This window comes from Mchenga conophoros, linkage group LG1, assembly GCF_057382185.1.
Source record: "Mchenga conophoros isolate Kocher_MC1m ecotype Shallow Benthic linkage group LG1, M_conophoros_male_GT1.1, whole genome shotgun sequence".
NCBI classification, from domain to species: domain Eukaryota; kingdom Metazoa; phylum Chordata; class Actinopteri; order Cichliformes; family Cichlidae; genus Mchenga; species Mchenga conophoros.
In genome coordinates this window covers 4,679,821-4,823,999 of record NC_140526.1, presented here as the reverse complement: position 1 = coordinate 4,823,999, position 144,179 = coordinate 4,679,821, and the positions used below count along the sequence as shown (strand labels likewise).

General features: G+C 40.0%; 2 protein-coding genes and 1 long non-coding RNA gene across 5 annotated transcripts; 1 reads left to right on the top strand and 2 right to left on the bottom strand.

Moving 5' to 3' along the window:
• Positions 1 to 31,120: 31,120 nt before the first annotated feature.
• Positions 31,121 to 38,387, bottom strand: dhcr7 (7-dehydrocholesterol reductase). The gene is made up of 8 exons (XM_085288935.1): positions 38,271 to 38,387; positions 37,142 to 37,250; positions 34,760 to 34,982; positions 34,586 to 34,676; positions 34,204 to 34,417; positions 33,900 to 34,104; positions 32,566 to 32,697; positions 31,121 to 32,435 (listed from the first exon to the last, which is right to left on the bottom strand). Exons 2-8 carry the CDS (start codon positions 37,228 to 37,230, stop codon positions 31,971 to 31,973), a joined length of 1,419 nt encoding a protein of 472 aa, XP_085145061.1. The 5' UTR covers positions 37,231 to 37,250; positions 38,271 to 38,387; the 3' UTR covers positions 31,121 to 31,970.
• Positions 38,388 to 63,613: 25,226 nt separating this feature from the next.
• LOC146582770 (protein MTSS 2-like) lies at positions 63,614 to 142,071 on the top strand. Of its 3 annotated transcripts, none has more exons than XM_085288714.1 (15): positions 63,614 to 64,141; positions 83,906 to 83,967; positions 84,715 to 84,788; positions 114,550 to 114,634; positions 115,459 to 115,550; positions 116,587 to 116,661; positions 121,098 to 121,255; positions 121,852 to 121,959; positions 122,049 to 122,146; positions 124,852 to 124,999; positions 125,316 to 125,390; positions 128,201 to 128,356; positions 128,809 to 128,991; positions 131,323 to 131,488; positions 132,026 to 142,071. In XM_085288714.1, the coding sequence occupies exons 1-15, from the start codon at positions 64,055 to 64,057 to the stop codon at positions 132,892 to 132,894; spliced, it is 2,436 nt and encodes an 811-aa protein (XP_085144840.1). In that variant the 5' UTR covers positions 63,614 to 64,054; the 3' UTR covers positions 132,895 to 142,071. The 3 variants fall into 3 exon arrangements, with proteins under 3 accessions (XP_085144840.1, XP_085144755.1, XP_085144931.1); XM_085288629.1 differs by having other exon boundaries at positions 124,723 to 124,999; XM_085288805.1 differs by lacking the exon at positions 128,201 to 128,356 and having other exon boundaries at positions 63,615 to 64,141; positions 124,723 to 124,999.
• Positions 107,504 to 109,014, bottom strand: LOC146582771 (uncharacterized). The gene is made up of 3 exons (XR_014893070.1): positions 108,879 to 109,014; positions 107,739 to 107,844; positions 107,504 to 107,585 (listed from the first exon to the last, which is right to left on the bottom strand). It is a non-coding gene; the product is annotated as an uncharacterized LOC146582771 (long non-coding RNA).
• Positions 142,072 to 144,179: the final 2,108 nt, after the last annotated feature.

The window sequence follows — 144,179 nt, the reverse complement described above, 5'->3', positions numbered from 1 at the left end:
TACATACAGAGAAAACCCCACCAATCATATGACCCCCTATGAGCAAGCACTTTGGTGACAGTGGGAAGGAAAAACTCCCTTTTAACCGGAAAAAACCTCCAGGAGAACCAGGCTCAGGGAGGGGCGGGGCCATCTGCTGCGACCGGTTGGGGTGAGAGAAGGAAGACAGGATAGAAGACATGCTGTGGAAGAGAGACAGAGATTAATAACAAGCATGATTCAGTGCAGGGAGGTCTATTAACACATAGTGAGTGAGAAAGGTTACTAAAGAAGAAATACTCAATGCATCATGGGATGCAGCCTACACCTATTGCAACATAACTAAAGGAGGATTCAGGGTCAGACATATAGGGTCAGATGCTCTAATCTCTTTAATAAAACATTATGGTCAACAGTACTACTGAATGCTGACATCTAGCAGGATAAGGGCAGTGATGAGTTCACTGCGAAAGACCATAGGAAGATCGTTTGTAACCTTCACTAAAGGTGCTTCTGTACTGTGATGAGCTCTGAAACCTGACTGAACTCTTTAAATAAACCATTCCTCTCCAGATGATCAGTTAGCTGTTTTACAACTACTCTTTCTAGAGTTCGTGAGATAAAATGAAGGTTGGGGGATGGTCTACAATTATTTAAGACAGCTAGATCAAGTGATGGCTTTTTAAGTAATGATTTAATTACTCCCATCTTAAAGGCTGGTGGCACCCAGCCCATTAATTGACTGATCATATTTATTGGTGTATTAATTAATGGTAGAACTTCTTTGAGCAGTCTTGTAGGAATGGGGTATAACAGACATATTTTTGGTTTGAGCATCATCTTGCTGTGAGGAAAAAGTGCTAAGCTGTGCTGAGTGGTGTGCTAAGTTATCAACTAAAGTTAGAAAGCTAGCAACACACAGACACAGGTATTGATTATTGGTGCGAGGTAGCATACAAATAAAATACTACACTCATCGAAAACTTGTTTACACAGTTCTTGTACAGTTTGTACAATTAACAAGGCAGCAATTCATTTTCAGATAAATTCAATAAAACATACTTCAAAAGCCACAAACAGCAGAAACACAATGGAGAGTGACTCTAAGCAGTAGAAGTGAAAACTGGCAGATGACTGCTGGTTTTGCCTCAGTCCATGGGGACTGACTCACATTTGGACCCAGCTTCATCCCAGATGTGCTGAAGGACTGCTGCCCAGGGCCAGAGTCCAGATAAGCAGCAAAAAATAGGTGGATTGATGGATGGATGACAACTTGAGGAACTTGTTTTGATACCTTTATATTGGTTTCATTTTTTAGGTTGTGTACAAGGTTGCACATAAATACTAATAAATGTTTAATTTCAATATGTCATGTTTATTTATTTATTAACTCCCATTTCCTCATTTAGTATCACTTCAATCTAGACAGAGGGCCAGACAGGGTTCATTATAGGAATCCCAAAGGAAACATTGGTGTACTCAAATCACCCAAGCAAGCTAACCAGGAAATGAGCCAGTGTTACCAAGGAGACCACCGGCAGAAGACTACTGCTCTACAAAGTAGTCTCTAAAGAGAATTAGGAAATAGTTGTTCTGTTACCAGTTTATGTGCCCTGTTACCAGATTTACAACTCTGTGAGTACTAACACAAATACCAACAAAGCCTCTCGGTACAAAATGGGCATTGCGGAGGAAGGTGTTCCTGGTCCTAACTCTCAATAGAGGTAGCTTCTTGCTAAATCACTACAGCATTTATGGCTTTTATATGGTTCTGTGCACAGTTTGCTATCGAGATATTCATTTATATTAAATGTCTGTAATTATTACATTGACCCTCTATTGGTGGATGTAGGATGCCATAGTTGCACATGTTAGGTGCTGTGATTTATTTTCCAAAAAACACTAACAAAATTATCATAAAAAGAAGAAAAATGAAGAAAAAATGCTGGACAGCTGTAGATTATAGTTGCTGTAGTAATTTTGAATAATATTGCTGACATAAATGTACCAGTGTTGCTAAGCTGCTTGTGAGTTTTAGACAGTATTTGGGTGAATGTCCATCACTCTTAGTTCATACTACCCACTCTCTTTCTTTGATCCCATAATCATCCCTCCATCTTGATCTCTATCTCTAGTGTAGGCCGGTAATTACTACCTCCTACTGTATCTCTTATACACAAACGCGCATACACACACATTCATGCACAAATCAGACAATAAACACAAGGCATTTCACAGCTCATTTTTATTCTTCCATGTCTGTCATCCCAATTTATGTAAATTACAGGGTTGCATCAGATTGAGTCTGCCTACCCTGCTCAACTGTGGCAATTCTCTTGTGTTTCAGAGGATTTCCATATGAGTTCGGTAATTACGTCTAGCTATTCATCCTACGTGTAGCAACTATGGGTGGTAGACTGACCACAGTTCTTTCAAAGGTCATCAAGTAAACAGTCGTATCGTCTTTCATACACTCCTACTGCTGCCTGCTCTTCTCATGGGTGTGTTTGATACTGTACCATGTGTTTGTGCATGTCGCAATGAAAAGTTGAGCTTTATTTTAAGCCATATTGAGGCACTTTTAAGAGGACTGATCAAATCCCAGGAGTCAAGTGAAGAGTGAAAGCCTTCATCATTGCAAGTGACCTTATGGTTTAATTCAACAGCTATTTCCTCTGGGAGGACCAATGACTCGATTTAGTCTGCATTTATCATTCAGTAAGTGAACTGCAGGAAGAAAGGCTGGCCTTGAGACCCAAAAGTACAGATAAGGAAGATTAGCTGGAAAGTGATGATATATTCAATTATTAGATGCAGTTATTCCTGTAGCGGTAAATAAAAGACGAGCAGATATTTTACCAATCAGTGAGCAATGTGACATTTTCATAAAAATGTATTCATTAGGATAGCGTGTACATGATATAGTGTCTTTTTTACATACCTTATTTCTATTTATTTATATTTAGTTGTGGCAGAGTCCATTAAAAATCTTTCTGTCTCTGTGTTGGCTGGCATCTTTGAAAGAGTGATGTCTTAGTCTCATCACAACAAAAATACCTAAGAAAGTGCTACCGTATGTATATCAGAGCTGTATAAACCAGGTCATCCATTTAAGTATCGATTGGCTTCACTTTAATTCTCATCACCTTTGGAATATCACTGGCTATAATAATCGCTGAGCTTCAGTTGGCTGTTGCTTACTACTGATTACTTTGTTTTTAATGGGCATTGTTATTGGCATATTTAAATAGATTTTTTTAAATTGATATTTAATAAAAAAGGATGGTCTCAATACTCTGACCACACTTCCCACTCTGACAGCCACAAAGGCAAAGAACAAAACCCTGATGGATTAGAGGGTCACAAAGGGAAGAAGCGCCTCGAGGAGATGGTTAGAAAGAGAAGGGAAAGAGGAGAGACCGTGGAGAGGGCGGAAGGGGAAGCAGTGGCTAATTATCCAACCACCATGGTTCCAGACCAGCAGTTTTCAAAGTGGAAGTCCTCCAGCAAAATGAGGAAAGTGTTCAATTAATGTAATGACTACCTATTTGGCGATATGCTCTGGTGATAATCTTTATCTCTGTCTTCTGTTTTGGACTTTATTTTCCTCGCCTTCTTGAAAATCCAGTACAACAGTGATGGATATCTTTTTGTTTGCAGCCCTTACAGCAATGACATCCAGATCTGGACTATTTGAGTTATGAACATGAAAATCTTTGGGCTAGTACAGTCTCGTGTTTCCCAAGAAGTCCAGGGGAGGTGGGGAAGGTAACAGATTATTAGCAGGATCAGAGATAGATGATTTTAATTCAACATGGTTACACGGAATAGGAAACCTATAGTATTACTTTTAATAACTTATGGTATTAAATACTGTGAGTATCTCAAATGTATCACAATGAGTCCAGCTCTCTTTTTTGTCCTGTCTTCCCCCCCTCACCCCCAACTGGTTACGAGAGGTTGCTGCCTCTGCCTGAACCTGGTTCTGCCAGAGGTTTCTTCCTGTTAAAAGGGAGATTTTCCTTCCAAGTGCTTGCTCCTAAAGGATCTGTATTCTCTGTATTATTGTAAGGTCTTTACCTTAAAGTGCCTTGAGGCAAATGTTGTTGTGATATGGCATTATATAAATAAACTGAGTTGAATCTTTTGCCACACTAAAAATAGGGCCATTTGACATTTTTCACATTGAATGAGCCTGTTGTCTTTCCCTTGGTGTGAAATACTAGCACCTTTTTAAAGACATTGGCATAATACAGATCAGTGACATGATGCAATGCATTATGGTAAAAGTGTGACAGGTCTCTACTCGTTGAAAAACACTGCAAAACTTTAAGATGCAGGGTTAAAGTTGCACGTGGATCTATTTTAACAAAAAACACAAGCATTTGGTGAATTTTTATGCAGGAATTTCTTTATGTTGTGCATCAGGGGGTTTTTTTTATGTAGCGGAAAAACAATCAAATGAGGCAACACGCTGGAATACATAATGCAATGAGGCACTTTGATATTCGGTATTGATTTAAATAACTGCTGTCAACTTTTCTCATTTAACATTATGAGTCGACACAAGCCACACATTTATGAGGTGACAGTTTTACCTGACATCAGCCTAATTTTCTGCCCTTCTGTCTGTGTATTTGTCACCTGTTTGTGAATAATTTATTTGTTTTAATATCTCAGATGCGTTTAACTGAGGTCTCAGCTCATGTTCAAATCTTCTGAACATTAAAAACAAATTTAAAAAGAAATCAGTCATTTCAAATGTGAGAAGTGTGACTGCAGTGAATCAAATGTTTCTATAGTGATATATTTTTCTGTCACACTTGTGGTTTTAGTATTTAGCTTCTGTTCAAATCCCAGAACTTATGCCGTGTCAAACCATTAAAAAGCAGTTTTATTTCATTTTATTTTTTAGCATGATGTAGTAAAAGTCTTTTCTGTAATGCAGTCCCTCCTGCTAAATGATTTAGCTGGCACAGAGACCCATGGGCATAACTCACTATCAGCTATTATAATGGAGGTCAAGGGTCATACTAATTCATCATAGAATTGTGGAGTGGACTAAATGATGGAGCAACACACATATATATGCACACACATACAAAGTGGCTGCTTGTTAATGACAAGCTTGCTCCCTCAGCAAGGAAACTGAATGGGAAATGCTACTTCATAATAATTTGTGACCTCAAAGTTCACACTATCGACGCTTTTATGGTTGGTGTATCTGGTTTTCATGTTATCAGATGATTTTCTTTCTTCTTTCCTCACTCAACATAGGTCATTCAACATAGGCTTAATTCCTTCCTTCCTTTCTTTCAGGAGCATTTTACACTTTTCCTTTACGTAACTACAGACATATCAGAAGAAGTGGTGGAAATGTGGAGCAGAGGTGGAGGAGGAAGAGACTTTGGTGACATCACCTCCTTCCTCTTACAACTACGTTTGTGACTACGTGCTCTTGTTGTGGGAAGTGGTGCTCGTGTGGGTGTGTTTGAGTGAGCGTGAGTGACAAAACGTCACAAAATTGATAGAACACTTTCAAATAAAACCTTTTTTTGCATTTTACATTCATTAAAAAAGTCATTTAAGAGTGTCAGACACACAGACAGAAAGAGACGAGCTCACCTAGAGCTGATGCCTGAGACAAACCTAAGCAAAGGGTTTGTGTGTGAATGGAGTGACTTGAGGATGGGCAGTGGTTAGACAGGATATTGGGCAACATTGCTGGTCACTATACTGCCTCCAGCATTTTCACACCTTTATGATGTCAGATACTGGAAACCACTGAGACGTAACCCCAGTGTCCAGTAAACGTATACTCCCATCAAGCCAAGTTCATGAGAACGTGCGTCATGTGACCAATTTTTTTTCTTGACCTTCTAATCAGTTATAGAGTTATTTAAGAAATAAAATAAATTGAGGTTATAGTGTCTTATTAGTATGTTAACTTGCACAGCTAACTAGCAGATATATGTATGTTCAGATTAGGATCTGTCAACTATAAAAGATAGAACTAAGTGTTTAGCATTTTTTGAAGTTTAGAGAACATTCAGGAATCAGTGAAAAAGTTCTTCCGTCCCTTTAAAAACACTCAGTTTCACATTTCTGGGTAATTTCCCAATCAAGTTTTTGCTTACATGGTTCACTGGCTGTTATTGACAAATAAAGCATCTTTCAAAGGAAGTAAACATATGAAAGAGGATATGAAACAGTTGTGAACGTCACACCACAGACTGCACAGATGGCAGTAGACGACAAGCCGTGCATGATCCCCTTCACCTGGTGCCTGTTTCTTTTCATTTATAATGTATTTGACAAACCTTTGATCCAGAAACCTGTCTCAGTGGTAGTTTGTATTAAAAGGCTAAGATTTACCCAGAAGAGATGCTAGTGAGAAGGAACGATTTTGTGCAGTGTGCTACATGTGAGAAAAGACAGGTGTGTAAGATATCACCTGATTCTCCCGCCTGCTTGGTGTTCCTGTGTTAAAACTAAAAGTTCCCTTTTCTTTACAGAGCCTGCTGTGATATCACTCTCTCCTGAACTGACCATGGCCATGTAAAACATATATCCTTCCTCCCACATGACCCCAGCTGTGTTTACTGTCCTCTGCTGTGTTTGATTCCCAGGACCTGTAGAGACATAAGACCCTGGGAGAATCAACACGCGCAAGCATACGTTGCAGTTTGAAGGCCTGAACACTGAAGGTCGATTGATTGGTGCAGTGGTGACGATTATAAAGTCTTTGTGCGCTCTCAAACAGCGTACAACAGATTGTTTTGTAACAGCTGGAGAATAACATGTTCTCGCTTTGGGCATCAGCATAATGGAAGCAAAAATATTTAAGAGCCTTGGTGCCTTCAACAACAAAAGCAGTAAAATTTAGTAATTGATGTAATATAGGAAATATTATTCACAGCAGGTACATATTATGTTACTACACATTAACTGACCATTTTTAATACTTCCATCTAGACTGGTAATGATTTTCCTACGCATCGATTTCACAAACTGCTTTGGGAAACAACAGAAACTGAACAAACATTTCAGGTAATTGTAAGGGGGAAGGAGATTGCCTTCATTTTGCACATTTTGCATCTCTAAAATATTCAAAAAGCCTCTGTGATGTCGACCACCGGCTTTTTAACTGTGCACTTTTGAGCTTCCAGTTAAGCTTCATTGCCATTGCCACCTTGATTTTCCGGACCCTGGAAATATGTAAATATATAGCTCAAACTATGTGTGCTAAATTAGCAGCTAAAACTAAGTACCAACTGAAGCTGAAAAGTCAAGTACTGCAGTTCTGCTAATGGTCACTTAAGATTGTATCCAAAAGTGAATAAGAACCAATAAAAAAGAATGCTCAAATGGACAAAATCAATATAAATCACATTTTCCACCATGCGATGCAAAAAGATTTTGGCCTCTGATTTGTTCTTTCCAATTCTTTCCATAGAATTATTTTATCGTTACTCATCCAGTTGGATACTGGTAAAGTTCAGAGTACAGGGGTGCGGCTGCAGCGAAGCAAAACTTTAGCTGATCGCTGCGTGCCAACCTTAACCATCACTAATTCAAATTACTGAACTCAACCTTTCAATTTGTGATGCTTTTTAGAACTTTCACTTGATAATTCAGCTAAATGATCAAATAATATGGCTTAAATGCAGTACACACAATGTAAGAACTAAGCACTTTATTCTATACATATAGCTCACATACATGGCTAGTTTACATTACCAGTTAACCCAACGTGCATGTTGTTGGAGGAAGCCAGAAAAGAACACAAAAGAAAGCACTCACAACTATGGAGTACATGCAAACTCCACATGGAAAGACCCCAGATAGGATTTGAACAAGGAACTTTCTCGCTATGAGCCAATAGTGGTAACCACCCAGCACTGTGCTGTCCTGTTACAGAGCTCATGTCTATGTGAAGTCACCCTCTTTCAGGGCTCCCTCTAACCGTATGACTCTATTCCTTATATGCATCATATGTGATCACTCCTGTGCTGTTTTCTGTTTAGGAATCCTTTAGTCCAGAAAGTGCTTGTCTCTGTGGGAATCTAGTCAAATGTGGTTGTAAAGCAGATAGTTCTCATGTCAGTGTCAAGGTCCCTCTCGGACTCTATCACCACTCCCATCCGACATATACACAGACATATGGTATGTACGGTTTCAAGGTTTTCTAAAAAAAACTTTTTCTTTGATCTGACTCCCACTGGTGGATCTAAAACCTGTCTCAATAGATATGACCCAGAAGAGCCTCAGTATCTATACATTTGTAGCAAGCGTACAACAGTATACAATTTTAAAATGTATCATTGTTGTATAATTCCAGCTATTTTTTTACAAAGGTCATTGGGTGAAAAGAATGACATATAAGACATTTTTACTACTGTCAAATGTCAAAACAGGTCAATTTGACCCAAACAGTGTTTAAGGGCTATTCTGCATGCTTGACCCTCACTAATCGAAACCACTGAGCTGCATTTTGCAGTCCCCTGTTGACTGTGCATGACATTTTATATTGATTGGTTTCTCTTACCCAATTAAATCTGAGTGTGGCAGTTTCCATTTACTGCAAATTGTGACAATTGCAAAGCTTGAACTAACAAGTCCTTGAAGCTAAAACTACTCTAGTATGGCTTTTTGATGAAAGTGAGCTTCTGTTATGCAATATCATGGACATGAACCTGCTGTAGGGTCAGGGTTTGAGAGGGTTTCAGCAACATGGGAAAACTATCAAAAACAGCTGACGAGAAGAATATCTGAAACTGTTCTGAAAGAACAAAGGCCGGACTGAACGAGGGAGGAAGAACAAAGAGACTATTTAATTACTGAGACAGATGGTACTAAATGGCTCACATTAACCATTAACCAATCACAGAGGTTCAACAAATGAGGTAAGCGGTGAGGTCACTACCTGCAGCCTTTGAATTTAATCTCTGTGGTTGGGTGATTTAGAGGTGAGGGGCTGTTCTCTGAAACCATGTGGGAGTGTGTGTTTGCATAAGTGCCGGCAAGTGTGCATGCGTGCATATGAGGTCACCTTCATAAGGATACCACTTATGATATAGATGTATATAAATCCTGTTTTAACATAAAATTACAGTTTAACGATGAGTATAATAAAGTCAGATACATTGTGACCGTTGCTGTTAGATGCTGATATTTGTCTAACGCTCACAGCACTCAGCAGAACAGAGAAACCCAATCGCTGCCAGAGGTGCATTATGAACAGCGTCTGCACATAGAGACCCGAGTGTCACCTTGGCCAGTTTAAGAGGTATGTTTCCTTACTCAGCCACACACACACACACACACACACACACACACACACACACACACACACACACACACACACACACACACACACACACACACACACACACTCTTACATAAAGACAATAGGACATAGGAGACGCCACCATACATTAGTTTGTCTGTGACTAAGATAGTCATTATTAGAATAGCTGCTGTTGATGCAGACCTTCATTTAAACCTGGCTAATGGCTCACTGTCGCCTGCACACACCCACATACACACTCATTCACATGCTGTTAATTATACGTTCCAGGGACACATTGTCTCCGTTTAACAGGTCTCCATGCTGGAATGTCTCCATGTGCCCATCTCTTCTCGCTTGGTTCACTGCATCTCTTGTTGTTGCCACATGCTTGCTACTTCGGTTGTTCAGGTGGGCTGACATCCTTGGATGGCTGGAGGTGATCAAGCACAGACATTCTTGCACAAAATACTGCACTTTAACATGGCAGGCCCTGATTAAAGTCATTATCTCAACCCTTAACTCTAACCTTACATCACCTTCAATGTGACCTAAGGTATAAACTATCTTTGGGGACATTATCTTGTTGTTTACTCCGATGTTTGTGCCTGAAACATCATAACGCTCAGTACGTTGTCCAAAGCATTGTTTTAAAGGAAATCTGTTGTGCTTGTTTCCAACCTCATGTTTTTATTTTTGTACTCTACTAGAGTGGCTCAACTCAGGGTCACGGGAGGACTTGAGCCTGTTAAATAATTTCCTGTTTTATTTTATATTTTAATTCTTAGCCTCTTTACACTGTTGTCAGTTAACTTCCTGTCTTTGTTCATGTCCCCACGTCCCCTCCTTGGGATGTGGTAAAATAGCCCAAAAACCTAACACCTACCTCGCTTTCCTGATCACTTTTCCTTGACCTGGATGGAAAGCTTCATAGGGCCGAGGAAAGATATGACGGAGGATGTGCAAGGCTTTTGGAAACATGGTGTTTAGAGAATCCAATACTAGACTGCTTAAAATGTAACGTAGTGACATTACACAATGTTACCTCGCTGCCTTACCTCATCTTCTTACAATATTGTTTCCTGCAGACCGTGCTAAAGACCACCAGTGTTTAAAATGATCACCTTGTGTAAAAGGATTTGAATTGTCAAGAAAAGGAACTGAACTGGACCTGATGTAAAAGTTAATTCATGATAATTCTGAAAGCTGACAGTACAACAGCAGACATTACTAATGCAAACTGAACTATATCATGGATTTGAATTTGGAGAGCTTATGTAAATCTATGTTCTTCACACAACGCAACACTTCAAAAAGAAGCTGTGTAATGTTCATACTTCACTCAGTTAACATGATCTGATGACTGTCATTGTGAATGATGTGAAATATTATTTCCTTTTCTTGCATAAAAGATACTCCAGTGCATCGTCTGTTAAAGGAAGTAGTACTAAGGTAAGCAATGAAGCATCTTGCGTGCTTACTATGACTGCCAGGCGGATACATCTGGGTCACTTCACTCAGTTAGGACCAGCCCTAGGTATCTGTACTGCTGCTCTAATCAGTGTCACCTGCGTTGTGTAAATTACACTGCTTCCAATTAGCCAATCATCCACCTGTATGCATACTTCATGTGTATCATTTCCAAGTGGCCAGATTGTCTTGTAGTCTTGTTTATTTTGTCGAGCTTTCCAGCCTCCACATGTCCCTTGTGTTTTTGGTATGTTTCATCATGGACTTTTCCTTGTTGCCGCTTGCTTGGATAGTTTGCCTTCACTGAGTGTCTGTAAGTGTGTGACCACTTCCTGTTTTTTTGGTTTAATGATTTGGATGTTTGATTTTAAGATGGCTACATGTGTCCTGAATTTGGGTCTTTTTCATCTTAAGACAGTTACATTGCCATTCCAGCACAGGGCCAAGCTCTGTGTGATTCATGTTTTATAATAACCCTTACCTTGTAACGGTCTGTGGTGAGACCCTTAACCTCATAATGTGAAACAAGTTTGCCTACCCCTCCTTTTAAACCAGCTTTGTCCTGATTGGAAAACAAACAGCCTGGCATGAGGGGGTTTCTGTGCTCACAGCCAGAGTCATTTACATCACAGAAAGCAAAGAGTAGTAAAAACTGTCTAAAATTGACTGTTCTCAGCAGTATGAAGAACAGATTTTTCCCTCACAGGGCCCACTTGCATGCACTTAATTATCTGGAACTGTAAACCAACATTATTTAAGTATCCATCACTGTACATATACATATGACATAAAATAAAAACCATACCCTTAAATCCTACAGAATATAGTGGACTCAAATAATACAATTCACAGCTTTCCAAATGAGCACAACCATCATGCTGTGGATAGAAGGACTGAGATAAAAGGAACATTTGTATTGCAGGCAGATGAAAGGAATGGCAATTGTCTGAAACAGTCCTTTGAATGTGCTGTCTGATACCACACAGTAACAATCCTGCATGAGTAATATTTCAAGAGTAAGACGCAGCTATGTTGTTGGGTCATAGCAGCCCTCTAGCAAGAACAAAGACAATGAGATGTCTTTAGGGGCTTTAATTGCCAGCAGAAACAAAATATTATAATTACTATAATATAACTGTCAACACATTTGGTTTGGAAATTACTTTGGGGAAGTAGTCATCTGCTGAACACAGTGACTTCTAGATATACAAAGTTTTCTGTTATTTAGTGTTTGCGTGCTAAACATCCCCAACAGTCAAACTTAAAAAAAGGTGTCTTTCTAGCAAAAAATATGAAGAGGTGGGAAAAGTGTTCAGATGAAGTAAAAATACCAATCACAGGTGTAACAAGTCTGTCATAGGCCCTCGAGCACATATTTGTTTGAGTCCTTGCTGTGCTGCTGTTGTTGTACTGGGCACACACACAAACACATGAACACACATTAGTAATATCAAAGGCATCATTACAGCTTTTGATCACTTGATTTGATTTTCTTTTCACTGCTTCCGTGTATTATTTGGGTGGATACCAATTAGGTGATCATTATGTATAAGTTTCCTTAAATTCTGGCTGATACTGTAGTAGGAAAAGTAATTCTTCCAGCTAGCTCTTCTTTTTTTTCAGCCTCTTATCCCATTCATAACTGAGTTTATTTTAAAATCACTTGGAGATTTTCACAGTTTTTCTCAAACTCTTTACATTTAGATTTAGCTTTGGGGAATTAGCCTCTTATTTCCAATTTAAGTTTTTTTCTCATCAATCTTCATTTGTCTAAAGTAATCGATGTGCTTAAGAAAACTTAACTGGCTTATAAATGATTCTGCTTATTACATGAAATCTATCTCAGTCGCTCCTTATCTCAGTGTTTTGTCTGATCATCCTAACTGTTCTGGATCTGTTGGATTTAAAAAAATAAAAATAAAAATAAACAAATAAACAAATAAACAGCAGTGGTATTATCTCTGGGAATCCACACTCCTCCAAATCGTTTTTTTAATCATCTTCCTTTATTCCATATTCATTTTTTGATTTGTACACAAATCTAAACACGATTAGTGGTTTAAAATGAGTTAAATGCAGTAATTGTTTTTATTCTGAAAGACAGATGGATGCAGTCAATGTGCCTGAATCCTGTCGTCACCTTCAAGTTGCCAGACAGTTGGCACACCTCTTAGTCCCAAATGGTTGTTTTCTTTCATTTTTGTTTGTGTAGAAATTAGGTGCAATGTAGTATGCCTAGTAATCCGTGCTTAATGATTGATTACAGACAAAGGCACGAGTGTGGTGTCAACTTACACTAGACTTCAGACTCACTTTCAGAGTTAGATTTGCCAAAACTGAGTTAAAGACAATTGAAATTCATTTTGTTTTTATTGTAATCTACCTTTATGTGATAATAATTCAAGTCCAAAAACATCAAAGTAAGGACCAACATATTTTCCTCACTATGTGCTTTACAGACATCTGCTCTTTAGTTGAGCGCGCACACACACACACACACACACACACACACACACAGTAGTCGTTTCAGCTCGTCTCTGCTGCATTTTGTCATCAGGCTGCATTAAAGGCTGGCATGTCTGTCAGAGTTGTTAATGGACCAATTCCATTTTAAGCATCCCTGACAATTGAAAAATTCGACTCATCATACACACGAATCCATACGTAACGTGTACGTGCACGCAGACGTACTGGCTCACACACATACTGCAGATACACATCAGTCGCCAACCTTATGTCTCTCTGTTTACAAGGGTTTGTCCTTTTTCATGTCCACTTTAAGATCATAACTCCACCCTGCACTCGCCCCCTCTCCTCCCAGCCTGCAGAGCCTCCACAAATGAGATAAGAGCGCTAATGTGATTGCGAGAGAGAGAGACAGAGAGAGACAGAGATAGAGAGAGAGAGACTTTCTAATTTAATAGAAACTCCATCAGGCTAATGGAACTGTGGATTGACCGCCCAGCCTCCTACACACACACACACACACACACACACACACACACACACACACACACACAGTCATTTACTAGTCACTGTATTGTACCTTGTGAGCGTGGGAACCTATTAGCATTCACAATACGCCATGCCACAGTCAAATGAATATGTAGAAAGAGGCGACATGGGAGCTTGAAAGAGAAGGATAAAATAGTAAGTGCAATGAATGAAGTGGTACAGAAGAGAAATGAAACGATACTTTTTGGTGGATGTTCAAAGAAAAACAGAAAAACGGTCCAAATTAGACACAACAAAGCACAAAGCGAGGTGGACAGAGGACTGATGTGATAGTCATTCAGTGCAGACAGTTCACCAATTATAGCCATAGAGGTTTTCTGGTCCTTGTTGAGGATGGGACGATGTGAATGGAGACTGAGGGGGTGGAGTCAGGGTGGGGGCAGGAGGGGCAGAAATGACGGATGGTGTTTCACTCACAATTTGTCTGGCCCAAAGGTATTAAATGAGCGTGTACTCTTTTTCTAGCTATCTCACACACAAACATTGCTGATGCCCATTCATGTTCGAGCTGTCTGCTGATTTATTTCCACTTATGCTCTCAAGTGCGGAAATTTGGACGAGTGACAAAAAGTACAAAGAGGACGTGTCCTTGAAGGGTGCACCTCTTTCTCGTCGATTCTCTAATTTCTTCTTCTACTCTCTTTCAGTCACAGACGTCTTTAAGTTCCTGATACAGCAATAACTCTTCTCTCTCACTACTGTACAGGATGTCACAACATGTCCTCTGTTTTGTGACCGAGTGAAATAAATTATCTACTATGAAAAAACTGGAATAAGTATGAATATGACTGCTTGCGCATTTGAGAGATGCACACCTCGATTCAGTCTGAAAGCTGCTATGTGAAAAGAGAAGGAAAAAAAGATTAGAAAACATCAGTCATAGGTTGTGTGTGCCTACACTTAAAAGCAAAAGTAGTGAATGGATGTAGAGGAGAAAATAAATTTTCATGAATTAGGTGCCAGACAGAGCATGAAGTCCTTTGTGGAGGCTCAGGAGGTCAGAAGCAGGCAAGTCAGCTGTAGTTTTGTTCTTTTTTTGATACATTGGACTTTTATCTGTTATACAAAATGATTGGTATCCTTTCAAGTTATTTAAACCATGTTGTGCAGCTTTGGGTCACCGCCAGACCTAACAGAAGGGGCCTGTGCATTACAGGATCAGCAGTCTAGCAAGTTCTAAAATTAATGTAGTTAAAAGAGTAGAAGCAGTGATCTGAGTCCCCCAGAGCGATGCAGATGCACATTACTGAGCTGTTTACATTATGAGGAGACACGGAAAATGCAACATTCCCAAACAAAGATAAGTCATAATCTAATAACCTATTATACTTGTAATGCCTTGTCCACAGGACCACAAAAAATTAAGAAAGAGAGAGAACTGAAATCATCAGGGTAAATCAGAATCCTCTATTTCTCAGAGGCCGGTTTAGCTGCTCGACCTACGCATTAATTAACACATTTTTGCACGTCGTTAAGGTTATGGCTCTTCCAGTTCTTGGAGAAAAACTGATTTATCTACAGTGAAAGTACATTTTATACAAGATACATGAAGATACTTAGCAGCCATTAAATATTCTGTTTCCCAACTTTTACTTTCTATGTGGGGACCTAACAGTGAGCTCCTACTCCTGCTCTAACTGCCAACCAGGATCAACTGCAAGATGGAAACAGGTCAAACCTAAAATCTTATTCTAGATTAATAATTGTCAGTTTATCAGTCATTAATGATAGAAAATAGGAGGTAAGCACATATTTGTGATTTATTTGTTATTTTCCACATACAAATTATATTAATTCCCTTCAGTTTGTTTGCATATATTTTCCCTAGATGCAAAATGTTTAATTGGTGTGCGTGGACACAAATCACATTAATGTTTGTGTTTCATCTTTCTCTTCTCTCTTTGTTAGTTTCTTACAAACTCTCATCAGCCCAAATTATCTATATGTATTTTAAAGCTCAAAAAATGTTCTTACAATTTATCGTTCATTCAGCAACTTGTAATCTGAACACTTCATGCCTTACAGCATAGATTCAGTTTAGATATCATTTATCCTTTGCTGTTTTTGGTGTATCTACCAGAGTCTTATTGTTTCATTATTTCAGTGTACTGGTGAGTAAATGCTAATGTGGCTTTACACAGTGCAACCTGTGCTTGAACAACTGTGGAACAAATGCAAATGTGACAACATAAGTAGCTTCCTAAGCGAATAATTATTAAGGAGGAATGTTATGAGGTGTACAGACATTAAGCACTGGATTAAGTAACTATAGAATCTTAATCTGGGGAGACAATGTGGACTCAGACATTGTCAGTCTTATCCAGTAATGAAATTAATCTATTAAAGTGAAGAAGGGCCGTCTCTGACTACAGCTGCTGTGCTTCCTATCCATCAGCTGCAGTTGTTTTTTTGGTCGTCAACAGCCTCTAAAAGAGACGATGGGAAGCTGTTGCACTCACTGGAAGGAGAAGCAGAGCTTTGATTCCCAGACTTATTACTACCAACATTGTTTGTGATGAGATTGTTGCATATTAGATCGTAAAGGGGCCACAACTGATTTCTGCATGTGTGTGTATGTGTGCGTGTTTGCTTCCAACGAGATCCATAGCTGTCATTATGCATTATACATTCCATTTCCACTTAACAGCCAAGGTTTATAACGGGATTCACCCGCCCACATGCAAACAGACACCGGCACACACACGCAGTAACTCCCACTTGCAGCCACTTCGAGTAATACTCATATGTCACTGTGACTTTGGGATCAAATTTTATTGCTCTTAATCTAGACAGATCTCTTTTCTCTCGCCTCCAAACCCTCTTACAAGGTTTTGGGTTTGTATGTGTGACATGAAAAATAACACACAACATCCAAGATGCTTCATCAAAGGCCCTGAAGAGTCTTGATGGATGCAGCAGCCATGGAAAGGAGAGGGGAAATTACAATTTCTCATGCAGCCTTAGAGGCTTATTTCTGTGAGCTTCTGAAGACCAGATACTTCTCTTTGGTTTTTTTTAAATATAGAGACATAATCAAATACTTTAAATACATTGCTGATCCTATACTGATGTGCAGTCTCCCCTTCAGGGCCCTCTTGTGGTGCACCTCTGAAAATAAGCTTATTTATAAGTTCAGTAAACAAGATCTGATCTACGTACTTTCTTGGGTGTTTGGCCGCTAATTTATTCTTTACATCACTGTCCTGTCAGTCGTAATACTGACATCATTACTCTGGTCTGATCATCCTTTTCTTTGAGCCAATCAGCCTCTGCTCTGAGTGGTTTAAATCGGTGCTCCTCATCAGTCTCGCTTTCAGACTCCCATTCATGCAACCCTTCTCCTCACCATCACCCCTCACCAAAGTCACTCAGAGCTCCATCCAACTCTCAATCTTCATCTTCAGCTCTACCAGCGACTACACTCTAGGCGTCCTATCCTAAATCATATTATCACTGGGATTCATTTTGCCATGACTGATCATCGGAATCAGTTTCTCTTCTCACCAAAATTCTTCCAAATTATCTCTCCTTGCTGACTTTTTTTTTACTGCCGCTTTTTAAGAAAGCTCCTTGCAAGTCCCATAACTGCAGTTACACAGCAATGTTAAATTTGTGCAAATTAAGCAATAACGTTAGTATGACTGAAGCCATGCAACATTTACTTTCATATTTCAAACAGTTTCATAGTTGCACTCTGCCAGTACATGAAGGATGCAACAAAATTCCCTGAACTTTTCATATTTGATTGATTTTATATGGTGTGACCCAGCTTGTTCTGTGGCTATGACCTAGAGACCTAATCGCAGTCTTACATGTAAGATTCCAGTTTGTCTAAATGTGGCCTGTCAGGTTAGAAGTGAAACATGAAGAGCATGCTCATTTTCTTTCATCAAAATAAGGTCATGCATTGGAATTTGCACCCAGTCAACTCTGAGTTTTGGCTTTAACAACCCGAGGGAGACCACTGAAACTGTACTGTGTTCCACTGTGCATTGAAAAGGCTAGACCATTTCAAAATAATCTTGTGCTAGTATTCAGAAAAGGACCTCCACAGAGCAATCTAAACATTATAGGAGCAGTAGGGGTGGACCACAAGTGCACAAGGATCTCAAAGGGAAGATCAGTAAATCAATCAATAAGAGTTTTGTATTCATTATCAGACCTTTTGGATCAATCTTGTATTTCACTGTCCTTTTTTCCCGTTTCAAGCCATTATAAGTACAGTCTTTAAATATAAATGTATATAAATGCCACTTGTTTTGCACATATTCAACTCTGTATATTTTATATATTTTATTATTATTATTATTATTATTATTTTATTTTATTTTTTTACTATTTAATTTGTAAAAATGTGTATACACACACACACACACACACACACACACACACACATAGGAAAATATTTAGTATACACATCCAGAAATGCATACACTATTATATATTGTACATATATTTATTAGTTTCAGGTTGGCCATTCTTGTATTTTGCTCGTTTGTGTTGTTGTGTTTGCACATCTCTGTTGCTTGTGGGGCTCGCACACAAGAATTTCACTCGCATGTGCTGTGCCAGTGTGCCTGCACATGTGATGTGACAATAAAAAGTGATTTGATTTGATTTGATTTGATTTAAATGCCTCTCTGGAGAACTGTTTTTATTGCTAGTACCCAAACTGGTTTCAAATGGTCTAGATTCTCTGGAAATTACACAGCACACAACAGATGTTAATAACTTTATTTCATTTATATCAGCCTAACGGTTTACAATTCATCCTCCTTGAGCTGCATTAAGTGATTTTCCATTTTCACCCCTGCTGCTCCTCCACATTAAAGTTCAACTGTGGAGCAATGGGATGTTTCTAATTGTGAAAGGCTCAAAATAAAGACAAGGTAGCTGAGGTTAGCACTGATGACAGAGTCAGTTTCAAGTGGACTTGAGTATGAGTGCCATAGTGAGAGAAGTTTACAGGCTGGTAACACTGTGCTGCACATTATACATCTGTGCTGTGTATCTTGCACACCTATCAATGATCAACATGGAGACTGTTTCTTTGCCAGTTAGACTGAATTAGAATTATAAATTTAATTCATGCCCAGCCTTCTGACTTTATCTCTTCTTCATTCATCCAAGCTCCACCCACCAGTCCTTTCCATTAACAGCAAGTTCAGCTAACACTTGTGCGTGTGTGATGTACTATGGCAGTGTGACTGGGTAAATGGGAAACTGTGAGGATGGAGCTGTGTTTGGAACTGGGTGTGGAAATGTGACTGTGTGTGCCAAGGGACTGGTCCTCGACAGGAAGACGTGCATGCACACACACATGTGCGCACACACACACGCAGACTCTATGGACGAGCTGGGAACATAAATGGTAGACAGGATGCAGATGGGCTCAGAGCCAGCTGGCTGGCAGAGAAACTGGTCTGTGTGTGTGTATTTAAGTGTGTATTTGTTTGACAAGGAGATAAAGACTGGGTGAAAGCTCTTTAACATCAATACAAAAACTGCAAACTTGCTATACTATAAAACACGTTCACTTTCTATTGTCTTAACCTTCACCTGTAACATTTCCGGAACGACACTAATCTGGATGTGGATATTGACTATGAGGCCTCATTCAGCTATTCATGGCAGCAGCTGTTTTGGCATTAGCCACATAAATCCAGTGACATTCCCTCCATCTAAAAACAGCTCGCCCACAAAGCCTAGCCGATAGATCACCGTGACAGCCGCTGATGGGAATCAGCAGCAAGAGGTCTTTTTGCCTTTATAAATACACATACATGAAGCATTTCCTCTTTGGAAGTGTGTATGATTTATGGCTTTACAACACTGACTTAAAGTAGGTTTAATGTGACTTTTATGATCATGAGAAAAACACATTTTAATGTTAAATTGAAACATTTATTTGTTCTTGAGATCACTGAGGGGTAACAAGAAGCAAGAAACAGTAAGTGAAGAAGTGATAAAGTCTATCCGAGGATTAGAGCATTTCTTTTCAGGGCTCTGTAGGTGAAAAAAATAGCAACGAGAATCATTTTTAATTTTGAAAGAGGACCACCAAACCATAAAATACAATGATGTGTACCATTGGCATCAACAGTAATAAACTTAAGGAAGATTAATAGAGGAGTCCAGAAAGCTGAAGAAAATGCATACCGATTAATTAGACTGACATGAAATTTGTCTCATTAACCATTTTCCTAGAAATATTAAATCAGTATTATCTATGTGAAGTGTATTCTATGAGTCATTCAAAGTTCATTCAAAGTATGTTCATGCCCAAAAAATCTGGATCGTTCTATTCATACTGCACTGTACCAAAATACTGTTCTTGATATGTAATGTCTTGAGAAGTCATGAGAATATCTGGTCTTTAATTGTTAAATCCTTACATCCTTATGAATCTCTGTCTCGCTCCCACAGCATGTCTTTATCCTGTCTTCCTTCTCTCCCCACAACCGGTCGCAGCAGATGGCCCCGCCCCTCCCTGAGCCTGGTTCTGCTGAAGGTTTCTTCCTTATAAAAGGGAGTTTTTTCTTCCCACTGTCGTCAAAGTGTTTGCTCATAGGGGGCCCTATGATGGTTGAGGTTTTCTCTGTATGTATTATTGTAGGGTCTACCTTAAAATATAAAGCGCCTCGAGGCAACTGTTGTTGTGATTTGGCGCTATATAAATAAAACTGACTTGAATTAAAAGATTAAAGTTTGTTGTTCTTTTTAGAGAGTCTAGAGAGCAGTATACACTTTTGAAAAGTATAATAATACAAATAAATTCAGCTGTCATACACTTTGAGTGACCACAATATCCAGTTCATACTTGACTAAAGATTAAAGGAGAAAGCAGAACTGTGTCCATCTGATTTCAGTGTAATAGCAGTTTTTCTGTGCCTTGGGGAAAAACATTTACCATGGAGATAAATACGAAAACATTTTCTAAACACTGAAAATCCCCTCTGACTACAGTTAAATTAATCATTAAGAAGTGGGAAAAAATGGCACAGCTGTAAATTTTACTTGAGCTGACGCAAAGCCTGTGTGAACATGCAAAAGGAACTTGTGTGGGAGCTCAGCAAAAGACTAATGGATAATCGAGGGATGGCAACAGCTGCCTATTGTGGTTTTATAAGCAAACAGACCACCCTATGATTGGATTAAGCTACTCTGGAATGACTTATCAAAGAGCATGTCAGTGTCCTGGAGTGGCCTGCAAATCCTGTGCATCCACACAGGAATATGTGCGTGCATCCGTGCACAAACCAATTCAGATAAAACTTTCTGAACTGCAAAAGAGGTAAAGAGAGAATGGAATCAGTGTTTCTTTTCCTGGAGATCAAAACTAAATAAACATAAACACTCACATATTCGTGCGCACACACATAAACACACATGCACACTGACTCTCTGACAGGGAGACCTCTTCGTTCACAGTGCCACTGGCCAAAAAGGAAGAAGGAAGTGGAGAAAGGAAGCACAGAGTGGTTGATGACAATACCTTCAACATCCTACTGCTCTGCTGAACAGCAACGTCCAACTAGGGTGGAAATCCATTCATCCAGCCACTGTTTGTGTGAAAGATTTATAGACTGAAGTTACAACATGAAAAACCTACTGGTAGTTTATTATTGTGAATAAACTAGGTAGTTCGACTTCGACTCAATGTTTAGTATGAGGAAAGAATTTTAATACAGCGTGCCGCTTTGCATCAGGTATTAGCATGCAGACAGCACGATCACTGTAATTAGGAGGGGTTCAAAATATATTAAATTCCCCTCTAAATGTACCCAAGATGACATGAATATTTGATCACCCACACATCCTCTGGCTCCTGTCAGAGATAAAGTTGGCCATAAGGAGCATATAACTCATCAAACAGCACAAATGGAAATAAGATCATCAGGACTCTTGGAAAGCTTAGACAGATATCTGTGAGATCAGTGAGATGTTTAATATAAAGTTTTCACAAGTACAAAAAATATTACAAAAAGACATTTTTCTTCTTAGACAAACAAAGAATACTTGATTTTGTCAAAAATTTCATCTATGATCTATGCTTTCTTCTGGTATCACCACAAAAATCCAGTAAATATGAACAGATGTTTAAAACATTCATGTTTTTTTCCTTTTTTTGCCTGTCCCGTTTGGCTCTTTAGCCATCAGAATTGTTGTCTGAAGGCCAAGAAAGATGCCAAGCAGATTTACTTTACCAAGTGGATCATCATGGCCTTGCCATATTGGTGCCTTTGATTGACCTTTATTATAATTATGTATTTATTTTTATTTTATTTTCAGTTGTTGCAGACGGGACAGACATGACTGGGGGATAGGACGGGGAGAAAGAATGAAAGAAAGAGAGGGAGAGAAAGAAAAATAGAGGGGAGAAGAGATGGTGAGAAAGGGGGGAAGAAAAAAAAAGAAAAACAAACAAAACACCTGGATCAGCTGTATGGAGATGAGAAAAAACAGAAGAGAAAAGAAACAAAAAAGAGCAACATAATAAATACAACACCATCACAATAAACTAGCTAACAGTAGATAACAGTAGATATTAAATATTACATGTTATTGTGCAGCACGCAAGATCGACAGTGCACAATGTGCTTTGAGGTAGCAGCCAAGAAAGGTGTAGTTTGTGTCTGTGAACACCTGTGTGGATCAGCACGCTTGTATTCAAAAGGTTTCTCCATGTAACGATCTGCTAGGGAGTGTGGGGAGCCATAGCCCCGTCCCCCAGGGCATGAAGCAGGTATGGAGGAGATCCAGGCCCCAGACATCCAGAGGCCCCAGAATATGAGGACTCAAGGAGGACCACCAGGGGGGCAACCATGCCACCCTCCTGGGAAAATGAGGAGAGCCGCAAACGAGAGGTCACCCAGCAGCCACGGAGCAGAGACCAGATGGGGTTGCAGTGATGTGCCCGCGGGCTCTGCCGACAGCCAGCTGTGCCAGAGAGGACAGGGCCTCAGGCCCAGAGGCCAGAGGCCTGAGGGCACCCCACCCCCCGGAAGGGGCCCAGCCGGGCCACAGGCACCAGACCCCGCCAAGCGGCCACCAGGAGTGAGCTGGTACATACATGAGCGCCCAGCCTCAGACACCAAGAACCACCAACACACCAACGTCTGAGGGCATCAGCCACTGGCAGGGAGTGTGGTGAGGGGAGAAAGGCCTCCATACTTCGGAGAGCCTGAGATGTTCCCAGAGAGGTGGAGTCTAAGAACAAACATTCATGTTTTCAAAAGGATAATCTTTTTTAATTTTTTACTTGCTTGTGTTTGGACAGCGTGGTGGTGCGGTGGTCAGCACTGTTGCCTCACAACAAGGAGGTCTGGATTTCAGTTCTAACATCAGGCTGGGGCCTTTCTGTGTGGCATTTTCTCCAGCTGCCTCTTGGAGTCTATGGGCAATAAATTAATAGGTTTGAATGTGAGTTCGAACTGTTGTCTGTCTCTAAGTGTTAGCCCTGTGATACGTGACCTGTCAGGGTGTACCCTGCCTCTCGCCCAATGACAGCTGAGAAAGGCTACAGCCACCCACAACCCTGATAAGGATGAGTGGAAGAGGATGGATGGATAGTTTGTGGTCTATCCTTCTATACTACCCCCATGGCACAATGACTAAATCTGAAAAAGTCAGGTCCCATGTATTAGCATGCATAATACGAAGAACAAGATAAAGCTGCTCATATGGTGGCTCTGTTAAATGCGGTTGCAGGTTTGTAGGTATATTCTCATGTAAACAGCACTTGTAGATCCTACTGGCTTACTTTTAATGCAACTTAAGGTCTGCAGCATGTCTCTAGGGCTGTTAGAGAAGCTAGAATTATCTTCAGTTTAATATGCATGAGTCCTCTGAAGTAACATCAGTACACAGTATCATGTTTACCAGCATCAGTGATCTGTGGTGCTTCATATTTTGGAAAGAGATTCCAAAAAGGAATAAAGCTGAAGAAAAAAAATTCTAATGGTCATCTACCTTTTTCTTGAAAGCTTTCTTGTTCTATAAAAGAGGCAGTTTGTACTTTATATTGGTAGTGATTACCAGGCAGAGTAATTGCCAGAAAACTAAATTTCCCCATCATTGCATCATTTTGCTTTGGCTTTTGTATATTCACTTTTTGCAGAGAACTGTTAGTTAAATTTATTTCTTATCACAAAGAAGCTTGAATATGGAATGAATCATATGTAGTCACATTTTCAGAATTTGCAGATGAGCCATACAGCTGTCTGGCAATAAAGTCACCGATTATCAGTAACTCAAAAGATGCTGAGATGGCAGAAAACAAACAAACAAACCATTAGCTGATAAGGACGCCACTCTTTTGACCACGAGGTATCCTTGAGAGTGAAGGGGAGTAGAGGTGACCTAATCATGAATGTGTGATGGTGGGTTCACAGAATTACAAGAACTCAGGAGGAATGATGAAGCATGAGCCTGTAGCTTTTGCAGTAGTCAAAGGAGGCAGGGTTGGGAAGGTCAAATTAAGGGAGGGGATGCGAGCATGTGTTAAGAATTGTCCTGCAGGGTGAAGGTGAAGAAAGAAATGGAAGTAAGGGAGAAGGGATGACATGGGATGACATGTATGCAGATAGTCTGAACCAAGTGAGAGTTGTAGGGTGTGTGTGTGAGGGGGGCATGTGTGGGGTGAGAGCCCAGCGTGGTTTTATAGTCCCTACAGACCTGTATTCGTGGCTGTATGAGTACAATCCATAGCTGCACTGTTCATAAAATGCAACATGTGTTAGCCCTTTATTTCTGGCTTAGATTCTGGCACAGTGTCTCTGGCTCAGTATCCACACTGGAATTGACACGCAAAGGTCAAAGCTAATAAAGTGGCAAGGAAGAGTGAGGCTCAGCATTAAGATGGGTAGCAGAATATACTGAGTATGGGGAACAGCGTGGTTAATGTGAAACAAAGCTAAAAAACGCAGCTTGACTGCCAACAACAGGCAAGATTGAACGGTTATGAGGCACACGTGTGACCAAAACTGCTGACTTCACACCACGCATTGTGTTCTGTCCAACCTCTGGTTCTACTTGAGACAATTTAAAAGACAACCGATTGAATTGCTGTCATCATGTATAATCTATACAGTGTGGTGTTTTAATGGTGTAAGCCTGTGTGATTGAAGGTAATGGAAGAGTGATTGTATTTGAGATTTATTAAAGAGAAGGCTATTAGGAGCTGTGTGAGGTGCTGCGGCAGACCCAATTATCATTAGATCCAGTTCAGACCAGTCAGCTAATTGGTGAGGGAAAAGTGAAAGGCTCATTCAGCATCTCTTTGTGAGTTCTGCTTTACAAGTTTGGAGCTGTAAGGATTGGTAAGCATTTGGTCTTTACTGATCATTTTTTATTTCCAGCAAGACTTTTCTTCAAACAAGGAAGATGAAAAAAGTTGATTAAATGATGATACTCAGATTGAATTATACATCTGATTTTGGTAAGTGCAGGTAGTTACTTTTCCTTTTTAAGGATCTTTTTTCTTTTAATATAAAAATTAAAAGCATTCTCAAAACAAATTTGCAATGCCATGTACCAAAGCAGGGCGACATTACAGGCTTAAGAACACTGTTGGCTCTTTAGTTTCACATTTTCTCCATGCTATAAAACATCAGAAAATTGTTTTGTAGGTGATATCAGTAGCTATGAAGTGCATATTTAAGAGCTTTTCATGGAGTTGCCGTTTCAAGACTTCAAAACTATCACAAATTTATGGTTTCCAACAAGAAAAGAACAGTGGCTTACAGGTTTCCTTCAGTATTTAGACTAGTAGGCTACAGAATATTTAGAATTTCTATTTTTAAGATCACTTTTAAGCATAAATGGTAAATGGGCTGGTTCTTACAGTATATAGTGCTTTTCAGCTTGAGCACTCTATGCAACATGCCTCATTCACTCATATTCAGTTTAATTTTTCGATTTCAATTTTATTTATACAGCACCAAATCACAAAGACCAGTCACCTCAAGTTGCCTTGTATTGTAAGGTAGACCCTAGAATAATACATACAAACCCAACAATCAAATGACCCCCATGAGCACTTTGGCGACAGTGAGAGCAAGTAACCTCCGGCAGAACCAGGGTCAGGGAGGGGCGGGGCCATGCTGTTGGGGTGAGAGAAGGAAGACAGGATAAAAGACATGCTGTGGAAGAGAGACAGAGATTAATAACAAGTATGATTCAGTGCAGCAAGGTCTATTAACACATAGTTATGCCGCAATAGGTGTAGGCTGCTGGGGGATTCCCATGATGCATTTAATATTTCTTCTTCAGTCACTTGTCTCACTCAGTAAGGGAGAATTCAGGGTCATCTGGTCCAGCCCTAACTATATGCTTTAGCAAAACAGAACGTTTTAAGCCTTAAAAGTAGAGATAGTGTCTGTCTCCCGAATCCAAACTGAAAGCAGGTTCCATAGAAGAGGAGCCTGAAAGGTTCTGCTCTCTCACACTCCAGGCTTATTTGTTGTTCCTAGAGTATTTAAAAGTAGAATGGGAGGCAAAGTGATATCATTAAGATAAGATGGGGACTAATTATTTAAGACCTTGTATGTGAGGAGCAGGGTTTTGAATTCAGTTCTGGATCTAACAGGAAGCCAATGAGGGGAAGCCAATACAGGAGAAATATGCTCTCTCTTTCTAGTCCCTGTCAGGACTCTTGCTGCAGCATTTTGGATTAACTGAAGGCTTTTTAGGGAGTTTTTAGGACTCCATGAAAAGGGGAGTCCTAATAATGAATTACAGTTGTCCAGCCTAGAAGTAATAAATGCATGAACTAGATTTTCACTCTGAGACAGGATATTTCTAACTTTAGAGATGTTGCGCAAATGGAGAAAGCAGTCTTACATATTTGTTTAATATGTGTATTGAAGGACATATCCTGGTCAAAAATGACTGCAAGGTTCTTCACAGTGTTACTGGAGGCCAAGGTAATGCCATCCTGAGTAAGAATCTGATTAAATACCATATTTTTAAGATTCACATTCATTCAAACACTTTTTTCTACTCCTAGGTGCTTTCTATCTAGCATCATCAAAGAGCAACTTGGGGTTGAGAATCTTGCCGGAGGACACTTTGGTGACTGTCGGAGCCAGGAATTAAATCTCCACCCTTCTGATTGGCAGATGACCTGAACTACAGCCACCCAAAAACTACAAATGTTTAGAGAGTGAGCCTATTGTTCCCGTTAACCATTTTAAAATATATAAAAACAGTTCAAAAGATTTAGAACTATTATATATATATATATAAAAAAAAGCAAAGGTGTTGCGTGTTGCTGCAGAAGTGTTCTGAGAGAATTAGCCCATGCTGCACCGCTGCACCTATGCAGCTCCACTGTCTACACCACATTGAAAAAAAAATTAAAAAGAGTGCCACAATTACTAAGCATGCTGTGTTGTGCATTGTGATTGCAGGTCCCTGTGTAATTAGGGACCTGCATCACAGTTTGACCCTGAAATTACTTTCAGCGGGTGTCGTTGTCACCAGATGCCATGCCAGCTAATGTTCCAAATTCTGGAGTTGGGTGAGGTCTCGTCAGGCAGGGGAAATCTGGTCAGAGGCTGTCCTTGGTGTTGAGGCTCTGCTCAGTTTGGCAGTGTCAACCTTCACACTGGTGCCAACAAATATTCCTTGCCCTACTCCCTACCCTCTAGACAACTGGCTGTCACTCGTGCAGTTCTGCCACACCCTCATATGCATGTGTGTACTTTTCCAACGCAACCAAACATGTCCAAGAAATACCCTCCTTGTGGAAACTATCCACCTGTTTCTTGTGAATGTGCCATTATGCTCAAAAACTTGTTCATGAGCTTCCTTGTTTGTGCTTATGTTGTGTACGTCTGTGAGTTCAGTGGAAAATAAACTGCTTATTCGGTGCTTCAGTTGTGTTTTCAGGGGTAATCACAAATGTTGCTGATCTCTCAGCATCGTTTATTATCTGGTAAACAGTGAGAGTGTAACTTACAGCCACAGCAGCTTCCCTCCAGCTTTGTCAGGCTCAATTTGGCTCAGTGCTGGCAGTGTAGAACTCAAGCTGTTCTCAAGTGTTGTCTGTCTGTCAACTCACAGGAGAAGCAGAGGGAAGTCAGACTCTTGACTCCAAACACTCCAAACACTTGAAACATGTAAAATATGAGCAATTTGTTGCCCAGTCTGCTGGTGTTGCCACTCATGTGTGACGAGTGTTAGCTCCATCCTTCACAAGCCTTGTTAATATGAGCTGTAGCATCTACAACCAATCTTTTTTCTTTCTTTCTTCTTTTTTTTAAACCACATCAGCTATGGATTTGTTGGTGCAGCTTGAGAATTCCTTTTAATCCATCTAATTCTTTCTCTGCACCTAATCCTTTTTTAATTCAACACCCTCAGTAACTTACAAGGAGACAAATCTAAAATGTAGGCATGGGATTTTGTCAGCTTACTTTGGCAAACTCCTTTTTCTCAATTTAAGACCCATTTCACTTTGTCTGGAAGACCACAGCAGAGAAAGCCTTAAGAGTTTAGGTGGGACGTGTTGTCTGGCTACAGGCTAAAGACGCAGATGCATTTGGAGCAGAGCCATAAAGTTCATCTAAGAATGAAGATATCTGACTAAAGCTCTGACGTGAAAAGATTTTTCAGCAGTCACCATATCTTTTCTTACTCTGTTAAACACTGTCAGCATTAACTATTCCCTGACATTTACCATCGCACAACTTTTGAGACTTTTTGTTTAGTCTGATAGTCAGTCTGGTTGTCTCATCAGTTATCATTAGCTAAGAGAGACTGGACTTGAGGTCAGAGGTCAGAGGGGGAAAAGGGTGTAAGGAAGGAAGATTACTGGAAGAATGTGGAAAAAAAGGTGTCAGAGAGTTGAAGGGTTCAGAGATGTTGAGTTGCTGAAAATGAACAAAACTACAAAGCTATGTAAGCAGTTGTGTGGCTTTCCTTTTGGAGCAACGATGCGGTGAAGGTACTTTAGGAAATGTCAAAGGATCACAAAAGTCAGAAACTGCATTTCAGAACAATGATGAGCTACAAAAGATTCAGTTTTGACCAAAGTGGTGAATAACCTGACAAAGCTGCTGCCTGTGATGCTAAAAAAAAAGGGAAGATTTGAGTGGCTTTTTTTTTGGGCTAAGCTGTTGAAGAAGAAAAAGAGTCTTGCAATAAATGTAACCATCAAACCCGAAGTACAAGAAATCAACATTATGACGGCCAGAATTGCTCCTCTGCCACCGACCACGGGCAGCCGGTCTATCTAGCCTCACGCACCGCAATGTGATTATTAGGCCCTGCTGCAGTCTGGAATGCTCTTTAGTGGTCTGCTGTACTTTATGGTATATGTGAATTATCATTGCCTACAGTTTGCTGACAAATCATGTACTTTCCTACCTCTCCGGTGCCCCTTTCATTGCTCACTTACGACTCTTACCCACAACTCTCTTAGCCCTCAAACTTATAATAAAAACTAATTTGGTCTCTTGGGAAATCACGCCAACTTTAGCTGAGGAGTGGCACCAGCTCCAAGTATCCCATTGTGCATTACGCATGATTCATTCTTCTGTTTTGTCTTTCCTTCTTATTCTCTCTGCCACTCACTCCATATCCTGATTTTTTTTTTTTTTTTGCCCCATAACCCCCACCTGCCCCTCACTACAGATGAATGTGCTGCAAACCGGGGCTTCAACAATGTGTTTACTGTGAACACTGGACATTCATTGGATGGGTGCATGAACTCCACTGGCAAATTCAATAGTCTGGCTTTTAGTGTCGTCACAAAAAAAGATGGGGTCTTTCTTCAGATTTCCATCTCATTCACACAGAGCTATTTGTCAACTTGGTTATGGGTGAATCCGGTCATTGCACAGTGAAGCCCCTTTCAAGCTCCAGCGATACTTCTTTGCCTTCAGGGGTAATTTGAGAACCAGTTACGATAAAAAAGCAGTCGAAGGTCATTTGGTTCTGTGTGATGCAATGTAATGAATCAGACCCATAATGCATTAGCTTTGCACAAAGGCAAGATGAATCAATGGGTATTCCATTATCATAACTGATTTACATTCATAATATGTATTATTACACTCAAAGGGGATCTACTGATGGTAAAGCGGCCTATTGTGCTTACGTGGCACAATAGGCCGCCAGTTCTGATGGATTACTAGATACTTGAGAACAAGCTATCAACAACAAATGGCTTGTCCTCACCTATTATGAGGGGCCCAAAAAAGGTGTTTAGACTGTGGCTTGAAGGTAGAGTTTCCATCTAACACCTTCATTAGAGGAGAATGCATCCTCAAATACCCCAACAGCCACGCTGAGGAAATCCAGTGTTAATGTAGAAGATGCCCTCTTTGTGGCTTCCTGCCAAAGATGCAACATTTTCACGAGCGCTTTACGGACTGAGCTCAGGTTTCTGGAAACAGTCAGAACAAACTTATGGCAAATCCCATTCAGTCGCTGCTCTGAGCTCTGCTGAAGGAAGCATATTTAGTGAAATCGGTTAACTGAATTTTTTAGCAATAAGATAAGGCACGCTCTAGGTTTTCCATCTTGGGATGAATCAACTCACAATTCAGTTTTTTGATCCAACACACGTAGCTAAATGTAGATTTTCAGTTTGGGATGTTGTTTAGCATATTTCTTGAATCCTTTTGACAACTATTGTCAAATGGAGGTCCTTTAGTTCTTATTTTGTCTCCATAATGTTTTTTTTTTTACTTATGCACATCTCTTGTAACATAATAGTGGTGCTAAAGCACAATTTTAATTTATTGAAAGACAAAGAACGCCCATATCTAGGATAGGTTCAACAATTTCTGTTTTGAGCATTGTTTAATTTGGTCCAAAGTCAGGTCCAAGAAGCTTGAGTTAATAAAAAGAAATTCAAGTTTATAAATCTAGTGCAACCCTGTATTAATTTCTCCTCAGCTGACCAGCCACAGAGATTAGCTGTCACCTGCTGCCCTCTAGTGTTAGACACCGCAACGTACAACAAATGGGATCAACTTTGATTGTCCACTTTTTAGTTCCTTCACAACTGATATATGTAGAATTGTCTTGATATTTGATTATGATGCAAGTTTCTGAATAATTAATTTATAAACCAAGTGAATAAAATTTATTCATTGATTGATGGGCCGCACGGTGGCGCAGTGGCACTGTTGCCTGAGTTAGACTCCACCATCTGGCTGGGGTGTTTCTAGGTGGAGTTTCTATGTTCTCTTCGTGATGCGTGGATACTCAGCTTCCTCCCACAGTCTACAGAAATGCAATTAGTGCGGTTAGGTCAGATATATGATTCTAAGTTGCTCATAGGTGGAAATGTGAGCGCAAACGGTTTTCTGTCTTTATGTGTTAATTGGAAGAGGATGGACATTAATAGACTGATATTTTTAACATTTTAATTCTTTAAGTTTAATTCTTTATAGACTTAAAAAAAACAGAAAGTGCATTTTATTGTTGTTCAGTTGTGTCATTTCCATGATCCTTAATGAGTCTTAAAATGAGTCAAGGCCAGTATATGTGAGCATGCTGAAAAAAAATAAACCCCCCAAAAACATTCACCAACAAGATAAACCATTACACAACCTGGCTCGTGTAACAAAATTCTCCTGCTGGTTAGAAATGAGAATCTTGCAAATGCTAATGAACAATGTGACACCATAAAACAACCTTCATATAAAAAAGGCTTGTTTTCAGTGAACCTGTGAATAGAGCCAGCTATTAAGTCATTCAGAGCTATACGTCATCTTAAAAACTTATGAAAGAAATTCCCAGGAGATAAATTGTAATCAAAACTTACTTTTGATAAATGACTGTCATATCAATCACCCATACACAAACCACAGCATTGTGTAGTTGGAGAAAAAAAGGAATTACAGAACTAGCTGTATATGCTCCTGATTTTGGTGTGAGCTGGTCAGGCTGTGTTTGGTCCTTCTGGTAAAAAAAGGTGTTTGAAATCGTCAGAGCTTAAAGAAAATAGATTTGCATCAAACTGTCTTTAGTGAGGCGAAAGTTACAGCAATACATCTACTCTGCCTGCATACACACATGTAATACAGGCACCATGTATAAAAAAACAGCACATGTGCAGAGTGTTCAATGATGTATTCCCGATGTGTAAAAATTCATGTTTATCATGCTAACCTAATAGCATTTCAAAATTTCTGTATTTATTTATCTTTTCCCCGCTCACCCTTCCTTCCTCCCATTATTCCCCCAACCCTTCCACACTCTAAAACACTCCAGGAATGAGCCGGGAAGGCACGGCATCGGTGTACCGTTTCCAGTCTTTGCCATACTTGCTGCTGCAGCGGTGTTCATCGCGAACACAGCGGTGGACCAGCAAGATAGTCATGTAAACAATGTAGAAATATGGAAGTATGTGGCCGAAACCACACGAGGCACAATAGGCCAGAGAGCCCATCAGGTCACCGGTGTAGTTGAAGTGCCGGGCCACGCCCCAGAAGCCTGAGGTCAGGAGCTTGCTGCGGTGCATGCCGCCATCGGCGGAGCGATATGTGCACTCAATCCATGTTGGTTTGCGGCCCCAGATGGAGCAGGAGCCCTCTGTGCGGCGGAACAGATCCTTCTGGTGGTTGGTGGAGCGAAAGATGTAATACCCAACGAGGCCGAGCAGCAAGACGGCGAGGGCGTGGGCATCGGAGAGCTGGACTGGGTGGTACACCAGGTACAGACCCTGAAGAGAAACAAACGCATTCATTCTTAATGGAAGCCATCTGATTATCAAGGTAAGAGTATGAGAAAAGTAACACTGATGAAGTTTGATCTTGTGTGTTTTTGAGTGTTACCATCTATATATTTGTTACCTGCAGTGTGTAGAGGTATGGCAGCCAAACACAGTCTCCCCAGCCCAGATACCATCCAAAGTGGTCATGACAGATATCGATGGTCTTCAGGTACCACGCCTCATTCCAGAAGAAGTCCAGTACATAAATAGCCTATCAGAAGCAGAGGCTTTTTACTCAAATTGCAGCTTTAGACTTCAGTTGCTTCGATTTTCATCCAACAAAGGTTTTCTTTAAAGTCGCCCAAAACTAAAATAGCCTCAGTGAGCCAAAAGCTTCGGCTTCAAAGTCATATATGCTCAGTTTCAGGCAGGCTTCGTACTATTCCTAATACGGTCATCTCAGACACACAGCACTAAGTGTGAGCACAGAAGCACCGCCCACCTCTTGTTCAAACTCTGTTTATAAGGGAGAGTGACCTTTAAGAGAGAGGAACTAAATCAAAATCAGGCTGAGGATGAACTGAGAGGTAAAGTAAAGAGAGCTCAAGAATAAAAATGTCTTTCAGCATTATGGGTCCGCTTTAATGAAACATGTTGGAAATATATCATGCACATCTACACACAACCTTGATGTGAACATGAAGGATGCAATGCTCTGTTGTATTTTAAGTTTCACAGCATACGGTGGGTTAGATAAACTTGTTGTACTAGGATATAAACCCGGATATTGACAAAAAGTTTGAGATAGTAGAAACATTTAATTAAATTCTGAAAAAATAGAAATGTAAAAGAAAGAATTAATATTTACAGATCTAGTTTATTTCTATGTCAGCAATCGAAGGTAAGTTAAACCTGACCTTCTGTCATTGAACACAGTCTGTACCAAAGATCTGCTGAGTTGCATTCTACCACTGAAACAGGTGACACTATCTAATCTACTCATCAGAGGCTTGCTCAGGTTAATCAGTCCGCAGCCATAGTTCACCTGTTATAATATGACTGGGCTTTAGAGCTGCCAACAGAAGACTGCTGACCAAGGAGCACTGTGAAAGTAGGACACATCAGGGCTTTTCCTGCTTACAGGAATTCATGAGCATCTTGAGGAGGTTTTATCCAAAGCTCGATGAAAACATTTTTTTCCCCTTGGTTCATTATGATGTCAGTGAGTGCAAATACCTACAATATGGCCTTCTCAGACATACAACTAGTTAAAGCTTCTTTGAATAGAGGCAGCAAATCTGGAGCTAAAAAACACTCATTTCAGGGCTGCAACAAGACTAAATAAGAATGATTTTGAACCGTAAACCTTGCAAAGCCACTCTAGCAGTGCAAGTATAAAAATATCCTCTTAAATCATTCAACTTTCACCTGAAATTGCGAAAGAAGATTCATTTAATTTAAACCTCGTCTTACCTGCAGTACATTCACCAGGATCATGGAATTGGTGATGTAACCGTAGAGTTCTTGTTGCTTGGCCATGTAGGACAGATTGATTAGAGTCCAGGCTACGATGCCGGGCCGGCCGTTGAAGAATAACTTGAAGTCAAACCACTTGCCTATGCGGGGGTTGAACTCAATACCCATCATGTAGTTATAGAAGATGTTCCCTGTGAACTTGCTGTATAGTCAGAAACAGAGATGGAAGAAAACATGTTCAAAAAGTTGCTTTAAACTTCTGCTCCTCCTACCTCAGTGACACGTGTGCATCAGTACTCACCAGTCCTCAGCGTTGGTGGGGAAAAGATGCGCTTTTATGAAAGCAAACGTGGACACAGCATAGCCCAGTATGTTAGTGCACCACAGCAGGGGGATCCAGTTGTCGAATATGATCGTGGGAGAAAACCAGTGGAAATAATGTGCGTTGGCAAACCACAGTGCATGAGTGATGAGCCAGCACTGCAGTCCATTGATCTCATACTTGTTAATCAGGCCTTGTGAACAGAGAAAAAAAAAGACAACTATTTCTACATACTGCTTTGATAATAAAAGCCAAAATCTATTAATCTTTTCACAGGCATGGGTATAAAACAGGTCCTCATAATTAAACAAGTGCTGTGGACTGATGAGTGGGTGTATGTGTGTATTAATCTGTTAATCACCAGCTGGGGTTCGTGCTCCTTCCTGCACACCACCAACATAGCCAGGGATGAACTTGTGGGTAATATCAGGAAAACACATGTACAGGAACACCTAAAGGAAAACACAGAGCATTTGAACTAAAAGACAACAGACAGTTTCTTTGAGTTACACTGCCCTCAAACTCCCCTGCTTACCTGGAAGCTCACCCAGATGGCATAGATCTTAGCAGCTGACCACGAGAAGGAGGGTGCCCGGGCCCAAATGGAGAGCAGGGTGGCCTCTCCTTGGTACAGATCCAACACAGGCTGGGTGATGGAGCACTCATACTGATCACAGGCCATCACAAAGTAGAAGACAATGAAAGGGGCAAAGCAAAGGAGGCCGATTACACTGATGAGGGAAAACCAGTCCACCTCCCTGTGAACAGATCATACATGCACACAGATACAGTGTGAAGACTTCAAGCTGAAACATTATTCACCTGTTTCATATTTCTCTAAATGTGAAATGTGAGTGCAGTACTCTAAACCTAAATACTTTGAGCCTCTCTTAAATAAGGGTGATAGGACCCCCTAGAGGTACTTTACGGTACTGCATAGGAAACAAGTTTATTTTGTTTTGGGGTTTTTTAACCTATAAACTATGTATTATGAATAATTCCTAAAATTAAACATGTATTGGTTAAACAAAATAATTGCTAAGATAAAACTCCATTTTAGTACCAATCAGAATAAAACCTGACTGATGGAAAAGGCAAAAGATTACGAGGAAGAATTACAACAAAATAAATCCATCTATCCATTCTCTTATCCTTTGCAGGCTCGCGGGGGACGTGCTTCATGACTTGGTTCCATGAAGCTGGTTTGCACAATAACAGGAAACTAGAACAAAAGAGCACCAAAATGGAATGCAGCTGTTTTTTATTCTCTTGCATTACACATGTGAAGAGTACAACTTCTACCAAACATCACATGATTCAACAAAAAAGGGAATTATGCAGTTTTTTTTGTGGATTATCATTAAACTTTCATTTCTTAGTCAAGCATCATTTCTGCAAGGGAAACCATCTTAGCCATGTCAGCTCTGTGGCTTCGGTAATGACCGACTGTCAGTCTGAAATCGATCAAAAACTGTTTAACGGACTGGCTCGAAATTTTACACTGACCTTCGCTTGCCCAGGTGATCACTTTTGCTCCTTAGCAGCTCATCCTTCATCACCAGCAGGTAAATATCATTTGACTGGTCTTATTGTAGATATTTATGGTCTCCAGGTGACAAATCCTAAAGCTGCAGTTATTGTCTCTAAATAAATTGATGGATCGATTCTGCACTGATGTACCACAGAGATGACTGCAGAGACTCGCAGACCAGCCTGGTTGTTAAACTGGGAAACAACAAAATGTTCCGTGCCAGCATACCTGACGACATATTTGCAGCAGGTGAACGTGAACTGTAATGAGTGCTGCTCTCCTTGTGTTTTCAGGGAAATAAATAAAAAAAAATCATAGGATAGACTGACATTTATTTTGGGTTATACATAGTAATTAACAGCTTAATATTTCATCTAAAGTCATCATCAGCTCCAGTTTGTGACAATAATGTGTTTATGATCAAACACTTGTCAAAGTAACGACAGTCTCATTAGCCTCAGACATACATTCTGATTAATTTTTAATCTAACCACTTCCCCCTGGTGCATTACTCTCTGTTTACATATCTGTGTGTCTTCTCCCAGCTTTGTACCAAGGCTCATTTGTGTGCCATGAATATATGATGTGTTGATCAAACCGTTTATGATGCCATATCCCAATGACCCAGATAAGTCTGAAGATTGTGTTCTGAATTTCATGGACTTGTTTAACAAATTGTTCCAGGATGTTGCTGAAAAAGCGGTGTGTCAGTGTTTCCATTTATAGTTTGTGGAAGATTTCAGTTTTTTGGGTTTTTTTTTTTATAGTCTTAATCTCAGTAGAAATTTTCTGGCGGTCCTCAAACTTTACTTTGTTATCAAAAGTTAAATGCAACAGCACTTTGGTCTTAAAACTCAAGACTAAACTTGAAATCACTTACTGATGTCAGTTAAAAACCAACCAAAATACCAAGTGGTATTTAAAGACTCTTTCATCATCCTGTACATGAATGTAGACATGCTTACATTATGATCATAATAGTGAGATAAGGGTTCGACTGCAGCTTGTTTCAGATAAATAAATAAATGCAATTGCATGTGTAGAGAGTGAGGAAATAGTAGCACCGTTTAATTGAAGTGTTTTTGTTTTTAAATTTTAGAGCTTAAGACAGTTCATTTTTAAGGTCTGTGTTCTCCTGGCTTAAAAAATGCATTTCATGGAGTAATTAAACTCTGTGTCAAGACTGCTCTGTGTATATTTAAGCCAAACACGTCTATGCATTTTAACATTATTTCTGACTATATGATAAACAAAGATTATATGTTTTTAATGTCCGAGTAGATTGTTTGCAGGAAAGACTCTCAACAACTTTTTTAGGACTTTCTGAGAAGTTTGTCAAAACTGCCAAGGAAAATTTAGGGTGTTTTTTCAGTGAATTCGACTCACCACGCTCTCCCCCACTGTGCTAGCTGCTCCTTCTGTTCAGATCTTTTCCCATTGGCACTGTGCTGCGGTCGTCTCCTGGTGGTCTCCATGGTCACTGCTCCACTCAACTCTGGTGAAGAATTGTGCTATTAGTTTACAATCTGTTATCTACAAATGTGCTGCACTTTGTGCACCACTGCGGTAAGGTCAGATACTCAGTAACTTTCACTGAATGTACCAGCAGTAAGTAACAGCCTGTTATTAACCAAACAGATGTTACCTTCCAGTTCACATATTGACTCTTTTGTGTGTACTTGCTGAACAAACCCTCCAGAGTCACAGTCTCACTGCAAATCTAATCATGCAGCTTACTCCACAGGCTGCACGTTTCTAAACAGATAATGTGCTAATTGGAGGAATAAAGTGCAAATCCTTGGAGATGTGCGATAACAGACAGACCCAACTCGTTTAACAGGAAACCTGATGGCATGAAATCTTTTATTCTTCTTTGTATCGGTTTCATTTTCGCTTCTCTCTTTCACACACAGACACAGTCACGTCTCCTCCGTGTCATGCATTCATGCACTGTTGCTTTACAGTAAACTTAACTGTAACCCATCCTAAGCTAAAAAAGGTAAGTACTAAAACTTACTTTCCAGGAATTTGCATTACCTGCACAAACAGGGGGCGGATCCCCAGAATGTGACCCTGTGAACCGCCCCACAAACATGAGTAACACAAATGCACACCGTTCTGCAGCACTAAAGCTACAATAACAATAAAACTGGAAAACTTCAGTTTAAAACACTTAAGGCTTTCATGTATATAGTGCAAACAAGTAAAAACACGCTGTTTTTAGCAGCTTCCTGTAGAAAGCTAAATCTGACGGGGGAGGGGGAAACCCATCGTTGTATAACGTAAACAAAACCTTTAATTTCCGGATTATGTGTTGATAGTATGATTGTTCAGTACATACGTCTGTCTGTCTTGCAAGATCCACTTCCCATAATGCAAACTTAATCTACCGTGTCCATACAGAAATAACTGCGTCCTTTGTTCCATGTACAGTGGATTTTAAAAAGCACACTCACAATTTATTCACGGAATACCGTTAAACACACGCTACACAAATGCACCGTGACCCACTCACCTGTAGATAACCGTAACAAATGAGGGACAACCTTCTCTCCACTCCTTTCCTCTTGCCCAGGTGTTGGTTATAGAATAACAGCTGGAGAGAGCTCACCGTTCAGTTACAGACTCCGCCTATAGCGCCATTAAGTTGTCAGAGTCAGCCAATGCCAATCAAGAGAAGGCGGGCACGGGAAGAGATTCTGATTAGTGATTGGGTGATGCTGACTGGAGCCACAAGCGCCTGATAGCGTCACTTGTGGTTGAATGGTTCAGAAAGACTAGACAACAAACTTCCGACACACACATTCTCTGCCCTTTGACATTTGAGGATTAAAAAGTAAATGTTTTTTTTTTTTTTTTAAATGTTAATTACAATAATACTCAAGATATATGTAAGAAAATGACAGACAATTATTCAATTATTGTGTTGACATCGATACACGACAGATTTGGGTCTCTTTTCAAGTAAATAACTAATAATAACTTTTAAAAATGTTTGAAAAGTGTTTTTTTAAAACTAATTAAAAAATTAAAGAAGAAAATAAATATGGTCATTTCAATTCCCAAAAAAGGTTGAGAGGCTGTGCAAATTGGAAGTAAAAATGAAGTACAATGACAAGAGAAGATACCAAATGTTTAAGTGCAGGAATTTTATAATTTCATTAAAAAAAAAAAACTTGGTCATTTTGAATCTGATGGTAGCAGCATGTGTCAACAAAGCTGGGAGACCTACTGAAAAACAACTGGAGGAACATTTTGCCACTAAATAAGACAACAGATCATTAACATAACCAGTATAAAAATAGCATCTCAGAGGAGTTTATTTTTTTCCTTTTTTAAAGAGTTTCTTAGTAGTACAGGTACAGGTTCATCAATTTTCAAAAATAAACAAAAAGAAAAAAAATTCAGAGAATTAGATAAATCAGTATTGGATGTCAGTGATCTTCAGACACCTGAGGCAGCTTTAAAACAGGCAGAATTCTGTCATAAAAACATCCAGAAATCTTTTTCTGGGAAATCCGTTTTGACCAGGATATATCCTTCAATGCACATATTAGGCAAGGCAAGGCAAGGCAAGTTTATTTGTATAGCACAATTCAACAACAAGGTGATTCAAAGTGCTTTACAGAGACATTAGAAACAGGAACAAATAAAAAGCATGATTTAAAATTGAATAAAACAAGCAAATAAACTAACTAACTAATTAACAAACAAACAAACAAACAACAGTATATAAAATCAAAACAGATAAAATCAGAACAGTAGATAAAATCAGTAGTTAAATGTAAGTTTTGAAATTTAAGCTTAAAGTGTGGATTTGGTGCTTTATTCAAATGCAGCTGAGAATAGGTGAGTCTTCAACCTGGATTTAAATAAACTGAGTGTTTCAGCTGATCTGAGGCTTTCTGGGAGTTTGTTCCAGATATAAGGAGCATAAAAGCTGAATGCAGCTTCTCCGTGTCTGGTTCTGACTCTGGGAACTGATAAAAGACCGGATCCAGATGACCTGAGGGATCTGGATGGTTCATACTGGGTCAGGAGGTCATTGATGTATTTTGGTCCTAAACCATTCAGAGCTTTATAGGCCAGCATCAGAACTTTAAAGTCTATCCTCTGACGGACAGGCAGCCAGTGTAAGGACCTCAGAGCTGGACTGATGTGGTCCACTTTTTTGGTCTTAGTGAGGACTCGAGCAGCAGAGTTCTGAATGAGCTGTAGTTGTCTGACTGATTTTTTAGGTAGACCTGTAAAGATGCTGTTACAGTAATCAAGCCTACTAAAGATGAATGCATGGACTAGTTTTTCCAGGTCCTGTTGAGACATCAGATCTTTTATCCTTGATATATTCTTGAGGTGATAGTAAGCTGACTTTGTTATTGTCTTAATGTGTTTTTCTAAGTTTAGGTCTGCATCCATCACTACACCCAAATTTCTCGCCTGGTTTGTGGTTTTTAGATGTATAGATTGAAGTTCTCTGGTGACCTGTAATCGTTTTTCTTTGGCGCCAAAGACTATTACCTCAGTTTTGTTTTTGTTTAGCTGGAGAAAATTGTGGCACAACCAGTCATTGATTTCCTCAATGCATTTACCAAGAGCCTGTACAGGGCCTCGGTCTCCTGGTGACATTGTGATATATATTTGTGTGTCATCTGCATAGCTGTGATAGTTTATTTTGTTGTTCTTTATAATCTGTGCCAGTGGGAGCATGTAGATGTTAAACAGAAGGGGTCCCAAGATGGAACCTTGGGGAACTCCACATGTGATACTTGTCTGCTCAGATGTGAAGTTACCTATTGATACAAAGTATTTCCTGTTTTCTACGTATGTTTTGAACCAGTTTAGTACAGGTCCTGAAAGACCTGTCCAGTTCTCCAGTCGTTTGAGTAATATGTTGTGGTCAACTGTATCAAATGCTGCACTGAGATCCAGTAAAACTAGGACTGACATTTTTCCACTGTCTGTATTCAGACATATGTCATTAAACACTTTGGTCAGAGCGGTTTCAGTGCTGTGGTTCTGTCTAAAACCTGACTGGAAGGCATCGTAGCAGTTATTCTGTTTTAAGAAGTAACTGAGCTGTTGAGAAACTGCTTTTTCAATGATCTTACTTAAAAACGGGAGATTTGAGATCGGCCTGTAGTTGTTCATTTGTGTCTTGTCAAGATTGTCCTTTTTCAGTATAGGTTTGATTACAGCAGTTTTTAGTGATTCTGGAAACACACCTGATAATAAAGAAAAGTTGACGATCTGTAACAGGTCTGACTCTAAAGTCTTTGAGACCTTTTTGAAAAAACTTGTTGGCAGGACATCTAAACAGCAGGAGGAGGAGTTCAGTTGACCTAAGATGTCCTCCAGGTCTTTGCTGTTAATAGGTTGAAACTGTTTCATGGTGTTTAAACAGTTTTTTGGTGGACACAGTACATATCCTGGATCTGCTGTTGATGTACCAATTGCTTGTCTAATTTTTTGGATTTTTTCAGTGAAGAATTTGGCAAAGTCATTGCAGGCCATGGTCGAATGAAGTTCAGCTGCCACTGGCACAGGAGGGTTTGTTAGCCTGTCAACTGTAGAAAATAAGACCCGAGCATTATGGCTGTTTTTAGTGATGATGTCAGAGAAGTAGGACCTCCTTGCATTCCTCAGTTGTAAATTATAATTGTGAAGTTTCTCTTTATAAATGTCATAATGAACCTGGAGGTTTGTTTTTCTCCATCTGCGCTCAGCTTTCCTACACTCTCTTTTTTCTTTTTTCACCAGTGTGGAGTTTCTCCATGGAGACTTTTTCCTTCCAGAGATAACCTTCACCTTAATGGGAGCAATAGTGTCCATTACATTTAACATGTTAGCATTGAAGCTATTGACGAGCTCATTGACTGACCCTCTGGGCAGGTCAGGTGTTAATGGGAAGACCTGGTTAAAAATTGCACTACTGTGTTCAGTTACGCACCGTTTTGTGATCACTGTTGTTGATATATTTGTGTGGGCTGAGATTTTACTTTCAAAGAAAACACAGTAATGATCAGACAGGCCCACATCAGACACAGTAACCTTTGAAATGCTCAGGCCTTTGGAGATCAGTAGGTCAAGAGTGTGTCCTCTATTATGTGTGGCCTCTGTTACATGCTGAGTCAGCCCAAAGTTGCCCAGAGTGTTACTCAGGTCTTTAGTCCCTTTGTCCTGAGGGTTGTCCACATGGATGTTAAAATCCCCAGCAATAATTACACAGTCAAAATCAACACAGATCACAGACAGCAGTTCACTGAGGTCATTAAAAAAGTCTGTGCAGTATTTGGGAGGCCTGTAAACATTAAGAAACACAACTTTGGATGGGGCCTTCAGCTGTAAAGCCACATATTCAAAAGACTGAAAACTTCCAGGAGATAGCTGCTTACATTGAAATGATTCATTAAATAAGACAGCAACCCCTCCTCCTCTCCTGCTCGCCCTGACCTCACTGATAAAACTGTAGTTAGGAGGGGTCGTCTCGATGAGAACAGCTCCACTGTTACTTTGGTCCAACCAAGTTTCAGTTAAAAACATAAAATCAAGGCTGTGCTCAGTGATTAAATCATTAATTAAAAATGTTTTCCCAGCTAAAGATCTAACATTTAATAAAGCCAACTTAAGTGTTTTAGAGGTATTACTTGTCCCCTCGTGTTTGGGAGCAGTCTGTGGCACACAAGGTATGTTTACTATGTTTAAAGATCTTTTAGAGTGCAGCTCTCTGTGTTTTGACCAGGCCACATGTCTCCTGTCACCTAAAAGTACAGAAATTTTAAAACCTTCTAGTAAACAGGGTCCCAGCTTCTCCTGGAAAAAGTCATCACTGCCATAATCCTCACAGCCCGGACCCTTCACACATCACGCATCAGACTGCGGAGACAGGGCATGAAGAGGAACTAAGGGGGGCGAGGCTGGGCAATGTGACTTCGATTGCTCTGTTGAGGGTGGGGCTCGATGGCGAACCTTTGGCCGCTCTGGTGGGGGGTTTATGGGGGACAAAAAGGGATTGGGACGGGGGGTAGATCTGAGCCCAGCATTGACCCGCTCCATCATCTCCTCAGTGAATTTCAGGTGTGGGGAGGAGGGAGAAAGGGAGGGGGAGGAGGGTGATGGCCTGTCAGGGGTTTGGGGGACTGGGGAAGGTCGTGGTCCCTTGTCCTGGTCGTTGGTGTTGTTGAGAGAGTTGGAGGCAAATAGGGACCCCTCTTCTTGCCTTAGATGTCTCTCCTTTCTGAGGCTCTTCCTCAGATGCCTTAGATGTCTCTCCTTTCTGAGGCTCTTCCCGGGTGGGGGCAAATGGAGCTCCTCCTCAAGGTTTCTGCTGGGCTTTGTCTGTTCTTGGAGTACTGTTTGTTCCTCTTTATGAGATAACTCCTCGTTTATCTCAGCCTTGGCACCAAGCACAGATGGATGACGTATGGAATAAAACAAGTTGGAGGTGAACAGTTTCACCCCTGACTTGTTAAAATTAAATCCATTTGCTTTGAACAGATGCCTGCGTTCCCAAAAAATATTAAAGTTGTCGATAAAGTGCACTGAGTGGTCAGCACATGCTGATATAAGCCATTTATTCAGTGTAAACAACCTGCTGAATCTCTCGTCTCCTCCTCTGACCGGCGGTACAGGTCCACTGATGAATACAGCTGCATTCAGAGAGTTTACAGTATTTAATAATCCAGTAAAGTCCCGTTTCAGAACCTCCGACTGTTGTTTGGACACATCGTTTGACCCTGTATGCAGAACAATGTTTGTCACAGTTGGATATTCATCTGCAATTTGAAGAATTCTCTCCTTCAGGTTGTTGACCATATCGTTAGGAAAGCAGAGGACTTTAGTGTTCTTACCACACATCCTTTGTACATCCTTTACGGCAGAGTCACCCACAATCAGAGTTTCAGGCCTAGCCTTTAGCTTTCCCTGTGGCCTTTCACTTTTCAACAGATTTTCAGACCTTATTTCGCTGCTTTTAGATGGATGGTTGTCCGATATAGATCCAGGGTCCTTTGATAGTGGAGCAAATCTGTTCTGCAGTTTCACATTCAGTTGTTTTGGAGGTTTGTTGTTAACCTTCCTATTCACGGTTGTCCAGTCCTGTTTCCTCCCGTATACAGGGGTAGAAGAGCTTCTCTGTCTCGTAGGAAGTGAAGGCCAGTCGGTTTCAGAGATTTCAGCTCGCTGTGCCCTGCCTGTGATACGTCCTCCCCCTTCCAGGAGACATGATTTATGTCTTGGTTTTGCACCAAGACAGTCTAAGGGGGGATTATCACTTGAGGATTTATAATAATGCACAGAGTCTACTTTCTTGGTCATGTTATCTGTGCTCCTTAGCTGTGTACTAGCTTGCTCATCGCCATTGTTTTGAATCAAAGGCAAGGTTGTTTCATTTCCACACAGTCCATTTACCTCCACGTTTACTTCTAAGCGATGAATTTTTGTCTCCAGTACTGCAATCTTCTGCAGGAGGCTGTGGTAGTCATCTGTGGAGAGGGAAGGCATCTTGTTGCTAGTTAGCCTAGCGGTTAGCACCTTTCCAGGCTATTGAGGCTGCTCGGTGCCCAGACGCTGTAATCAGGCTTCAGCTGTGTCTAGGCCACAGACACACGGAGCGCTGAGGATAAGGTAACCATAAAATGTTGCTGTTTCTGTTAAGAACACTCTAGTCCTAATGATCTACAAGTGTCCAGAAGTTATCGCAGGTAAGCTCACACGGAAAAAAGGGAAAAAATCAGCGTAAAAATCAATAAAAATCAATATAAGAAGCAAAGCATTCAAGAGCAAAGAGATTAAGCGTGAGCAAAGAGATGAAGCATATATTAAACAAATATGTAAGACTGCTTTCTTCCATTTGTGCAACATCTCTAAAATTAGAAATATCCTGTTTCAGAGTGACGCTGAAAAACTAGTTCATGCATTTATTACGTCTAGGCTGGACTACTGTAATTCATTATTATCAGGAAGTCCTAAAAACTCAATTAAAAGCCTTCAGTTAATCCAAAATGTTGCAGCAAGAGTACTGACAGGGACTAGAAAGAGAGAGCATATTTCTCCTGTTTTGGCTTCCCTTCACTGGCTTCCTGTTAAATCCAGAATTGAATTCAAAATCCTGCTCCTCACATACAAGGTCTTAAATAATCAGGCCCCATCTTATCTTAATGACCTTGTAGTACCATATCACCCTATTAGAGTACTTCGCTCTCACACTGCAGGCTTACTTGTTGTTCCTAGAGTATTTAAAAGTAGGATGGGAGGCAGAGCCTTCAGTTTTCAGGCCCCTCTTCTATGGAACCAGCTTCCAGTTTGGATTCAGGATTCAACATTCATGTATGCATGTACATAACCCAGCCACTAGATGGCAGAACTCAGCTGTTACATACATAAATATTACAGAAAACATATACCAGTGCTATATAAACTCCAACTAAACACAGAGACACATCAGTCTGAGTTCAGAATGCATTCAGAACTGCCACCGAGTGTATTCATACATGCACCTTATTGTCAGTGCTGTGGAGGGGACTCTTAACAGGACTAAATCTTTGGGATATCTCAAAGAGCGTCTAACTTTCCCATATGAGTCTTTATTGCTAACATAAAATTCAGTGGTCTACCTCCCCCTATATGGCCAAGTGGTATTAGAGGTATGAGTTGTTGCTGTTCTTTTTCCCAGTCAGCCAGCTACAGCAGCTGTAACCTATATTAAACATCTGAGGTCTACTAACCTTCCAAAAAGCAGGCCCCATCTTCTGAATATCAAAATAGGTTTGTTTGTTTTTTTTTGAATAACCGGTATGTCTCATGTAAGCCCCTAGATCTGATGTTTTTGCAACTAGAATCATAAGTGTTCCTCAGGGAAATAATGGGAAAAAACAATGATTTACTTTTAGATATTGTTGTATAAAGATGCTACATGATCGCATCATTTAACTGCCCACTGTTAACTGTTTGGATCATTTTTGAACAGGACTTAACACAATGTAAATCCTAGATCTGATTTCAGAATGTGAAAACTAATATAAGCAAACACAATGATAGTAACAGTAATTATTAAAAGCTGCAGAACAGGAGAGTCCTGGTTATTTGTCTATCTACTTTTGCAATCTGAACAGCTGATGAGGGGCATTTTCTGATCTGAACCCGAGCTGTGCTTTGTTATTGGACTTCTGTGCAAATCACAGTTTGTTCGAACACCTTGTTCGAACATAAGAGTGTCCCTAGTGCACGTGGCACCAGGAAGCTCTAGGCCGCAGGTTGATGATTGATTTTGTAATCGTATCACCAGACCTGTGACCATATGTTCTGGACACTGGGGTAAAGAGAGGGGCTGAGCTGTCAACTGATCACCACCTGGTGGTGAGTTGGATCAGGTGGCGGGGGAGGACGCTGGACAGACCCGGTGCACCTAAACGTGTAGTGAGGGTGTGCTGGGAACGCCTAGCAGAGGCCCCAGTCCGCGAGATCTTCAATGCACACCTCTGGCAGAGCTTCAACAGCATTCCGAGGGAGACTGGGGACATTGAGTCTGAATGGACCATATTCAGCATCTCCATTGCCGAAGCTGCTGCATTGAGCGGCGGCCGCAAGGTGGTTGGTGCCTGTCGTGGTGGTAATCCCCGAACCAAATGGTGGACACCAGAGGTGAAAGGAGACACCAGGCTGAAGAAGGAGTCCTATCGGGCTTGGTTAGCCTGTGGGACTTTGGAGGCAGCTGACAGGTACCGACAGGCCAAGCGGAATGCGGCTCGGGCAGTGGCTGAAGCAAAAACTCAGGTGTGGGAGGAGTTTGGAGAGGCCATGGAAAAAGACTTTTGGACTGCCTCGAAGACATTCTGGCAAACCGTCAGGCGTCTCAGGAGGGGAAAGCGGTGCTCCACCTGTGTATAGTGCTGGCGGAGTGCTGCTGACTTCGACTGAGAAAATTGTCGGGCGGTGTAAGGAATACTTCGAGGACCTCCTTAATCTCACTGACATGTCTTCCGAGGAGGAAGCAGAGTCTGGGGATGAGGGGGATGACCTGCCAATTTCTGGGGGCGAGGTCACTGAGGCAGTTAAACAACTCCTTGGTGGCAGAGCCCCTGGTGTGGATGAGGTCCGCCCCGAGTTCCTGAAGGCTCTGAACGTTGTAGGGCTGTCCCTACAATGTTGCGTGGCGATCCGGAGCAGTACCCCTGGACTGGCAGACTGGGGTGGTGGTCCCCATCTTTAAGAAGGGGGACCGGAGGGTGTGTTCCAACAACTGGAAAGGAGAGTTCGTCCGCTAGTCGAACCTCGGATACACGAGGAACACTGCTGTTTTCGCCCTGGTCACAGAACACTGGACCAGCTCTTTATCCTCTCAAGGATACTTGAGGGCGCATGGGAGTTTGCCCAATCAGTCCACATGTGTTTTGTGGACTTGGAGAAGGCATTCAACCGTGTCCCTTGTGGTGTCCTATGGGAGGTGCTGCTGGAGTATGGGGTGCCTGCCTGCTATGGGCCATTCGATCCCTATACAACCGTTGCAAGAGCTTGGTTCGCATTGCCGGCAATAAGTCGGACTCATTCCCGGTGGGTTATGGGCTCTGCCAGGGCTGCCCTTTGTCACCGATTCTGTTCATAATTTTTATGGACAGGATTTCTAGGCGCAGCCAAGTGGCGGAGGGCTTTCACTTGGCCTCAGAATCTCGTCTCTGCTTTTCGCAGATGATGTGGTTCTCTTGGCTTCATCGGGTGATGCCCTCCAGCTCGCACTGGAACGGTTCGCAGCCGAGTGTGAAGCAGCGGGAATGAGAATCAGCACCTCCAAATCTGAGGCCATGGTTCTCAGCCGGAAACGGGTAGAGTCCCCACTCCGGGTCAGGGATGAGTTCCTGCCCCAAGTGGAGGAGTTCAAGTATCTTGGGGTCTTGTTTGCGAGTTATGGTGAAAGGGAGCTGGAGATTGATAGATGGATTGGTGCTCCGGCCGCAGTGATGCAGACGCTGCACCGGTCCAAAGCTCTCAATTTACAGGTCGATCTACGTCCCTACCCTCACCGTATGGCCACAAGCTGTGGGTAGTGACCGAAAGAACGAGATCGCCGATACAAGCGGCGGAAATGAGCTTCTTCCGAAGGGTGGCTGGCCTCTCCCTTAGCGATAGGGTGAGAAGTTCAGCCATCCGGGAGGGGCTCAGGGTAGAGCCGCTGCTCCTCCACATCGAAAGGAGCCAGCTGAGGTGGTTTGGACATCTGACAAGGATGTCTCCTGGGCGCTTCTTGGGTGAGGTGTTCCGGGCATGTCCCACCGGGTTGGGGGGGGCAGACCCAGGACACACTGGAGCGATTACATCTCTCGGTTGGCCTGGGAACGCTTTGGTGTTCCCCCGGATAAGCTAGAGGAGGTGGATGGGGAGAGGGAGGTCTGGGATCCTCTGCTTAGGCTGCTGCCCCCTCGACCCGGCCCCTGATAAAGCGGAGGAAGATGGATGGATGTTAGATATTCCAGCAGTGCATCACCCTGTCCATGCAATCAGCACCAAACACAGATCTTCTGAAGCTATTTAATAACAATAAATAGATGGGGCTGCCTGGGCATGAAGTCACTCTACACGTTCAAACACAAGGTTGTAAGTTTATTTTGCAGTGTTTGGAGGACTAGAAGATAAAAGAACTCAGTCCTGATTTTGACTCTTCTGCAAGTGCCTCCCTGATGAAAAGCTCTGTTTCTTGTGTTAACGTCTCAAATAACCCCCATCTTTCTCCTTTTCTTCAGTTTCGTTTAGTGGTCTCTAATACTTGCTTCCGTTTCATGTAATTCCTCCCTTATCTCCCTCTGCGATTTCCCACATGTTTGTTTTTCACCAGTTTTCTGTTTCTGTAGTCCTTATTCTCTTTCTGTCTTTCCTCTCCTCTCTTCTATACTCTTTGATCAGGTGCCTTGTTGCTATGCTGTATCCAGACAGTGTGATGTATCTGGGCCAAGCAGCAGTCAACAAAACTTCACAATGGCTGTCTCTGAGAGAAAGAAAAGGTTTTGTGCTGTTGGTACCTTTTGTTACCTTGTGAAAGGTGAAATTTGATGTAAAAATGTGTCAGTCTGCTCTCAGGGAGTTCAGTCATTGAATACTTTTGGTTTTCTGTTTTTGGATTCCTGTGGAAATTTCACATTGTTTCATAAGGAACAAGATATATTAGTAGGCCAGGATCACATATTAATGAAACCCAGTCAGTTAAAATTACAGCTGTTGTTCTTGTTATATCTTTTTTTCCTGCTTCTTTTTTTATTTTTCTTTATATTTGTTGTTCATGGCTGTTGTTTACTTTTCATTGACTTCTGCCTGCTCCACTCTGTGTGTAATGAGAGGCTCGCACATAAAGGCTTTGTGAGGACATTCACTGACATTAATGTATTTCGAAACCTGTTAGGTGTCAAACCCTCATAACCTAAAATTGCCCATTATTGTATATCATTTGTTTTGTATTACTTTAATAACTGGGAATGTTTTAATCCATGTGTTAAATGGACCAGAGATGCATATGCACACACATTAATCTCCTCCTTCTGATTGCCTGGATGTGATGCAGGCTCATCAGCTGGGTAGACCATTAAGATGAAATGTGTGGCACATGTTTTTTAACAATGTCCTTATCTGGGTCTAGATTTTACTTTTGTGACATTCAAGCCTCTGTTCCCTTTATGATTCATGGATTATTCAAACTGAAAAGGTTAATATGAATATGAAAGTGCATGGAGGAAGGTCTGTGCTCTGTTTCTGCGTGTTTGCGTGATTATTATAAAAAGAACTACTGGCAGTGGTGGCGTGGCACATAAGGTGCATGGGTGCTGGGCCTGGGGGTGGGGTGGGGGTTTGTCTCATTGCCTGACATGTTTTACTCTAATCGGATCCCCTGGGAGAGTGCATGTGTGGGTCTATATGCCTGTATAATGTTCTGAATTTATGAATATTGTTTATACGTGTGCCACTCTCGATCGTGCATACTCTGTGTACAACTGTGTGCTCGCTGTGAGTGTGCCAGTGTCTTCTGCATGTGAGGCCCATGCTGCATCATAGACTCAGTGCAACATAGCTCTTAAATTATTTACAAATAAATGAAAGTGAAAAATTAATGAGAGCAGATTCTTTCTTCTGTTTGTCCTCCTCCTTACCCCCACCCCTGTCCTGATATAAATATCCTCACGCCCTCCAATCTCCTGCTTAGTCTCACTATCATTGTCATTAGCACAAAAATTCAATACTCAGCTTATTCTTATTACTGTATATCTGCAAAAAATGTACATACAAATTAATTTCAGAATGACTTTAAGCTATGTGTCTCCATCCATTCATCCATTTTCTTATGAGTTAATCATATGAAAGTTCACAGGGACAGCCTGTCCCATTGTCTCAGTATTGCTCTTTGCTAATAATTTAAATAATATAATGTATCCACAATACATTGTCTCGTGTACTTTAGCTTAAATCTGTCGTATCGTATAGGAAAATTGATAAAGCCTGCATAGGTAAAAGCACTATCCTGATATATTTAGAGGCTCTGTTGGTAGTTTCAAGTAGTTTCATGATGTTCAATAGAAAACCAGTTAGAATAAAAAAGAAGGCTATGGCAGGGTATTCTTCACCATCTGATTAACAAGTTGCTAACCTATGAGTGTACAGGGTCCCTTAATTCCTTGGTTATATATCTAATCCTTGCTAGTGGAGACCAGTTACAAAAAATCAAGATGGCTGTGGTGAAAATGGACAGCTTGAGGTGACAAATGGACTATATCACGGTAGCTACATCTGTCTTTCATATACTTACAGATCAATTTTTGACCAGGTCAAGGTCACGGTTTGATTCAGAGATGGCAGTGTAAGCAGAGAAGCCCAGACCTTTTACATACATGCATTTTCAGCACTCAGAAGATGCTGCAGTGAGGATTTCCTTCATTCTCCTGTCCAGCTGACTACTAAAAGTCTAATGAATTTTAATAATTACAAGTCTTCTCTGGAAAAGCATAGTGGCCTGTTTCTCAGTGTAGTATTGTTGTCATTCTTATTTTTCACTTCTCTGACAAATGAACTTTTATTTATTTATTTATTTACTTATTTTTTTATTTATTTTTTTATTATTTAGACTAAAAGTTTGTTTAAGACCATTAATACAAGCTTTAATTCAAGGTTAGGCTTCATTTGTAACAGGAACAAAATCATGATGTGACCTGAAATTCACATATATTTGTGACAAATCAGTTTTACAAAACAATATAATTACTTGTAAATACCACTTTGCAATGAAGTAGAGAAAAACAGAGATTTAAGTAATTTTGTTAAATAAATGTTACTTTTGTATTTCATGCTAATGTACGTAACATGTCCGTATAATAAACATGTAGATGTAATGAAACAAACCCAAAGAGCATCCCATGGGGCCCGAAGAAAGCAGCCCAGATGGGCTTCATGAGGAGTCACTTCACAATAATTTATTTACAGAAATTCCAACACTGATGACGTCTGATGACAGATTCTGATGTTTGTGAAAAAATAGGTCACATCAACACAGATGATTTGCTGTTTAAATTTATCAAATCACACCGGGAGCTTAATTTGTGTTGGGTTACTGAAGGGACATTCAGTGAGTGCAGCATGTTTTTTAACCTCAGCTGGCTCAGTAATGCAAGCAGAAAAGTCAAATGTTTAAGGAGACCATGCTGTCCATGCCCAAGAGATAATGTGGGAGCAGAGCTAAGTGCATTCCCTGGTTTGTCAAAAATACAACCCAAGAAGAATCAGCCTGTCCTTCATCCAAATTCTTAAACACGTTTTTTTAAGATAGCAATTAATTAGTCTATAACAAAGCCAAGACAGAGACGGACAGCCCAACACAGTCATATGCAAGATACCAACGACATTGAATATGCTGCCAATTTACTGTGTTGAGCAAACTGGAGTACGTGAGAAGAAGAAAAAAGGAAAGGTGATGGCCTCTTGAGGCTGACTCTAAAGGGAATGAATCCCCATAGAATCAGTGTAGCAGAAATAAACATGTTTACAGCCTGGTACAAAAAACTGTTTTGGTCTCTGGAGCTAACTGTCACCTTTGCAACAACAAGTCTTGCAAATGATAATGTAAGCTGTTTGTGCCTAGCCTAAAATATGACTTCGAGCCTTTCCATAACGAGCGCCCCCTACAGGTGACCGGAGACAATGCAACACAATATGAGGTGGTTTCACAAAGGCATGATAATTTATGATTAACATTTTATTAACAAAGTATCTTAAAATGAACATCACTCAGGCGCATCACTCAGCAGGTACAGATAAAGACAATGGCCATCTTGTTAAAAGGAAACGCCCCCAAATGCTGAGAGCAGTCATGGAACCAAACGATGGATGTTCAGCTCGCCTCATCACCTGCAGCCAGCTGAAAATAAAAGTAAGTTTGTACCAATAAAAAGTAGTTGCCTACGTGGAATTTTGAAGAATAAAGTAATTCTTGCAAAATATTATCAATCTTTTGAGCTCCACAGCCAGTAAAAGTGCACTCCTGCCTTCAGTGCATCTGAAGTAATGTGCTGATTGTATTTGAAACTGTGAGTCATCATGTTTGTGTCTAACTGTTAGCTCCACTGAGTAAAATCTTGAGGAACAAGTCACTACATTTTTAATGACTATACAGTTAACCGATTTAAGAACTGAAACACAACAGTCACTTGCCAGGAAAAGGTATGGAGAGCGAAAGATGCCTGATTGTGTTGCTGCAGAAGTCTTGGCAGAAGAAAACACAAGGTGCATGGATTTTAATTATAACCCTCCATTTGGAGTTTGCAATGGTTTAAAATCAAGGAAGTGGCCACTCTGATAGCTGTGGAAGATAACTGCCAGCTCTGAACGTGACCTCTTTACTTAATATTTCTGTTTCTGTGTTTTATCCTGGTGATATTTGTGATCTTGAATTTTGGATCACGTCTCATTATTAGTGAGCCCAGTACTTTTTTTTCTTTTTCTGTTCATGCACCTCATGTTCATATTCTGTGAGCCTTTCCTTTAGAACATCTTGATTTTCAAAATTGCCAAAAATACTTCCAACTTCCTTCATGTCAACATAAACAACTGCAACATTAAAATACTTAGATTTGAACCTAAATTTATTGACTGTACGGTCAAATTCTGTGAATCCACTGAAAACATGAATTTACATTCTTTACATTTCCCCTCTCTTGATTAAATCTTTATGATGCTGAGCTCATGTGTGCCTGCATGATCGCACAATGTCGGCACCATGTTAATTTTGTAAATAGTAAAATCAGTGTTCAACCCTTCTTGTTGTTAAAATGTGAAAATGTGATCATGCTTAACTGTTTGCATACATCTGCACAGGCTTGTGGCAGATACTGCCTCTGTATGACAACATGTGTGTTCTTCAGAGACTGTTGTGTGTGTGTGTGTGTGTGTGTGTGTGTGTGTGTGTGTGTGTGTGTGTGTGTGTGTGTTTCTGCGAGCATATTGTTCATGTGTCTATGTGCATCTGTGTGCGTGTATTACTGCATATTGTGACGTATGCGTGTGTGTTTAGTCTGTGAGATGCGTCAGTAACTGGGGCAGAACTGATTGTTGCTGATGGCTGAAGGCAAGAGCAGACCTACATTCTGCTCTGCCATACAGAGGAGGAGGAGGAGGAGGGTGATAAAAATTGGGGTCTTTTCTGTGCTCCTCTCCCTCCATTATCCCCTCTCCTAATATATCTCCCATGCTTCTCCTTGCCCTCTCCTCTACATTCCCTACATTTTTTTTTCCTTTTGCCTGGTGTGACACTTGACAGTCATATGGTCTTACTCAGCACACTGAGAGGAAGTGATAGAGGAGGGAATAGAAGCGAAAGAAGGTCATGAGATAAAGGGTACAACATCTGCAGAGGGGTCCAGAAAGAAAATATCACGACATCGATTTGTTTTCCAATATATAAGGATTACAAGAAGAGACACAATGCTCTAAATGGAGATTCAGAAACACTTGATATGCAAAACTAAAAATTAAGCATTTCAAATAAATAATACGGTGCACACTCCCAGAAATAGGGGTGCAGTAAAAGTCAATAGTGTTTCTACAGAAATGTGCCTCCTAGGGCAAATTATTCAGCCTAAAGGCAGCTGCGTACTGATTTTAGAGCTAAAAAGAACTGGCAGCACATCTTCATGATTTCAAATAAAACTAAACAAAAATGAAAATTCCTTTTTATGAAATATAAACTATTTGATTTTTTTGTTTGAATGATTGGGTTTGAGGGGATTTGATGTCCTTGTGCCTAGTGGAATTTCTTTGTTTGCCAATGAAAACAAAAGGCAAAAGATCCAACTAAACAGTCACAAATACAAAATAAACTGACTCACTGACTCGAAGACAAACAGACAGAACTACTACCTACAATGTGGGAGAACACGACAGTGAACAGAGGGAAATGCAAACAATATACACACAAGGAGGATAACGAGGGAACAGCCCACAGATGGGAACACAGCTGACACTGATGAGACAGGAGAAGCAAAACTGAACACAGCACACAAACACAAGACTATCAAAATAAAACAGGAAGAACAAACACTGAGACCATGACTAAGACACATGGGCTTGACACTGAGACTGCGGGAGAAAACAGAAAGCAAACATACAACACAGAGGCATGGTAACCAAAACCCGAAGACTGGACAACAAAACTAAGACCAGAAAATACTAAACATAGCAGGAATACAACAACAACAACCAAAACCTGGAACTGTCATGTTTCGGCTGTGTGGCAGGCAGGAGAGGACCCAAACGCAAACTCACAGAGACAAAAGGTAAACTCAAAAAACACAGCTTTATTTCTGGCGTGGAGTGGGACACGAAAAACAATACAAAATAAACTAAACTGGGAAAACTAAAGCACAGGGAAAAATCACACAGCTATGATGGAGACTACGACACTGACAAAGAGAAACACAAGGCTTAAATACACAGAGGGATAACGAGGGAATGAGACACAGAAGGGGAGCAATCAGGCTGGACGAGACAGAGACGCAAAACTAGAAACACTCACATGAGGCATGGACCTACAAAGTAAAACAGGAAACACACTGACTGAATTCTAAACATGCAAACTTAACAGCAACAGGGGAGACATAACATGGAACACAGGGAAGCCATATGACAAAGCCAAAGAGCAAAACCTAAGATAACCATAACAGATCTAGGGAAACACGAAACAGTACCACAAAGGACTCAAAACATAATCCATAATATAAAAACACGAGATCTCTCCAAAATGAAACAGGAAACATGAGAGGCAGACATGACAACATAAGACAACAGACATGAAACACACGAAGGGCAAGGGAGACTTCACAGGGGTTGAAAACACAAGAGGGAACTAATAAGCAAATGAACATAGGAGACCTGATGAGCTTAACATACTATAAACATCAAAATGAACTAAAACTCAAAACACTGGGTCCTAAGACCCAGGATTGTGACAGGAACACAAACTAAACGTTAGAATATTAAATGAATCAGAATCACAAAGGTCCAAATACATAAACACTGGACCATGACAGTCACAGTGTATTATCATTTGGTCAGCAGCGGTTTACTATATGCCACACATTACCCAAAGGCCTTCTGTATTTTATGAGGCTATTTTTGTCTTTGGGGAGCAGTTTACATTCTGCAGTTAAAGTTTATGTTTGGATGTAGGATTGTGGTATTTTTAGCTTGTTTATTCTTAGCTGGACTTTTATATGAGATGCTGGGGACTACAACAGTAAAACTTTACAGGCCTCTAACTATTACCTGGAAGTTTCTTGGAAACAGAGTTGTTTATATGCTAACCCGCAAGACATGTTTTATTTATTTGGGTTTAGTTAAGTTTATGAATTGTTTTTCCTCAAAACAAATGCTCTGTGTAAATTCAGTTTGCAGATAGAGTAACGAACCATGTGACGTAACCATCACAAATCTCCCCCATGTGGAAAGAACCTTGTGAATTTCCTGGGAAAGTAGAATGACAAAACACTGAGAGAGATGAGTGACAATGGCAATATTTGGAAGAAATTTGTGCAGGATTTTAAATAAAAGGGTTGAAAGACATGGCTTTTTACAGTGGAAGTTGGATGTCATTGATTCCCAGCCCATACCTAGAGTCTTCTGACACTGATGCTGAATCAGAGGCCAAACAGAAAGACAGTGACGTGCAGACTGGGATGAAACACTGTGGCATCGGCACAAAAAAAGAGGATTTGAGGTGGAAGCACAGTGACAAGGAGCAGTGACTGGACATCACTGCCAACTCCACAAAGTGGGACAGTGCTGTGGCTGAGGAACAAAGCCTCAACCTCAACAACAATCGCTAAATCTGTACTTGAGAACAGAATAACTCATTGTGACATCTTCAGTCAGTGTCTGATTACCAATTAACTTTGACAGCATTTTCTAACACAGAGACTAAAACCAACTAAACTCAGAAGATGAAATATCAGTTAAGAAAGCACTTGTGATGCTCTGAAAGGCAGTAACTAACAGCATATATCACATGTTGTGGCACAGAGAACCTCCACCACATGGTGTACCAAAGGTCTTGTAGCTAATTCTGTTATTATATGTAGACTAATGTGAGTTTCCTCTATCAATATTAATATAGGAAGTCTTGATGCACGCTCAATCATCTAGCTAAATAAATCCCAAAAGCTTGATTCTGTTCAGCTACATCCAGATGAACAGAATCAACCTTTTGGGATTATTATAGAAAGGGGGAAAAAAACTAGAATACCATCAGCAAACAGATCAAATGTTTAAACTAAGACAATTAATTATTTCATCAAAAAATACTGCCTCATTTTGAACTTGACATATTTTATAAAAGATGGAACAGGGGCAACAAAAGGTTGGAGAAGTAAATGCTAAAAGAAACAACTGGATGGAATATTTGAAACTAATTAGATACATTAGCAACAAGTTAGTAACATGGATAGTGTGATCCAGAAGGGTCACGTATTCTCTGGAACAAAGCACACATAAAACGGACTGAGGCAAATTGAATGTCAAATGAGGCAAATTCTGGAATTCACACATCTGGAAAGGCACCATCAGTGCTGAAAGGTGTATACAGATTTCAGGGCAATACATGCTCCCATCCAAACAGCATCTTTTTCAGGATCTTCAGTAAGGCAATGCTAAACTGTACAGTCAAAGGAGGTTGGAAAGAAAGAAACTGGACTTCAGAACTAAAGCTTTCTTTCCAAACTTCTTAGACTCCCATGCCCTGCACAGACATCTCTGTGTTTATATTGCATATATTACAGTATGGATTCATAGTAGAGGAGTCAGGGTACTAAACTGGCCTGCAGTCCAGAGCTTTCACCAACTAAAAACCTTTAGAGCATCATGAAAAGAAAAATATAAGTGTCCCGACTGCTGAGCAGATGAAACCTGTATCAGACACGAATGAGACAACATTCCTGTCCCCAGAATCCGACAACTACTATCCTCAGTTCCCAGACATTTATAGACTCCTGTTAAAAGAAGAGATGCTACACAGTCGTAAACATGCTTACTTTCTTGAGACGTGTTGCTGCAAATGTTTTCTATGTTTGAATGTGAATAAAATAAGCATTTATGAGATTTTCCAATCATTGCAATATGTTTCATTCACATTTTACACAGCACGACAACTTTTTTTTTGGAATGAATGAATGTTGGATAAATCATTAGGTTGCATATTCACTTCAAACGGAGTCACCAGATGCCAATCTTTAAACCTGTTGAGAACATTTTCTTGCAGTTGGTCAGTAGAAGTTGCTTATAGGAAATAACACCTGTGGGCTAGTGAAGATGTCTTATTTTGTATCAAAAATCTGCTTTCTGTCATTGTATATGTCATTGAAAAATGCTGCAGTGGCAATAATCACAGCTGCATTTCATTCATGTTGTACGAAAACAAAGCAGAAGGTTTCTGTTATCTGTCTTTGAAAGAAATTCCATCTGACAATAAATAACTTTCTTGAAAAGGCGAACAAACACCAGATGACACAAACATGAGTTCACATCTTGCAAGACACTCTTGTGCTGAAAACTCCTTACATCTGCTTTAAGCAGGGCGTGCCAGTTTTGCTCAATTTCTGGTGCTTCCTCACAAAAGAAATGCAGCATCATCTGCTTTTAAGGTCAGCTGACCCCTGACCTCTGACCCTACCCAGGGACATTGCAGATTTTGCTTTGCGTATGCGTGGAGGGGCATCAGTAAAATACATCACCACACAGAAATTCTCACTCCAGATTTCAGTAACAAATGGATCCTTCAATATAAAAATATATTAATCAACAGTAAACAAATCTGATATGCTGGTTTGGGTTTGCTTTGTTTTATTGTTTGATGTGCATCCACAATGGACTAATGTCAAAATGTAAATGTACATGCTTTTAATTAAAATGCTGTAATGTATTTATAAATAAATAAATAAAAAGTAAAATGATAAGTAAAACTATTGCTTCACTCATACATCATTATGAAAGGCCAGTGCTGTATAGCCGTAATCTCCCACATTTAATAGTAATTTAAATCTTTATGCCTATAGTGTTGTCTCATTTAACCTCCAAAAAATGTTTTGGCATGTGTGCCTTTATCAGGGAGTTAAAAAGCTTTCATAGAAACAGCAGCTCGTTTCTGGCAAACCTCCACCTGGGGTGAAAGTGGAAAATTATACAAGTGGGTAAAAATACGGAAATATGGATACCAAAGGGAATCCATATAACCCAGACCAGTGCTGGAGTCCAAAAAGGCCGTCAACAGCCCGCAATCAAAATTTCATAAGCATTCCAATCCATGTATTAGTCCATTCCACTTATTACAAATATTATTGATGTGTTTTCAAAACAACGACACAGTTAATAAAGATGTAAAAATTATTTTTTACGTTGAAACCACACCATTGTTTTTCTTGTGACATTACCAATAAGTTTGATGTGTCACATGGCCGTCTTCCTATTGAAAAAACAAAAGTTGTATCCAAGATGGCCGACTTCTAAATGGCCACCATGGTCACCGCCTATCTTGAGGAGTTTGCCATCTCACATATACTAATGTGCCACAAACAGGACTTTAATATCACCAACCATTCCTATGTTATTACGGTGTATCCATATAAATGGCCCACCCTGTATTTTTATAGCACATCTCTAAGGGTAAGTATGGACATCTTGATTGTTTTTACTTCTGTTTTTGTGAATAATCATTTTTATTAATTCTTTTTTCCCCCAGATTATATAAGCTAACTGCCAATAGTTCAAAATGATAGTGCTGGGTGTTTTTCTGAACTGGATGTGACTCAGGCTCTTTTATTAGACATCCACGCCTTTAGTAACAAACATGATCATTATAAACAGCGCCGCTTCCATCACTGGCCCCATGCAGGCTTAGCTTTGTCATATGTGATTCACTGCAGTAACTGAATCATCATTCTCTTTTGAGATCATTGCAACATCCACTGACTAATCTTTTGATTTTAAACCATTTCAAGGACAATAAATATTTAAAACCCATAAATCTATATAAGCTTTACTTTTGAATCCATTGTGTTCTACCAAAAATGCTTAAAGCCCCTGACATGTCCGGGTTCTCTTCATTCTGTAAAAAAGTGTCAACAAGAGTAATAAGAGTAGAAAAAAAGTCTTAATTTCTTATATAGAGAGGGAGCATGTGTGCCCCATACACATTCGGTGAATGCAAGATTTTTTTTTTACATGCAGGCTAAAATTCAAGAACCACAAACGTAGCTGAACTAGGATGGAGAATGACAAAACCCAATTAAAAATACAGCGTCCAGCCTGAGGATGAGGGCCCAATCAGTGAGAGGTTGTTGTTTGTGTAGATCAATCAAGCTCTCTCAAGGGAGACAAAGCAACTCCGGAGGGTTTTTGGTAACAATGAGAGGGAGAGTGTTACTGATGATTGTTTAGCTTCCATCAAAAGGAATTTGAAAAGGTAGAGTTAGCTCTAAAGCACCTGTACAGCCACCCCAAGGAACAGAAACAGGCCAGCAATTTAACTAACAGCAAAGTCCTAGAAGCATATTGTTTTGTCTCATTGTTAATGTCTCTACTAGCAGTCAAAGTATTAGTTTAAGGTAACCCTTTCAGTTACAAATGGAGGCTGCAGGCCATCAGAACCAGCACGGTGGAGATGTTTGATGACTGGATGTCAGGTTGATGCCGCGAGCTCTTTGTAGAGTTTGTCGAAACTGTCCTGTGGAGTCTTTGCAGTGTAATGAGGTGGATTCTCTTGGTGGGAGATGTCATTGCCCTCGAGTCAACATGATAGGTGTTTTTCATTTTACCCGTTAGTGGTTTTAATGTTGTGGGAGATTCATGTAGTCATCATCTCTGTTAGTGACCTCTGGCTGTCCTGGACTATTGTGTCCAAAGACATTCAAATACTCACAATGAGGAGCCTCTGCCAGCTGTTTTCCATGACGAGCAAAGAGCCAATAACAGCTACGTGATTTATTAGCAGGTGTTTTGAAAGAATTTTTACTTTTAATATATGAAATGCAGAGAAGATACACTAGTACGGGCTCTTTTTAGGCTTTAAATAAATAAAACTAAATATTATGTTACAACGTGTGTATGAAGCAACACTCCTATCATGAATCTGGTTGAAGGTCTCTAATGTCTTTAATAATATGTATTTTAAGACCTTTAAGCATGACAGTAACAAAAAATAAATAATAAAGCCAAAAACAGGATAAAAGGGGAAAGTGAATCATTGCTGTTATGTGTGCATCACTGTATACCATCAGGACCATCTGGGCCACTGTTAGCAGAGTGCAAGGAATCTTTAAATAGAAATCAGCTCCAGAGTTAGGAATGCAGTAAAACCTTGTCAAACTGTTTTAACCTGTCTGGAATCTGTCACTTTACCATACACAGCTGTTACTACACCCACACTGTTTTCATGACTCTTTGAAGTATGTTTACTTTCTACACTGAGCCGATCATTTTCAGGAAAGGCCTCATGAGAGATAATGAGAACCAAAGGAGAGTTTTTTGCTGCGCTTGAACACATGCTCTTCAGCTTTCTGCAGAGTCCAAGTGAGCGAGTAATGTGTGATGTGTGAAGGAAGACCAGACAGAAGAAGACGCATAAACACACGAGGGGTTACATTAAGACGTAGAAAGCATTGGCTATGTCATATGCATTACATCCTTCAGTCAAGGTCACCAGTGTAGCCATAGAAACACATAGATGCACATATACATAACACACAGGAGTTGCATGGGTGCATTTTCCCTGCACAAAAGGAGGTCTCTAGGAGGATGCTGAACATTTGGCACGAGCTTAGAGCTAAGTGTTTGTGTGTGTGTTCAGAAATTCATCCCTGTGTGCATACCAATGTGTATTACGTCGGCTATCGCTTCCTCTCTATTATTAAATCCCCCTTTTTTACAAGTAGTCTCATTTAAGAGTTGTACACAAAAACAACTGGAGCATACACAGACAGAAAGACAGATCACCTCTTTTCAGAGTTAAAAATACATGCTGTATGAGAAATATATCTACAAGGACTATGGGACAGTGTTACAGAATCATGAAGAGGGCATTTGTATATTCCACCTTAAATATTGTCCATCTGATGATCTGGAATTTTGAGAAGGTTTGTGGTTTCTCTGGTTGTTTAAACTCGACACACAAGGTGTTCCAATAAAAATGGAATATCTTTACACCGCACTCTGAAATCTTCAACTCGTAACAACATTTTTCTGCTTGAAACCAATTCCATCTAGCCTCTCCGTTGTTGTCCCAAGAATTCCTTTGACATGCTTCATCTATAGTCTCAGAATTACCACCCCACTGTGACCTTTGACCTTTAAAGCATCATTCTGGCTGCGTGGCGCATCATGTTACTGTTATGCTGCCTACATATACAGTAGATGGTGAATATGGCTTTCAGAAAGCACAGATTTTCTTTTTTTCTTTATCTGTCCTTTATCTTTACAAAAAAAAAACATTATCAAGAAATGCCTTTATTCAGGAGCTTTTTCCCCCATATCCAGCAAACAACAACCCCCCACTGAAAGGATTTCTGCTCATACTAGAACTGCCTCAGGAAACATTTTTGTAGTTAGTTATGGCTCTGAAAAAATGATGTAACTGTCTACATGAGAGGCACAGTGGTTTAATAGTAGCTACCAAGAACCTTATGACCGCAGTCATCTTTATGCATTTTCTGACTCAAAAAGCATAAATGTGACTCACAGTAATTTGACTACATTAATGAACACTGTCAGAGTTCATTTCATCACTGTAGAACCACACGACTCCTAAATCAGCTTTTATTTTCATACTCTCTCAGAGTTACTACTGCATTCTTTTAACTTTACACTCAGCAGCTTCTATGAAGATTAAAGTGTGAAATGCCTACAGGGGGCGTTTTTTTAAATGCATGCAGATGTGTCATTTGGGTGTTTTATTAAGTGTTTGTAATGTCATGTAACAGTAATCGGCTTTGTATCAAACTGAAATTTTAATATTAACAGCAGTGTAAGTATAAATATTAATCCCCAACTCCCCAACCTACTCGTTTTTCTTTTTTCTTTTTCTTTTTTGGATAGTGATATGGCCAAAAACAGAAAGACCAAAGTTTCAAATAATGAGATAATGATATGTATGTCCAAGTAATCTCCTTGAGCTACAGACTAAAGCTTTAGACTACTCTAAATGCTCATTCAGAGTTATTATTTTTACAGTCATGGATTTGTATGTCAATGAGAGTGAACACCCCTAATATGGTCATGTTAGGTACACAGCCCTGAGTGTGAGCACTGAGACTGAGCTTAACGGAAGGAGGCAAAACTGAAAACAGAAAAATAAAACTATGAAGCTGGAAATGAGAACAATTAAACCAGTTTATTTCAAAATAAAACACATATTATTTATTTATTTAAGTATGCAACACACAATGATGTGCATTATACCAAATATAAATTCATCGTTCCCAGTTGTTTCCAGTTTGCTGCATGTCTTTAAACTGTTATTTTTTATGTTCAACAGAAACAGTACAGTCAGTGAAACAGTTGTTTAGTGAGGATATAAGCATAGTCAGGTAGCTTTAACCTCAGTCAAGAGGTTCTGTTTAGTCACTTGAATCATCACAGGTGTTTTCTACCAGTCATCTACATGTGCCGTGCCAGCACACCTTCCAGACAGAGAGGACACACCACGAACTGTAACCTCTAACAGTTTCCAAACAGCTGTTATGAGAGGGGAAACCTATCCATAAAGATATTTTTGTACCGTAAACTGTAAACCATGGCATGGTATCTAAATAACTGCTTCTTCTTAAGGATCAAAATAAAACAGTGTCAACTTTTATTTTTAATTACTTATTTATGTATTTATTTATTACTCTGAGTAACTGGTATGGAAAATGAAGTGTGTTGGACCTGAAGATGTTTTGCCTCCTGGGTACACCAGTGAACTCATGTCACAAGAGGGTAGCAGGTGGAATTTCAGAAATAGCCACAATGTCAAAAATAACCACTCATACATGTCACTGAATGGTTAGTGGTTTAAACATAAATCAGGTGGTCAGTACGCATTCCTACACACATACACACACTCTGCTAGTATCTAACTCTATCTGACAGTAAGCCCCATGCTGTAGTGTGTGTGTGTGTGTGTCTACATGCATGTATATGTGCCTGCGTGCGGCCATGTGACACACCGTCCAGGATTGTCCAGCCTCCCCTTTTTGTGACTCGCTTGCACGGATCGTATTACTGGCTGCTCTCCCTGCACCGCTGAGCCCACCGCCTGTGCACCAATCACAGCCTGTCGTTATTTTACCTACGAGCACATGCATGCACGAACGCACAGACACAGGCTCTGACACACCACATCCCTGTGCTTCTCCGCTGCGTTCACATGCGTCCCCGCGTTGCGCTGGCTGCGCCAAGATGAGCGTGGTCGCCCCGGTACCATCTCACCGCCTGAGTGGGAGGGAGTGAGAGAGCGCAAGAGAGAGAGAGAAAGAGAGAGAGAGAGAGAGAGAGAGAGAGAGATTGTGTGTCTTTCCTCTCTCAAACCCAATCTTACCTTCTCCTGGAAGAGACCGCAACGAAGCCGTTTGTTTCGGCATCGTTCTTTTTTTCCCACCCCTCCTCCTCCTCCCGTTCTTCCTGCATCCCTCCCGTTATTGTCGGTCTCCCGGTTTTCAGAGACCGGTCGTGATTTTGTGGAAATAATTTTTTTGTATATTTTTCCCTGCTGGGTGTTGGTAGCGCGCAATTGGTGCGCGCTTCTAAAAATTCCGGCGAATGGTGGATTTGGCAAACATGGAGACGGTGGAGAAGGAATGCGGGGCCCTCGGTGGTCTGTTCCAGGCGATTGTCAACGACATGAAGGTAAATGAAAGTTTATTTATAAGAATTTGTTGCCACGGTTAAACACATGTGCTCCCTCTCTGAAAATAGCGGTGTCCTGCAGCCTATTCCCAGCTGGTGCTCTCAGATGGGCTACACGGTTAAAATACCTGAACACACGCCTCTCCTTGAAAGCTAATGCTGATTTGTCTTCTATTTAACAATGAGGTGAATGAATGGATGATGGCAGCCTTTTACTGACAGTGATGCGGCGGCCCGGTGGGTTATTGGTGCGATCCGACCCCCACCGCCTTCCTCACGCCCGGAATATTGGCTGCGCATGCAAACGTCAATCCATTCTTTTATTTTATTTTCATTTATTTTATTTTTTTTAATGCAATTCTCAAATCTCAGTCCAACCACAACAACCAGGCACGATCACCGCTGTTTTCTCTCAGTCTGATCAGGTTTATGCATATGGATAATTTTGCAATCAATTTGTGCTAAATGTGAAGACCAGCTGGGTCTTATATCAAAGCCCTGTGGAAGTGCCCATATTAGCCTGGGACTCCATTCATCTCAACGGCTCCGTGGAGTGGCATGTATAATTGGCAAATATAATCAGATGTGTACCCCTGTCGTGACTGACACATTCCCTCACATGCACACGCCTGAATCTTCACCAGGCTCTCCTCAACCTAAGACCTGCAGCGACTGTGTAAGAATAGGTGCGCGCTCGACTGTTGCATGTTAAGCCTCCGTCGTCCTTGCTTTTCTGGTTACTCTGCGTCTCCGTGAGAGTGCAGCGTCATTGATTTTCTGTCAGGCTGATCCAGCGAGAAAACACAAAAGCACGAGAAGCCGCGCAGATACCTACCCCCTCTGTCCGCGTGTCTGTCTGCCCATACCGCGGCCTGCCTGTCAGTCAGTGATTCTGCAGCAACCGTGGAGTGGTTCGGTACCCACCCAAGCTGAATGTGCACCGGTGCTGCTGTAAGATGCTTTGGATGAAATGGTTGGAGATGCAGTCTCGGGTGTATGCCTGCTTGTCAGACGCCCATGCAGCTCTGCATGCTTTTCTGTCTGCCTGTCACCTAATGACACGCACCCTTCTCTGTATGTTCCACTAAAAACCAGTTTACATGCGTGAATGTAAAATACGTAAAGGTTTTTCTGTTGCACATTTCATTGCTATCTGTATGGCTTCACATGCTAGAGGTCACAGCCAATGCAGCACATTCATTGTGTTGTAAGCATAAATTATTGACTTTCTGTTGTGGGTGAGACATGTCGAAGTGACAGAAGGGGATATGATCCCGGATATCAATATCAACCCACGATCAGAGAGTACTTCCAATGGATCAGTTCTATTTAATGTAATTCAAATAATACAGGTGCATGGAGAAATGACATGACTGGCAAAATCCAGTCAATAGTGACTAGAACATTATGGACAATAAAAAAGGAGCATTCCTGTGATTTACTATTAATAGTGTTTAATGATAAAGCAGCAGAAAGAGTAGAATTTTCTGTTTGTAGTGTGCACATCTAAAAGTGATTGATGCCAAGAAGATTGAGAAGGGACTAGAATACCTAGATATCACTTTTTAAAAGTGAAATTCATATTGCAGTTGCACTTGCAGCAAATGCAATCCTCTTTTTTTATTTTGCTTTTAACATGGAGACTGGTCAATATGACTCAGACTAAGAGCAGACTACAGCGAGAGTACCACCATAAATCATGTCTCGTATTTACACTCAGCAATAAGCATGTGCAGAGATCTGTTTACAGTGATTGTAGATCCAGTGACTGAAATTTACACATGGCAGTAATGAAAATATTTAGCTTTGTGTGACGTATGATTAGAAGTTAGCAGTAGCAACAGTATGTATTTATACGTTGGTAATGGTTGAGGAATGTCTACTTAGAGTGTTGTAATTGGATACATATTCAGTGGTGATCATAAATCAGTATTTTCATGTGTCTTTACCAAGGATTTGTCATTTTTTTCTCTTAAGAGCTCATGCTCAAACATATGTGTACAGTACACATTGAGATGGGTTAATCATTGCTCAAAGAATAGGCTTCTCAGTGCATCAGTGTTTCATTTATTATTCATTTATTTTCTAATGCATCTCCCGTGGATGTTAACCGCCTAACTCAGAAAAATGTGGGTCACTAGAAATTGGGCTAAAGCACTCCTGACCTGATATAGTTTGTATGAATTCCTCAACCAGGCATTGAATGAACATTAGTGAAGGGATAAGAATCATTGAGTTATCAGCCCTCAAACTCTTTTTGATTCTACAGGAAACTCTGTCTTTAATCAGTGTTCATAGCTCACCAAGAAAGAAGCCGTTTGTCAAATGTAACAAATTAATAGTTTTTCTTGGAAACAAGCTGGTTTTGACAGCTTTGGTGATTAAATTGATGCATGACTTGTGCGACAAAATACACACTTCTGAGGAAGCATTTTTAAAATGCCAGTACATGATTTGTGCATAGTACCACAAACATCCACGATTCATATTTAGATTAGATTTGAATTAGTAAAAGACTTGGATACATAATTATATAATAATGTACAGTCATTTGTGAGCTACAATAAAACTGATCGTTATGTTTTAGACATCATATTCTTTAAAATGAAATACAGCACATTTAAAAGAAAAATGTGCTGATTCCTGTACACACACTGTCAAATATTTAAGAATATTCACCATCCCATCTGCATCCATGAACATGTGCACTTTGATCCAAAGGATTTGTATAAATTCGATGTAGTCTACCCTTTCATCCATAGTATTCTAAAATGTTACAAAGCTGTACAACTCCAGGCTTCTATAAATGGTGTTAATTAAAATGCAAATGTAGTGCAAATTAGAAGCCATACTGACATAGCAGTCTGTTTGATTTTTAGATCCTTATCTTTTAATTTAGAAGAAGACTAAGACTAAATTCATCATTCAAGTATTCTCACAACTACTCATGAATTATGAAAACAATTAGAAGATGAAGTGAAAGTAACTGTAAATTGCATACATAAACTGTATATGAACGATGTGCACACCCACCCTGATGTCACTCATTGTTTAGAAACTCCCAGCGAGGTCAGTGTTTTTACTGTTGGTGTCGTGGTGGTTTAAACCTGACACTGTGCTCCATGGATCGCCTACAGCTACAGGTAATGGTCTGCACCAGATCGTCCAAAAATGGTCATGTCACACGCTTGCTGATCAATGCATTTCATGCCTAGAAGAGGCAAACCATGGCAACTACACAATGGAACAGCAGGTCTTTTGCTGTGATACTGGGTTGGCTGATTTTACTGCACTGGCTCCCTATCAGACTTCGAATGTTCACATTAGGTCTCTGCACAGTTAAGCATTATATTAACAAACATTTGCAGTCATATGTCACCAGCAGGCCTTTCAGGTCTTCTGATCAGGGATCGTTATCCATCCCCAAATTTAGACAAAAAACTGAAGGTGACATTTGCAATCACTCTAGAATTCACTTCTCTCCTGTCTATGATCTGTGATCTCAATGGACTCATTCAAAAAGCAGCTTAAGACTCATCTTTTTAAACTGGTATTAGGGTAACATTTCATTCTATTTTATTGGTTATTCTTTTTTATTGGTTTCCTTGTTGGCTTTAAATTGATCTGAAACACCTTATATATATTATCCCACTAATGGATTCCAACTGCACATGACACATGGTAGTCCTTGCTCTGCTCTTTGGGCTCAGTGAGCTTGGAGCAACCTAGAGCAGGTAGAGGATTTCTGAGTGGCTCTCAGCAAATCTCCTGAGCAGAACAAGGATTATCACTGCCAGCTACAGTCCAAGACAGACAAGGGAATCTGAGGCTGAATGTTATGACAGCGACCTTGCCAGTAAGCCAGCTGGTAGAAAAACAACAGGCTCAGGAATGGACCACGGGTAGCTGTGAACAGAGACTGAAACCTCAAAATGTGAATTAGGAGTTTGTGCATCAGCATATCAACTACAAGTGTCATTGTTGTTTTGCATGAATGAAAAATAAAAACTGAAACAAAAGTTAGTGCTTATGTTTAAGAAACACTGAGGTGGTAAATGTCAAGCTCCTAGATATATTTTTATGTATTTATGGGATATTTAGCTATTGAGATTTCTGTTGAGTTGATAAAAAATGAGTTGATAACTTATTTATATCTACAAATCTAAAACACTTGGACATCTGGATTCACGTGTGATATCAGGGTTGATCAGTATACTATACTGCCTCACAAGGTTTCAAGGTTAGTACATCAGATGAGAGAATGTTTGGTCAGGGCTTCTCCCCAAAGTTTGTGCACTCTCTCAAGATGCTGTGTCCTGCCAGTTCACGTTTTTTGTATAATTTTGTTTTCTGCAAGTGGATCTATAAGCCAGTGCCCTTAGGTGTCATTGATGGTTTTCGGTTTGCAAGATTCAACCCCAGCGTTCACTGTTTGCCAGCGTCAGCAGAGTGGATTCACGCAGTTTAGAAAGCACTTTTTCTTCCTCATTTCCATCATCTTCCTCTTTCTCCTCTTGCTTCGCCCTTCCTCTTCCAGTACTCAGCAGGTTCTCCACCCGAGGCAGTCAGTCACCCCTCATGCATGTGCACATGTGCAATCTGTATGTGCATCGTATATGTAAGCTGCCTTTGATCTGATGTAGAATTATTGAGGATAACTGTAAATTAATAATGGTGCACAGTGGGAGTTGCAAAGTAGCTCATAATAATAAAACAGCCACAAAGTAATAATGTTCTTATTACTGTGTACAAAAAATATACATGGGAAACGTTCCCATATACTCATACAGCCAATTCTGTGCATATCTCTCTCTCTGTGTGTGTGTGTGTGTGTGTGTGTGTGTGTGTGTGTGTGTGTGTGTGTGTGTTTAAGGGCATTGTGTAGTTGTCAGCAAATGTATATCCCTTGAGGGCCATGTCTCGCCATTTTCAAGTGAATTGTTCACACAGGTTACAGAGGGTCAATCTGATGAGATGAAGACGTCATGTTCATGGTCATCTGATTAAATCAGCCAGTGGATAATGTTTTCTTGACAGTGGCGGGAGGATAGAGTAAAGGAGAATATAATTTTATTGTCAAACTTGCTGTATTTCTGGTATCTGGATACTGCGCTGTGTCGTGCATGTTCAGTTCTTAACATTTTTTCTCCTTTTTATCAGACTTTGAAAATCCTGTGTTGTGCTTTTGTGATTTTTTTTCCCCAGTTAAAATTGGTTTCATTAAATAGTTTTTTTTTCCTTTCCCCCACTGCTGGAAAGACCTTGCTGGCAATCCGGGCATTTATTCCAAGAGTCATCTATGTAACACATTTATGTGATGTTTCAAACAAGTGTTTCTTCAGCTAATAATAATGTTCTAATAATCTTAGCAAGCATAGCACACTGAATATTTGCAAATGCAAAAATGCAGTTGAGTCTTCATGTATTGCCTGCAGCGACGTTGTTGGCATTATGGGATGCACATCAAAAATACAAAGTTATGATGCAAGTCATTTATGATCCACTTGCATGTGTGGCAGCAGTGCTTTCATGTAAATGACTGCCCTATAGCTTCACTTATCCTAAATGCTGGCTTTACAGTGACTCTGAACGGCAAGTTAAATTCCACAAAGGAATTGAAAAAGGAGAAAGAGCTATTACTGCCATTAAAATGTTGCTGCTGGGTTGTATCAGAGGATAAGTGGTTAAGACACCATATGCCTACAAAGACCCTCGTTTGATTCAAACAGGGGACCTTTGTTGTATGTCACAGTCTGCCTCAATCAGTGTTTATGTCCTGTTTTTTTCTGTTTAAAGAGAATCCTAAAAATACCAGATGAATTGAGAGTGTTAAATGGACATAGTGCTTGCCTGAGTCCTCATTAACGTGTTGAGCAGGAAAAACAACAACCCCACCAAACCAGCAGAAGTGGAAGTAAACTGGTCAGTAGCCTCACAGAGACAGTTCATTGTTGTCCATCCCTTTAAAAGCTGGTGACAATTATGCCCCATGACCCTTGGCCATGCCACAGAACTGAAGATGCTCTGTGGAAGCAAATCATTAGTCCAGTCTGTGGTGCGCTTGTGTCCATGTGGTCCAGGACACTTCCGAATGCAAGGCCTGTTGTTTAGAACAGAGGCCCGGGTTCAACCCAAAGATGGAGGAAAATCGACAGGCAGATTTCTCCACGTAGCTCGTGTATGTCCATGCAGCCTCTGCTACTCACACCAATGAGCTTTTTGCAGCACAGACATCAGCACCAGCATGTTAGCTCATGCTGCAGATGTTTGATGTTATGTTTGATTGTATTGCCTTTCAGTGAATTTCTCACAGATCTTTTGACAATGGGCATCAGTATGACATATGGGTTATCCCATGTCTTAATGACAGACCTGCAACACTAATAAGTCTGTTAACTTGCACAATTAGCAGTTCTGTCCTGGAACAAACAGGCTAAACCTTTTTTTTGTTGTCAGTTCTGGAGGGATACTGCTGGATACTCCAGAAGTGAATTCACATAACTTGCAAATCTACTTTCTTTATGGAAATACATGAAATGCAAATCGAATGATTTATTAGAAGGATTGCTGTATTTCTGTAATCTATCCAAGCTGAGTAAGTTTAGCAGAATTAAGGCAAATAGATACAAATAGATACTTTGTCGTGATACTAGTTTTTCTGTTCTTCCTGTTCTTCACTTTGCTGTGATATTGAGTGTTTAATTCCTGTTTTCATTATGTTAACATTCTTATGCTGAGTTTCAGTTTGGCAATTCTGGTTATGGTTCATGTGTTTATTTTTATTTTTATAATAGTTTTACTTCCCTCAGTGTTTATGAGTTTTATGTTCAATTTAAGTTATTCACAAAAATGTAAATCACATTGTATCTTATTCACATTTTCACATTGATTTAAAATTTTCTTTTCTTTTTTCCTCTGGAATGATTTTATAACAATGGTTTTGAAAAGTTCTATACAAATAAAATATCATCATTATTATTATTATTATTATTATTGTTATTGTTATTATTAGTAGTATGTTTTCTTCTCTCTCTCTTTAGTATTTTCTCTTTTCCCTGGGTACTGTTTCTGTTGTTTGCCACACCTTAGTTTGCCCCACCACCTGCATTGGTTGCCTTCTGCCCTCTGTGTACATGTAATGTTGCCTTTTTTCAAGGTTCATGTTTGCTTTTCTACTGCTATATGTTGTTCTTTTCATCTTTTCATTCCCTGGCTCCCTCTGTTTATCTTTATTGATTCCTGTTTGTTCCTTGTGTTTTTGGATTTCTGTTTTCAGTTGGAACTTTGTTTACACTGAACCTTTTTGGCTGTAAGTCTTGCTTTTTGATGAAATATTATGCCTCACTTGAAGAGTTTATGACAAACTTGGTTGATTAATGGAAATTTTGATTTTTTTTTTTCTTTCATTGTCCTCATCTGGCAGTTGAGATTGGTTATTATTGCTAACTGACACAGTTCAGGTTTCTGCTAATAACAGTAATAGTAAGAGCACTGTTTAAAAACAGAGAGCATAATTCCAATCCTAATTGCATCTAAAGTTAATAACTTTGGACTTTAATACTGAATCTTAATGGTGTTCAGAGCAACTGCTTTGAATTTGTCAAATTCCATCAACACTGAAGCTGAGAGGCACCAGCAATATCAGTTGTAGTAACTTTTCAGGGGCATCTATTAAATTTTTAAGAGTTGGCTAGGAATTTACTATATACTTTTTGCTATATCCAATAAAATGAAATGACTGTACTCTTACTAATGCTGCAGTTTTAGAATGTATTGACTTTGATATTCCTAAAATATGTACTTTAGAGAGAATCAGATTTTTAAAGTCCATCATATACTTATGTATAAGATGCCAATATTCCAATAGGACACGCAAAGGAGCATCTCCCTCGTTAGAGCTTGTTAAAATCTCAGAGGTCGTTAGGGCCCCGAGGCTCATTAGAGTCGGTAGAGATGAATGGGGAGGACTGGTCTTGGGAGGCGTGGAGGCTACTTGGGAGCCCGCCAAGACAGCTTCACTCAGTGAACCCTTTGTCAGGCCTGTCAAAACCTTTTCATCACAACTCAGCTGTTTACTGTAAAACACGCTGATCATTATGAACAGGCCAGAGGCTGACACAGAGAATAACAATGAACATGGCAAATCAATATTCTCCTGTTCATTTCAAAAAGAAAGTTTTCTTCATGCTCTATATGTCATCATTTCATTTCATAATCACATGTATTTGACAAGCATTTGATTTATACCGGCATTAGTGTGAAGGGCATTAGTGAGCAGGGGCTTTCACACTCACAGTTGCTCTCATCATTTTTTAATATGAAGGGTTACTGTTATGAACGGATAGATTTTAACGGCAACTGCAATCTTTTTCTAAACCTGAACATTTTTAGTGCCTAAACTTAACCAGCAAGTGGAAGATAGAAACGAATCAGGGACATCAGTCAGGAACTCCTGCTGACAAACCTGCAAGCACGTGCCACTATCTGAAACCTCTTTATGCAGACTTTGTATGTGGGATGTCACAACACCAGAAATCTGGTCGAAGGCTCTAAATACCTGAAGAATTACACGATGCTCATTACCCAGCTCAACAGCTAAACAAAATGATCATCAAAACAAAAATAAACTCCTATATTGAAAATACATTTTAAAACATTGATATAGTGGAAGATCAAAATGTTAAATCATATTTTTCAAGGCTACTGCTGATACAGTGCCAAGACTTTAGCATAAGCATTTAATGTTAGCAGGTGTGGCAGCTATCGAATGGTACCATAACTGTGTGTCCCGGTGACATCCCTGCTATCTATGCCGTAGGATGAAAAGGGGTTGGCTTTGCACAGCTTCACTCTATTCACATCTTAGCTAGCCTGAGGTTGTCACTTGGGATAATATTCCAAGGTAGGTTTTCCATCCACCCATCCATCCATCCATCTTCCTCCACTATTAAATTCAGGGTCCTTTCACAACAAGACATATGTGGTATTTCTTGAAAACAGTTAATTGGTAGAATCTATTGTGTTTCGTATCATCAGCTGATATATAGCATTAGCAATATTGAACTGCAATAGTATTACAGTAATGCATTAAAACAAGAATAGCTCAACTAAGTAAAAGGAAACTGAAGTCATAATTTCTTTAATATGTGAAGGTCAGCCAGTCCTTAACTTTTAAGAACGTTTAAGTGCAGTTTTGTATTTTGCTCTATTTTGATCTCCACACAGTGGCAATATGGCCCACTAATATAATTAACCATTGATACTGCCATGTGATACAGTGGTAATACATAATATTATGAGGCATTACAATCAAGTTCCACCTCTCATCTCTGTACATGAGGGGAGTGACGATAACAGCTGCACTTAGTCTTAGAAGCCTGATGGGCACACCTTCAGCATCCAGTGACAACCCTTTGACAAGAGCGGAGCAGTGCAGAAAATAATAACCTTCAGCCCAGTAAAGTGAAAGGGAAAAAAAGCCACGAGTTTGGATGATTGATGGCTCCTTGTGAACATGCCATCCAGTGAATGATAATGCACCTCAGTCTCATCTTTTATCACTGTGCAGGGTGTAAAATGTGTGCATCTCTGTGTGCCTTTTATGATTCAGGACTGAATATTTATGCTTAAAGTGTGTGTGAATCATTACTTGGCCTGGAAATTAAGGCTGAAATCCACATCATAAGTCAGTTTTCTTGTTTACTGGCTAGCTGATGATTTTCTCTTTCTTTGATTGGACTTTTTCCCAAATTAATGGACGTGTGGTTCTGACTTGCTGGACTCTTTCCCATAACCTCCTCTGCTTAACTGCATCAACCACCCCAGCTCCACTTTGTATGTCATATAGATTAGTATATACTGTTATTTTTATTTTTAAAAAACTGATTTTGTCATTTTAAGTCATTATAGTGTTGCTACCATAACTAGCAGCAGAAATATATATTAATCAGTGTCATCAATGTAAAACGTCACTTCACTTTTAGATTACCACCTTTCAAAATATGGAGCTGCTGTCCTTGACAAGTGCCAACAGCAGATGTTCTGAACAAGCAAGATGGAAAATAGGACAGGTGACACATCAAATAAATGCAGTCAGACAACATCATGATCTGAAGTATATGTTTGCATATAGCATATAGGTGCTGGTGCAATTGCTGCTACGCTCGGAGTAGTTTTTGCTATTATACTTGTTAATTAGTGCAAATCTAAATTTCCAATCCCCACCCTAACCAGTCACAACTGAGCCTGGTTCCGCTGGAGATTTCTTCCTGTTAAAGGGGAGTTTTTCCTTCCCACGTTTGCCAGAATCCTTGCTCATAGGCTCTCATCTATTTGTCGGTGTTTCTCTATATTATTGTAACGTCTAGCTTACAATATAAAGCACCTCAAGCAAGCTCTCGTTGTGATATTGGGCTATATAAATAAATGGAATTGAACTGAACTGAACCCTATCTTCTTCTGTAGATTATTGTTAGAGCACTTGATGACACTTCAATAGATACTGACACAGACTGAACACAGATAAGGGCACATTGGCAAGTCTCAACAATCTCAACTAGTAAATCTAAACTTTGGGTTTCAGCATCTTACCAGCTAAACTTTTCTTACTTCTCACAGTTACAATGATTTACTACTAAATGAGGTCAGTTGAGTGTTTTCTATAGTGGTATTTTTGTGTAGTGCAGCATCTCTGCTGTCTAGGGCTAAACCTTGATTACTTGACACTCACAACTGAAAACAGTCATTGATGTGATACTTCTTCGAATGCACAGTTGATGCATTTTAATGTAAATTCCCCAGGGAAGTGTCTGTATGGTCATAAAACACTGGCAGGTATTTGGACGTCCAAACGGAAACCTCTTGCTCAACTTATTATGATGATATCAATGTTACTCAGTCCCATAATAAAGAGACACGTGTGTAGAAATTTAGCATAATATCTTAAATTTGAAATAAATTTTTTTGTGTTTCCTGTTGGGTTGCTTCATGTAGGTGGAAATTCTGTACTGAGGGTTGGACATTGCTAAACTGACACTCAATGCTGAACCAGCGATGGCTTTCTAGTGATTTGGTGGATGTTAGTCAGTTAAAGGAAAAAGATTTATCTGTAGTCACAAATAATACCATGTAACGGTCCTGAAATAGTGTAATGTCATGATCCTGCTAAAGCACCGGTTAAATATTTTTAGCTGTATCCTATTGTAATAATGCTAATATTCTTTGATTCTCGGCTTTCATTCCTATTATGATACACTTGATTGATTATGTGTGTATGTTCATATCTACCCCTGTTTGGCATATTACATGACATTCATCAGTGCAGTGTATGATGCAGACATCCCAGATGTTTCACTCGTAGGGAGTCTGTGATCTCTGGCCTAACAGCAGAGTGACACAACAACACACAGATGGTTTCCTCTTTCCTTCATCACTGTGTTTAGATTGGAATTAGCTGCTGCACTTCATCAATTATGCAGTGAGGCAGCTTCATCATTGCTGCGCTGATTCTTTTTTCTCCAAAACCAACTGCCAGGTGATGTGGTGGAGGATGTGCGTAGTACCGGTTTATTCAGAATGTTTAAAACTGATATTACATACGTGACATTTTCCCCTGTTTAGTTTATCGATTTTTAGTTCAACTACTAGCTTCTCTAACTGAAACCACAAAATGCATATGTCCAGTGCAAATGCACTTCATAGGCAGAGGTGGAAAAAGTACAGACATTCTGTACTTAAATAGAAGTACAGATACTTGTGTTAAAAAATACTTTAAGTACTAAGTAGTAAGTATGTTTTTTTCAGTCGAGTAAGAAAGTAAGAAAGAGTAAGAAAGTAGCTTGTTGAAGGAAAATTCCACCATTCCACCATGCAAAGGTAACTGAACCTTGTACTATATTACTATATTAATAAAATAATATTAGTACACGAGAATAAAAATATGATTCCAATCTTAATTCTAATTCTAATGGATGTGCAGCTGTGAAGGCCTCCACACATGAACAGTAAAATGAGTACAGTCAGGGGTTAAAGTGGAATCTGGCATGTGGAAGAACCCCAAGACTGCAGTCTAGTGAATTCAACAAGATGTCAACAGTTTCACGAGCCATCATGGCTGATTTCCATTTCATACACTAACAGTATGAGGTCTTTATACTAGACAGTACTGTTGATACGTTGAGTGAATTAATCTAAGCATCATCATCTTAAATCTAAATGAGTTTACTTCACTGATGTAAACCCAGACTGGTCATAAGGAACCGCAGCCACTGTGCACGAATAAAAATAAAATAAATTCACATTCAATTCACAACAAGCTAACTTTGTTATGTCCCATACAAACTAACCAGTAATTTAACGCAACATTTAAATAAAAATAAAAAAATAAAATAATAAAATGGTTGCACAAAAGCAACCATTGATTTACGCTAAGTATTTATTCATTTAGGCAGCCATTAATTTACTTTACTTTTTACTTTACTTGACTGAACCCTTGAAATTCCTTATAAAGACTGTTCAGCATTTTGAACATCAACTAGCGGTTGTGTCTGTCTGCAGTGGTGTGGCGTGAAGTTGTGTGTTGACTGAAGGATATTGATACTGTTGCAAATGAGTACGTAATCTGATTGTTTTTAGCGCTCATTGGTATCTGAGAAAACCCTAGCAGCAGCTCTACTCTGGAGTCTACTTACTTCTCGTCACTGAGTATTTCCTCTAACAATTGTTTGGAGAAAGCTTTGTCATGATGTCTGGTATCTTATTCTTTTTAGTCAGTGCCCACACCTCGTGGTCTTAGGTGACGGTAGATCAACCATTTAATTGATTCTATTGTCTCAGTACTTTTGTTACTCTCCAGCTTCATTCCCAAACTTCAGACTTGGCAGCTAATTCTGAGCCACTTTGTACTCAGGTGCAGTCTAGACTGAGCGGGACATCATCATAACCAGAGGAGTAATCTTCTCAACATGAAAATTTAAATTCTAAAAAGCAAAGTCAGGCACCATCAAATTCAAAGAGTGACTGATATTTTATTGATGATACAATAAACCAAATCTCTGTGAGTTAAAATAATGAAACAGGAAAATATTGTAGTTTTACAGGAATATACAAGGTCTAATTTGCTGGTAAAATTAATATATTAGAAAGGCCCAATTTGGAAAAGACTGTAATGTAACATAATTGAATTCACTGGCCACTAAACTCTATCTAGCCACACTGAGCAGGAACGTGAAGCTTTACCTATGTAACTAAATCCCAGTTAATGCACTGGTACTGTTGACTAAAAGGAGACTAAACACATCACCATTCTTTCTGGAAGAGATATGATATATAACACTCTTTCTGTGGGTTATACATCCATCCCCAACCTTGATAATAGTGAGTTTGATCCTCGTTATGAAAGCAGATGATTATGCATATGGAGCACTGTGAAATTAGCTTCTATTGTTTGATTCTTGCATTTCTCTTTTAAAGTGTGAACTGGCTCAGTGATACGACCAAAAAAAAAAAAAAACTCATGCTAATCCTTACATCCCTCTCTGCCTGCCTCCACCCGTTCCCTTTCTCCCTCCGTCTCTCTTGCTGGATTTCCTCTGTTTTTTTGTCTTGCTGTGGGGGAGACAAAGGGAACAAAAGAATGAGAGGAGACAGTAAGCTTCCCGTCCACTATAGTGGAGTGGTGGAGTGGAGCTCTCAATAGAATGCTGGGCAGACTGGATGGACTGGTGCTATGAGAACTAGGCCAGAGGACTGTTGATAGTACCCCAGAGTCTAGAATCAGAACTGGATTAAATGAAGGATTACTAGAAAAAAAAGAGTGAAAAGAAATATATATATTGCTGAAAGATTAAAGCACAGTTTGTCTACCTTTTGATATTTGCACAACTATCAAAAAGTAAGTTTTAATTCAGCTAAAAAAAATAAACAGGAAACTGTATCCATCAAATGTACACCTGAGAATCATATAATCATTCTATGGGTTCATGTCACTTATTGTTCTTGTCCACATTAATGAAATTCAAACCAAATGGCCTTCTTAATGTATCCTGATCATACTGAATTACCAATATGTTTGTTTTGTAGGAACTTCTGTAGCTGGCCACAAATGTCTTTTTCTGCAGCAGGAGTTGTACTTTCAACATCCCCAAGCATACAAGGGTCCACTAGAGTCCAAGTAACATAAATATTGTCATCAGAGAGTGTTCATAAGGCTCTCTGAAGATATACATTCTCCAAGTGGAATAAAAAGTAGTAGCATGTGTGTGTAGTGCCCACAGTTGTCCACAAGGATGATATTATTCTGTTTGTTTGTTTGTTTTTTAAATAAATACAGCTCACCATTTTGATATTTTAGTTATTTAACGTATAGACTCATGCAAAGTCTTGTCAGTCTCGTGCATTTTTTAGAACTTGTCTGTAGATGACACCACGGTCTAAATCCTACTTAACTTGGATTTTTTTTGAGTGATTTTCCAGCATGCAAAGAAAAAGAAGTCAATGGAGGAATCATCAGATTGATGATAAAAAATAAAGCTCAAACTCTACAGCCCTGAACTTAAAATGTCCAAGAAGGCAAATGTCTACTTTAATTGCATTGAAGATTAAACAGTTTTTATGCTTGGTGATTTCACTATGAGTAAGTGCAGTGTAGCTGACTCCCCGCATGCTCTATCCAGGCAGCACTGTCGCCAAACTGAGTATTTCCAGTAGCCAGAATGCATTTGAACTGGAATGCACTGCGTGTAAGGACGGGAAATTCGGATCATGACCCCAGACGTTGACTTCTAACTCACTGTTTCAATTGCAGCAATTTACTCTGTGTTTAGAAACTCAAAAAGTGATGAGTCCTTGCAAAGATCAGGAGAACTGGCATTATCTCTCCATCCATTTTCCTCCACTAATCCAATCGACGGCCATGAATCTTGCCCTATCAGCTTGGCTAGGCTCTAGTTAAAAAGTGGGTTTCACCATGGACAGGCTAATTAAAAGTATTTCACTTCATAGTATCAATGCACTAAGGCTTTTCTTTTTTGTGTTTTCATGTTCTACCTATGCCTGCGTGGATATTTTCTAGGTGCACTGGCTTTCCTGAGCAGTCCAAATTAAGCAGGTTAAGTTGACAGATGATCCTAAATTAGTTTTGTTGTTTGTTTGGACTGTTGAGCAGCTACAACCCTTTATGTGACAAGAACCGGACAACTTTCCTGTCCCAAAACTTCAGCAACTGGTCCCTTCAGTACTCAAATTTCTACAGACTGTTGTTAAAAGAAGAAAGAATGCTATGCTGTGGTAAACATGGCCATGTACGCACTTTTGGGAAACACTGAAAACATTTGTTTTCTGTGTTCTATTGTGAATAAAATGTTGGTTTATGAGGTTTGCAAACTTGTTTTTACATTTTACACAGTGTCCCAACTTCTTGTAATTTGTATTGTATTAAGAACATACACTTTTGAAGCTCAGACTGGATACTTATATATATGCTTTCGCAACACACATTTACTGTAAAAAGGATTTTTTTAACAAAGGAAAAACACCCAAAACAACTGCTTACCCTGTCCACCACTAACAGTGCTTTCTGATAACTACTAGATGTTCCATGACAATCAGTATAACATGGAAACAGGGATACCGCTAATTAATTAATTGTCACCACTAATTAACTCAAAGCAGATGAACCTTGTTATTCAAAACTGCTAAGGATGGAGAAAAAGGAAAGAAAATAAAACCAATCAATTAAAAAAACATGCAGTTGTTCTTTGAACGTTAATCACCATTAATTTAAAGAAAGCTACACTTTTGTGATTTGGCTTCAACATTTTGCGGTCACATTCATCATCCTGTTCTGTAAGTCCAAAAACAACTGATTGTTTAGCTTCATGAGCAAAATAGACAGATGCAGAAACTGTTGTATGACAGTGATTAGTTAGTTATCACTAAGCTATTTTCAAAGGGTTTCTATTATAATGAATGGTTTTGCTTAGAGTGCAAGTCCACTCTCGATAGAACATGAAATCCAGGCAGCAGCTCAGCAGTCTAACCACATTCGGTTTTGCTACATCCACAAAAAAAGAAGCAATAAAGGAAAAAGGAAGGAAGGGAGGCTATAAAGGAAGAGAGAAAGACAAAGTGTCGAGGTGAAGTGGAGCTTGAAATTTCTGTTATGATATTCTATAAAAGGAACACAAAACCATTCTAATTACATGATTATGCACACGCTCAGCTGATACATGGCCGATCCAATGTCTTTAGAATTTGACCCATTTTTAAACAACTGACTAACATGAGAGGAAGACGGCTGGGATAAAGTTTAGTGGTGCTATGTTTACAATAAATGGATGGCTGTTGTGTCTGTGTACGTGAGCAAGAGGTAATCATGCATGCCCTGTTGATGTTTTTGTGACACAGGAAGTGGTGATGTAACAGTATACAATCCCAGAGCTTTTTCGCACACTCACTGTCTCCCACTGTCTGTGTCTCCCACACTCTGATGTATTTGCCCCTCGGCCACAGTGATGTTCCAAGTCCCACAATCATCTGAGAGCAGTGGTTATGGTCGCGGTCTTTTAGCTCTCTGGTTGAGACAAACATACACGCAACGACATATTTAGGGAGCAAGAAGCTGTGCAGGCCCAGGGAATTTCAATCTCCTTAAATGCAAAAGTCCACACATGTGTCACTGACCCTGTTTTTGTAAGAATATTTAAAATCTTAGCCTCATAGGTTTTAAGTGTCAACTAAAGAAAAGTACCAATTGTGTAATCACTGGTTTTGTGTGTGTGCAGGCAGCACGGTGGCACGGTGGTTGGCACTGTTGCCGCACAGCAAAAAGGTCCTGAGTTCAATTCCACCATCAGGGGTCTTTCTGTGTGGAGTTTGTGTGGGTTCCTCCGGGTACTCCGGCTGTCTTTGGACAGCATTCCTCCCGCTGTCCAAAGACATGCAGCTTGTGGGTTAATTGGATAATCCAAATTGCCACTAGGTGTGAATGGCTTTCTGTCCCTGTGTGTTGGCCCTGCCACAGACTGGCGACCTGTCCAGGGTGTACCCCACCTCTCGCCCTATGACAGCTGGGTTAGGCTGACCCTGAAAAGGATAAGCGGAAGCGAATGGATGGATGGTTTTGTGTGCTTTTTTTCAAGAAAGATGCCTATTATGCAAAATCTTGATGCTATTTTTGAGTATCCAGTAAATCCAGTGTCAAATTACTTTAGCTGTTGGCTCACCTGATACCTTTCTATGAATTCAATCGTTTTTATTTGTTATTTAGCTAGACTAGCTGTTTAGCCTGTTGTGTCTGACTTAATCAATGTCATATCTTTTGTCACTGATGCCTTCTGGCTCGGTCCTGAAAGTCTGGGTCCCGCTCTCCCCACGTTTCACATGGAAGGGCCTGTATTTGTATAGCGCTTTTCTAGTCCCTAAGGACCCCAAAGCGCTTTACACAACCTGTCATCCACCCATTCACACACACATTCACACACTGTATAAAAAAGCAATTTAGACTACGATTCATGTTTAGCCATATATTTGTATAGCATTTAATTCCATGCACCTTAAATCCATAGCAAAATTAGAATCAACAATTAAAACAGCATGCATGTCTTTGGATTGCGGGAAGAAGCTGGAGTACCCAAAGAGAACCAACACAGGAATGCTGAAAACATGTAAATGCCACACAGAATGGCCTCGAGACCAAACCCAAAGCCTCCATGCTGCCATCTGAATATTCAGTGCCACTATCCCACAGAGACAGTCTTCATTTAATCTGGAAGCTACTGATCATACCTCATACCTCACAGCAGCATACAGTGTGTGTCCTGCATTTTAAGAAGCTGAAAGCAATCACACGCATCCTTACTCAGTCTTCATACAGTAACTTACCACCAAATTTTTATTGGATTGAAATTGCACAAATATGCTAATAAAGTGAAGGATTCCCCTCGTGTGTATGTATGAGTGTGTGTGCGAGGAGGAGGGCATCGCTTTGGTTTATCTTCCAGCCACACTATTTAAGCTCCTGCAAAGGGAGGGTGCAGGGTTACTGTGTGTGTGTGTGTGTGTGTGTGTGTGTGTGTGTGTGTGTGTGTGCGCGCGTGCGTGTGTGTGTAGAGGGTAGAGGGAGTAGCTTTCAGTACCAAGGGGAAATGGTACTGTGATTTCAGACCAAATTAAGCCACATCAAACAGGCCAGATCAAAGAGTATACAGGCCTTACTGTCTGTGCCAGGCTGACATCACGACAGGATACCCCACCCCCCAGAAACACACAAAAACATCCACTTCCTCCTTCTTTCCTTCACTTTCATTTTTTCATTATCCCCTCCATTTCCTCGAGTTTCTATTTTACACTGGCAGATTTCTCATATTTCACTGTTCCTGTAAAGACATTTTTGACCTCATGCTGATATAAATACACCCGCCAACCCCCGGCACGCACAATTTGCAAGCATTTAACAGGGTTATAGGTTAACCTGGATCAAGTATAATGTAATATGTGCTGGGGGTGTGTGATAGAGGAATCATCGAGTCTTAAGAAGTGCTAGGAGGATGGGGGAGTAGCATCCATTAAGACACCGTTTCAGCTTTGAATTGTGTTAACGATCTTGGCTGTTCTAGTCAGACCCTTTGATGCTGCCTGATGCCAGTGGCTGTCAAGTCTTCTCTATATGTGTGTGTGCGCATTTGTGTGTGTCTGTGTGTTGGATAGATGGATTAGATGGCTGCATGAGGAGGAGAGGGGGTTGATGATGAAGGACGGGGTGAAGCGGGGGTGAAAAAGGGATTGGGGGATGCAGAGTACCAATGGAGGAGAGAATGGAATTGGTGTGTGTACATGTTTAGATATCTTTGTGAGGACAGAAAAATGTCATGCTACTATACTTGTGGGGCCTAACAGTCACTTATGGGGACAAAATGCCGTCTGCACGAGTTTGAAGGCATTTTTCAGGCTCAAAATGCAGTTTTAGTATCAAGGTTACAATTAGGTTATGGTTAGGTTTAGGCTGAGGGTTAGGATTCAGATTAGGCATTCATTTTTGATGGCAAGGGTTAAGGTAAACAGCCAGCGAAAGCATTATGTCAATGAGATGTCCTCACTAAGATATGAAAACGTATGTGTGTGTGTCTGTATGGTTTTAACTTGAAAAATGTAGAGCTAAAGGACATCAAAGCATATGAAATGAAAAAGTCTGTAGTGAATTTACAACAAAGACACTTTTCTGTTATCAGAATATTTGTTTATTTTTAATTCATATTGAACATTATTGGTATCAATTTAAACACACGCATGCACAGAAACATATATAAGCAAAATGCAATGCAAAGTCTCAAAAGTAAAACTTTTTTTATTCTTCAAAAGCAACTCTTCATGTTAGAATATTATTACTACATCATTATCTTCCCACCCCATATGGAAAAGAAATAGTAAAAACTTATATGTGATTACTCATGAAAGTGGCCACTTTCTCATTACTTTCATATATTGTTTTAGTAAGTATCCAAAACATACAAGTTTCATTATATAATTTTTCAAGGGCTCTTATATCTGTTTTCACTCTTGTATGCTTTTCATACAAGTTTCACACAAGACAGATACAAACTAAGATTTATATTAAATCTTTTCCATATGGGACTTCATGTATCTTTTTTCTTCTGGCATCCTTTTTAACACGTGTATTTTGGTTTGGTAACACATATATGCAGTAAACTTTTGTCATTAAATGATATTTTTCCATTTTAATGTGGATCCCTTTCTTTGTGTTGTCAGTGCTCCTATCCTGTGTGGGAGGACTTCAGCGCCAAGGCCACCAAGCTGCATTCCCAACTCCGGTATGCTCCACTGCACAACACACCACTGCACAGTCGACAGCTTTTGAATTATGAAAATATTAAGAGAATATTTAATGCCAGTTTCAAAACAAGACAGATTAAAGTCGAGAGAATTTGGGATTTTTTTTTTTACCTTCAGTATTTAGGCCTTTAGACTTCATTTAAAGGCATAGACTAAATATGAGAATGCAGTAGCCTGAAAAGTGGGCCTAATATAGGGCATTAAACCAGTTAATATGGGAGTGGATAACTGGGTGTTACAGTTTTAACACACTCTGAGATTTCTTGTAGGACAGTCCTAGCAAAAACTGTGGAAAGGTATATGAGTCCCACATCACAGACATGACTTTTCCACTTGCTTTTGTTCGCAACGCTGTTTCCTTCAAAATATTCACATTCAGTTTTTTCAGACATGCCCACTGTCGCATCCAAAAGATGAATCAGAAATGACAATGAATGAAATTAAAGTGTTCATCTATTTGATATTTTAGTTGTTAAAATGTTTTTATTAGTGAGAGGCCTTAGAGAAATCTTGTACCCTTTTCATTTAAATCCAAACCTCACTTAAAATGAGTTGAGGAAGTTAAGGCTTTAAAACTGACACAGCAGCAGGTATTGTTGGTACAGCTCCATTTTTATATACAGTTTTAAATATAGTCTATGTATAAATTCCATAATACCATAATATCCTAATATCATGTGAAGTCAGGCTGAAGTTTTGTCAAAATGCTTTTTTTCTGTCCATAGAACCACTGTGTTGGCTGCCGTGGCCTTCCTTGATGCCTTTCAGAAGGTGGCAGACATGGCTACCAACACCAGAGGTAGGATAACAACGTGTGTCTGCGGGTTTGTAAGAAAGAAACAGCGACTTGCTCAGAGAACTGTAGGCTCTGTGTCTTCTGTTGTTGCTTTTCTGAAATGCCCTCCACATTGCAGAACTATCAAGAGTATTATTATGTTGTTGAGATATTATCAACCAGCCTTCTAAAGAGCCATCTTACTCATGAAAGTGTTTCCAGTGTCCTCGAGGTAAACTTTGTCCCAAACTTCAAAACAAGTTTACTGCTGTTTACAGAGACAAAAACATGATGGAAGTACCTCAGAGAGGTCAATCAAATCTATTTTTGTAGCAGGATGCATTTTATCAGGCATCCCAATGCAATGGGAAACACCTTTTAAACACTGAGGCAACAGGGGACAAAAAATACGTGCATCAGGATTTTATTGCTGGGAAAGAAAAGAAATGGAAAGTATTGGTTATTATTTTTATTCCATGGAGTCTTTTTGAGACACACAAAAATAGTCCTTCATTCTTTCTTGTCAAAGTACTGTAAGAGTTTTTGAGTTATTGAGAAAGTTCTCACAGAGGTAATGTTTGAACATCAGCAACCTGCAGAATAGTTACAGTCCCCAGTACTCCAACTACTGTATCGGAGGAATAACTAAGATTTTTTCCGTATTTTCATATTGGTCATGGTGAATACACATAAAAGCCAGCATCAAGCGTCAGCATCAGTAAACCAACATGTTAATGCTGATTGGTGAGTGAGTAAAGTGTGAGTAATGCCAAATGCAGGGTGCAGAAAAACAGACCAAAATGACTAAAACTCATATCTATAAATGAAAGTGATAAGTTGTTTTTGCGTCAAATGAATCAAGTCGGTCATGTAATAGGTGTGAAATCTTCATAATTCATGAATGACACAACAGTAAGCTCAGTGTGAAGTAGGAAGTAGCTCCAGAAGTATAGCCTCAGATTGTTTTTGTACCCAATGATTTTGGAAGGTGTAGCAAAAAAATGTATTTTAGGGTGAGAAATGCTTGTAAAGCTCACTGGGTGATTGTTGCTGACAGAGGTGCAGAATGATAGTGAAGTTCTCACTTTATGTAGCAAATAAACAGCTTGAATTGTGTGCAATGCGACTACTGCACTTTAAACTTTGTCTAATTGTCATTTTTGCTACAATTCCATGGATCATGTTTCCTAAGAAGAGCTTACAAAAAATGTGCACATTATACACAGCCGGTAAAACCTGTGGGTAATGTGCCAAACAATTGTAACTTTAAACAGCTGTTTGGTTGCTTTCTAGCAAGTTGATTCACATCTTAAATTCCTAAAATGCCCATGATTAATGTTGTTACATTTTTTTTTTCTGCATGGTACTCAGCCAAAAATTCAACTGAGTTTATAGACTTATGGGCTATGGATTGTTTTCTTGTGTGTTTGGCTTGACACTCTTGACACACTTGATATTCTGTGCGTAGGCTTAAAGCTTGGCACAAGTTTTAAGAGAGTGTGGGATGAGAGCTAAGAAGGTCAGACAAACATTCATCGCCCACCGGCAACCACGTGAATAGTACGGTACCACTGAGGAAAGTGAGGAAGATGACCGAGACCGTAATACAGGGAATTTCTCCATCCATGTAGCTTATTAGGTGCAGCTGCCAGACAGTGTATGTGGTGTGTGTCTGCAGCCCCAGGTGGGCTCCTATAGCAGAGGATACAGGAAGATCATGCTGCTTTTACAGGCCAGACAGGAAGTCACCATGCTTTGTCAGCTCATTATATGTGCCACACACACACACACACACACACACACACACAATGACAAAAACTAAGAAAACTGTTTATCTTACCTAATGTGGCCACTTTTAATTTTGTTAGGAGAAAATAATGAATATAGATGACCCCAGGAGAAAACATAGATCGAGACTGAAAAATTCATTACCTGGCGTTTGTGACTTTTCCCACTTACATATAAAAATAGAGCGTGGCTTTGTTTTAAAGCCACCCTGTTAGCATTTACAGATGCACACATTTCTGTGTTAGTCTTCCTCTCCAAATCCTCATCTAACCCCTAATAAGAAAGAAAATATAGACTATCTACCAAAACACATACTTTTTAGTTATTTGTGTTTATCAGGTATTAACAGCAGACTGTGTCCAGACATATTATTTACTCATAGAGGTTTCAGCTAGATGCTAGTGTGAGCAGACTCTGTAGCACACAGATATCAGATAGCTGATAGCTATCCCCTTCTAGTGTTAGCATGCTAACATTAGCTATACACACTGAACGCAAACGATAGTGGACACTTTTGTGACCAGGCTAAATCACAGAGAGTGAACTCTTTGTATTTTACCAATCAGCAGGTCAAACAAATAGTGAAAGACGTGATTTTAGTCAGTTTGATCACCTTGACCGAACTTGATTTTCAACATAAAAAATGTAAAATTAAATAAAAAGTATATAAAAATATCCTCTAATAACACTAGAAATGACTTGTCTGTAAAGGGTTAATCTTGAGAGAAACATACATCAAATATCATGTCAGTACAAATAATAAAATACTTTTGAATAATACATGTCAGCTTCATTAGTTAGATAAGTTGGGGATCCTTCTCTGAGGGGCATGTACAGCAGCGGTGAAGGGTTTGGGGACATTTTGAAACGTCCCTGTTTTTGGAAGAAAGATGAGAATAAATTGATCATTAATCAGAAATCTTTTATGAGGGACTGCGTAGAAAAATGTACAGAGTTGTGTGTTTCAGTGGCACAACGTGTTCCCTGATGGAATATTTAAAGGCTAATTCATCATTAGAAAACTTTTTAAATCGTGCTGACTCAGCAGAAAACCCTTTTGTTAATTAAATAAGGCTGCTGAGTCTCTGAAACATCAGCCTTCAACTACAGGCAGAAACGGCCAGTGAACAACTGTGTGTACAACTCCAGTCACAGAAAAATCAAAAGTAAATTTGATCTGAATAGAAAAAAACCCAGGAACAAATCTTGAGAGTTCCTGGTTTGACATCTCACAAGTCCTCAACTGGAGGCTTCATTAAGCTGTAAATGTAACAGCCGCATTGTGCTGGTCTGGGTAGGGAGTCCTGCACGCTGTCGCATGAAAATTTCAACTTGTTTTCGAAATGAACTGCCACATAAGGCTTTTCTTTCTTCTGTTTCTAAGAACTAAAATAGTTCACGGCAAGTTTCACAAGATGGTGAACGATAACATGAATCATTAGCTGTCAAGACTTTGAGAAATATTCCATGAATAATAGGAGCCTGTTTTTTTTTTCACTTGATAACATTTTGCAGCGTTTCAGTTCACTTAAAATTTGTTTGACAGCCGTAATGAAAACATTCCCAATCCAGCCTTCCAAATGGGACTGTCAGTACTAGAGCAGAGCACAGGATCATCAGTACCCTTTGGGCTTGATTCATACACACTGTAATAAGTAGCACATTGATATAGCAAGTGGCAGGGAGACAGAGAGCATCATTATTGGTGCCGTCTCCTGCCTGCATCCATTTAACAAATCTATTATAGAACATCACACACTGAGAAAGAGACGCATCTGTATCGCAGTCTGACAAATGGACTCTAACAGGAATGACTCATCAGTATAGAAAGTAGAAAGAGCCTCTGATGAACAGTCTGGATCTTTGTGACAGGACCATTTATGTTATATTTCAGTGCGCGTGTGTGTGTGTGTGTGTGTGTGTGTGTGTGTGTGTGTGTGTGTGTGTGAAAGACATTTAACAAGTGGGTGAAATCCAGCAGTAGGAAGTGAACAATTATTTGTGAATTCCCTGGTGTGGGAGTGCACTTTCAGATGTGCTCTCCACCCCTGTCTTATGGCCCAAACATTCACTTTCCGCAGCGCCCCTGAGGGAAAACTGTGTTTTACATGCGAGTGTGTTTGTGTGTGTGTTTATACAAAGAGATTAACTGAAGGTTTTCCCAGCAAAACCTATTCCTTTTGTTGTTTTGGCTTTTGTTTAAGTTACAGAGTGGGCTTTTGTAGTTTTTTTTCTTAGTTCACTGGCAAACTCAAAACTTTGAGTGGGTAACATGGGCTCAAAGTTTTAATGCTGGAAAATATATAAAGATATTTTTCAGATGATGGAAATTATCTACAGTAACAGTTTCTACTGTCAATAAAATCTGTATAAAATTGTTGATATGCAGATTCACACCCGTTTGTTTGAATTCTTTTACTGATAATATCTGCCCACTTCTGTCACCACCCTCATATAAAGATGCAAATACAGCGATAATATTTCATGTTTCTTTTTGCAGCATGACATGAGAATTTGACAACTTGTAGAATATTTGTATTATATATTTGTTTATTTTATTTAACCTGTTGTTCTTGAAGAGATCTGGGCTGTGGCTGGAATATTCTATTTATATCATGTGTGGCAAACTTAATATTTTGTTCCATAGCGTTTATTACAGCCATTACAGCCACCTCTTTCATTTCCTGACAGAGGTGGCTGTAAATGAGACAGGATGTCATGATAATCGTAAGTCCCAAAAAAGCCTTTTGTGACTTGTCATCATGTATGAGATTTGTTGTTTTACTCATGTGTTTTATTCATGCAATATTGATGATGATGAAGATGATGATGTTAATGATGCTGAGGCATCTGTATCCACACACACCCTCCCTCATATCTGTCCTCTCTCTGCAATCACAGCAGTAAAACCTGGGTCAGTCCCAGGACTCTCACTATGCATATTTGGCACTGTGTGCAGCAATAAAGTGCCCTGTGTGTGTGTGTGTGTGTGTGTGTGTGTGTGTGTGTGTGTGTGTGTGTGTGTGTGTGTGTGTGTGTGTGTGACAGAGAGAGAAAGGGAAAAAGAGAGGAAGATGATGATCTGATGGTACAGAATGCCTGGTGGTTCTATTGCCAGGCTCCCTGCCTGCACCCAGATACGTAATGAATATCATAAATCTTTTTAATGCACACCAACACTTGTGTGCACACAATCATGCATATGCCAAGAGCCAAATTTCTCTGTTATTCTTCCGACTTGTACAGTTGCAGTTGGTGGATAAATGAAGAGATTGTGATTTAGAATATATATGATTGGATTTAGAAATACAATATGCCCACAGAACGCAAAAAGTTTTGCACTCTTTATATAGAATATGAACAACAGTGTGTGCAAACAGCAATTTTCATTGTGTTTTTATTGAGCAGTAGCATGTGTCCTACCTCCTGCATATCCATCCAGCACTCGGGTGATACCCTCGCCTAAACCACATAGAATTATTCCAAAAGTGAGAACATGGTTAATGGAGTGTGAGAAAGGACACCTTCAAACAATGTCCTGATATCATCAACTTGTGTTCTGGGAATACAAACACACCGAGAAAATCCAAATAAGCTTACGGTTCTCCTGAAGTTTGTGCACTTTGATGTCTATTATATCGCTGTTCAGTGACTAAAGTCATCAGACAAACCTAAGCACTGTAAACTAGATGGAAACAGAAGAACCTCGGTTGCATGTGTTGGCTCTCAGTTGGTGTAAAACATCATCCAGTGTGGATTGAATGCATACAGTGGCATTACACTGGAACTTTATAGTTTCATGATTTTCTAAAATAAATACGAAAGGAGAAACAAAAGTCAGGTTTATCACAACTGCAGATGGTCGAGAGGAGAGAAAACATGCTGGAAAACTAATTTCTAATGTGTTTATCTGTGTCAGTAAATCCAGAGGAAGTGAGCTGGAGGTCAGGAAGTAATGAAGTTTATGGGAAATGTGGCCTTGATTTTCAGAAAGACTAGCACTATATACCAACAATATGACATGGAGGCTGCCAATTATCCTGGCTGTGGTCTTACATGTTTACAGTAATTTTAACAAGGTAAGGTTTTTAATTGGAGCAGGGTTTATTGGTGCTTAAAAAGTGCTACACACAGCACATTTAAAAGGAGACAAAAAGAAGAAGAATGCATGTGCTGCAAATAAAGAATCTTAGATTCAAAGCACAGTGATGCAGTGTGAAGAGATGAAAGATAATTGGTTAAGGAAATGATAGAAACAGTAAAGGATTGTTCTGACCTCAGAGCAATGGAGTTATCACTGCATGAAAACACAGAGGTCCATGCTTGAGAGAGTCGAGTATAGAAAGCAATAAAGGCAGAGAATGGACAGAGGGCTGCTCTGGAGAAATGTGAGGCGGTCTTCAGTGACAGGCCTGTGCTGTCATTATAAATATGACCAAGCTCAGCTAAGACAGTGGCTGAACTTCAGCTTTACCCAGCACTGGTTTTATGTACGTGCGCATCACGTGCTGGGCACAGGCCACAAAGTGCCAGAGTGGCACCAAAACAATATCAGAGCCTGCTGGCGAGTGCAAGAGAACAGTTTTACATTGTGTTACACGGCTGCCATCTTTGAGCTCTGAATCCTGGACTCCATCACCCTCACAGTCTTTATTGTACTCGTGCAAAATCTTATCTTTTACTATAATCATTATTGTGTATATATTTCATATAAATACATACATGATATAACTTCTGTTATTCTTAAATATGGCAACATGTTGCCATTCAGCAATTAAAGATGACGACTTTCTCCAACACCCTTTACACACAATGTCTAACTATTCAGTGGTGCTCGTTTGTAAAGTAGGCTGCTGGAGATGGGCAGGTAAAAATCATATCATATTGTTTCCTTTGGCACCAATGCAGCTAAAATGTAAACATTACGTGAGGATATCTTAACAATAATTTACATGCAGATGCGATGTTACCACAGTAATTAATCAGGCATTTCATCTGCTAATGAGTAACTTTTACTGATATGGAGTCAATTTGTTGTTTTAAGTTGACTATTTACGTTTTTTGTTCTTTACTCTCCTGATGGGATTTACTGAGCTGACTGTCTAAAGAGTCATTCATGTGTGAGGGGGTGGAGATTCATATGTAAGAAACTGGCCTACTGAGACATTTTATTGCAGAAGCGCTATGAATGAAAAACTATGTGCTGCATAATAAAGGAACAGTGTTTATGTCTGTGGGTGTGTGTGGTGGTGGTGATGGTTTTATTGCGGGGGTTAATATTTTTTTATTAATCTCTTAGTAAAAGTATTCAGCACATTCTAGCTGGCAGGGTTCTCCATGCTGGCGTCAGTGACACTCCCTGTGTGTGGGGGGGAGACGTAACCTGCAGATGTGGGGCCACTTAAGTTAATACAGCTACTCAAACGCACACATGCAACTCAGCAAGAGCGGTTTCCCTTATTCAGCTTGGAGCATGGCACCTCCTCCAAGGACCACCTGCTGTTTAATACAAGTGCACAGAGATAAATCCTCTCCTCACACACACACACACACACACACACACACACACACACACACACACACACACACACACACACACACACACACACACACTTTTACCTCTACATATGCAGTTCTGATATGCATATATATTAGCTCCTGGGCATGAGTGTAAACATATGTATATTATACCAGTCATGAGCACACAGACATACACAGTGGAAAGAGTATGTTAGTTGTACTCTGCGCTCCAGATACTTTTGATTTTTCATTTCAGTTGCTCGATATTTTTACATTTATAACTCTGGTGCGTGATGCATTCGTGTCTACCCATTTTCTGTCTCTGACTCTAACGTGGATCTACCCTCTCTCTTGAGCCAATCGCAGACAAGTGGGATCACATTTATGAGCTTGGTTGCCAGGCAACAAGGAGGGAGAAAGCAAGCGAGAGAGTGAGTGTGTGAGAAAAAGAGGGACGTGGTGGCAGAGAAAAAATAGCCATGTTGTTGCCAAGAGGAGAGGAGAAATCTGAGAAAGATGGTTTAATTGCCTTTCACAGACAGCATGCCATTCACGGTCAACTGGAGACGCACTGGAGCTGGAAGAGTTCATCATGCAACCAAAATGTTTGAAGCGAGATTTTGTCCTATACATAACCAGGTTAGCATCAGGTTAAGTCAGCTCTTGTCCTTACCTAAACCCCAGAGTGGTACTTAAAAACGGTGTGACATAAAAGCTAGGTGCAATTTAAGTTTGGCTAAATTAGGATAAATTAGTGCCATTGCTGGGATTTAAAGTATTACTGTGTAAAAGGCAGCATGTAGCTTCTTCATGAAGGCACGGCGAGTAAGGAATAAAAGGAGGAAGGTACAGAGAAATAACTGCAATACCTGGAGTTTCTAAAGACACGAGTTTTTACACATGCACAAACACAAAACTAAGCGGGCGTCTAACTAGCATAAAGGTAACATTTAGCTAATACACTTTCTGCTTAGTGTACGCAAACTGTGCAAAAGCGTACTTATCTAAAAGCACAACTTTAAATTTGTCTTGTTTTCCTTTGCTTACGAGGATAATCCTCACGTGTTATGCTAATGTGTATTTTGTATTTGACAAATTTGTGAGATTACCACATGGAAATAGTTTGATACCTTTGATTTATGGTCTCAAAAAAAAAAAAAAAAAAAGCTATGACACAACGTCACCAAACCTATGTGTTTTTTTAGAATTCAATGATTCGCTTTTACATTGTTATTTTGTAACATGCTATGTCAGCCCTGATCTTACTGTAGGTTTGTTAATGTTGTATAATATGAAATGCTGAACAGAACAAATTTTGGTTGTAGGTAGGGTAAGCCGTTTGCTAGATTGAGGGTCAGTTCATACATCCAAATAAGTGTCTAATTCTGTGCCTAACTACACCGAGATGTTGTAATGATAATTTCTTTCTTTCTTGTTTTCTTTCTTGCTTTCTTTCTTTCTTACCCTCCCCTCCCCCTCTCTCTAAGTAGGCCATGGCTGAGGGGTCTGTTGTTGTGGAGGGCAACAAAACAACATTATTGTTTTTAATTAAGCCTCGGCCACTGTGAATCTATTTCCCTCCCTGCAGCCCCTCCATCGCTCTTCTCTCCCTCCTCACTTAATCCAAATATTGCGTTCCTCCTCACGTTTTCTCTTTTTCCCCCCTTTGCCATCTCTTTCTTCACAACATGTTTCTCCTATCAAATTTTTGTGTTTCTCACAATTCCTGTTCCTCGATTGGCCTTTTCCTTCCCTCCATCGCTCTGTCTGTCTCTGGCAGCTCTCTGTGGACATTTCCTCATGTCACAGTGCAGTATTGTCCCAGAGGTCAACAACACAGGACATGCTCTATTGGACACACAAACACACACACACACACTGAGACACACATGCAATGTCCTCGCTCAGTAAGCATGGGAAGCTGAGCTCAGTGAGTCTCACTGCTCCAGGGCCCAATCCTGTTTAATCAGTAAAGAGGCTGGGCGGAGGAGCAGTGTGAGTGTGCTTATGTATCTTTGTGTTTTAGGAGTTTTGTCAGGAACAATTTGAAGCACAAGGTTTTCTTTTACATTTACATGCTTCTATTTTCACTTTTAGCATTTAATAACTTTTTTACTAAGTTTCTCAAAATACTGATGCAACTCTTGCAGCAGTTAGAGAAAAGCTAGTATAATGGTGTGTACATGTGTTTGCTGACAGCTATGTGAGAGTTAGGTGTTAATCCTCAGCATTAACGACCATCAGCCAGGCGTGATAACCGGTGTGGCTGGTGCTGGCTCAGCTGCATGCGCGCGCGCACACACTCTCACACACACACACACACACACACACACACACACACACACGCACACACACACACACAGAATTACATGTCCAATCTCGACCTGTTATGATCTTAAAGGGATTCTCCCTGATTTTAGCATCACTCATAGTCTGATACAAAGTGAATGTTGCTGTGCAATATGTATTACATGCTGAACAACTTCTTTGTGTTCTGTAATGTTAGGAGGAAGGACTTTATATCTGTGGAATGTTAAACATGCAGCAATCGTTCTATCTTTCACTACAAGAGTTACCAATAAAATTGTGATTTTCTGGGACATAAAATACAAACCCAGACCAGCTTTGCGTCTCCATACTTCCTGCAAACGTCTGGACTGCTGTCAGTGCTGCTTCAATTCTTTTCACTTGCACACCTGCAATTTCACACCATACCTTCTGCAACTAGTAAATTTCAAATTGAGAAACTGGCTTGACTTTTGAGTAGTAATGAAATCTGTATTCAACATTAAATACTTTAGTACAGTTAAACAATTCAATTGATTTTATTTCTGTTCAATGAATCTGCTTTTCTTTACATTATTTTATTTGTCATGTGAGTAACATCTCGTGCCATAATGTTCCCTCATAATGGACGCAGTACCTGTACAGATGCAGGGATATCTACGCCGACTCCTCTCCCATTCATATTTTTTGCATCCCCTTCATCCCCTCTCTCTCTCAGGTCTGCAGCTAGCCCAATAATTGTGTTGCCATGGCAACAGTGGCACACAGATGCCAGTGTGTTATCTTTTGGGGAAAAATCGAACCCCTTATTCTTCTGCATGTTTTCTTTTTATTTTATGAGCAAATGTATTAAAAAAGAACAATAAAAGTAGAAAAAGAAAATAATATGAAGGAGTTATGGCTCGAGGCTCCATGTATAACATGCCATCACTCACTCCCACTTACTGTGACAGTCATGGACCATCATTCTTTTGTTTGTCTCATGTTCTCAGAGCCAGTTCTATACATTATTTTGCTCCTTGGGGGATCAATAATGTGCAGAACAGCAGACGTGCATACATGATGCTCAGACTACATTACCCACAATGCTATATTTAGATCACTGCAGTGCATGACTCAGCAGAGACAAGCCTAACTCTGGTTGTGATGGCATAGCTCTGACTGGTGATTCCACGGTGTCATATGTGCATTTATTATTCATAAATTATAACCATATCTTAGATCCTGTCCTTTGAGGCAATTTAATTAGCTTCAAAGGACATTTCATGGCATGTAAATATAACACACTTTACCCTTTAACTTTTGCTTTACATAATGGCAAACTACTATCTGATGTTATGAAACCCAATGCATAGAAAAGCATAAAATAATAAATGATTTTTATGTTCCTCTTCACATGTGTTTTGGTTTTTCAGGGACAAAGTCAAGAATTAATCAAAAGTTTGCCAAACATTTATAATGATAACAACAGTTAATATGCAATTATAGGCAGTTGCCACACAACTGCACAGCAACCTTTATATTCACGTGTAATTTTTTTGTTTTGTGAGAGAATGTGTTCACTGCATACCAATTAACTCTAAGCACTTCTCCCTGTTGTAAGCCCTGTGTGTCCTCGGCGTGCAAACCAACATGCCAGGAAACCACACTGAGCAGTTTTGTGGAAAATTTGTGAGTTTATCTAAAAATGTGTTTTAAGAGAAAGCAGCCAAAATGGCACAAACACAAACACTGACGCTAAAAGAAAATATGATTTATTTAAGAGTACCAGCAAGTAGCCTTGAAGGATGTTGGTCTTGCACAACTTCCAGATTTGACCTCCTGACCTTATTTGGAAGGAAAATTTCTTGCACTCCATAAAGCATCTCTTGTAAAGAACATGTAACAACAGATTGCAGTATTTAACATGTAGAAGTTCTGGTTTATCCCAGTTTTTTGTAATTCACCAGATTACTAAAATATGTGCATTATTCTTGGGAATAACACATTTTATTGTTTCATTTAGTGACTTTAGACCATATATATATATATACTGTGGCATCAACTTTATTACGGCCAGTTTGTTTTCAAAAATGTTAAAATGTTCCTTTAAAAATACATCACGTCACTGAGATAAATATAGAGTGCAGTCCCTTGTTTCAGGGCCATTTTTGGAAATTTTCTGTGTTAAAATTGTAAAAGACAGAAAGGCAGATTAGCTCACCCCACTGGCAACAAATTTCTGTTATTATAAGGGAAAAAACATAACTCTGGACTGGATCCCATGACTCAGTCAAATGCTATTTTAACAATGTATGGATTAGAATACTTGACAGTGACTTCAAGTATGTGGAGAGCACTGTAGTGTTAACCCTCTGTTCTTTGTGTGTGCTCCTTTTTGAACTTTTGTAAATGCGTTGTGAGAAGTTTGAAGAGCAGTGGCCACAGAAATGTTCAGCTGGCCATTTCAATGCATGATACAGGAGAATGCACATATGCACAGACAGCAACAGGGTGAATTTGTGACGGAGATAAGCTTTCCCTTGAACCCAATACTGAGTGGCTTTCTAAGTATTTGCCAGAGCAGTGAGAGCACTTTAAGATCATGTGTCATGTAGCCTCAAGAGGTTAGGAACTGCAGACAGCTTAGAAAACCAGCCACTCAACAGCCGGTGCTGAGGGAAGCACCTCCGCACCTCCGCCTACTCTGGCATCAGACAACAGCTTTGTTTAAACTGTTCTTACCAGTGGGTGAGGTGTTCCGATCTGGATTCAGAGTTTTCCTTGTGAAAACCATGTGCTGTAGGATTGATACTCCACCTAAACTGAAACTCAGGTTTGAACATTTACGGTAACAGTAAAAGATATCAGATCAATATCAGGTTGTTAAGATGCACAAATGTACTTTCCATTGATTTTCCTTTTTATTGATCCTAATTAGGTGTCATGTTTCTGTATTCGAGTAAAGTGAATGTGAAACAGCAGTGCTACTGCGTGATTATGTTCTGTTTTTCCCTGACAAGGGACAGGATGGTTTCCAGTGAGGTCATCAACCTTGTAGGTGGAAGGGATCCAAGGTTTTGTGTATAACCGAGTGGGATGGCTGTTTGAATAAACCCGACCACAGACCTGATTTATAGTATTTTTCTGTATGCCAAGTTTTTATTAATGCTGACTTAATGTTGAGGACATTCTTATTTTTCTACATAAGCTATTTAAAGAGTTACATACGTGCATTATGTGTAGTCAAGGATGTAAATGAACTTATCATACAAATAAATAATGCTTAATTATTAGCTTAATTGTTATATTTTATATATTAGTACTCTATATACAGAAAGGATTAATTAACACCAGAGCAAGACTACATCATTTGGCACTGTGCTGAAATAAAGTGCCTAATCCAGTGTTTCTCAAACTCTTTACTTCATTCCCCACATGGCGGGAAGAAATATTTTCACGCCCCATCTAAACAAAACAATGACAGAAAGGCCTAGCTGCAGCTTTATTTAGATCATAAACTCATTCACAATCAATCCTTCAGTAGTTTTTGTTTTAAACAAACAACTTTCATTTCAAACAACTATTTGTAACTTTTGTCACTAGACTGCTTCATTAGTCTGCACCACTTCTTCAAAAAAGCAACAAGTTAAACAGAATGTGAACATTGGAAAAATACATTTCAGTCTTAGTTTTATTTTTAAAAAAAAAGAAATCCAGAAACTTGTGAACAGAGGTGAAAAATATATATTTATTGAGAGTTTAATACTAATTACTCTTAGTGGCTGCAGTGAGCCTGTTTTTGACTGCAGAGCTGTGGTGGGGCGTGGTCTGTGGCGCGGCCGTCGGGTAGGCGGACGCACCTAAACGGCATCCCCATTCATGCCTCGGCTGCTTAAACCAGAATGAATCAGGTCCTGTTGTTGTTGATGATGTGTGTAGGCTGTAGCCGAAAAGCTGCACCCGCATGTGTATGTCAACTGCCGCAATAAAGAAGTGTACTGAAAAGTGCGGACATGTGCCTAATCAAACAACTTGTTTTTATGGAAATTGTTTAGACAGATATCAAAGAGAAAATCAGCAGAAGACTTGATGATTATTTTTTTTCCCTCTGAATAATTTATCAGGCTTTTTTGCTGTTTAACCTCACTCCATTTAGGAATGTATCAAATCTAATAATGTGCAACTTAACTCAAAGGTGAAAGGCACACGCAGTCACTTTGCTTCCTTCGTCTTTTTGCTGTGTTGGTCTGAAAAGTGAATCGAGTGTCGAAGTGCAGTCTCAATATTCAACTTCATCCATCCATTTGCTTAGCTTCTTATTCATTTTAGGGTTGCAGCTTGCCCAGCTTTTAATCAAGAGGCGGGGTCCACCCTGGAGAGGTCGCCATCACATGTACTGCATACTGTTTATTCAAATACAGAATAATAGCTAAAGCATTCTAGCACACTAGCTAAAAAAGCACCAAGCTTATTCACATCTTCAGTGATATTTCACTTCTGAAAAAATATTAAATTTTTCTACATCTGTGAGAAGAAGGAACCCATGGAGCAGTTCAGATGCTAGAAGGAAGGTCATGGAGGGTATGCTTAAAGCCTGTATTACTTTGAACTTTGCTTTTCTCTTCTTACTGATTGGTAGAGACAGCAGAAAGCCTTTTAAGTTGCATTTTCTTCTTCTTTTCTCGTTGCATTTTTTTCCACTGATTATTGTGTAATGTAGGTTCAAGCTAGCTAACTTGGCCAGTTTCCCTTTCTCTGTTGGTATTTTTAGCATCAGAAACTGTCCTTTGGCAGCATCCCCCCATTTCTGTGTAAAAAAGGCCTATACCCTGTCTGGAGGCCTTTAGTTCAACCCTGTCTTTGTCTCTGGGGAGCGAGTGTGTATCTGTATTTTAGTTCGTATGCTCATGTGTGTCCTTGTGGATATGTGTGTAAGAGAGATTTAAAGCCTCTGTAATCAAAGCCAGAGAATGTGCATGCTTTCCCAGGCCCAGCTGACTCCTCTCTAAACCATTGCACCAGTACACTGGTCTACTGTGCCCTGCATTTTATTGGGTCCAAGGTTGTGGGCTGCGAATTACTGTATACATTTGTGCATGTCTGTTTGTTGAGTAAGGAAGTTGGACTTCCTCTGTGATCATGAAGTGAGCTCTTTGATGCTAAGGTTCTTTGCCAAGTAGTGTCTAATCCTGGAGCAGGGTTGCTTTCTTGCAGGCTGTTCTGAACTCAGGTCAGTTTTTCAAGTTCTCAGGGTCAGTTAATGGAACTTAATTATGCTTCATATTTGACTTTTTTTTTCGCATAGAAAGGAGATCAAATGGCAGGGATGGAAACAGATAAAAGAAACTGCAGTTTCAGGTGATGCATGTTAATATATTTCTTTGATAGAAGGGAATTAATGTGCAGCTGGACTACACAGAAATCGCCTATTATTTTGTTTACTTGCTTCTGCACATTCAAACCTGTGTTTTGACCTGTCACGTTGTTTGAATGTGTATTCCCACATGTTAGGAAGCAAGAACTCTGAAAGAGGGGGTTTAATGTGTATTACTGAAAAATTTAGAGGAAGACTAAGACAGAGAGCTGAGATATAGAGATGGAAAAATGTAACCTTTTATTTCTGCAGCAATAATGCACATAGACACATGAGCTGTCTCCTATTCCTTTTAAGCTAAGCTTCTGGCTCTAACCTGTGACCTGTCTTTGTTGAACACAGATGCACTTTGGCTTTGACTTTTATTTATGGCACAGTACATTACTCCCCAGCTGTAGCTGCATTTCTGCAGTTGTGATGCCCTTAAGATGAGTGACATGGATAGCTTTTTCAGCGTATGCATTTCATGCTCCAAGGCAACTATTTTTTGAAGTATAAGTTGATAAACTCTATATGGTTCAACAACTATCCATCCATCCATCCAGGGACAGACAACCATTCACACTCACATTCACTCGCACATTCACACCTAGTGACAATTTGGATTATCCAATTAACCTATCCCCACAAGCTGCATGTCTTTGGACGGTGGGAGGAAGCCGGAGTACCCGGAGAGAACCCCCGCAAACACGGGGAGAACATGCAAACTCCACACAGAAAGACCCCGGCCTGATGGTGGAATTGAACTCAGGACCTTCTTGCTGTGAGGCAACAGTGATAACCACCGTGCCACCGTGGTTCAACAACTAGATAAGAAAAACCAAAAAGGTACAAATCACATGTACATTTTGTATCTGAACTCTTACATTACACAGTTTGTCTACAGCCTCCACGATCTCGTCGCATGTTAGAAACTGCTGCATTTGTCATTTTTCCTGGCACCTATCCACCAGTCATCAGTACGGTTTGCACAGTTTCGCCACTGATGATGGGAGAAGTGACTTTTATTCCATAAATTCCATCTACGTAATGCAGAAGAGTTGCTTGTGTTGCCAGGGGTTCGTCAATCAAGTAGGTCAGCCACTATCACAGGCAGACTGCCATACCCTATTTCATTTTTCAAAATTAACAACAGCATGACTGATGCAGGACATGTGGAAAGCGCTTAATTATAGATCACATACAGAAAAAGGTGAATGTGCTAATTATAGTAAAGGCTATTTGAGTGCATAAGGCATTAATTCTACCTAATCAGGCCTGAATAAGCTAAATTCATCAGAACTGTGTTGACATGTGAGTTTTTTTGTTTTTGTTTTTTTTTTTGCTTTTTCTGTGAAACAGAACAACAACAGTTAATCCCAGCTGACTGGACAATTAGTGCTCTTACTCATTTCGGGACATAAAACCAAGTTAATAGAAATTCCTTGAACAGAAAAGGAGCTCTGCGGCCATCGCTTCATGATGATTTCTTAATCTCGTGCAACTGGGGAGGACAATGACTGCTGTAAAAATCAGCTAGACTCAAGCAGAACATTGATTGCTCGGGTTCGTCTCAGCTGACACTCATCTGGGTCCTGATTGATGCGTCTCTGGGGACGGCGTCTGATAAGCAGCTGCAGCATTAAACTGCACCCGGTTTGAGCATGATACCGTTTCTAAAACTGTTTTTTTTATTTTGTTAACATTTGATAATCTGTATTTATTAATACTTTTAAAACCAAACTACTATAGCAAAAAGACACCAAAAAATGAGCAGTTTACAGTTTAACACATCAGCCATGAACCATTTAAATGAAAACAAACACAAAAATGAAACAATAAAAAATTATAAAAATAAATGAGGCAGGAAAGACTCTGTGGGGAAAAAGTATGTCTTGAAAAAGATTTAGAAGAGGGTATTGATCTTATTTTCTCAGACTGTTCATTTTATAACTTAAGAGGTTAGACAGCAAATATCGTCAAGGAACAGATAAAAGATCTTCGCTCAGGAGACACAGTCTTCCACTAGGCTCATTAAGGAAATTAAAAGTTCGGATGTAAAACACAAAGGAAATAAAACATTTGTTGGAAATCATTAATAAGTAACCAGTCAACAGATATAAGGAAACTAAGCTAATGTCTGAGTTTGTGCATCAGTTCATCAGCGATCGCCTATCTTAGTCTTCCGTCATCATAGCTATTGCAGTTAGGGTGGAAAGATGTGTTTTGACAGGAAGTGACCTTGTCATGACCTTCTGACTGATGTCATAAATCCAGAGTGGGTCAGAGGTCAAAGCTAGAATGTACGTGTCACAGTTTCTGTCAAGTCAAAACATTTCTGACTGACAGCACGACTTGCAGTTCCAGGCTGAGCTTGACTTTATCTGACACGTAATTTGAGTTTGACCAAACCACGTGGAGCTTGAATCAGGTAACAATGCTCATAAGCTGGGCACTTTAATTACTTATTAAATATCCAGTCTTACAAATTGAAATCATGTCATAACATGACAGAAGGGCTGTCCCAAGGGGCACCTCCAGAATTTTTTCATAAGGATGGCCATATGGGGGCCAGTAAAAGTACTGGAGTGGCACATCCCGGGGGTGACGACGGGAAATCGTGAGGGACATACAAAGAGACACTATACGAATGACAAAGATTGTATATGCAGGAATAAATAAGAACTTTATGTTTCAACTCGTTGGCAGTTGTTTTCCTCTGTCTTGTGCTCACATTTATTAAAATCATTACCATATTAAACAGTCTTGCCAAGGGGGACCACTGGGGGGGAAATGAAGTGAAGAAAAAGAGACCTCTATCTCTGTGTGGCGAGCAGGACCTTCTACAGTGAACCAATACCATCCTTAAAATTAACATTTTATTTACACAATTAATAAAAGTAACTCATTCAATGATTTTCTGCTGCTTATCCAGTTCAGGTTTCACGGTGGGGCTGGAAACTATCTCAGCTGTCACCGGACATGAGCCGGGATACACTCTGGAAAGGTCATCAGTCTGTCACAGGGCTAACACATAGAGACAACTCATTCACACTCACATTCACACCTATGGCCAATTTAGAATCGCCAGTTAACCTAGTTATGTCTTTGTGGGAGGAAGCCAGAGTACCCAGTGACCACCCACGCAGGCACATGGAGAACTTGCTAATTTCACACAGAAAGACAACAGATTCAAACCCAGGGTCCTCTCGTTGTGAGGTAATCATACCATGCAAGCATGTTGTTGGTGTAGTATCCTATCACATAAATGCTAATGTGTCCTTATTTGAATCAGACTGCGGCGTAACAAAAAGATGAGGTCAAATTTTGGATAGATGATGGGATCCCAATCTTGGTGTAAGGGTAAACAGATTCATATTCTACCATCATTGTGTCTTTTGTCATTTCTCCCTCTGCTTTCTTCTCTTTCACCACAGCGCCAGCTGCTCATGGCTGCCCTTTCCTGAGTTTGCTTCTGTTAGAGATTTTTATCTTGTTAAAAGGGTTTTTTATTCTTTCCCACTGTTGCCAAGTAGTTGCTCATAGAGGGTGTTTAATGTTTGGGTTTCTCTATAAACAGTGTTGGGAAGGTTACTTTTAAAATGTATTCCACCACAGATTACAAAATACATGCCCCAAAATGTAGTTTGTAACATATTCCATTAAGTTACTCAATTTGAGTAATGTATTCTGAATACTTTGGATTACTAATTATATTGTCATGCTTTTTAACAACATAAATTGCTGTGTACTGCACTATTGCTGTGTGATTTATTACTATTACTGAAGGCTACTTGCCATCGAGCTAACATTGTTAGCTGGCGTTAGCTGAGGTTAGTTCATAGACTTTCAGAACTGCACATGGTTATTTGCAGCTAGCAGGTTGTTAATACTATCCATCAAGTCTACGAGCCTATGAACTAACCTCAGGTAACCCTAGCTAACAATGTTAGCTCGGAGGGAAGTATCCTTCAGTAATAGCAATAGTACATCAAAGATACTGAAGTTGCACATAACCCAGGTAGTTGCCACAACTAAAACAAGGTAGTTGCAGCAGGCTAACATTAGTTTTTAAAAAAGAACTTGTTTCCAGATGTTTCTTTAGGTTGCAGGTGGAGTCTTTTGACGCTGAGAGCAGCTTGATTGGTGGCAAACAGAGTTTGCACTACACTGTTAGATTTCACCCATCCCTTTCTTCTTTAAATGTGAAGTGGTGTCAGAATTTCCAAGTAAGAAATGCATTCCTGCCCGATAGAGAGGGGATAGCCTAACATATGAAACAGGAAAAGACTGTATTCTAATGATCACCTTTTTAAATGGTAACTGTAACGGAAAACAGTTACTCATATTTAGTATTTAAAATAAGGACCACTGGCACATAAAGCACCTTGATGCACTTGCTGTGATTTGGCTGTTAATGGTACTGAATAAAGAGAAACTTGAAGCAACCCCAGAAAATAAAACACCCAAAGCAGCTTGATGTATGCAGAGTTAAATGTGTTTTAAAGTTTTTTATGGCCACATAAAGATAAAAAACACGGAGAGCAGTCATTAAGACATTTCAAGATCTTTGTACGGCTTGTTGACTTGTTCCCAAAGGAGCTCAGCAGAAGTAACAGCTTAAATCACTGAACTACTGTATTTCAAATATGTGAGACATTTCTTTGTTTCTACTGAAGTGCTTGGCTCTAATTCTTGTGACCTTAACTGCTCCTGCCTTTGATCTACACAAAAAGCACAGGTAAACACAGCCACTGTGACTTCATTTAAAATTGATCCACTGGCTGTAAAAACACGCAGTTATAGTGTCGTGATACTGTGCAACATTAGCTGAGTGTGTGAAGTGGATATAGTTGGTTTTCATCATATTTACGCGTTCCCAACAAACCACCACATTATTATCTATGTTAATAATATGGGGCAGGGATAGCTCAGTAGGGTAGAGTGGTGACCCCATGATCGGAAGGTTGAGGGTTCAAATCCATTCAACGGCTACCCTGAGGTACCATGCTTCACTGAGTGAATGGATTAAATGCATTCACTCAGTGAAGAACATCATCACATCTTCATGTTATTGACCAGTAAGGCAAATGAGCCTTAACACCGTTACCACCAGTGTTCTTCTCAGTCAGGATCTTTCCAAACCACGGCCTCTTGTGGTTTATTGCTTAAGTATAATGTTTCATGCTGTAATGCATTCCTTCAGCATGCTGTATTGGAGATTTGCGGCACAGGATTTACACTGGAACATAATGTAGATGCTGTTGTCTCAGAGGTGGTTTGTTTTGGCCAGGGCTGTCTAGTTGTCTGGAAAGCACAATCTCTGTCTTGGTTTCATGGTGAGAGGAGAATCTAGGCCTCATGAATAATTCTGCTTTATCAGCCGGTGCTACTACTGCAGACTCTCTTCCCATCTTCCTCTCTTTAATCTGTCTCCATCTATCTTTGTCTCCTCCTTCCTTTCTGCCTTTGAGTTTATCTCTTTCACCTCTCCCTCTTATTGTTGCTGTGTCACTGAAGAGATGCTGCTGTCAGGGGAACAGATGGGCGGATGCTGCAGACGTCTGTAACCCTGGCAACCACAGCCTCACCTGCTCTAGCATTAACCCTGCCTCTGTGTTTTGCCACCTGAGACACAAACGCATCGTCATCCTGCACATTCCTTTTCGTCTGTATATCACCTATTGCATTGCTTTTTTATTGTCTTTCTTCTTCAGTCCTTGTTGTCATATTTATGTGTTTATGTGTTTCATCTTCATGTGTGGCTGACCCTTTGAGCTAAGTCAGGGTTACTGACAGTGTCTTTGGATGTGCAATCTGCTAATGGACTGTGGCCTTTAGTGGATTTACAGCATAACTAACAACACTTGGCCGGGTTAAATTTAACAGACTATAAGTGTGTCAGCTTTCCTCGCTTTACACGTCTTATTATGTCTTTTTATTCCCTTATCATTAAGGGAATAAAAAGTTAGGAAATAATTATAAAAACTGCAATGATCTCTAATCAAATACAACCTTTCTCTCAGATTACATTATGTGAAATGTGAACTAAATGGGGGTTTTTTTCTCATTCTGACTGGTTTTCATTTGTACAACCTAGCTAAGGTTAAGGGATTGCGTATAGTTTATGAGAGTCCCTAAAAGTTTCAGTGATGCAGTTGCCTTTTTAAGTGTTTTCAAACCAAACGGCTCACATAATAGATGATGTATTAGTGAATGGGAGCAGCAGGCAGTTGTTTGTTTTGGATGTGGGCTGCTTGTGACTAAATGTGGAGGATTCGTTCTTCATTAAAGTACCAGAAGCAGCTAAAAAGTCTTTAGCTGCTTGTGTAATATTTGACAGTCTGCGTCTCTTAACAGCAGAGCCAGAAAACAAAGTCTGCAATGTTGAAACATATTATCATATTGCAGGTATGCGTGGCATAATTACTGGTGCCAGCTGGTGCGTTTCCGAAACTGCTGGACTAGACTCAGATAAAAATGAATGTTTGGTCCAAATGTGTCCCACATCTGCAGGTTTCTTGTGGGCAACATTTGGTCTTTACTGATGGTACTGACTCAGAGTGAGTCTGGCTGCCTCAGCCCAGTGACAGGTCTACCATATATGGGCTGGTGTGTCTTGGGCCACATCTGGCCAGCACACCAGTTACCAAACCTATAACTGAGCCTTTATTCCCAAAAGCAGCCCAGATTAGGCTCAACTTTATCTGCTATCTGGAAGCCAGATAATAAAGACAACAAGCTGTGTATTATGTTACACAGCATGTCCAGCCTTGAAGTAAATGGCCTTAAACTGGAGAAGTCAGCTCACGGTCCTATCAGGACAGGGCAGAAATTGTAAAGCTGCAGTGGCCTCAGACTCACAAAAACCAAAAACAAGAAAGCGTGAGCTGATGAGCTATTAAGGAACTTTGATGGTATGCTCAGAATATGATATGGCATTGACAATTCATGGGTCTAACGTGACTTTTGTTCACTGTGTAATGGCGCCAGAGACTTTTTCTTCCCACATCTTTGACCCCTTCATACCAATCAGCTGTAGTCAAGGTGGAGATGTCACCATAATATGAAGAACTATTTTGCTTAGCAGTTGTATTTTTCCATCCATTAAATCTGCGCCATACTCGGCCCAAGAAACACAGTGTTGATGAGAACAGAGTACGATGTACTGATAGCATTAAGAAAAGTTTAAATACCAAATACTAATCATAACTCATGTTCTTATTTTTCTTTGCAAGTTTGTGTGTCACCAGCTGTTTTTAGGTGAAAACGACACTAAACAAAACAATAATGTGCGTGTGTAAGCTGTGACTTAGAGTGGCAACTTTTAGTAATGACCGGTGAGATAATTATAGTCGTTCTAAGTCATTAAACTAATTGGACCTGAAACACAAGCAATTGAAGCAGATACCAGTGGGAGCAAAAGATACCAGTGACTGACATGTGGCAGGATGTTAATTTAAGAGTAATTATGCAACCATAACCTCAGCTCACTAAGAACTAATTGTGAGTAATGAACAACTAATAAACCATTTGCTTCATATATAGTTGTGTCTCTGTGTGTATGCATCTGTGTGTCTTTATGTGTGTGTTTCCATTTGACTGTGAAGAATCCAAACACAGTTGTCATTTAGTCCTGTCACCTGATATGAAACTGAAAAAAGGCCTACACCCAGTGCATACACACATAACATGAAAGATGTGAATACGCCTGCTGGATGCATTTATCCAAGTAAAACAGATACATAGCAATCACTACCATTCACTTTATTACAGTTGCAGGTTTGCTTGCATTGCACAGCAAATGAAAACCCAGAGACTGATGAATCCCTCTGCAAAAGTACAGATAATAGTTGCCATGGAGATGCACTGGTGGGAAGGCCAGAGATGCCCTAGGCAAAGAACCAGAGAAAAGGGAAGCAGAGAGAGAGAGATGCTATCATTACAGAGCAGAAGAAGTGATTTTCCTGGGAAGGAAACAGTGTACAGCAGCATGTACAGTGTGTGTGTGTGTGTGCACGTGCAAGTGAATTAGTTGCAATTACTCCAAGATGGGGCTTAGTGGCCAAGAGGAAGAGTGTGTTTCTACAGTGGGGAGGTTGGGGGTTTCAGTTCCCATCTCTGCCTGACTGGAAGTGTCCTTCCACCTGCCTTTTGTGTGAATACAATAAAGTGTTGTATGACTTGTGCGTGAATGGCTAAATGGCACATACAGTTCAAAGCTTTATGAAGGATCAAGAAGACTAGAAAGCACCTTATAACTGCCAGTATATTTACCATCTTATGCAATGAATGGAGTTAGAAAATATACCCACACTTTGAAAGAAAGTACCTCATTGTACCTGCAGAGGTAAAATGGCTTATAAGTAATAATGTTATACTTTTAAAGGGTTTGCATTTTATAAAGACCTTTCTTTAACGTCTCTGGAAAATTTTATGTGTTTATAGCGGTAAGCATTGATATATTTCTATAGTTTCATTATTTGTTTGTTGCTATAGTCTTTATCAAGCCTTGCTGAATTTCTTTTTCTTCCAGTTGATATAAATCTAAGATAAGATAAGATAAGATAAGATAAGATAAGATAGAACTTTATTAATCCCTCGGGTGGGTTCCTCTGGGAAATTCGACTTCCAAAAAGCACAGCAACGACCGAAGTTACAGTTACAACCGAAGTTACAACCGAAGTCTAGAATGACAGTATTATTGTCAAAAAAAAAAACTGTAGCTACAGGGATATTAACCCTTTAAACCCCAACCTAATTTACCCTTTAAACCAGGGGTGGGCAACTCCAGGCCTCAAGGGCCGGTGTCCTGCAGGTTTTAGATGTATCCTTCATCTAACACAGCTGATTTAAATGGCTAAATTACCTCCTGAACATGTCTTGAAGTTCTCCAGAGGCCTGGTAATGAACTAATCATTTGATTCAGGTGTGTTGACCCAGGGTGAGATGGGTGAGAGAGGCCTGGAGTTGCCCATCCTTGCTATAAATGCTAACCATCACCAGTGACGGGTTAAGGTTATTTGATTGTGAAAATAAACTCTTATATTTGAAAACTAAAACAGTTGTGATACAATTTCTGTTCCACTCTGTACAGACACATTCCTTAACAAAACAGGGGTAACCCTAATAACGAGTTAATGTAATAACGATGTTTGTGCTGGTGTGTCGCTTCCCGTTCCCACCGCTTTGAGCGCTTTTCCGGTGTTCACAGTGATGTTACTGTGTGCCAGTGAGTGACTGCAGTCTGTGTGTCTGTTTGGTATTCCCACTCTGTTCTCCTGTCTCTCTCTCTTGCAGTGCAGTTCAGACAATCGCTTCCGTAGCAGCAGACAGTTTGACCTTAGCAACAGGCCAAGATCTGTGCTGTCATGGAAACCGTAGCAACCCTGTCAGTTAAGTCAGTTGCTAGGTGATAAAGATCAGTTACTTTGCCATTTACAAGGGAGGCGCTCACTTTGCCTCAAGTGTGAATACATATCATCAGCTCCATTCAAGGTTTTAAGCACAAAAATATAGGAGTTATATAAAGAACATTAATTGTCATTCAACACTCATTTACATTACACACACACACACACACACACACACACACACACACATACATATATATGTGTATATTGTTAATTATTACTTTTTGTAATGATTAACAATCAGGCGGCAGGATATCACCGCTCTCTATAAATAGTTAGCTGCGTATGAATAAACTAAATCTGTATGCAAAGAGCAATATTTTGCTCCTGGGAACAATCGTGTATGAACAGGATTTGGTTGCATTCAGGGAAAATGCACTGAGATAAAAGAGAGAAGCTCGTCCAAATGCAATCTTGAAACTATTACTTTTTTATCTGCATTTGTAACTGAACAGGAAGTCCGGCCCCATTTATCATTTGGTTACTCTGGAACCCTGAACCCCAGAGGCCATATCAGCAGACTAGTCAGTTCTTTAGTTTGACTGGTTACTGTACTAACAAACCAAATGTAAGTAACCTGCTTGCTGTGGATAGTAATAAAATAATAAAATAACAGGTTTCTAATTTTTAATTGTATAAAAGTTAAATTATTTTTAGATCTGAGAAAGTACAAGGTTAAATTCAAATTCAAATTTTATTTGTCACGTACACAGTCATACACAGTACGATATGTAGTGAAATGCTTGGACAACTGCTCGTGACCTAAAGAAAACAAAAAAGGAAAGGCTATGAATAAGATAGGAAATAAATATGAAAAATTAAAAAGGGTAAATTTAACTAGGAAGGAATAAAATATAAATTAAGGTTAAAAATGAAATAACTGTACAACACAAATTAGAATGAAGGGTAAATTTAACTGGGAAGAATAAGATAAAATATATAAATTAAAGTTGAAAATAAAATAACTGTACAACAAAATACACAATACACAATATAGAACTATATAAGAATGTATGAAGAAATCTAAATATAAATAAATATATACACAATAACAGCAGCTACCAGAAGTTACCATTCATTAGCCTCTCTCTGTGGGTTTCTCCAGTTCTTCTGACCTCAGGGTCATTCTTTCAAAGTCGCAAGTCTCTTACTTCCAATTAATCACATATAAATACTTATAAGGAACCTCTTCATGTCACATTTAGGAAGTACTCATCGTAGGTCTGGATACCTCGTACTGCATTCAAGCATGACTGCTGATTTGAAATGATTTTTTTCATTTATTTTTCCATTTTTATTGTCATTTTGTGGCTTAATTAGTGAAGCAGTGACACACTGTCCCTACAGATTTGTGAATTCCTTAACAGAAACATAATTACAGAGGCATCCGTGGTTGAGGAAGCACTTGGGTGCTGATAGTCATCACTTGCATACTGCATGCTTACATGCATACTGAGCCTGAGTCCAAATGAACCAAGTGGGCAATGGCACAGCTCTCTTAACTTTGCCCTGGCTAGTTTTTCCTAATCAGTCAAGTTTGTTTGACACTAGCAAACAAACTTAACTTTGGGAGTCACACAAACTTGGTTTGTGTATGGAATGGAAAGCCCACCCTTAATCTTACTAGGTGAACATCTTTTTTGCAGCATGTAGGGTCAGTGTTGTAAAGGGGCAGATTTTAACCTACTGCATGATTTTTTTCCTCAATATAGTACTTTTAGTACAATATTTAGTTTTATAGTACTTTCCTAAATGAAATAAGTTTTGGTTACTGACCCTAACCAGCAAGTAAAAAAGAGAACAAAAAAGTGAGTTTAAATAAATCTCCTCAGCGAGCAAAAACTCCTAAACAGACTCCCGGCGCGCGCACACACACACACACACACACACACACACACACACACACACACACACACACACACACACACACACACACACACACAGTCTCTTGGCTGACAAACATGTGACTTTCACCTCATCCCTCCAAATTCCAAAAGTGGATTTGTTACTCTTTTATCCTTTTTTTATCCCTCTGTACAGTATATTCACAGAGCACTTTGCAGCCAGGAAGCATATCAAAAGCAGGAAAGGGAGAGTGACTGAAGGGAACATGAAGGAAAACAAGTAAGGTCGCATGTCCCAGGAGGCGGTCCCACCCCGCTGCAGGACAGACATACAGAGAGGGGGGGGGGGGTTATCTCTGAAAACTGGTGCACTCCAATTATGTGAAAATAACAAACATAAAAAAACTGTAATTCTGAAAAATATATTCTCAGGCTGTAAAGTAAAAAAAAATTTCATGGGCTGTGGCTTTTTCCTTAAAAACTTTTGTTCTTGTTCACATATTATTAAAAGCAGACTATAGATACACTATTATTTTTTTTTTTTTTTTTTTTTTGCTTTTTGCCTTTAATGATCACAGCTGAACACACCTACAGTGTGTGTACAATTATGTAATCCTCATTCACATACAGCAATCCATAAACGGTGAAGCAAATCAAAAGATAAGTATGTTCAGTGTGGTTTGAGTCTTGTTAGTTCCTCTTTTGGTTCAAGTTAACATGGTGATTTGGCTTCGGAGAAAACGAAAACTGACTTGGATGTGGACAGACACAGTAGCTGGATTCCAGATGTGAGTAGTTACAGTTTTTTGTCTAGTTGTTGATCTCCTATGGAGTCTGAGAGGCCTGGTAATAACAGACAAACAGGAAGAGCACCATCATAAATGTAGAGATCAAACACACACACACACACACACACACACTTGGCTGTAACTCCAGTCCCGTGGTTCTCACTCCAGCAGTGAGCTCATTAAAATGTGCAAAGCGACCCTTTTCGTCTTCATTCCCTCTCATCTCTCCTCCACCTCGTCCTCTCTCATTTCTTTCCCAAATCTTCATTTTTCCTTCGACACGAACTATCACACACCGACACTCTTCATTAGTTTCACTTGAGATCCACTCACTGATCTGGGGTAAGATCACATTCTCGGCAGGCACAGTTCAAACTACTCCTTCAGTTGTATAACTGCTCAACGTGCACATTGTACACTTTTATATTCTTAGTATGTGTGTATGTGTCTATGAATGTGTGTGTGTTTGGGGGTGGGTGTCGCTGCTTTAATGAATGGTTGCCGGGTAGAACAGGAGGCGTGAGGGAGGAATTTGCTAATTATGAATGGCGCACTTCTCTCTGGTTGTGAACAACACAGTGTGTGTGTGTGTGTGCGTGTGTGTGTGTGTGTGTGTGTGTGTGTGTGTGCGTGCGCGTGTGTGTGTGTGTGTGTGTGTGTGAGAGAGAGAGAGAGGGAGAGAGTCCATGTGTGTGGTTTGGCGTTTGTGAGTGTGTGGTTGTGTGGTAGGCACAAGGCATATGCTCAGATGTATGCCTGATACATCTGAGTATATGCCTTGTGGTTGTTTTAATCAAGGGGTTGCTGATTTGAATCTGCTGACTATCTGGTGAGGAAATTAAATGAACAATACTAATTACCACTGTACTGCTCATGAGCAAGGCATTAGATTGATCAGACGAGAATAGCACCAAATCATTGTTTCATATTAGAACAGAAGGGAACCCACATAACACTGATTTTGTGAAATCAAATGTAGTAGGTAATGCAGATTTAACTGACTGCAAAGGAGGTCTCCACACTCCCTGGTAATTATGGGGTACTCTAGACTAGTTTGTGTGTCAAAGGTTTAAAGCTGCTGAGGCCACTGTGGTGGAAGTGGTGACGTGGATGTCTGCCTTTGAGCAGGAAACAGCAGGAATTTTATTCCTTAAAATATACATTTCACTTTTTAAAAACTCTAACCCAACTTCCCAAAGCTTAACTGCCTCATCATCACCCTAAGCTGTTTTCACACATGAACTTCAGAGGGTATCAGGAGATTAGGTTGGAGACTGTCCAAAGTTCACATTTCTCACATCTAGGAAGCAACAGGAGAGAGTTCATTTAAGTGTACCAGAAGCACTCAGATTTAGATGAGACAGCTGCCTGGATGGAGTGTGCGGGAGGCAGGACACATGCCTTACTCACTGCAAATTCAGTGGACCATCAGTCTGACAAACCATAAACTATCGACTGAGCCAGCTAAACTCTGGGGCATCTAGTGAAACCAGTTTTCACTTCGGGCCACTCATCACTGCATTCAAAGCTCTTCACAGTTGATCTGCATGCAGCTCAAGTCTGTTCAAACATGATCAAACTGACTCCAAAAAGTTTGCTGTACCAACGTTTTTGTGTCTTGCTAACAAATTCTGCACTGCATAAGAACACGCCCGCTTTGAGAGACTGCTGCATGGTCCTGATGAATGTTCAGTTCAACTCTGTTAGACATATCCTGACACGCAGTTCCTTTAGGTAAGGTCTAGAAAAGTTCAGGGCTGTTAAATAACTAATATTTAACAATATTAACTAATATATATTTAACTAATAAGTAATTTCAATCATTTTGTCATGTGGAGTGTGCATAGGTGAGCACCCAAATGCAGGACACAGACAGGCAGAGTGCAAATGAAGAATATTTCTACAATTACAAAATTATGTGTTTTATGTGGTGAAATTAAAGCTAAGTGGAAGTAAAGTTCCAGTAAACGTGTGCATTGGTTGAAAATTTCCTTTTTATTTGGAAATTATAATTCCAGTTTTGGATGAAAATGTTAAAAAGAACATATTAGATTAATGCCCTTCCTCATGCTGTACTCCCCCTGCACATTGCTTTGTAAGCCAGCCTAAGCCCGTATGATAAACAGGAGGAAATCCCATTTGGTTGCTGTTTAATCTGAATTTTCTGCTATATACATTTCACTGGCAGTAGAGATTATGGTCTCTCTAGGTAAGGTATACTATATAAGCCTGACTTCTGTTTAAAAGTCTTTAAATGCGTAGCATTTAAAGCATTGAGAATAAAGCTTTAATCACTTTTCTTGTGCAGGCTTTCCACCTGTAGCGCAGCGGCAACAGATCTGAGCACCTTGTTTGGAAGTTAGCAGTCTCTGCCATCACTTAAATTGACTTAAACTCTGAGGTCAACTTTTTCCACATGGATCTACTGCCTTAAAATAGACTGCTGTTTACAGCTGCAGGTTAGCTACTCATGAAACTGGGTCCCTGCACAGGATACACACACACTCACAAGACACTGCTTTATTTGGATGAAGCCGGGGTGTGCGCGTAGTGTCTACACGAGGCAGATCGGTGTCTTGTGTAAACACTGGCTGGAGGTAAAATAATACAAAGTCTGTGTAGCTGTTCGTGTGTTTGAAAGATGCAGCGCTTTTAACTGCATTACATTACACAGCACACAGCGAGCTGTAACGTAAATATTGATCACAGCTTTGTGATCTATGTTTTTGTGGAACAGAAAAAAGAGGTCTTTGTGGTAAATTTACTAGGAGATTTTATGCTTCACAATAAGATCCTGGTTTGTTTTTCCAGGGGCAACCAGAGATATCGGATCAGCTCTGACCAGGATGTGCATGAGGCATCGCAGCATTGAGGCCAAACTTCGTCAGTTCACCAAGTAAGAAATTATCCTTCAAGCTCCCTTATTTCAAGTAGGAATTTGTTCCCTTCTGTAACTTTTTCCTCTGATCCTAAACTGCAGCCCATCAGGATCTTTCAGAAGTCAGAAAATGCTCAACTATGTGTGTATTTCCAAGTAAAGCTGACTTTGTTTTATGATGGGGCACATGTTTGGTGAGGTTTTCTTGACAGCAATATGGACTCCATTAGGAACATTGGTCTGTCTATCCATATTGAAGTGGCTGTAAATAAATATAGCTATGGCACACAATGCAAACCGCTCTGGAAACCTCACCAGAGTCTGCTTTCAACCATTGTTTGCCTTTATCTTCATTTTTTCTACTTTCTAATGACTTTTCCACAGCAAAAGCTATTACGCTGATGATGATGGTAATGGCGATAATGATCTATGACTGTGGTAATGACGGGGTTTTTGATGAATGATTTATCTTCAAGCTCTTGTGTGGCTTTACATAAAAGATGTACACATGTCGTAATAGTCATGCATTTATCTTAATATTTGAGCATGTGTATCACATGTGTATGCATGTGTGGACATGTTGTGGGAAAATGTCCAGTTACTAAAATTCTGAAGTAAAACAATAGGTGGAGGTGATGTATACATTAACATGTTTTCAGAAATATGTTTTGTACTTTTTGCACTGTTCTGTGGAGATCTGAATATTGCAGGTTTACATTAAACCAGTCATTTGTCACAATGTCACACTTAGGAACTATTTAATGAATCCCTGCTCACTGTCTCTAATACTGCCAGTGCATCTAACTTGCATTCAAATATCTACTTCTTTGTCTCTCCCACAGTGCTTTGATGGAGAGTCTTATCACTCCTCTTCAGGACAAGATTGAGGACTGGAAAAAGACAGCCAACCAGCTGGATAAGGATCACGCCAAAGGTACACAGACATCCCAGATTTGCTTATTCATTCAACTTCAACATCACTAAATTCTAACCCCATATCCTCACCGCTGAAGTAGCTTTAAGTGTACTGCTTATGTACGGCTCTAACAGAAGGGCAAATGTTTGATCAGCTGGGCTGCACCATTGCTATGCTAGCACAGGCTAGCAGTGAACAGAAAAAGCAAACTCTGCACACCATTTTAAAATGAGGTTTCAGCAGCGCTGCATGTGGCGTGTATGCCTACCTTGATCACATTGCAGCTTCTTAGAGCTACGCTCCTCTTTACCTGCTCATCGTCACTCCTTGTAAGCTTGTACCCCAGCAGCTGGAAAAGTAATGCCTGCAGATGTCCTAACTGTCAAACAGCCAAAGAATCATGTCTGAAAATGCCAAGGAAGTATTCTCATCAAGTTATCTGTTCCATTATCTGTCCCACTGCCAGGGTGTCAGATAGTTGACCTAAACTTTGAGGCAAAGCATGTTTTGGGGCTTCTGACGTAGCCGGGACACTTCCTGCTCTGTGCGCTGGTCATTCTTTACAAATGCTTTAAAAAAGACAAAGTCAGTGTTGTTAGGATATCATTGTGCCAAATACATGTTGTCTTTTCCTCATTCCATAAACCATACTACTCAGACTATGATCAGACTGAAACCTGACACCATGAAAATTTTTTCCAAACCAAACTGTATGTTCATATGCAGGAGTAGAACTAGCCTTTGTCAATATAAACAGGATATTTACCTGTTAATATGTGTTTCCGCAGTAAACAGGTAATCTTACTTAAACATTTGCTTCCACATCATTCGGTTCTAAAACTATACCTTTGTATACAACAGTGTCTAAACGGGAGCGGGTACATCTGAAACCAAACATAATAATCAGTGTTTCGCTGACCTCTTGGTGGTTTCGGTTCCTGAAAGTTAATATTGTTTCTATTTGAGTTATTATTGGAAATGCAAGACAGTATGAGTTTGCTCAGCAGCTTTTGCATTCGTTTTTCTAAAACATCTCTCTTTATTCTCTGTCAAGAGTACAAGAGGTCACGTCACGAGATCAAGAAGAAATCATCTGACACCATGAAACTGCAGAAGAAGGCTCGTAAAGGTAACGATCAGCTGTCTAACAGTCAAGCTCAGGCTCATGGTTGTCACTCAGACAGTTCTTGTAAAGTGCTGTTTGTGTGTTTTATGTATTGCAGCTGTAAATATATTTAGATATCCAGTTCATTGTTCCTACTGTTATTTATCTAAACACAACATCGTAAGTGTAAGGCTGCAGTTAATCACAAAAAATGAGCCATTTTGTATCTGACTGGCACTCTTGATAACAGACTACGTGAGCATCATCCAAACAGTAACTTGAGTCGTTATAAGTTTATATTGCCATCTGGTGGCGTTCTGAAAAATTACAGATCTTTTCTCATTTGTCCTGAATCGCTTTACCCAGTGAGGCAGCAGCCAATAATTGTTGGTTTCTTTCTGCTGCTGCTTCCGTTCAGTTGCCAGGCAGATTAATTTACACATGCAAGTTGTCTAAAATATATTTCAAGATAATTATTTATCATTATTGAAATTGTTGTTTTATATTTTATATAAAACATATACCCTTGAATGAGTATATAACACTCATTCAAGGGTTTGTCAGAATTTAAATGTATATTTATGTAGAAAGAGAGGGGGGAAAGCAAAATGCACTTTCAATTTGAAGTATCTTTAAAGTAGCCACATTTTGCTTTGATGAATACTTTGCACGCTCATTACAGTCTCTCAGCCTGCATCATGAGGACAACTTCCAAAATGTTTTCCTACAGCTATGATGGAGCTTTTCCTTCTATATGCACAGTAACTCATGCCTGACTGTGTCAGGTGGGTTTACATTACCATATTGTAGAGGTCAGGTCCTCTGGTGTAGTATTCCACACTCTGGTAGCCTTTACGTAGCCTACAGTTGCATTGCCTCATGGGAAAAATAAGAAAACAAATTGTCGTCCAAAGCACAGGTAACTCTTGGACTTAGTTTCCTGGGGCAGTCTTTGTGAGAGTCCATCATTTTTGTCTTTACAATTATTAAACAGAAAAGCAAGTCAATATGTTAATATGTCATTCCTCTTTACTTAGTTAGGTGGGGTTTGCATTAGCATTTATTACTGCAGTAGTTGGATGAGGCTAGCTGTGTTTGTTGTGCTGTGCTGGCACAAACACAACTAATGGACTGAAACAGAAAAAGAAAAAAGTTAACATTTTACAGGAAACAGCTATTTAATCTTTAAATTCTGTTTAGGGAGAATGGCTTGTAAGCACATTAGTATGTTGGAAACAGAGTAAACAGTATTTGTAAGGCGAAAAATGCGCCCCTATGGAAAGCAAAAAAAAATAAAAAATTGAGAGGTTTGCTGTGAACAAACGCTTAGAATGTTGGTAATGTGATAACAATAATAATAATGATAATGTTGATACTGGTACCTCAAAAAAGTTTGCACCATTTAAATTGGTAAGTTTTTTTTTTTGCTTCAAATCATATATGATCAAAATCAGTGAAAAAAGAAGAAGAATTTAAATTCAGCCTGTCTTCAGAGGTTTCCTGTGAAGCAATAATGTATATTAGAGAGGCTACTATTTAATATAAATTATGAATCTTAGTTTTCAGTTTGTTTCTCACTAAAGATTTCGTTTGTATTGATAAAAAGTCCCGTCATGATCATGTCAGTTTTTTCTAGCCTGATTTCTTTAGGAAGTCCACACCTTCAAAAGCAACCCAGTGACTGTGAATCTGAATGCAAGTTATATGCTTAGAGATGTCATTTTCTCACATAAAACAAGGGTAATATAAGAAATTATCTTAAAACGATAGTCTGATATCTTTGACGGGGGGTTTGTATGAGGCGCTTCACAGTAGTCAGTGCGTTACCTATTGTAGAAGTTATCACACACCTACTGTATGTACTGTAACTGAAAAGTTACCAGTGTAACAGATAAGCAAAGTCCTGCTTTCAAGGGTCAGCAGCAAAATGTGTTTTTTAAAAAAGTACAAAAGCATACCGCGACGTCACACTGCCCTTTCTCCTTAGTCCTCAGTCTGAACTTCTATCCATGCAATGTTTAAAGCCATCAGACATTCTAGTTCACATGACATGAGAGTTCATGTGGCTAAAATACGTTTTGATGCTGATCTCTTCCACACTGGCACAATGTTTCCACAATGTTGCATACCTGGGTGCATCTCCAAAATGAGACAGCTCCACTTTTGAAAACCTAAACTATCCTTTAACAGGACTAGATTAACAGTTAAACTGTGCAATGTCTGTTCCTGTGTCTGATAAGCCCCATCGCAGCTGATGCTTGAGGATATTATTGTTTCTGGATTGAACTTTTGGTTGCAGCTGTGTTATTTTGCTCTAACATTTGGCACTGTGGCTGTCTTGTGATGGCTTCCTTGTACTAACCCTAACAATGAGTTCTGCTATTTCTGCTCTCCCCGCCCCTGTCACTCTCTCTCTGTTTCCTTTCTCTTTCCTTACTTTGCTTCCTTTTTTTCTGTCTCCCCCTCTCACTGCTACGTCTTTCTGTCTCTCCTCCCCTCTGGTATTTCTATAGAGATGCAGGGTAAGTATCAGCCTGCCGCTCGCTGCTCTACCGCATCACATCCTTTTCTTTTTAAATTTCCAGCATTTGCCTGCAGGCAGTGATTATTACTAAATTTGAGGTCATGGAAAAGTTTTGGGGGTATATCAGGAAATTGTCTTTCATAATGAAATAGTCATGTAAGCAGACTTAAGGGGAATAGAGAGAACCTTATCAGGGCTGGATTAACCCACCACAGGGACTCCCATAATAAGCTGTAGGCTTTTGTTTAATTTAACTCGCTCTCGGTGCATAAATTGTTATTAATTAGTTATGAGTTTATGGTAATGTAATTAGCATACAATTATTTTGTCAAGTACACCATATAAGCACATTGCAAGCTGAAATAATAAAGCCTTAAAGCCAAATTTCTATCTGAGGCCCCATTACAACACAGGTGCTTTTAGGCTGGTGCCACTCTAGTTTAAACATGAAACACGTGCTGTGTGTGTCCTGAACTGCATCACTCTCAGTCTGTTTTCTTCATTTTAATCAGCTAAGTCCTCCATTCTAGTCTGTGTGCAGAAAATGTGCAGAAAACAGTTTGCCCAGTGGCCAACGGAAAAACTGACGTTTGTATTTGTGTTGAATTTCCCATATTTTATTCCTCCTTTGGTGCCAGAGAAACCAGACAATGTTCAAAAGTCTGCATGACCAGATTTGAAGATTTAAAGCTTTAAATCAACACAGAAAAAAATGATAAAAAACTTTCATTATCTTCTACAGAGCAGACGTGTTAGGGTCATTGTAGAAGATCATGCATTTTGATGTTGGAAGGTTTCAGTCAGAAAATTTTAATTTGCCTGAAACAACTGATATTGAGATTTTTTTGTGACCGGTGATTCATGAGGTGGGGTAGCAATGTTGTTAAGTGATGTTAATTTATAGGTTAAAATATACTTCTGACTTTTCTGCACAAACATAATTATTTGTAGTCTTTTTACCACAAATTGAATGTCACATTTTGAACCTCAACCTTTCGGATCACCTGAATAGTTACATACTGTGCCCAGTGGGCAATCCAGCCTTGCTTGTAATGGGCATCATTCTACTGAGCCAACAACAACATGACAGTTTATTTATTGCACCTAAATGGTCAACTGGGGTTTAGCTTTTAATTCTCCATTGAAACTAATGAAACTTGTAACCATGACCTTTTTAAAAACTACATGAACTAGCTCCAATGCTTCCTAAACAAGTTTTGCCCCTCGTGACAGATTAGAGCTCAGCGTCTGTAGTTAGCTGTCGTGTAGTGTCACTTTTAACAATGCATGATGTAACTGAACTTCTTCCTTGACTCCTGCATGACTTGTAGCTGTTACTATCAGCTTTGTAGTGACACTGCAGGCTTCAGTCTGACTCTCATGCTACCCCTCCTCGTCTGTTATCTCTGCCATTTTGTTCCTCATTCTGCTCTTACATGCTGTAAAACTACAAAGAAATTTTCATGTCTTGCTTTCCATTTACTGCATTTGATGTATTTTTAGAGATAGCAATCTTTTTTCAGATTACATATGCACTTATATTTAAGCTTTTATTATCAAGGTATTGCAGTATAGTTACAACAGATATGATAACATTACATTTTTAGCAAAACTTTTAGCGAAAAGTTAGGAAACTGACTACTGCACATTAACATTAGAACAAATACAGAGCTAAAATAGCTTAAAAACAAACACATAAACAAGTTGCTGCTTTTTTTGTCTTGGTCAAAATTTTATAATCTGTACTAGCGGTTGGATGAACTCCTGCATTATGAGAGATATCCACATTTAGTTACATTAACACTTTTCCACACCTCCATCTTTCTTTCCTTTTTCATTTTCACCCTCTGATGAAAACCTCTACCTTCCTGTGTCAGTCTCTGCTCTCTCGTTTGATAAACGTCTCTCACCCACTGCTGCGCCTTCTCCCACCCAGGGCGAGGGGACCTGCAGCCACAGCTCGACAGTGCCATGCAGGATGTGACCGACATGTGCCTGCTGATGGAGGAGACTGAGAAGCAGGCAGTGCGCCGTGCCCTGGTGGAGGAGAGGGGTCGCTTCTGCACCTTCATTGGTTTCCTTCAGCCAGTTGTGGTGAGGACACATATGGAGGAAATGTGATAGACTTTAACAGCAGGAGGAAAGATGGACAGATGAGGGCAAGCACTGTCTAAAGTAACTTTTGAAGTGCCGTACAGAGAAGCATGTTCACTGAACAGCTCCACTGATAATTACTGTATTTGAACCCTTATGCCAGAGGCCATTGTTTGATATTGCCCCATTAAAAAAAAAACACATGTATTTAGCTACAAAACTATAAGGCTAAAATGAACAACCTTGGGCTGTACTGATGGGAGACACTTTAAAGAATAGCATCAGTATAACATTTATCTTGCATAAAACCATTAATTAATAAACAATGTAAAGCAAAAACGTGTAAAATGAGTTGTTACTTTGTGTCGTACTGACACGTCAACCACATTATCTTTATAAAGACAAGAAACTAAACTGCTTTGCTTACAGTACCTAATTTACAGTTTAAGTATATCACGAAAAATAATCATACATAAAAGTAACTAGAGCTTTGAGTATAATTAACTGTGTTATGGTTGTTGTGGAAACTGTACACTGAGAATTTTTGGACTTTAGTGTAAAAGAAAAAGTAAAAATGTTTTCTATCTTGTTTTAAGAATGGAGAGATTGCTATGCTGGGCGAGATCACCCATCTCCAGGCCATCATTGATGACCTGACTGTGCTGACAACTGATCCGCACAAACTGCCCCCTGCCAGTGAACAGGTGAAAAGCATACGCAAACATGACATCCAGAATACACAAAGACAGAAACAAATAGAAGACAAACCTCTGACTCCTACACGTTCTCTCAGGTGATTAAAGATCTAAAGGGGTCCGATTACAGCTGGTCCTATCAGACCCCTCCGTCATCCCCAAGCAGCTCTGGCTCACGCAAGAGCAGCATGTGCAGGTACTCACACACAAATACACTCTTATCCATACACACATAGGCAGTGTTCTGAGTATCAGAAAGAGGAGCCATCCTTGATGTTTATATGTCAGTGTGATTGTCAATTGTTTTGTCTACATGTCAGTCTGCCATTACATTCTGTGCAGTCCCCGAAAAACAAGTGTCTATGGGTGATAGAGCCACTCATTTAACCCCAGAAATGTTCCTTCATAATCAGGCTGTGGTGATTCTGCATAACTATTGGACTGATCAAACTGGACCACATATAGCTTTAACATGGCCATTAAAACATGATGACTGCCAAAAACTGACTGAAAAATATTAAAAAGTAAACTTAGCCAGCAAATTAGAAAATGCTGAGTGAAAGGTTGCCTGTTCAGGTAGTTGAAAGGGCATCAGAAAAAAGGATGTTTCTCTTTAAATCCAAATGTCTGTTGAAATGAAAGGTCATTTATACATCTCCAAAAGTTGATTCTGTTCATCTGGACGTAGCGTTTTGTGGGAGAAACGTTTCGTCACTCATCCAAGTGACTTCTTCAGTCTCAGCTGACTGCAGGTTTCAATCTTATAAACAGTACATTTGCATAATGACTGAAACCAGCCCACTGAAGGAACAATGGGCTGGGAGGTCAGTTCCTTAATCTTAATCATGCAAATTCTCATGACCATTGATCAACAACCACTGATCAAAGCCCACTGATCAATGGCCATGAGTACCATTCACAGAGAGTTGGGGAATGGCTGCAATCACAGCATTCTAAGATGGCGAAAGATGTACCCTTAGGCCCCCTCTTCGATTCATAGATGGTCTTTCCCTTTTCACTTAAATGGCCTCCTTGACTCCACGCTCAAACCAGCATTCTTCCCTGTCCAGGATGTTACATCCTCATCATTGAAAGAGTGTCCACTGGCCTGTAGGTGTAAACAGACTGCAGAGTCCTGGCCTGACGAGGTAGCTCTTCTGTGTTGTGCCATCTGCTTCGCCAGAGGTTGTTTGATTTCCCTGATGTATAAATCCTGCCAATCCTCCTGGCACTTAACAGCGTACACTATGTTACTCGGGGGACCCGATCCTTGGGGTGGACCAGTTTTTGGCGCAGCGTGTTTTGGGGTTTAAAAGCCACAGAAACCCGGTGTTAAAAAAAAAAAAAGTGTCTCAACTGTTCTGATACTCCTGACACATATGGGATCACTACAGGTTTTCGCTTATGGAGCGGTTGTCCTTCTCTCCTGGATCGGCTGGAGCTTTCTTTAGGTGCCTTTCCAGCTTTGACAAAAGTCCAGCTGGGATAACCACATTTACTCAGGGCCTTCTTGATGTGCTGTTCTTCTGCCTCCCTGGCTGCTGTGTCTGTGGGGATGGTGTTCGCTCTGTGTTGTAGTGTCCTGATGACACCCAGTTTGTGCTCCAGTGGATGATGAGAGTCAGATGTTCATCCTCCAGTGAGGTCACTCAGATGTTTTAGTCAGTGGTTGTTGATCAATGGTCATGAGAATTTGCATGATTAAGATTAAGGAACTGACCTCCCAGCCCATTGTTCCTTCAGTGGGCTGGTTTCAGTCATTATGCAAATGTACTGTTTATAAGATTGGGGAAACCTGCAGTCAGCTGAGACTGAAGACGTCACTTGGATGAGTGACGAAACGTTTCTCCCACAAAACGCTACGTCCAGATGAACAGAATCAACTTTTGGAGATTTACTTTCCTGGATGATTGAGAATGCATCAAGACGTCATTTATACATCTGATGAAGTTAGTGCTTCAACAAGCTTTTGATGATTGGGTCATCCTCAGCAGAAGCACTGCCTTCAGACAGAACAGCATTATAAATAAATGATAATAAAGAATCTAGGACTTTGGCCTTAAGATAAGTTATGACAGCCTCTCTTTTATAAGCCAAATGCATAAACAAAACTAAATACTTTCAAAAGACTACAAACTGATTTCTATGGTTCTGTGAAGCAAACTGTATGAGTGTCAGTGCATGTGAAGCGGATTCACAGCATTTTGTCTTCAGTGTTTACTGTGTGTATAGATGTGTGTGTGCTGGATCCTTCTAAGTTTACACACCCTCTGTCTACCCCCTCCTGTCCTTTTCTTTCCCACTTTTCCACTCAAAATAACTGCCATTCTGTGTACTCTTTTTCACTTATCTTCTATTACTTGTGTCTTGTTTGTGTGCATTCATGTGATTTGCCCTCTTTCTCTCCTGCTGGATCTTTGCTTACCTGATTTTGTTGCGGGTCTCTACTTTTAACTGTTCCTGGTGTGTGGCTTTACTGCGCATCGCACTGCGGGTTTTCACTGACCTGATGAACCAACGATTTGCTGTAAACTCCTCTTGGTCCTTCAACCCATCATACGAACTTCCAACACTTCCTTTAATTGTCAATCTATCACTTTCTACAACAACCAACCCCACTTCTTCTCTCTGAATTCCACCATTACTTCTCTAATCATGCTGTCTCTCTCTGATACTGCCTTCGCTCTACGCTGGGAATCATCACCTCCACATTCCTCACACCTCCATCGCTCTGCCCCCTCCCTTCTCCTCTACACCTTCCTCCCCCAACAGCAGTGTAAACAGCACCCACAGTAGTGCCTCCCGTTCGTCAGGGGGAGGTGGTAGTGGTGGTGTTGGTGGCGGAGGCTCCTTGCCCCACTCGCCCACCTCATCATCCTCCTCCTCCTGTCGCTACCGCAGCAGCCTGCCGCACCAGCCTCCACCACCGGGGGGCATTGCTGCCCACCGCCTCAGCAGTGTCTCCTCACATGATTCGGGCTTCGTGTCCCAGGATGCCAACATCTACTCCAAGCCACCCTCACCTATGCCCTCAGACATCACTAGTCAGGTACAAATGCCTCATGGACAAATTTACATTATTTATGTGACCCGTTCAGAGTTACTGTGGCTTAAATTGCTGGCTTCCAATGACACACGCACAGCCTGAAAAAGACAATGACACAAAATTTTTGGTCTCTATTTTAAGGACAGCCAGCAGGTAAACTAAACATTTCAGTGTAACTTTAAAATAACAAAGGACAAATATTTGAATAGAATTTAATTACTGGATATCTAATGAAAAATATTAAGTTTCACACATGTGTTTTGGTTCTTGGTCTAAACTCTTATCGGTTTGTGTCACTCTTATTTCTTTCCTGGTGTAGAAATCATCCAGCTCAGCATCATCAGAGGCCTCAGAAACATGCCAGTCAGTCAGTGAATGCAGCTCCCCCACCACTGTAAGTATTCTTATTCATAATATATAACATGGACAGTCTGAAATGCAGCATAAAAAAAATTAAAGCAATAAAAGTGTGGTCCTAAAAAGTTAACAAATAAAGGTCAGTGTGTGTACAAGTAGTCCTTATGAGCCAAAAGCTCAGGCTTCAGACTTTCCTAACACTCTGTTTCTGAGAGCTTCCTCCTCTGTATCATGTCAGAGCGAGAGGATATCACTAATATGCACAGCTGTCATTGTAAACACAGACGACCCATCCTTGTGTGAAAATTAGCTTTAAGCAGTGGCTCCCAAACCTTCTCTGGCATGCTCCAATTAAAGAGCCGAAAAAATGAATAAAAAATTAGATGATTTTTATAGTGTCAAAAGACTCTTGTTTGTTTTTACCCTCAAAAATTATTCTTAGTTATGATTGTTAGACATAACTATTCTTCTGTTAGTTTCACTTGATACTTATTCATACTTATTCATATTCACGCTATGTATGCATGGTGCATACATGTAGTATTGAGTATATAGTGGGTCTATGTCCCAGTAGCGGGGCCCAACTTAAAGAGAGGGGGGCTATAATGATTTGCTTCACATGGAGGATGGAATGCAGGCCCAGTATAAGAGAAACAGGAATTATTGTGAGCTGTGGATCATACAAAATTATTCTAGTTAGCATAATGTGTGTCCTTTAAGATTTTTACACAGTAATCATACAATCATACATCATACTTGTGGTCAGTCTGTGACATCACTGTCGAGAGATTAGTTTTCCCTGACAGTGCTGGTTTATTCTTAAGTTAAACTCTCAGTTTAGGATATATTTACAAATACAGCTTAATGATTGGTGGGGGGGGGGGGGGAAAGATAAATGAATTACTTGAAATTAAAAATTAAGCTCTGCTTCATTTAAGTTTACTTCAAGTTTCCTCATCTTGTCCAAATCAACCAGATTTCCACTGAACACCCGTCAGATTCACACCTATATTATCTGTAGTGTTTTCCAGAGACATCAGGCAAGAACAACAAAATGTAATTTCATATAAGATTGAGCAATTTTTTAAACAGCTGTGATAATTGTGGTAGTATAAAGTCATTGTTGATACAGAATTACAAGGTAGCGCACAACACATGCTGTTTAAAATGAGACGTTACACTCATCAAGGTAGCAGGACGTTCATAAGATTTTCAGGGATTTCCGAGAACAGAAGGAGACTTTGATTTCTGAATGGTAAGTCAAACTTGGTGTAGAGCTGACAGTATTAAATCTCTGGGGCCTTGATGTGTTCTCCAGCAGAGAAAGCTTTGTGGTACCATTAAGCAACATCATATCAAACACCGCCCACTTACTCACAAGAGAATAGTGAGGCAAATGTATTTGAGACACGAGGGTTTGGTTGAATTTATGCATTTTCTCCAATTTAAAAAAATGTTCATTGCAGCAATTAGCATTGGAGAGCTCTGTTTTCATAGGCACATGGGGCAAAGTTGTATCTTCCTCAGCATAAACCACCTACACATTGGTGCCAGTTGCAAAGTTGGCTTTAAGATTTACAGCCATTTGCATCTTCCCCTGCTTACCAACTGAAAATAGGAGCATGTAACGCCGGTCTTCTGTGCTTTTAATTGATGGAGACATACCCAAATAAAGCTCTACAAAATCAGAGACTTGTTTTATTTATGTTTGGGAACTTGTCTCCTCCTCTTCCATAATACATTCTTTAGCCAGTTTGCACACCATTATATAAATCATGCTTGCAAGGCAAAATAAATATTCATTTCTGATCTTAAGCAGCATCTGTCCTCCGTACCAGCTTGCATATACTGCTTCTCTTTCCCTTGACGTGTTCACAACCATCTGTGATCCATCTCTAATTTGACTGATACACATTGTCAAGCTGGACCGTGTGCCCCACTTTCACTGGTTATCTTGACAAGATTTAGCATAAGCATCACGAGGCAGACTTGCAGTCTCTCCTGTGCATTGCATGTATTGGTTATTTCTGGATGTTCTTAATTAAATCATCATGGAATCTGAGGCAGACACACTAGACACATGACACGTTCCATTAAAAACTCACGAGACAATTAAAATTTGCCTGCTCCCCTAAAACTGATCTAAAACCCTTTAGATCAGTTTCATCAGCTCATCTCACTGTATCCACATCCAGCACCTTTGGGAAAATGGTGCAACAGCTCCATGTACATGCAACAAAAGCAGAGTTACTGTGATTTCTACCTGAGCTCCTTTACTTTAAGCCTTTCCTTGATCACTGTACAAATCCCACAAATATGCAGAACTACCCAAGTCTTCTGTGGTACCTGATGCACAAGTGCAACAATTCATCAATCTGAATTTTTGCTACAAATACATCAACATAAACGTGTTAAACATACAGTATCTGACTAAAAATTAGAAGTAGGCTTTGTTGATGTAGAGGCTTAGTCCCACTCTAATCACACTTAACTTGCATATAGAGTCATTTTGATGCATGGCAGCAGTAACTAATTGTGTTTCAAGAGGCCCATTTTGGTTTCAGCTGTATTGTCTATCTGTTTCTTAGAATTTGGTGTGTGTGTGTACACATGTTTGGCTTTTGTTGTCGTGTGTGGCCCAGTAGATGGCTCTCTCTCTCTCTCTCTCTCTCTCTCTCTGTGTATATATATATATATATATATATATATATATATATATATATATATATATATATATATATATATATATATATATATATGTCTGTCTGCCTGTCTCCCGCTCACTCTTGCTTCATGTCTGTGGCTTTTCCATTCTCTGATGACATGACTGTGTCTCTCGTCCCGCAGTTTGGCTCGTCCTTCGCTACCTTCCGCCCCGCTCTTTTTCACTCTGGCTCCACCCGGCCTCTCTCTGTCATTCTTCCTGTTCCTGCGTCCCCACCCTATAACCGCCCCCCTGGATCCAGCTCCTCCTCTCCCACATCAAAGGTTCCTATGTGGAAGGTTTGTTCTCCATTCGCTTCCATTTCTTCAGTTGCACATTTTCTTCTGTTTCTGTTTAACAAGTTAATGCATAGAATTTATTTTCTTTTACTTTTTATCACCTGATTAACTCATTCATAACCACATTGCACTGCTTCATTGCAAGTGTTCATCCCCACTTGCTTTGTGTGCATTTTATTTGGCTTCATCTGCCTCATTGGTTTTACAGTCTGCCAACTGGTAACTGACCAAAACCAAGCAGGGTCAAAGGTCATCAACATATACATGCTCTCTAACACTCGAAAAGGCCTCTGTTCCACACATTCTGACCTGCACACAGTCCTTGATGTACCCATAAAGGCCCCCTCTTTCTGCACTCAGATGAAGGGCATCAAACTGCTGGATAGTGGACAAGTCGTGTGTGCTAATGTTACCACCTACTTCCTGTTTATTAATTCCGCTCACCTCTTCAGGACTGGTCCAAAGCAGGTCAGTATGAGCAGCCTGTGGCTGCAGCGGCAGTCCAGCGAAGAAGGGAACCTCTTGATAGGCTGAGGGAGAGTGAGGCATCACCGGGCTCCCAGGGATATGCTGGGCCATCACATCCTGATGATGGGCAGAGAGCCAGGATGACGCCAGCTAACATCGCTGCCAAGGTAATAGTGAAGTTGATGATACTGAAACATGGGCTGAAGATAGCAATTTGTGTGTACGTCTGTACAAATGCATGAATATGTATAAAGTATGGCCTATAGTACAGGGTGGGCCATTTATATGGATGAAACCGTAATAAAATGGGAATGGTTGGTGATATTAAAGTCCTGTTTTTGGCACATTAGTATATGTGAGGGGGCAAACTCCTCAAGATAGGTGGTGACCATGGTGGCCATTTAGAAGTCGGCCATCTTGGATACAACTTTTGTTTTTTCAATAGGAAGAGGGCCATGTGACACATCAAACTTATTGGTAATGTCACAAGAAAAACAATGGTGTCCTTGGTTTCAATGTAACTTTATTCTTTCATGAGTTATTTACAAGTTTCTGACCACTTATAAAATGTGTTCAATGTGCTGCCCATTGTGTTGGATTGTCAATGCAACCCTCTTCTCCCACTCTTCACACACTGATAGCAACACCGCAGGAGAAATGCCAGCACAGACATCCAGTATCCGTAGTTTCAGGTGCTGCACATCTCGTATCTTCACACCATAGACAATTGCCTTCAGATGACCCCAAAAATAAAAGTCTAAGCGGGTCAGATCGGGAGACCTTGGGGGCCATTCAACTGGCCCACGACGACCAATCCACTTTCCAGGAAACTGTTCATCTAGGAATGCTCGGACCTGGCACCCATAATGTGGTGGTGCACCATCTTGCTGGAAAAACTCAGGAAACGTGCCAGCTTCAGTGCATAAAGAGGGAAACACATCATCATGTAGCAATTTCAAATATCCAGTGGCCTTGAGGTTTCCATTGATGAAGAATGGACCCACCCTATCTCTCCCTTAGAGATAGGGTGAGAAGTTCGGCCATCCGGGAGGGGCTCAGAGTAGAGCAGCTGCTGCTCCACATCGAAAGGAGCCAGCTGAGGTGGTTCGGGCATCTGACAAGGATGCCCCCTGGGCGCCTCCTGGGTGAGGTGTTCCAGGCATGTCCCACCGGGAGGAGGACCCGGGGCAGACCCAGGACACGCTGGAGAGATTATAATTTCATTGTTCTTGACAATGACAATAAATAAATAAATACTAAATACTAAATACTCTCGGCTGGCCTGGGAACGCCTTGGTGTTCCCCCGGATAAGCTGGAGGAGGTGGCTGGGGAGAGGGAGGTCTGGGCCTCTTTGCTTAGGCTGCTGCCCCCGCGACCCGGTCTCGGATAAAGCGGATGAAGATGGATGGATGGAAGAATGGACCCACTATCGTCGTACCCCATATACCACACCAAACCATCACTTTTGTTGGTCCAACAGTCTTGGAGGATCCATCCAATGTGGGTTAGTGTCAGACCAATAGCGGTGGTTTTGTTTGTTAACTTCACCACTCACATAAAAGTTTGCCTCATCACTGAACAAAATCTTCAGCGTGAACTGAGGGTCCTGTTCCAATTTTTGTTTTGCCCATTCTGCAAATTCTGTGCGCCGATCTGGGTCATCCTCGCTGAGATGCTGCAGTAGCTGGAGTTTGTAAGGGTGCCATTTGTGAGTAGCTAATATCCGCCGAAGGGATGTTCGACTGATCCCACTCTCCAGTGACATGCAGCGAGTGCTACGCTGTGGGCTCCTGCTGAATGAAGCTACTGATGTTTCTTCATTAGTGACAGTTTTCTTGCGTCCACATTTTGGCAAATCCAACACTGAACCAGTTTCACGAAACTTAGCAAGCAGTTTGCTAACTGTAGCATGGGAGATGGGTGGTCTCGTAAGGTGTCTTGCATTGAAATCTGCTGCAATGACCCGGTTACTGCGTTCACCAGATATCAACGCAATTTCGATCTGCTCCTCACGTGTTAACCTCTTCGACATGTCAATGGCTGTGAACAAAGAGAAACTTGTAAATAACTCATGAAAGAATAAAGTTACGTTGAAACCAAGCACACCATTGCTTTTCTTGTGACATTACCAATAAGTTTGATGTGTCACATGGCCCTCAGCAGCTCATATATCATTCACTGTGGAATGCATCTGAGACAGTCAGCTAAAGACTTGACTTAGTTGTCAATTTAGAGAAAGCATACAAAGCCTATATATGTCTACAAAAGGCTGTGAACACAAGTGTCCTTGTCAACACAAGGTACGGCACAGGCAAAACACTTCCAGGTTCTCAGGTGGATGCTTACAAATGAAACAAAAAACAAAACTCTTTTCTTTTTGCTACTGCATTTTAGGACCAGAAACCTTTTTTATTCTATTCAATTTGTAGATTAGGGTTTAGTTTTCAAACAGCGGGTTGCTCAAACTCCAGTGCAGTGTTTCATTGTATGTTCTCAGCATGGAGAGGAGGTTTCTCCAGCAGCCAGTGACCTGGCCATGGTGCTTACCAGGGGACTCAGCATGGAGCAGCAGAAGAGCAACAGAGACTCCCTGCAGTACTCCAGTGGATATAGCACAGAGACCACAACCCCATCCTGCTCAGAGGACACAATTCCTTCACAAGGTGAAACTAATCTACCACACTCTTTATGGCAGCATTTAATCTCATTCGGTGCCCACATATATTACATTTCACCTGGCCACATTCATCATCTTATTTTTGTAACATTCCAGGAAAAGCAACCTGTTAAGGGAAGGTGTTTTTTTAGGGGAAATATCAATATTTAAAACTTCTGCAGAAGTTTATTGTATTCCTCCCACTAGCACTCCTGCCATTGAGTGTAGTTTTACCAAAATCAGATTAAGTGAATCCATTTAATCATCCAGGCAGCAGCTAAAGTGTATGATGGATGTATTCTGACAGTTTCTCTGACAGCAGTTGGAAAATGACAATATAAAGATAAAATTGAAAAATATTAAATGTGCTCACTTGCTGGCTTGCTCTACCAAAATGATGTAGCTATCCCTGTGTTAATCTAATAAAGCGACCACAGAACATTGTCTTTCCTCTGTCTCTGTTTCTGGCACATATAGTTCAATCATTTCTCTAAAATCTCATGAATACCTTTTTTTGTTTTACCCTCTGCTCTCCTCATATTAGGTTCAGATTATGACTGCTACTCAGTGAATGGTGATGCCGAAGGTCCAGATGGACAGACAGAGTTTGACAAGTCCTCCACAATTCCTCGCCACTCTAATATTGCCCAGAACTACAGGCGAATGATCCAGACCAAGAGGCCAGCCAGCACAGCTGGCCTGCCCACTGGCGTTCTTGGTCCAGGGGCTCATGGGATACCAGGGCAGCCCGGTGGAGCTGGTGGAGGTGGAGCAGGGACTCCAGGGACTGCCACCATCCGCCGAACCCCCTCTACCAAACCTGGCGTGAGGCGCACGTTATCCAGTGCGGGGCCCATCCCCATTCGACCACCCATCGTGCCTGTCAAAACACCCACTGTCCCTGGAGACTCACATTCACCTGGTGCAGGTGGAGGGCACGCTGGTGGCGTACCTGTCCGTGTGGGGAGTGAGGAATGTGTGTTCTTCACTGGAGCTGAGGATTCACAGGGAGCGCTTGATTATGTGAAGGCATCACCAAAGCGCCTCAGCCTGCCTAACACCGCCTGGGGATCAGGGGCTGCGTTAGAGGTCTATGCTCAGCAGCATGGGGGCCTTGCAATAGGAACAGGCTCGGGCACTGGATCAGAGGAAGATCAGATGATCGCAGCCAATCGGCACAGCCTAGTGGAGAAGATTGGCGAGCTGGTAGCTAGTGCACACGCCCTTGGTGAGGGCCAGTTTCCCTTCCCTGCCCTCCCTGATGACCCAGCCCCACCACCAACTGGCCCCACTGACACTCAGACAGGGACCGAAGGGGCAGAAGGGTCTGGTGACATGCTGACCACCATCAGGAGAGGAGTCCGTCTTCGCAAAACCGTCTCCAATGACCGCTCAGCTCCCCGTATATTGTGATCGGAGGAACAGCAGAAAGAGGATGATGCTTGTCAACCGAGAGGGAGTCAGGTGTTGGTGTGATGCAACCCAACCACCTAGTACATACACAAAAACTTAACCATGTAGGGAAAGCTATAATATAACAGAAGACGAATGAAAGCAGAAACATACACAAAAAAAAGTTTAAAGACACCATTAGAGTAATGATATATAATATAATGATAATAATAACAATAATAATGTTAACCCATGCTGACAGTTAAAAGTTAAATGCTGAACATTGACAGGCTCCTAGCAGGCCACTATAACTAGTGTGTGTTGGACGCATGTTTGTCTTCTATACACCTTCACCCAGGGAAGGAAAGACTCACAGGACAAAAAAAAAAAAAAAACAGATATGATTTTTTAAAAAAGAGGCAAAGAAAGAGAGAAACGCTGGGTTCTGTTCTGTTTTGCCAACTTACACCTTTCCCTATCCTCTTCTCCAACTAACCCGACTGTCTGATCCCAGATGAAAGACTGATGACTGAACGAGGGGCTGGTGTGGACGAGAGAGAGAGGGGACTCAGAGTGCCATGTGAGCAGCTGGGTTTGAACCCAAGCTGTCTCAGCAGCAACACACTGTACTTATTAGCCCATTGAACTGAAGCTTTGGTATTAGTACGGGGAGCTAACAAGCCAGAGGGCCTCTCTGGTTCATCCTAATGAAAAGAATCTTGGAAAAAAGGAAATATCCACTGTTGGCATTGAACCGTGCTAGTGCCCCCTTCCCCCCTCTCTCGCTCTCTGCGTAGTGAATGCGTGCATTCATGGGTGTGCATGTGGGCAAATGTAAAACATGAGTGTGTGTCTACGTGTGACTAATTGTGTGTATGTGTGCGAGGAGGGTGGGTAGAGCTCTGCTGCAGGACAGCTGGTTACCCAATGAGGGCAGGGCTTTTTCTCCTGTGTGTTGTGCGTGTATTTTCTTGTTTATATTGTGACGTCATTTACCTTGTTACCGCTGTACGAGAAGTTACAAGACGTACTCCAGGCGTATAGATATATTCATATATATTTTCTAGAACCAGAGAGAAAATGTTAAATCAGAAATGGAGCAATAAATGTGTTTTATTTTCTTGTTTCGAAGAAGCGGCTCGATGGAGGATTGTAGATTCTCCTTTGTCACATTCAGGCAATCATCAGGAATGCTAAATTACACATCGACTGTGAATTCATGCCTAGCCGGTTTTGGCGTGTGTCTCTCTCTGTCCCTGTCTCTTTCTGGTGAATGAAATGGATTACAAAAGTCTGGGGGGGGGGAAGGAAAACTGTAAGCACTTTGATAGGGGATAGGTAATATGTACAATAGCCAGTAGGTGTTGTTTTAGTCATACTGTATGATAGGGAGTGTGAAAGTGAGCGAGATGGTATCCAGGGGGGAATTATTTAATTTGTGAAAGAAGAAGCAGAAGAAGACAGGGAGGGACAAAGAGCAAGTGAGAAAGACTGGTTGATTTGGGAGATTGGTCGAATGAGATGGGATAAGAAAGTGTCAGGGCCATACAAGCTATTGCTTGTTGTGGATCGTGAAGAGCACTGAAGTTTTTAATGCTGTGGCTGCACTGGCATTTAAAGGACTGGTCACATAATGAAAAAAAAAGCACAGTATAGACAGGTCAGACTGTATAAAGCAGATCCATACTTTCCTGCCAGTTTTATTTTTCTGTCACTGAAACTTCTGCCTCATAGCATCAGAGGGGAATGTAGGTTTGATTGAGTTTCTACTGTGGACACAGACCTTTAAAAAACCTAATAAAAACAGCTTTTCAGAATAAAACTTTTTCCACTGTGAGTTTAACAGTTGAAATTCGGTTTTCCTGTATTATGTTATTGTAGAGAGGCGAAAATGTCAAAAATTGGGCCAATGCTATCAAAACTATAAACACACCTGTGGTCGAGAACAAAATCAAACACTTTTACTTGGATATTTGCCTCTTAATACTTAACCAGTATCAAAAATTAGGGCTGTATTTTTCACTGTCCAAATCTTCAATGACAGCTGCTTATCTAAAAAATATCGTCTCACCTGTAAATATTGTGTCTTTTTTTTTACATTGTGGCCACACAAAGTAAAGCCTTGAACAAAGCTGAACAATACTCTTTTGCCTTAGATTTACTCTGTATGTTGTCCTTTCTAAATAAAACAAAGATTTTAATCAAACAGCATAGCACACATAGCACAGATGTAATAAAACACTCGGAGACATGTCCAGCTTGTAGCTGACAATTTTTGACATTAGTTCTTAGTTCTTTATTTTGGTAGAGAGTGAGGGATTATTGTTTGAAACTAAACAATAGCATTAAAATTGCTATTCAACAATTTGGAGGTCTACATGTTTATAGTCTTGACAGATCAAGAGACTTGAGATCATTTTCAACTCTTCAAATAAGAGACAGGATGAAGTTGCCTAGTGCAGGGGGAGTAAATTTGTCAAAGTGGTTATTATGCGTAAAAGTTTTCTTAGCTGCCCGCAAGTTCCTGAAAGTTTTGCTGTTGCCCAAGTCTTCGATTGAAAGTTGGACTTCTGCACAGGGTGTAAGGTGAGACTGCCTTTGAAGCTATTGAAAGCCACCATTCTCAAATCCAGTACAAGTACTGGAGGACTGTAACAAGTAATGTAATCTAACCTAAATTTTTCAGATTCTTTGGCCAGCTGGTTTTAAATTGGCTCAATCACATGCAACATAATTATTTAGCCCCACATTTATTCAGTCACATAAAATGAATGTATTCCCAGCAGTGAGACACAACGCTGGTGTCTGAACACAAAAAGGCCGCCCCAGTTCAGCTCAGGATATGGCTGTGTGAAAGAAACTTTTATGAACATTAAGATGCAAGAAATGGTGAAGCCGGCTCGCTGATGACAAAGACGTGGGAATATTTAACTTTGCAAGTTGACAGAGAGGAAAAGATGTGTGAAATGAGCATTTCACTGCCTGTTCATACAATATGTACTGTATGTGCTGTACTTGTTAAAGAGAATCAGGCGCACAGATTTGGTATAAAGGTTTGTTAGAAAATATTACATGGAATATTTAGTTGTTTTTTTTTCTTCTACAGTACTGTTTGAATGTTTTGTCTTAACTTTAATTAATGTAAAAAAAGAAAAAAAGAAAAAACTCCAGTTGTAACACAAACTACTAAGCTGTGTAACATACGGATGCAGGACGTGTGGGCCGAGAGTGAGTGTGTCCTTGTTTGGCTGTTGATCTTTAGGCTAGTGAACTCTTCATCAACATGTCTGTATGCTCTTTTAGCAGTGACCTGAACATAGCCTGCGACATCCACTCTCCTATATACTCTTTTTGTCAACTTATTTTATTTATTTTTTTTGCCTTGAATAGAAAATTGTTCCAGGCACATTTGTGGCTTCTTTAGAATGATTTAATATAAAGAGTTGGAGAACAGATGTTTTTAACATAGGCACCCTCTGCAAGCACACCATTTTTTTTTGTTGAAGTTTGCAACAGTGCATCAAATAGGGGATGTTTTAATGTTCTGTCAACAGCAAACGGTGCATTTGTTGTTACATGTGGATGCTGTGTGATAAATCTGACTCTGAATTTTAGAAGTTGAAAGGGGGGAAAAAAAACATGTTCTGAGTGAGAAAAGTGAAAAAGAGTTTCTCCTAAACCACCTGTCAAGGTCACCATGTCCATGAATCTGTATACCTGAATGTATGACATGGTGAAGGATGGCATCCAACTGTGTCTGATTTGCTTAAACTATTGCAATGTCAGAGCATTGTTCCTGTACAACTGGGTGATATTTCCTCTTTAAACAACAGGAAAGCAATACAGGGGTAGTGCATGTATGTGCATTCACAATCATGATCCACTGTGGGTATGATAAAGGAGAATACCATTGTTTTGTAGACTAGGATACTTGTTTTGTCCACCTTAAAGTTATTTCACACTACACAGCTCTAATGGTGTTATTTGGAGTTCAGATATCTTTAAAGAGACAGAATAAATAATACACACTGGAGAAGAAAATGGTGTATCATCCTCACTGACTTTGAAAATTTACCTTGCCTAAAAGCTGCTGTGAGGTGTCATGCACCACCAAATGGTTTAATAAGCTGCCAAACCAAAACACTGAGCCATTCAAATGGTAAAACTGGGTGTTAGTGTTGGGTAGTATGTTTAATTTTTCAGGTGGTTACGATGAGTCCAACAACTGGGTACTGTAGATATATTTGCAGAATTTTGCAGTAGAACCCATATCGCCTAACTCCAAAATGGAGATCGGAACCAAGACTTCCATATTAAGATTTATTTATTGTCAGTATATTTGTCTAATTATCCAACCCTGCTAGATAAAAGTAATAAAATGTGAGGCGTTAGGAAGAATGGGAAAACTCTGGGATCCTGAAACTCAGTGTGCAGCATGACGTTACTGTAGGCATTAACCTAATAAAGCTATGCAAGGCTTGGTCACTCAGTAGGAAAATTTACAATTTCATTAGGATTATTAATTCAGCTATCTCGAGGCACTTTATATTACATGCTATATATAATGTAAAGATTCTATTATAGGGGGAAAAAAACTAGCAATCCAAAGATTCCTTACGAGGAGGCACTTGGCAGCAGTAGGACATTTAAAAACTCCCTTTTAAAAGAAGAAAACTCCAACAGAACCAGGCTCCTTTTGTTTAGTGTTTGACAAGATACTACTTCCTGTAATGTTCTAAAAGTTTCCCAGAGTTGTGAGAAGCCTAGCCAAGATTCAAGAAGGTTTATTCTGTAATACCATGTTTTTACATGGTGTTTACAGACATACACAGGCTGAAACAAAATGTTGTTGTGTTGTGCAATAATCAGCAAACAATAAAAATACAGTATAACAACCAAGCTGCAGCTTGATGCGACACTCAGCAAACTCGGGCATAAACAATCACACTCATCCAACTAGCAGCAGTCCTCTCACGGAGAGGGATTGAATAAGATCAGCTAAGTGTGTGTAAAGTCCCAGATTAATAGAAAACTTTGCCACTGAAAAAGGTTCTAGTCTAGCACCAGACTTAATCGCTTTCTGAGAAACGGAGCCCTAGAGCCATGAAATATTCTAAAGTCCTGCAAAAGTTGCATGTTGAGGCTATGATTGTTTTCTTCTCCAGTGGGTGTGATTTTCTGAGTATGAGAAGCTGACTTCAGTCTTCATAGCTACACATGTCTCCCTGAGTCTGAAGATTTAAGTGCTGCATATTTATTGAATGAAATGAAAACTAAGGAATAAACTGCCAGTTATCTACAGGAAGTTATTCCTTTAATAAAGTTTTAATAATGCCCTGGAGAACAAGCACTCAAATTATAAATAACAACTTGGGATCAGACCAGTATTCTAAAACCTCTGAGTTTTTCAAATTGAATGAGATCACGGCAGCCTAAAGGCACACAGTAAAAGGTTGAATGGTTAAGATGACTAAAAGACACAACACTGCTATTTTCCTTTAAAATACCCAGTTTACAGCACAAGAAATATCATACTAAATAATAATGTTTTTAAAATTCTAAATTAACTGTGTAACTAACTGAACAAGCTGGAATAACTGTGCTACAGTGTAAGTTTACGAGTGTATGTGTTGTTCAGTGTGGGCCCACCTTCAAACGGAGTGGCTGCTGCAGAAACATACAAAGGCACATAGACACACATGCATGCAGGCATGCGCGCATAGATGGAAACACTTGTGGACATATTAGAAACAGGACTAACATATAGAACAATCTCCTCTTATGTTAATTTCATAATTTGGCTCAGTCAATGATATTACCACAGTTTACTTTATATTAGCTTTCTTGTTTTCCATCAAGGTTAATGTGCAAGCTTCTTTAGTAATGCACACACTTAAAAACATGCACAGTACTTAAAAATACTGTGTATACTTAAAATACTGCACAACAAGCCCTAAAAACTAGAAAGCTATATACTTTTCAATGATTAGCACGAGGCTGCATAGAGCATGTGAAAGGACTAGTTTAACATTTTGGAAAATACTTACTTTCACTTTTGGTGAGTGTGTGCATTAAAGAATAATTCATAGCCAACAGATGGTAATTTTAGCATGGCAAGGTTTGGAAGATGTAGGAAACCCAACCCCTCCAAACTGAAACATTCCACCTACCTTTATACCTGTAGTTTACTTAGTAATACACTTTTGTGTTTAATCTGAAAATGTAAATTATACAAAGTAAGAGGTTAACTGGCAAGTGTTGTTCCCACAGTGAATGGCTCACACTGACAAGAGAATAAAGAAATAAGCTCGAAAATTTCCAAAATGTTAAGCGGTTGCTTTAACTTTTAATGAAAACATGATTTTTTTTTAATTTTTTTTTTGGATTATGTAACTGGAGATGGACTGAGCTGAAAATTCCTAATACCATAATTGTCTGAACAGCCTGGAGGTATATGAAAGCTACCAGTTAGCCATGCTAATCGTATTTCGCCAAGTGGAAAAAGCAAAAGAGAACTGAATTTAAATGTTCCTTTATTCCCAGACATTTAAACTTGTGTATCCCCATCTTCTCTCCCTTTCCCCTATTGCCATTCAACTTTAATCCACTTTCCTCAATCAGTACACACAGGGATAATGTGTGGCTGACAAATCAGAAAACAACACTTGTCAAGATGGGAGCCCCGTTGGCATTACTCTGTCTCTCTGTGCCTCGCAGCCCATCAAAGCTAATGAAAAATAATTTTGATGACCATAGTCCACAGTGAATACACACTACGCTCAGTTTATTATCTTTCTGTCTTTCCCTTCACCCTCTTCCCTCCCCCTCCTTCTGTGTCTGATTACTGTATGTCAGGATGCATGTGTGGATCCAGTGTGTCATAATGGCTAATGGATGCTATCATTTTGGGACCTGGGTGTTTTGTTCAAAATGCTGGAATCATTAGGTAGGTTAAACTTTTCCCTAGCGTGCACATTAATATCTGCTGGTCTCAAGGCAAGCAGATGGATCTCTAACACCGTCTCAGTGCTAGATTACATTTTAATTAATTTTGATCAGGCTTTTTACGGCATCTTCCTGACATCACCTCAAAGGCGTTCATGTTACTTGGTTTCTCAGTGAGCTTTTGTCAAAGACACCATGTGAGCATTTTAAACTAACAGTACAAGGTCAGTTAGGGAGACCACCAAAATACCATATGTAAATAAATAAAATATATTGCAGTTCAATTGTGAATTGATTTCCATTGTGGCAAGGAGTGACAAAGCATAAGAGTAAAAAAGGGTAGAATATAAAAAACCTGAACAACATACAGGAAAAGGTTAAAACACTAACTGACCTTAGGAGCAAGAAAAGCCACACCAACTACAGCTGTAACACCAATTTGTTAAGCGTGGTCTTGTAACCCAAATTTAACTGAAGGTTGATTTCAAGAGGAAACAGTTCTTCTCTGATTTACTTTAAGTAGATGATACATGTTAGCTAGCTGCCTAGCAATTTGTCTTTTGCAAGCTATCATTAGCTGATGTCATCCAGACAAAAGATGGCTTAAAGCAGGTTTGGCTTTTTTAACCCGAGTCGTTCGAACAGAAATCTGTCCACAGGCTGAGAGTCTCATTTCTAGGGAAGGATTGTTTACATCATTTAATACATGAAAAACAACAACATTGTCTACTTTTAACTAAGCTTTCGGTATCGCCAATTTCACATGTTCTGTTTTTGATTGGCATGGCTCAGGAGACAACACTACTAAATTGATATCTTGCATAAAAGTCATTTTTCTATCAAAATTGCTGCACATGTAATCAGCTTTTTTCCAACTGCTGTCTGAATTATTTCTTCTGAAGCCATTTTACATCACTGTTATAGAGACTGGAGAAGATGCAGCAGTCAGCATCCTGTCATTTTACTGTTAGTGCAACATAATCAAATTAAAATTAGAGCAGAACAGAAGTTCAAACTGCATGTTGACGACTGATGATGAAACTTAAGGCACGGCCAACTTCTCTCAGCCGGTAAACTTCATGACCCGATACATATCCCTTTCCCTAGTTACGGAGATTTATAGGCGGTTGGAAGACTTCCACTGTGAGCATTTGCTCGCAGCATGAAAACAATGTTAGAAATCTGTATGGAAATAACTTCCCTTTAAATGTTGTATACTTACATAATATGCTACACAAGATTTAAAAATGTCTTCATTAGAAATACCCCAGTCAAAATGAACATAATGTTCTTGATTGTTGACTTGATCTAAGTAAGGAAACCACAATGCTGGCCATTGAAGAACAGATTGTTTTATATTTTTGATCAGACAAAAAAAAGTTTTGAGTTGCTCTATATACAACCCACTCGTTTAGCCATCTGCCCAAGTTATATTGAACTATGTACTTGTGTGTCTGTATGAGTGTGATTATGTGTGTGGTACAAGGAGAGATGGTTAAAACCCCTACTGTTCCTCCCTTCAACCTCCCACACACAATCTGTCAGTCTTTCCTGCTGTCTAATACGGAAGGTATCCACATTACTACACACACACACACACGCACATATACACACTGGTCTGAAGCAAACATGACTAAGGTTGATTCTCAGAAGCCACATGAGGGTACCTTGAAGTCCTCTATGAGATCCTGATGTAACACATTGCAACCTCTTGTCATACAGCCATGCAGAACAGAGTGGCCGAAGTGGCCTCCCGGTGCCACTGTCACTGCAACTAAATTGAATGTCTTGGTGTCTATACTCCAGTTCCAGTAGTGTCTCTTGCTCGCTTGCTCTCTCTCTCGACAGCCGACATCTGAACTCTCAATGAAATCTCTACAAAATTCACAGCTGAGGCATTTTCTGAGGGGCTTTTTTTTTTCCCAAATAATAACATTGTGAGAGAGTCAACACCTGCTTCTTCTTTCTGTACAAACCAGTCTTTTAGCTCCTCTTTTTCCTCCCGAGTAGCCCTGCAGGTACTGTGGTCTTGTCTTTCTCTCTTCTCACGCCCCCTCACTTCTGCTTTTTTTCCTTTAATTTATTGTGAATTGATTTCTAAGTTTGGTTCGCCTCTGTCGCTGAAGGTGAAGATTTCTTTTCTGTCTTCCTTTTTGTAAGATTGACCCTTTTTTTGTTAACTTTAGTCACTGCTAATGTAACAAAACGCACTGTGATGATTCCAGTATTAATAAAAGTTGTACTTAAACTGTGTGCTGCTGTGTAAAACGAATCTTTTTATTCAAGAAATATGGTCAGAATCCTAAACCATCTACAGAGTTTAGTATGCACTGTAAGAAGCGATTCAGTATGGGTCAGTGAATAGTCTGTGTGGCATCTATAGGCCAGTCAGCGGTAGAAAGGCTAACTGTAGTCACTGAACCAAAGAAAGACACTTGCACTTTCAGTGCATAATAACAGTGGTTAGGAAAAGATTCCATATCCCATTGGTACATATTTTCCACAACAATAACTTTAGGCAGATAATGTAAATAAAAAGTCAAATGTCTAGGTTAAGTTAGAGTTAAAATGAATTACACTCTCTCTCAGATGTATATAGAAACATTAAATAGGAGTCTGCAGATGAGAAAAGAGTAATATGTACAGGTCAGCACAGCTCACATTTATATAAAAACATGGTCTTTATGTGTATTGCACATTCCTCTCCATATGCAGAATACAAGGCCTTATGTATGTGGCACACCTTCAAAAAGGAAGAAGGCATGCCAATTATTCAAGGTCTTTCTCTCTTCTAAGCTAGAAAAGAAGTGCTCTAAAGGGCTGTCTCCAGATGAGTCTATATTCTTACAAATAAGGTTCCTCTGTTATCGTTTTTTTTTGTTAACTCTGTTTTCCTGGGTCTTTTCACATGTGTCATGAATAAAGCTTCTTTTTTTCGGTACTGGCACTAGTTTTATTTTGTTGTATTTATCCGCGACACCTTAAAGGCCGGTCCGTGAAAATATTGTCGGGCACAAACCGGCGCAAAAAAGGTTGGGGACCGCTGAGGTAGGGCATTAACAGGGAAAGGGGGGCACAAAGAAATACTTCTTTCTTATTCTCATTTAAAATGTCTAGCTTTTTATAAATAATCTTACAACCAAAGTGGTCAAACGCATAGAAATCATACATATATACCAAAAAGAAACTGTACATCAATGTCACAACAGTGTTTGTTTTCTTTCAAAGGCTTTATGGCTTTTCCTACAATACCTGGTGGGCCGGTCTCTAGCCAAAATGCCCGGGCCGATTATTTGTCCCAGTCCAGCCCTGAGTACCATTATGCACAGCTACTTTCTATAACGTTGATATTTATTTAAACTATTTTTCTCCAAGTGATCTTTCTGAGTTAACTTCAGTAATAACTTCCTCCAAACCATCAACGTGTCTTTTAGGCCCCATTCCTACAAGACTGCTTAAACAAATCCAACCATTAATTAATCCTTCAATCTTAAATATGACCAATTTGTCTCTATTAATCGGCTACAGCTTAATCCATTGTTTAAAAAGCCATCCCTTGACCCAACTGTTTTAGCTAACGTCATAAATTCTGGAAAGAGCCACCTACATGTTCATTCTTTTTCTCTGAATTTAAACCAGTTTCATTATCCCATCTTACTGATATAATAATGCACATGAAACCAACTACGTGCCCCTTGGATGTGTCACCTATACGCCATTTTTCAGAGATGTGCTGAAGACAGTCGGCCCTAACATCCCCACTATTGTAAATGGCAGTATCTCAAATGGAACTGTTCCTCATTTGTTTAAACAAGCTGTTGTCCAGCCACTTCTAAAAAAAAACCTGGTTTGGAGACATCAGTTCTCTAAGCTGTCTATTGTTCTTGTCTAAGGTTCTCGAGAAAGTTGTCCTCCACCAATTATCCTCATAATTGGTAACACACATAATATTCTGGATAAATATGAGTGTAGTTTCAGAGCCTTCCACAGCACAGAGTCTGCTCTACTGAATGTGTTCAATGATGTGCTTTTAGCTGCTGACTCTGGAAAAAGTACAGTTTTAATTCTTTTAGACCTGAGTGCAGCATTTAACATTGTCAACCACACAATCCTATTAAACCGTCTAAGACATGTGTCGGCATTCAAGGCTCTGCTCTAAAATGGTTTGCCTCTTACCTAGAGAGCAGATCATACTCTGTGATGCTGGGTAACAAATACTCTTCCCCAGCTACACTCACTTGTGGAATACCTCAGGGCTCTATTCAGGGCACTGTCTTATTCTCCTTATACATGCTCCCATTAGGCTCCATTTTTCAGAAACACCAAATTTCCTATCACTCTTATGCAGATGATACACAGTT

Coding starts and splice junctions, on each gene's coding strand:
- dhcr7 (XM_085288935.1), bottom strand. CDS start 37,230: ATGGAGACCACCAGGAGACGACCGCAGCACAGTGCCAATGGGAAAAGA. Junction 34,677..34,759: donor CCATCTGGGTGAGCTTCCAG/GTAAGCAGGGGA, acceptor GTTTTCCTTTAG/GTGTTCCTGTACATGTGTTT. Junction 32,436..32,565: donor CATACCTCTACACACTGCAG/GTAACAAATATA, acceptor GTTTCTCTTCAG/GGTCTGTACCTGGTGTACCA.
- LOC146582770 (XM_085288629.1), top strand. CDS start 64,055: ATGGTGGATTTGGCAAACATGGAGACGGTGGAGAAGGAATGCGGGGCC. Junction 83,968..84,714: donor AAGCTGCATTCCCAACTCCG/GTATGCTCCACT, acceptor TTCTGTCCATAG/AACCACTGTGTTGGCTGCCG. Junction 116,662..121,097: donor GCAGAAGAAGGCTCGTAAAG/GTAACGATCAGC, acceptor TCTCCCACCCAG/GGCGAGGGGACCTGCAGCCA.